Consider the following 138909-nt stretch of genomic DNA (forward strand, 5'->3'; position numbering starts at 1 on the left):
CAATATATTTCTAAGACTAACTTAAATCGCACTCATCTCACATGCTAGTAAAGTAATGCTCAAAATTCTCCAAGCCAGGCTTCAGCAATGCGTGAACCGTGAACTTCCAGATGTTCAAGCTGGTTTTACAAAAGACAGAGGAACCAGAGATCAAATTGCCAAAATCCGCTGGACCATGGAAAAAAGCAAGAGTGTTCCAGAAAAACATCTATTTCTGCTGTATTGACTATGCCAAAGCCTTTGACTGTGTGGATCACAATAAACTGTGGAAAATTCTGAAAGAGATGGGAATACCAGACCACCTGACCTGCCTCTTGAGAAACCTATATGCAGGTCAGGAAGCAACAGTTAGAACTGGACATGGAACAACAGACTGGTTCCAAACAGGAAAAGGAGTACATCAAGACTGTATATTGTCACCCTGCTTATTTAACTTCTATGCAGAGTACATCATGAGAAACGCTGGGCTGGAAGAAACACAAGCTGGAATCAAGATTGCCGGGAGAAATATCAATAACCTCAGATATGCAGATGATACCACCCTTATGGCAGAAAGTGAAGAGGAACTAAAAAGCCTCCTGATGAAAGTGAAAGAGAAGAGTGAAAAAGTTGGCTTAAAGCTCAACATTCAGAAAACGAAGATCATGGCATCTGGTCCCATCACTTCATGGGAAATAGATGGGGAAACACTGGAAACAGTGTCAGATTTTCTTTTTTGGGCTCCAAAATCACTGCAGATGGTGATTGCAGCTATGAAATTAAAAGACAGTTACTCCTTGGAAGGAAAGTTATGACCAACCTAGATAGCATATTCAAAAGCAGAGACATTACTTTGCCAACAAAGGTCCGTCTAGTCAAGGCTATGGTTTTTCAGTGGTCATGTATGGATGTGAGAGTTGGACTGTGAAGAAAGCTGAGTGCTGAAGCATTGATGCTTTTGAACTGTGGTGTTGGCGAAGACTCTTGAGAGTCCCTTGGACTGCAAGGAGATCCAACCAGTCCATCTTAAAGGAGATCAGTCATGGGTGTTCTTTGGAAGGAATGATGCTAAAGCTGAAACTCCAGTACTTTGGCCACCTCATGCGAAGAGTTGACTCATTGGAAAAGACTCTGGGAGGGATTGGGAGCAGGAGGAGAAGGGGACGACAGAAGATGAGATGGCTGGATGGCATCACCGACTCGATGGATGTGAGTTTGAGTGAACTTCAGGAGTTGGTGATGGACAGGGAGGCCTGGCGTGCTGTAATTCATGGGTTCGCAAAGAGTTGGACAGGACTGAGCAACTGAACTGCCTGAATGATCATAACAAAACAAGTTGTCTTGCTCAAGGGTATGTTTTTCCTTAAACTCTGTACTAATGATTATATAACAACAATGTATGTCGCTTGAGGACTTGTTTCTCCTTCTTAAAAACCTTCTGACTAATCCTGTTATCTTAAGATGTATGTTGTGGGAGTGGGTCTGGGAAGACCTTTCTGTCATTAGTAACCAACTGAAAAAGTATACAAGGCTTTGATAAGCCTAGCCAGTGGGGAGCTCTCTACCTCCTTCTGAAGTCCTTGTTAGAAGTGTTCTCTATGCTTTCCCACTTTAATAAAATGTGCAACATGAAGCTCTGAGTGACTGAAGCTGTGTCTTTGGTCCGAAAGTAAAATTCTGTCCCACAGAGATCACAAATCTGACACCATTCACTGTAAGCTATCAGGAGGCCACTGTTCACTGATCAGGTAGCAGCTGGGATAGGGCAGGTGCTTTGATTGACATATGGGGGAACTTCCACTGGTTTGGACTGTCGCAGTCAACCACAAGTAGGATGTATGGGATGGGGTCATCTGATGAGCTTCCTGAAAGTGTTTCCAAGTCCTCCTCTGGACGCCTGGAATGCACCCTCCCTGCCTCGGCCTGGAGTAGGACATGGGATCCAGGCCTTCCTGCCGCTCCATGTAAGGAGTAGACCAGATGGCCCACAGGATCATCTGATGGTGACAAGGCTGTTGCAGCTTCCAGGGGCCAGGCTGAAGTTCCAGCAAGTCAGCCTGTGGCGTAGCTATCACACACTGTTGGGGGTGGGGTGTGTTTTCTGGCCTGGCAGCCAGATTGGGCCACCAGAATGCTGGTGACACGCCGCTCTTTGGCTATGCAGACTGTCCACCGCCCGAGGTATGCCTGCCTGAACCGCACGTGTGCTGACTCCTGTCTGCCCGCATGCCCTAGTCTCAGTGCTACTGCTGACCCGTGGCCCCTGACAGTGGCAGAGGTGACAGTATCGGCTCTTCACCCAGCAGAGGACAAGTGTCTGAAAAGCACTGAGGTCAACCTGAGGTCAAGTTCAAGGCCAGACTAGACTGAAGTAAAACTTTCAGGCAGCAATAGACATTATGAGGATAGTAGTCAAGGACAATATATGGGTCTTCAAAAGTCAAGGTCAGGGTCAAATTATTAGTCAGTGATAGAAATAAACACTGCTTAAGATCAATGGCAGGATTTGGTCTGAAACAGTAAATATAAAAGCCTAGGGCAAGGTCACATAATCAGTCAATAATAAAAATTGTCAGGATACAGAGTATGGGTCTGAGAAGAGGCAAGATCAAATCTAAATCAAGTTTAGGGGAAAGGGTGAGGGCAAGGTTGAGGCTTAAGCCAAGGACAAGTTTTCAGTCAGTAATAGAGAAGATCAAGACGATTGTAAGGGACAGGACAGACATGAAAAGAAGAATGTGGGGAAAGTCAGTTCACAAAGTCAGATCAAGGCCACATTATTGGTCACAGAGAAATTGAGGAAGACAGTTAGAGACATGTTGTGTCTGGCCAATATCTATGTCAGTTTCAAGATTACATCAGTTTCAAAGTCAAGTCAACATCAAGATCAAGGTCAAATTCTCAGTCATTATTAGAAATGGTGAAGATAATATTTTTACTGAGACTATGGTTCTGAAAAGGGTGAAGGTCATACTTAGGCCATGATCAAGTTCAATATCATAAAAGCCCAAATCAGGGAGTTCTTTAGTGGTCTAGTGGTTAAGACTCTAAGCTTTCACTACTGAGGGTTAAATTCCTGGTCAGGAAACTAAGATCCCACATTCTACATGGCACAGCCGAAAAAAAAAAAAGTCAAAATCAAGCTCATATTAACAAATTAGTGATAGAAATGATCAGGATAGTACATAGGAGATACAGTTTGTTTAAAATAAGGGTCAAGGTAAAGTTAAAGGTCAGGGTCAATATTAAGATTGGGGTTGAAGTTAAATTATTAGTCATAGAGAATGCTAGGATGGTAGGTAGTCAAGAACAGATTACAAAACTGGAGCAGATAAAGGTCAAGAACAATGCCAGGTCAAGTTCATATTCAGGGTCAAATTCAAGTTTAAGTTTTCAGTTGGGGGTAGAAAAGAACACTGAAGAAGGTGAAGGCCAGGATTTGGTCTGTATCAGGTCTGTATATTTGGTCAATATACAGGTTAAATTAAAATAACCATTCAGTAATACAGTAATGATAGGGGCAGAATATGGGCCTGAAAGGGGTCATGGTCAAAGTGAGGTCAAGGTCAAGGTAAAAATCTAAGTATGGTTCAAACAATGTTAGAGATATGAAAAGACGGTCTGATATAGGCCATTGGTCTGAAAACATCTAGGTCTAGGAAAGGTGAAGGTCAAGAGAAAGATTGACAGGTTCCTTGGACCCATTCTTGGCCACTACTTTGAAGAAACAGGGAGGCCAGCTAGGAGCAAAACAAAGACCCCCACCCCGCACCCCCACCCTAGGGGCCAAAAGGTCCTTTAGCCAAGGCCTGGCAGTGAGGGAAGCAGAAAACCTCCCTGGTGACCCTTGCTCCCAGTTCCTCCCCTAACTTGAAAGCCAACTCTGGGCAGCGGCTCTCTCTTCCTGGCCCAGCCCATGTGCAAGTTTCCTGACAGCCAGCCTCTCCACCAGGACACGTTCTCTTTTCCCCAAGGGCAGAGTCCTGGTCTGGGTGGGTGGGCGGGGTGGGAGTGAGTATGGAGAGCATCAGTAGGGCTGAGCTAGAGGCCCCGGCTTGCACAGGCGGCTCTGGGTGGGAGGGTTAAGCTGGGGCCAGGTAGATTCGGCATTGGCTTAACTGAGGTCCCGGAGGCCGGCAATATTCAGAAGGACACTTTTGGGGCACCCGGCCGAGGTTCCCAATGACAACAGCCATCCAGCCTGAATGAGCCGGGTCTCTGCTCTCGCAAGCTAAGTGGCGTCAGGCCCATCCAGGATACTGGGTGCTTTCCTTTTTGTCCTCCCCACTCACCCCAGCCAGCCACCAGTCTCACTTCTTGCAGCAGATCAGACCGCGGCTCCTTCAAAACATCACCTGCCCCTCCATCTCCCGGATAGGGGCCACAGTTCACAACACCGTCAGCTGCAGCTGCGCAGTACTGTATCCCAAACCTGACACCCTGCGGGCCCAGGTCAGACCAACAGGCAGAGTGGGCCCTGGCGTGTGACGCTCGACCCACCTGGAGGGCCCCGAACGGGGCACGGAAGTGCGGAGACGGCCTCCAAGTACTTGCATCTCCAGTCTTTGAAAGTGACTGAGCTGTTCACTCCCCAGCGCGGCACAGCCTGGATGACCCCTCTAGAGCCTCCAGCCTCAGAGACCCTCGCCTAAGGCACCGCCCCCGGATCCGTACCGGTTTCACTGGAGCTGAAAACTATATGACAGAGGCCGCCAGGTGGCGCCAGACAGCCGGTGTGAACGTCCGCGGGAGGGATCCGGATCGCAGGCCGGGGAGGGAACACCGCCCGTCCCCTGGATGCCCGGTCCTGGTCCAGGCTCACCTCTGAGCGTGTCTCTCCAGACAAGCGTCAGCAAGGGCGTCAGCCTGGGAGCTCAAAGCCTGCGCGGCGTGACCCCAGCAGCAGAAGGGGGACTAGGAAAAAATCTTTTGGGAAAGGTCCCAGAACTTCCAGAGACGTCTGCTGGGAAGGGACAGTCTCCCTACGCCGGCTGCGCGGCTCGGGGCTCCGGAGGGGAGGTAGAAAAAGTCCCGGAGATAACGCCAGGCAGGGGCGTCCTGCCCATCTTAGACCTGCAGGAGCGGCAGATTTGGGTGGGAGGGCATGCACTGTAAACCTGAAATCATGAAAGTACTCCTAGGAACATGGATGAATCGTTTTTATTCTAGTTTCGGAGAGGAAGTTTTTCCTAAAGCATAAAACGAGATCCAGAGCCATAAAGGAAATGACTGGTAAACTTGATCACACAAAGTTTAGACAAAGTCTGTCTATTCCACAAGGAAAGTCCAACTGTAGCAGTGGTCAGAGATAGGACACAAGGCATAAGGGGCCTTTCCCTCCTTGGCACCGGCCTGCAGGCGCCACTGAGACAGACACCAGCTCTGTAGAACAGTCCCCGCAGCCCCCTGTGGGCCCCTCCTCCCAACCAAGTCAGCAACTGTCAGCCCCAACCAGTTAACAGCCCTGCTCTGCCATTGGTGCCGGCCACAGAAAGCGCCTTCCCACTCTCTCTATTGTGTATAAAAGGACCCTGATTCCTGAGGGAGATGAGATGGCTCCTAGGCTAGTCCGGCATCTCCGCTGTCTGCTGGCCTTCCAATTAAAATAATCATGCCTTGCTCCAACAACTCGTCTTGCAGTTTGTCGGCCTGCCATGCAGTGAGCAGAATGAGCTTGGTCTCGGTGGCAAATTTTGGCAAAGCCAGCCTTGCTGCTTGTGGTGAGCTGGCCCCAGGTGGGGAATTTTCAGGTAAGGCCCGCAGCTGCCAGGACCATTTCTGCTGAGGACCTTCCTTTCACAGTTCCCTGTAGTGGCCCTGGCTGCCCCAGCGCTTGGCAGCTGGAGCAAGGAGATGACATTTAGGAGCTGTTGGGCTCCACGTACTAGGGAAAGTCGCTCCCGCGTGTGCAGCTGGGAACATGCTGCCCTCTCAATTCGTTTGTTTGTTGCTTCAGGGTACCCTTCTGGAGGGTAGAACTGTCCTTGGATTTTACCTGACTTGTGAACTGGTCCGTTTGCTTTTGTTTTTGTGTCCATTCATAATGGAATCTGTTTGTCCCTTTGGTATTGAAATCTGTTCGTGTCTTCGTTTTGGGATTCGTGAACTTATCAAGAGAGGAAATACTCCACCTGTCCCTAAGGACAGCCCTTTGGGTCATATCCTAAATAAATGGGCAAGATACAGGTGTGGGCCTATGACTAAGCGATGATGTTCTATTGTAGTGGTGTGCGGTCCCAATATACACTAGAATCAGGGGCGCGATGGCCCTTAAATGGCTCACTTAATTATGATACAATCTCACAAAAATTTTTTTTTGTGGACGGGCAGATAAAAGTGATGCGATTCCATATGTAGAGGCATTTAGGCTATTACATCAGGAAGAAAAGAAGTCCGATGGCTGCCACCTTCTGGGGCAGCGGTCTTAAAGGAAAGTCAAGGAGAAACCTATTCTATGAGAGAGAGGGAGAACATGAGAGTGAGCATTTGCTCTTTCAGAACTTAACCACCCCTCCGACCAACCCAGCTCCTCCACTGGCCAAGCATGCTGCAATGGCAGTTGTTCCAACTGCCCCCATGCCAAGGGTATATCCATCGCCTCCTGTTTCCCCTCCTTTTGGAGATGAATTAGAGGTTTCTATGTTAATACCCAGGGCACAGGAGCCTGGTTTGGTATCACCATCCAAGATGCAATGGGGAACCCAATTTGGACTGGGAGCCACTTCTGGAGCAGGAAAACTTCCCTTCTGCTGATATCACTTCAGTTAAGTTCAGTCACTCAGTCATGTCCAACTCTTTGCAACCCCATGGACTGCAGCACGCCAGGCTTCCCTGTCCATTACCAACTCCCAGGGCTTGCTCAAACTCATGTCCATCGAGTCGGTGATGCCATCCAGCCATCTCATCCTGTGTCATCCCCTTCTCCTCCTGCCTCCAATCCCTCCCAGCATCAGAGTCTTTTCCAATGAGTCAACTCTTCTCATGAGGTCGCCAAAGTACTGGAGTTTCAGCTTTAGCATCATTCCTTCTAAAGAAATCCCAGGGCTGATCTCCTTTAGGATGGACTGGTTGGATCTCCTTGCAGTCCAAGGGACTCTCAAGAGTCTTCTCCAACACCACAGTTCAAAAGCATCAATTCTTCGGCACTCAGCTTTCTTCACAGTCCAACTCTCACATCCATACATGACCACTAGAAAAACCACAGCCTTGACTAGACAGACCTTTGTTGGCAGAGTAATGTCTCTGCTTTTGAATATACTATCTAGGTTGGTCATAACCTTCCTTCCAAGGAGTAAGCGACTTTTAATTTCATGGCTGCAGTCACCATCTGCAGTGATTTTGGGGCCCCCCAAAAATAAAGTCTGACACTGTTTCCACTGTTTCCCCATCTATTTGCCATGAAGTGATGGGACCGGATGCCTTGATCTTTGTTTTCTGAATGTTGAGCTTTAAGCCAACTTTTTCACTCTCCTCTTTCACTTTCATCAAGAGGCTTTCTAGTTCCTCTTCACTTTCTGCCATAAGGGTGGTGTCATCTGCATATCTGGGGTTATTGATATTTCTCCTGGCAATCTTGATTCCAGCTTGTGCTTCTTCCAGTCCAGCGTTTCTCATAATGTACTCTGCATACAAGTTAAATAAGCAGGGTGACAATATACAGTCTTGACGTACTCCTTTTCCTATTTGGAACCAGTCTGTTGTTCCATGTCCAGTTCTAACTGTTGCTTTCTGACCTGCCTACAGATTTCTCAAGAGGCAGGTCAGGTGGTCTGGTATTCCCATCTCTTTCAGAATTTTCCACAGTTTATTGTGATCCACACAGTCAAAGGCTTTGGCATAGTCAATACAGCAGAAATAGATGTTTTTCTGGAACTCTTTTGCTTTTTCCATGGTCCAGCGGATTTTGGCAATTTGATCTCTGGTTCCTCTGCCTTTTTTAAAACCAGCTTGAACATCTGGAAGTTCATGGTTCATGTATTGCTGAAGCCTGGCTTGGAGAATTTTGAGCATTACTTTACTATTGTGTGAGATTAGTGCAATTGTGCGGTAGTTTGAGCAATCTTTGGCGTTGCCTTTCTTTGGGATTGGAATGAAAACTAACCTTTTCCAGTCCTGTGGCCACTGCTGAGTTTTCCAAATTTGCTGGCAAATTGAGTGCAGCACTTTCACAGCATCATCTTTTAGGATTTGAAATAGCTCAACTGGAATTCCATCACCTTCTCTAGCTTTGTTCGTAGTGATGGTTTCTAAGGCCCACTTGACTTCACATTCCAGGATGTCTGGCTCTAGGTAAGTGATCACACCATCGTGATCATCTTGGTCATGAAGATCTTTTTTGCACAGTTCTTCTGTGTATTCTTGCCACCTCTCCTTAATATCTTCTGCTTCTGTTAGGTCCATGCCATTTCTTTATTGAGCCCATCTTTGCATGAAATGTTCCCTTGGTATCTCTAATTTTCTTAAAGAGAGCTCTAGTCTTTCCCATTCTGTTGTTTTCCTCTATTTCTTTGCATTGATCTTTGAGGAGGGCTTTCTTATCTCTTCTTGCTATTCTTTGGAACTCTGCATTCAGATGCTTATATCTTTCTTTTCTCCTTTGCTTTTCGCTTCTCTTCTTTTCACAGCTATTTGTAAGGCCTTCTCAGACAGCCATTTTGCTTTTTTGCATTTCTTTTCCATGGGGATGGTCTTGATCCCTGTCTCCTGTACAATGTCACGAATCTCTGTCCATAGTTCATCAGGTGGCTGAGAGGAGCTACCCCGCTTCCGAGGTCAGAGGCAGAAGCCGGGAAGACTCCCTGCCTGAGGGGCAGTGGCCAAGAGGAGCTACACCACATCCAAGGTCAGGGGCAGTGGCCGAGAGTTCCAGGCTGTGACTGTGCAGGAACGGCGGAGAGGAGCTACACCCCACCCGAGGCCAGGGGCGGCGGCCGGGAGGAGCTACTCCACGTTCAAGGAGCGGTGCCAGGGCCTAGAGGAGCTATTCCACGTTCAAGGTCAGGAGGGGCGGCGGTGAGGAGATACCCCTCGTCCAAGGTAAGGAGCAGCGACTGCACTTTGCTGGAGCAGCCGTGAAGAGATACCCCACGTCCAAGGTAAGAGAAACCCAAGTAAGACGGTAGGTGTTGCAAGAAGGCATCAGAGAGCAGACACACTGTGTTCATTAGAAGAAATTAAAACTCGGTAAGAGTGAAAGGGTCTAAAAAGGGGATTTATGGTACCCACTCCAGTGTTCTTGCCTGGAGAATCCCAAGGACGGGGGAGCCTGATGGGCTGCCACCTATGGGGTCGCACAGAGTCCGACACGACTGAAGCAACTTAGCAGGAGCAGCAGCATGGTACTAGACGATCAGTCGTGACTTTAAGGATGGAATCTTCTGGTGAGTGAAAAAAGCCATAATGTGTTCCATGTACAGTAGAAACGGAATAATATGCATTTAAAGACTCTAAGAATTTTATCATGTTAATGGAAGAAGGTAGATTTGCATTCAAAAATTTCAAACTAAGTTTAGAATCTATTTGTAGAACTTAAATAGAATCTCTTTAAATCTGAAATATTGTTTTCCATGACTAAAAAATTGTGTTTCAGGATACTGAGTTTATTTGTCAGAAAATAGATTACAGAAATGATTTTACAAATGAGGCATGCCTTATCTCAACCCCAATATTCTTCTGAAGTGACTTTAGTAACCCTTGACAGGTGCCTGTAGAATTAATTCTTAATTTTCTGATGTTGTTACAGAATCTTTGCAAATCCTGTTGCAGATAGTGGTCATAAATTGTACATTCTCCATACAGCCCTGGAGAAGGCAATGGCACCCCACTCCAGTATTCTTGCCTGGAAAATCCCATGGACGGAGGAGCCTGGTGGGCTGCAGTCCATGGGGTCATGAAGAGTTGGACGTGACTGAACAACTTCACTTTCACTTTTCACTTTCCTGCATTGGAGAAAGAAATGGCAACCCACTCCAGTGTTCTTGCCTGGAGAATCCCAGGGACGGGGGAGCCTGGTGGGTTGTCGTCTATGGGGTCACAGACTTGGACACGACTGAAGTGACTTAGCAGCATACAGCCCTATTATTTCTATCAAGCTTGCAAACCATTTGGGTTTCTTTGTAGGCTGTGAGTGAGTCTATCCAAAGTGAAGGAGGAAGATGAAACCAATACTTTCAAATGATACTATTTGACGAATACTTTTTTTCTGTTTGGGATTGGTTTTATAGGCAACAGAATGCTACTTACATTACAAATCAACATCTACTTATTTCAGCACCACACAAAGAAGCCTATAGATTTGATTTAATCCGTTTAAATGTAGCTATCATCATGGTAATTATTTTCAGTGGAATTCCAGAAATGATACATGCTTTTGGACTGAAAGGACTTCCCTGGTGGTTCAGATGGTAAAGCATCTGCCTACAATGTGGGAGACCTGGATTCAATTCCTGGGTCGGGAAGATCTCCTGGAGAAGGAAATGGCAACCCGCTCCAGTACTCTTGCCGAAAATCCCATGGACAGAGGAGCCTGGTGGGCTACCATCCATGGGGTCGCAAAGAGTCGGACACGACTGAGCGGCTTCACTTCACTTTTGGACTGAAAACTTTTCTGGATGACGTTGGTCGTAAGGCAGTGCTGGGGCCTTTCCCTCTGACAACGTATTTCCTGAGGATGATTCCGGCCATGATCATCGCTTCCAGTAACTCTAGGTGTGTACAGCTCAGACTAAAAAAAACCTCCACATGTATTTTTCCTGCCTGCTTTTTTTCTGGCCCACCAACCTGCAGATCTATGTCCAGGGTATCATAGGCATCGTGATCACCTACAACACCGCTTCATTAGACAGATGTTCTCTCTGGCAGAGAGGCTTCTCTCTGATAGAGGGAGAAACGTTATGGCTTGAGAAAGCTGCCTTTGAGAAAGGGGCTGTGACTGTGTGCGACCCCCTCTGTGTGTTCTGCGTGGTCTGGACCAGTGTGCCTGTGGTGATGCTCATCCTCACACGTCACAACACAGCACAACACGTCCACAGGACCAGCCTCTGCCCACCACCCTCTCCTGGAAAACAGACACCACGCGATGCCGGCACTGGTCACCTTCTTTGTTTTCTTTCGCTTGACCAATATCTGCCTTGCCATTTATATAAGTTACAGACATAATATAAAAAGTTTGGAGAACATCACTGTTTTCCTCTCCTCTTGTTATCCGGTCATCTGTCCTTTTTGCTAATCAAAAGCACTAACGGAGGATCCTATCTGAATTATGTCTTTTAAAGATGAAACAATGGTCCTCACGATGCTCAGTGGTTTGAACACCCTCAGACAATTCTCTGACACAAAGGCTGGGTGTTTAGGATTTCTCACACCAAAATATTTGCAAGGTAAATTTCAAAAAGAGCATTAATAATTTTTACTTGGATGGTTTCTTCAGTCATCCAGCTTAGTGAACATACTGGGATAAAAGACCAGGATTATGGAATAAAACATATTCAAGACAGCGGCAAATTGATGGGGAAAACTCTTGTAACTTTCCTACAGTGATTCTCAAAAACTCATGATAATTTCGGCGCCCCTCTTGGTGCTTGAGGGAGAATGGGCTTCCTCAGTGGTAAACAGTCCATCTGCAATGCAGGGGACCCGGAAGACATGAGTTCTGTCTCTGGGTCAGGAAGACCCCCTGGAGGAGGAAGTGGCAACCTACTCCAGTATTCTGGCCTCATAAATTCCATGGGCAGAGGAGCCTGGTGGGCTACAGTCCGTAGGGTAGCAAAGAGTAGGACACGACTGAGTGACTGGGTATGACACGGCACTTGGTGCTCAGGACAGGTTGCCCTAAGTTGTGCCACAGTAGTGTACAATATATAGAACATACTGAATTAAAGTTACTTGAGAAACAGCGGGTGAAACAAAATGATATAGATATGTCATCTTATGCACTCCCTCATCTGAAAGCAGGAAATAAATCTCCTGAAAGCAGGAAATAAATTTTGTCTCTACTAGGGAGGATAGAAAGCATCCTTGTCACCTGATTTGGAATTCAAGGCCAAGGAACTGTATGAACAAGCTTTGTCATTTCTTCGTTAGTTTGCTGTCCTAAGCAAAACCTTATTTTGTTAAATCTTCACAAGTAATTGTATCTTTGGCTAAAAATGATATATAAATAGCCTACTTGGGTCACTTTGGAGGTCCCATTCCTCTGAGACGTCTACAGGTACAAATTAAGTTTGTTGGTTTAATTTAAAAAAAAAAGGAAAGAAAGAAAAATACCGTTTTTCTGTCTTGTGTGTTTGTATAATAAAGTTTTACTAAAAGTATAAAAGGGATAGAGAAAGCTTCTGACAGAGACATCAGAAGGGGGCAGAAAGAGTGCCCCCCTGCTAGTCTTTAGCTGGATGTTGTATAGCTACCAGCTGGCTACTAATTAGAGAAAGGAAATGTCTCAAAACTCAGAGACTGGCACCAGGCCCCTCACCCACAACATGCATTTTGAGATAACATTGGCACAAAGTGAGTCATCCTGGGCTGTAAAACGATTGACATGAATCTTGAAGAAAGGCAGGTTTCCAAGTAAATATATATTTCACTAACATAGATTAGGGGAACCATGTGTGAGGCAAGCATACTGGTTTGTTGAGCCCTTATCAGTTCGGAGTCTTAAGCGGAACCAGCTTGAAGAGTCTAGGGTTAAGACATAGTTCATTAACATAGCTTAAGAAAAACATTTCCAGAAGAAAAATGCATTGGTTAGCTCAAGGTTGAGAATTACGTTCAGGTGGAACCAGGTGTCATCGTGGCAACACAGAATTTTAAGAGAAATCTGCTGTGAGAATTTGTGTTGGGAAGGGAAAAGAATATGGCCCTTGTAGCTTTGTTTCCTCCTGCCGCTTAAGAGAGAGAAAGAATGTCTGACACCTGCAGCCTATTTCCTCCGTTTGGAGACCCCAACCTTCCTGCCTGTTACTCTCTCATTCCCCCCTTTTCTTTTCGGAGAATTACGTTGCCTAGGAAAAGGGGGTGCCGTTCACATTCTGTAACGGCTTCCGAGCTCATAAGGGACGTCGTCCCTAAATTGGTGGAGGAACATATTCTCCTAACCCTCATATTGAGGGTCTCTGATCCAGGGGCCCCAAGTAGTAGTCGCAGGAGTTTGAGCAACCATTTGTAACTTTAAAAACCTTCATGTGACTAGAAAGAAACCCAGCTATGCAGTTACAGATGCAGGGAGCAAACAGCAAAAACAGAACAATCAGCCAAGTTAAAAGTCACATTGTGTCCATAGTTACGGTACAAAGTGTTGCACCAGTCCATTTTAGGATTGTTAGATGTCATCAGATTAAGAAGAAGCATCACATATGATTGTTATTGTCCAAGGTATTCACAGACTTGGAGAAAGTCCTTTTCTTGAAGTGGAGATGCCCTGCAGGGAAAGACTTCCACTGATGAAGAGGGGAGTGCTCCGCAGACCCAGCGATTGGACCGATTGTGGAATGCAGTGCACGGGTGAGCCCAGGACAGGAAGGCATTGTCTTGAGGATCAAACGGCAGACTCAGGGTTTTTGGAGTCAGCAGAAGCAGGCTCACATTGATTATCAGGCTCATCTGACAGAAAGGTCCTTCCATCCAGGTTGGAGACAGTTTCTTAAATTATGTTTTGGTTGCAGGTCATGCATGAGGCATCTGATCTTCATCCAGAGATAGATTACCGAGATAAGCTTCAGAAACAAACCTACAGTGTTCCAAATTCATCTGCACCCTCCAGGGCAGATGGGCGCAAGGGGCTGCTGCTGGCACCAAAGCTCCAGTTCTTCGTGGAGTCCAGTCGAAGGAAGGAAGTCCACTCTGGGTTGCTCCATCGGTCACCATAACTGTTGGCTAAAGTGATGTACAACTTGAGAGTTGCAAGTCAAGTTTTATTGGAGGCAAAATGAGGACGGCAGCCCAGGAGGCAGCATCTCAGATAGCTCCGAGAGACTGCTCGCTGTGTTAATTTAATTAGGTTAATTTAATTAGGTCAGCTGGTATAACTTAGAAGGATGGGGCCATATCCCTACCTCTAAACCCTTACTTTAAGGAGATCTTCCATAATGTGACATACTGATCAGTCCAATTATAGACAGACTTCGCTGAACCAAAAGATTTAAAAAACATTTTAAAATATTTATTTGATTTTATTTTTGGCTGCACTGGGTCTTTGTTGTTGGGTGTTGGTTTTCTCTGGTTGTGGAGAGCGTGGGCTATGCTCTGGTTACAATGCGTGAGCTTCTCGTTGGGGTAGCTTCTTGTTGCGGAGAATGAACTCCAGGGTGCAGGCTCAGTAGCTGTGGCGTGTAGGCTTAGCTGCCCCTTGGCATGTGAATCCTCTGGGCCAGGGGTCAAATCCCTGGCCCCTGCACTGGCAGGAAGATTCTCACTGGATCACCTGGGAAGTTCTGGACCAAAAGATTTTATATCTATACTTTTACATACTTTAGACCTTGTTGTCTATATTTAAGTTTACTGTATGGGGTCAATTATATCTGGTATAATTACAAAGAGTGATATAAGTGTAAATATAACCACACTTCCCTCACAGTATGAATTATAATCAAGTCTCCAAAGACAAAGGCATTCATTTTCATATACTTTAAGAAACTCATAATTTATTTTTTGCATGTGCAGGTTTGTATGTAGATATTGGCATAGAGGTAGTCCTTGAATTTCCATTCAATATTTTTAAGGTATATTTTTTGTGTCAATAACAAGTATTTTTGTCTTTGTAGCTTTGCACTTTTGTAATGTGATATTTTGCATTTACAATTTACATTTGCAATTCCTGTATCTTGCAGTATGATATATATGCAAACCTGAAAACTTCTGCTAGAAAACAGCTAAAATTCTCAATAAAATATTGGAAAATATCTTAAAATTTGGACTTCTGCTCAGACAAGGATAAGGTAGATTTCTGAATGCTGGCATCGCAGCTGTTCTTAGCATATGTGCAAACATTTTATAGCTTCTTGAGAGACAGAAATCTGGGGATTGGATCCAGAGAACAGAGTTTGATTGATGAAGTAAGAAAGTTCAGGTATATTCTCTTCCACTAGAAATAACTTTATGTGAGGGCATTCAAATGTTGAAACTAAAATGAAAAAAATTGCAATAGGCAAATAATAATAAAAGTTAAATTATGCACTTATTAAGTAGAAAAAACTTACTACATATTAGATGCTCAATTAAAAATTGAGTTTTGTTGTATTAAACCCTGATTCTAGCATTTATATTCCTTTTTTTTAAATGAAATTAATGAAGACTTGCCTGCTCTAGCATGAATTATGTATCAAGAGAAGTTTCAGAAGAGAGAGATTACTCTTTGGATAGCTATACTTTGACTGAAAGTAAAAGTCGCTCAGTCATGTCCAACTCTTTGCGACCCTATGGACTATACAGTCCATGGAATTCTCCTGGCCAGAATACTGGAGTGAGTAGCCGTTCCCTTCTGCAGGGGATCTTCCCAACCCAAGGATCTAACCCAGGTCTCCCACATTGCAGGTGGATTCTTGAGCAGCTGAGCCACAAGGGATGCTCAAGAAGGCTGCAGTGGGTAGCCTATCCCTTCTCCAGCAGTTCTTCCTGAACCAGGAATTGAACCTGGGTCTCCTGCATTGGGGGTGGTTTCTTTACCAGCTGAGCTACCAGGGAAGCCCATACTTTGACTTTGGTCAAAGTACTTTTTTTTGGATTAAAAAGTGGATTTAGCTGATTCATGGAAACTAAAAACCATTAGTACTTTGAGTTGGCTTTTGTTTCTACTATTGCAAAACTCATAGAATTGCTTCTTAAGGAAACTAGGAAGACGCATTTGTGAAATCAGGTGGTGAACGTAATTAAAAACACTTCTGTGTTTATCAAGAGAACCCTCTGTAACTCAGTAATTTGTCGTTCCTCTGGACAAATCAGAAATTCATTGCTCACAGATTGATTCACAGTCCTTGGAAAGTAAGTATCCTGTGCCTACTATAACCCTGGAACCAGGCACTTACTTACACTCAACTGCAGTCCATCAGAGGCATTGCACCCTCTGAACACCGAAGGCTCAGACTCAGTAAGTACCCTCCCCATCTAAAGCTCTTTCATGAAGGGAGTGAACCAGGTATTTTTACAAGAACTTACTTTCCCCAATTCTTTTTTTCTTTGAAGGTCTTATGCTAAATACTTAGTTTCTGCTTAAGTGTAGTCTCCTCTCTTCTTTTTCTATATATTTTTTTAGTTTCTAGATGCCCCATTTTTTTATATTATGAACGCTCTTTTTGTGTCATTCAAAAGTACTGTTTGCTTTTACTTATGTTCTCATTTTTTCAGATTAAAAAAAAAACTTATTGTCTATTTTCACTCTGATTCTTTCTTGGATATTTTCCTTTCATGTGCAGTTCTTTTACATATCTCTTGAAAGGCCTAACAAGATATTGAAACAATTTAATGGACAAACATTAAGTGGTATACAACTTGAAAACTGGAAACAAAATGAAGGAAATTGGCTGTTTTAAATCTCAATTCTTTCTGAAGTTCATATACTATTGTGTTGTTCAGTCCAGCTCTCACATCCATACATGACCACTGGAAGAACCATAGCTTTGACTAGATGGACCTTTATTCAGCAAAGTAATGTCTCTGCTTTTTAATATGCTGTCTAGATTGGTCATAGCTTTTCTTCCAAGGAGCAAGCGTCTTTGAATTTTATGGCTTCAGCCACCATCTGCAGTGATTTTGGAGCCCAAGGAAGTAAAGTCTCTCACTGTTTCCATTGTTTCCCCATCTCTTTGCCATGAAATGATGGGAGTGAAATGATCTTAGTTTTCTGATTGCTGAGCTTTAAGCCAACTTTTTCACTCTCCTCTTTCACTTTCATCAAGAGACTCTTTGATCTTTCAGGAGATTGGCAAACAACTGCCCACATTGGTGAGGGGGCATTATTTACTTAGTCTGTCAGAATCAAGTGCTAATCTCTTCCAGAAACACCCTCAGGAACATGCCCAGAGACAGTGTTTAACCACCTATCTGGGTAGTCCTTAGCCCAGTCATGTTTACAAAGAAGATTAACTGGTATATATGCAGAGTAAAATGCAAATTTGTGAAGCGTTCCAAATTGTTTTCGCTTCATGGATCACAGCCTTGTTGTGAAGAAGGGCCTTGTGTAACTTAGAAAACTCTGAGCCATGCCATGCAGGGCCATCCAAGACAGGCCATAATGAAGAGTTCTGACAAAAGGTGCTCCACTGGGTGAGGGAATGCTGAACCACTCTGGTATTCTTGCTGCCAGAACACAAGGAACAGTTTGAAAATTAAAAAAAAGGATACGACATCAGAAGATGAGCTCCTCAGGTCAGAATGTGTTGCATATGCTACAGAGAAAGAGAGGAGGGCAATTACTAACAGCTCCAGAAAGAATGAAGCAGCTGGGCTAAAGTGGAAATGATGCTCATTTATGGATGTGTCTGGTGGTGAAAATAAAACCTGATGCTGTAAAGAACAATATGGCATAGCGACCTGGAATGTTAGGTCCATGAATCAAGGCAAACTGAACGTGGTCAAGTAGATGGCAAGAGTGAAGACCGGCCTGTTAAGAATCACTAAAGTAAAATGGATGGGAGTGGGCAAATTTAATTCAGATGATCATATAGCTGTTACTCTGGGCAAGAATATCATAGAAGAAAAGGAACAGCCTATATAGTCAATAGAGTCCAAAATATAGTACCTGGGTACAGGCTAAAAAATGACAGAATGATCTCAGTTCATTTCCAAGGCAAACAATTCGACATCACAATCAGTTCAGTCCAGTTCAATTGCTCAGTCGTGTCCGACTCTTTGCGACCCCATGAATCGCAGCACGCCAGGCCTCCCTGTCCATCACCATCTCCCGGAGTTCACTCAGACTCACGTCCATCGAGTCCGTGATGCCATCCAGCCATCTCATCCTGGGTCATCCCCTTCTCCTCCTGCCTCCAATCCCTCCCAGCATCAGAGTCTTTTCCAATGAGTCAACTCTTCGCATGAGGTGGCCAAAGTACTGGAGCTTCAGCTTTAGCATCATTCCTTCCAAAGAAATCCCAGGGTTGATCTCCTTCAGAATGGACTGGTTGGATCTCCTTGCAGTCCAAGGGACCTTCAAGAGTCTTCTCCAACACCACAGTTCAAAAGCATCAATGCTTCAGCGCTCAGCCTTCTTCACAGTCCAACTCTCACATCCATACATGACCACAGGAAAAACCATAGCCTTGACTAGACGGACCTTAGTCGGCAAAGTAATGCTTTTGAATATGCTACCTAGGTTGGTCATAACTTTTCTTCCAAGGAGTAAGCGTCTTTTAATTTCATGGCTGCAATCACCATCTGCAGTGATTTTGGAGCCCCCAAAAGTAAAGTCTGACACTGTTTCTACTGTTTCCCCATCTATTTCCCATGAAGTGATGGGACCAGATGCCATGATCTTCGTTTTCTGAATGTTGAGCTTTAAGCCAACTTTTCCACTCTCCTCTTTTACTTTCATCAAGAGGCTTTTTAGCTCCTCTTCACTTTCTGCCATAAGGGTGGTGTCATCTGCATATCTGAGGTTATTGATATTTCTCCCGGAAATCTTGATTCCAGCTTGTGTTTCTTCCAGTCCAGTGTTTCTCATGATGTACTCTGCATATAAGTTAAATAAGCAGGGTGACAATATACAGCCTTGATGTACTCCTTTTCCTATTTGGAACCAGTCTGTTGTTCCATGTCCAGTTCTAACTGTTGCTTCCTGACCTGCATACAGATTTCTCAAAAGGCAGGTTAGGTGGTCCCATCTCTTTCAGAATTTTCCACAGTTTCTTGTGATCCACACAGTCGAAGGCTTTGGCATAGTCAATAAAGCAGAAATAGATGTTTTTCTGGAACTCTCTTGCTTTTTTGATGATCCAACGGATGTTAGCAATTTGATCTCTGGTTCCTCTGCTTTTTCTAAAACCAGCTTGAACATCAGGAAGTTCATGGTTCACGTATTGCTGAAGCCTGGCTTGGAGAATTTTGAGCATTACTTTACCAGCATGTGAGATGAGTGCAATTGTGCGGTAGTTTGAGCATTCTTTGGCATTGCCTTTCTTTGGGATTGGAATGAAAACTGACCTTTTCCAGTCCTGTGGCCACTGCTGAGTTTTCCAAATTTGCTGACATATTGAGTGCAGCATTTTAACAGCAACATCTTTGGGGATTTGAAACAATTCAGCTGGAATTCCATTACCTCCACTAGCTTTGTTCTTAGTAATGCTTCCTAAGGCCCACTTGACTTCGCATTCCAAGATGTCAGGCTCTAGGTGAGCGATCCCACCATCGTGGTTATCTGAATCATGAAGATTGTTTTTGTACAGTTCTTCTGTGTATTCTTGCCTCCTCTTCTTAATATCCTCTGCTTCTGTTAGGCCCATACCATTTCTGTCCTTTATTGTGCCCATTTTTGTGTGAAATGTTCCCTTGGTATCTCTAATTTTCTTGAAGAGATTTCCAAATCTATTCTCTAAGCTCAGATCATGAGCTCCTTATTGGAAAATTCAGACACATTGAAGAAAGTAGGGAAAGCCACTAGACCATTCAGGTATGACCTAAATCAAAATCTCCTATGATTAGACAGTGGAAGTGACAAATAGATTCTAGGGATTAAATCTGATAGACAGAGTGCCTGAAGAACTATGGATGGAGGTTTGTAACATTGTACAGGAGGCAGGGATCAAGACCATCCCCAAGAAAAAGAAATGCAAAAAGGCAAACTGGTTGTCTGAAGAAGCCTTACAAATAGGTGAGAAAAGAAGAGAAGCTAAAGGCAAAGGAGAAAAAGAAAGGTATACCCATCTGAATGCAGTGCTCCAAAGCATAGCAAGGAGCAATAAGAAAGCCTTCCTCAGTGATCAATGGAAATAAATAGAGAAAAACAACAGAATGGGAAAGACTAGAGATCTGTTCATGAAAATTAGAGATACCAAGGGAACATTTCACACAAAAATGGGCACAATAAAGGACAGAAATGGTATGGGCCTAACAGAAGCAGAAGATATTAAGAAGAGGAGGCCAGAATACACAGAAGAACTGTACAAAAACAATCTTCATGATTCAGATAACCACGATGGTGGAATCGCTCACCTAGAGCCTGACATCTTGGGATGTGAAGTCAAGTGGGCCTTAGGAAGCATTACTATGAACAAAGCTAGTGGAGGTAATGGAATTCCAGCTGAATTGTTTCAAATCCCCAAAGATGTTGCTGTTAAAATGCTGCACTCAATATGTCAGCAAATTTGGAAAACTCAGCAGTGGCCACAGGACTGGAAAAGGTCAGTTTTCATTCCAACCCCAAAGAAAGGCAATGCCAAAGAATGCTCAAACTACCGCACAATTGCGGTCATCTCACATTCTAATAAAGTAACGCTCAAAATTCTCCAAGCCAGGCTTCAGCAATACGTAAACTGTGAACTTCCAGATGTTCAAGCTGGTTTTAGAAAAGGCAGAAGAACCAGAGATCAAATTGCCAACATCCGTTGGATCATTGAAGAAGCAAGAGAGTTCCAGAAAATCATCTATTTCTGCTTTATTGACTACATGAAACCCTTTGACTGTGTGGATCACCACAAACTATGGAAAATTCTGAAAGAGATGGGAATACCAGACCACCTTACCTGCCTCCTGAGGAATCTGTATGCAGGTCAGGAAGCAACAGTTAGAACTGAACATGGAATAACAGATTGGTTCCAAATCGGGAAAGGAGTATGTCAAGGCTGTATATTGTTACCCTGCTTGTTTAACTTATATGCAGAGTACATCATGCAAAAATGCCAGACTGGATGAAGCACAAGCTGGAATCAAGATTGCAGGGAAAAATATCAATGACCTCAGATATGCAGATGACACCACCCTTATGGCAGAAAGTGAAGAAAAACTAAAGAGCCTCTTGATGAAAGTGAAAGAGGAGACTGAAAAAGCTGGCTTAAAACTCACCATTCAGAAAACTAAAATCATGGCATCTGGTCCCATCACTTCATGGCAAAGAAATGGGGAAAACATGGAAAAGGTGAGAGACTATTTTCTTGGGTTCCAAAATCACTGTGGATGGTGACTGCAGCCATGAAATTAAAAGGCGCTTGCTCCTTGGAAGAAAAGCTATGACCTATCTAGACAACATATTTAAAAGCAGAGACATTACTTTGCTGAACAAAGGTCCATCTAGTCAAAGCTATGGTTTTTCCTGTAGTCATGTCTGGATGTGAGAATTGGACTATAAAGAAAGCTGAGCACTGAAGAATTGATGCTTTTGAACTGTGGTGTTGGAGAATCTTCTGAGAGTCCCTTGGACTGCAAGGAGATCAAACCAGTCAATCTTAAAGGAAATCAGTCCTGAATATTCATTAGAAGGGCTGATGCTGAAGCTGAAACTCCAATTCTTTGGCCACGTGATACAAAGAACTGACTCATTGGAAAAGACCCTGATGCTGTGAAAGATTGAAGGCAGGAGGAGAAAGGGATGACAGAAGATGAGATGGTTGGATGGCATCACTAACTTAATGGACATGAGTTTGAGCTAGCTCTGGGAGTTGGTTGCTGGACAGGGAAGCCTGGCGTGCTGCAGTCCATGAGGTTACAAATAGTTGAACACTACTGAGTGAACTGAACTGAAATGATTCTCTAAGCACTACTGCTGAAGAAGCTGAACTTGAATGGTTCTATGAAGATCTATAAGACCTAGAACTAACTCCTTTTCATTGTAGGGGACTGGAATGCAAAAACAGGAAGTCAAGTAATACCTGGAGTAACAGGCAAGTTGGGCCTTGGAGTACAAAATGAAGCAGGGCAAAAGCTAAGAGAGTTTTGCTGAGAGAATGCACTGGTCATAGCAAACACTCTGTTCCAACAATACAATAAAGGCCTACACATGGACATCATGAGATGGTCAGTACCAAAATCAGACTGATTGCATTCTTTGCAGCTGAAGATGGAGAAACCCTAGGCAGTCAGAAAAACAAAACCTGGAACTAACTGTGGCTCAGATTGTGAAATATTTATTGCAAAATTCAAGCTTAGATCGAACAAAGTAAGGCAGGCCCCTAGGCCACTGAGGTATGGCCTAAATAAAATTCCTTATTATTATACAGTGGAGGTGACGAATAGGTTCCATGGATTAGATCTGACTGAAAGAGTGCCTGAAGAACTATGGACGGAGCTTCATAACACTGTATAGGAGGCAGTGACCAAAACCATCCCAAAGAAAAAGAAATGTAAGAAGGCAAGGTGGTCGTCTGAGGAGGCCTACAAGTAGGTGAGAGAAAAAGGGAATGAATAACTAGGGAGAAAGGGAAAGATACACCCAATGGAATGCACAGTTCCAGAGGATAGCAAGGAGAGATAAGAAGGCCTTCAATGAACAATGCAAAGAAATGGAGGAAACAGTAGAATGGGAAGGACTAGAGATCTCAACAAGAAAATTGGAGATATCAAGGGAACATTTCATGCAAGGATGTTCATGATAGAGGACAGAAATGGTAAGGACCTAACAAAAGCGGAAGAGATTAAGAAGAGTTGGTGAGAATGCACAGAAGAACTATACAAAAAAGATCTTGATGACCCAGATAACCATGATGGTGTGGTCACACACCTGAGTCAGACATCCTGGAGTGTGAAGTCAAGTGGGCCTTAGGAAGTATTACTGTGAACAAAGATAGAGGAGGTGATGGAATTCCAGCTGAACTGTTCCTATTCCCAAAAGATGATGCTGTGGAAGTGCTGCACTCAATATGCCAGCAAATTTGGAAAACTCAGCAGTGGCCACAGGACTGGAAAAGGTCAATTTTCATTCCAATCCCAAAGAAGGGCAATGCCAAAGAAAGTTCATACTATAAAGTACAATTGCACTCATTTCACATGCTACTTTTTCCAGGCCATGCAGCTTTCAGTGTCTTATTTCCTGGATCAGGGATTGAACCTAGGTCACCACAGTGGAAGCACTGAGTTCTAGCCACTGTAACACCATGGAATAGTCTCATTTCTTATTTTAATAGTTGAGTCTTCTTCTGTTTTCTTAGTCAATGTAATTAAACTTTTGTCAGTGTTGTTGATATTTTCCTAGGACCAACATTTGCTGATATGTGCATAGATTTTGTATCTTTCATTGTTTATTCTAATTTCTAGTGTTTCTATGTGTTTGATAGATTTCAGTTTAGTTTTCCCTCGTCTTCCTAATTCTTTAAGATGTAAAGCTGTGGTACATATGCACAATGGACTATTACTCAGTCATTAAAAAGAATATATTTGAATCCACATTCTAATGAGGTGGATGAAACTGGAGCCTATTATACAGAGTGAAGTAAGCCAGAAAGAAAAACACCAATACAGTACACTAACACATATATATGGAATTTAGAAAGACGGTAATGATAACCCTGTATGCGAGACAGCCAAAGAGACACAGATGTGTAGAACAGTCTTTTGGACTCTGTGGGAGAGGGAGAGGGTGAGATGATTTGGGAGAATGGCATTGAAACATATATAATATCATATAAGAAATGAATCACCAGCCTAGGTTCAATGCAGGATATAGGGGGTGGTGCACTGGGATGACCCAGAGAGATGGTATGGGGAGGTAGGTGGGAGGGGGGTTCAGGATTGGGAACACATGTACACCCATGGCAGATTCATGTTGATGTATGGCAAAACCAATACAATATTGTAAAGTAAAAAAATAATAATAACAAAATAAAATCTGAAAAAAATATAAAATTAATTTAAAAAAAGATGTAAAGTTCAGTTTTTGATAAGGTAGATTTGAAACAACTTTTTCTCTGAGTTAAGTAAACTGGCTTCTTGATAACATATGCCATTATCAATAATTGATGTTTACCTTAACCTAAGTGCTAAAGCATAAGTTGAAATTATTCCAAGAAGCCCTAAGTTGATTTGAAAGAAGCGTATTGTAACCATGCCATGCCCCTCAGCATGGTGGTGACACAACAAACATGAGCTCCTGGCAGGGACGTCAGTAATGGACACAGGATGACGGAGCTCTCAGTGTCAGGATGGGAGATGTCTCTGCCCCAAGCCCCGAGGACAGACTATGGTGAAATCACAGAGGCAAGGGGAAAAACGTGTTTTCCCTCATTGTTTTTCACCGGGATGGAGGTAGGTAGGTGCAGAGCCTCAGGAAAAGTCCTCCATGGGACTGATCTGAAGCAGTAAAAAGGGATGGATAAGGAAGCTGTGGTACACATATACACAATGGACTGTTACTCAACTGTAAAAAAGAATGCATTTGAGTCAGTTCTAATGAGGTGGATGAAACTGGAGCCTATTATCCAGAGTGAAGTAAGTCAGAATGAGAAACATCAATACAGTGTATTCAGTTCTGTTCAGCAGGTCAGTCACGTCCGACTCTGTGACCCCATAGACTGCAGCACGCCATGCATCCTTGCCCAGCACCAGCTCCTGGAGTTTACTCAAACTCATGTCCATTGAGTCAATGATGCCATCCAGCAATCTCATCCTCTGCTGCCCCCTTCTCCTGCCTTCAATCTTTCCCAGCATCAGGGTCTTTTCCAATGAGTCAGTTCTTTGCATCAGGTGGCCAAAGGATTGGAGTTTCAGCTTCAGCATCAGTCCTTCCAATGAATATTCAGGACTGTTTTCCTTTAGAATTGACTGATTTGATCTCCAAGGGACTCTCAAGAGTCTTCTCCAACACCATAGTTCAAAAACATCAGTTCTTCGGCACTCAGCTTTCTTTATAGTCCAACTCTCACATCCATAGATGACTACTGGAAAAACCATAGCTTTGACTGATGGACCTGTGTTGGCAAAGTAATGTCTCTGCTTTTTAACGTGCTGTCTAGGTTGGTCATAACTTTTCTTTCAAGGAGCAAGCGCCTTTTAATTTCATGGCTACAATCACCATCCACAGTGATTTTGGAGCCCAAGAAAATAAAATCTGTCAGTTTCCATTATTTCCACTGTTTCCATCTATTTGCCATGAAGTGATGGGACTGGATGCCATGATCTTAGTTTTTTGAATGCTTAGGTTTAAGCCAACTTTTTCTCTCTCCTCTTTCACTTTACTCCTTCTTCACTTCTGCATAAGGGTGGTGTCATCTGTGCATCTGAGGTTATTGATATTTCTTCCAGCAATCTTGATTCCAGCTTGTGCTTCATCCAGCCCAGAATTTTGCATGATGTACTCTGCATATAAGTTAAATAAACAAGTTGACGATATACAACCTTGATGTATTCCTGTCCCAATTTGGAACCAGTTTCTTGTTCCATGTTCACTCATTAAGAATGTTTGAAGCCAGGGAAACAGATGGCATTGCCTGGAAGAATGTGTTGAATAAATGCGAAAGCATGACTGACGTAAGAAGCATCAATCGTTAAGTGAGATAGGAGAGAGAGGGATAGGAGGAGGGGAAGAAGGGAGAAAAATAGCTGTTCACAGCGGAAAAAAGAAACTTTATGAAGGGAATGTGGCTTTTCCAAGTTATGGCATAAGCAGGAGAATATTTGAGGGAAGAGGGGACTTGGGTTTGAAAGCAAAGTATCTGAGAGTTGAGAGGTACATGGTCACACTGGAGATGAGGTACTACAGGATGGTGAAAGCTAGGTGATTGTGTGTTTTAAAGGAAAGTAAAAAAGGAGATATCAAAAAGATTAATATCTTGGTATTCAAAGAACCATGTGATCTCTTTGTCCTGGTGATGTTGGATGCAGGGGACCAGCATGTGTATTGTTGACAGTGACCGGGATGGGAAGATATCCTCAAAGCAAGACAATGTAGGGAAACGTCTGGAATTGGTTTTGGGCAATGACTTGGAGCTTTCTGTTCTTTGAATATCTGCTTGATGCCCCAGGATTCAGTTCTCAATGTGTGCTGCCTGTATTAGCAGTGTCACCATCCAACGGAGATGCTTGGAAATGCAATCTCTTGTCTCCACCCCAGACTACTGCCATTGAGAGCCAGAAGTCTGAGTTCTGTCAATCCTTTGAATAAATGTGATGCACAGAGCAATTTGAGGCTCATCTCACTGGGGAGAGTGCAGTGTGGTTATCCAAATGTGCTGAGAACATTCTCCATGACTGGCAGTGGTTTCATCCCCCATTTTGTTCACCTTTTACATGTCATTTTGTTTTCAAAGGGGAGGCTCAAAAGAAATATGCCCAGAAAACTGGGGAAGAAAAGGCAAGAGCTTTTCACCAAGGCCAAGCAGACATGTCATGACAGATTCTGAGGCTGACCGGATGCACTTTCCAGAAGCCAGTCACAAAGATAACCTCTCATCAATGTGGTCAGGTGTCACTGATGCGAGGGGACCCTAGGAGAAGCTGTAGCAAGTCTGTGCATTCAGGAGGCTGCAGGACCTCCAGGCCTACAACTCTGAAGGAGAACCTTTCAGAACCTTGGACAGCACAAATGTTTCAGGGGTTATTGCCCTGGTACTGCAGGTGAGTTCCTGGGTCGTGTTGGTTCCAGATCTCTGCACACCAGCCCTGAGCTCATCACTCTTAGCCTTCAGATAAGGCAGAGATGGACCCAGGATTGGGGCTTTTCCTCCCACAGGCCCTCTGCAGATGGCCAGAAACAGATGCAGATATTCGCTGACAGTCTCAGATAAGGAAGACAGCAAGGGAGGGATTGGCTATGACCTTGAGGGCAGACAGGCTTGCTAAGGATGCAGAGAGAGACAGGAGCCAGAAAGAATGTTCTTGAGAACTAGGGGAAAAATAGAAGACTGTCTTGTAGAAACCAAATAGTCCCCGGGAAGTGGTTCACGGGGAGTGGGGGTGGGGACAGTCCTCTGTTCCACTTGCCACTTTCACTGTTAACCCGGTTTCTGAACTAAGATGCTTTGTTATATGAACTTTGTACTCTATTAAATGCTTAGTAGACAAAAACAAGAGGCATAAATGTTTTTGTGGATAAGAGCTTGGGTTTCATGTGACAAGAGTAAGGATTTTTGTATATCTTTGTACACCTCAGTTTCTGCTTGCCAGAATTTCTTTATTGAATTCTACAAAGGTAATCTAGCCTGGGGAATTATTTAGTGTTTTTAGTTATAATATTTTCTTACATTACTTACACTTAAGAGACAATCTATTCTATAGAGATTATTTTAATATTTAGTTACTGTTATAAAATCTTATTTTGTTAAGTGTGCTTTTAACCTTTTTTTTTTTAAGCTTGCATTTTTAACATGAGTTGCCTCCTTTTTTTTTTATCATTCCTGGGCCAAACTCTAAATCAGACAGAAGACGTTTCACTGTAAGTCAATTAGCACTTAGGCTGTGTGTTACGTCTTTCAGTTCAGTTCAGTTCAGTCGCTCAGTCGTGTCTGACTCTTTGTGACCCCATGAATCGCAGCACGCCAGGCCTCCCTGTTCATCACCATCTCCCGGAGTTCACTCAGACTCACGTCCATCGAGTCAGTGATGCCGTCCAGGCATCTCATCCTCTGTCGTCCCCTTCTCCTCCTGCCCCCAATCCCTCCCAGCATCAGAGTCTTTTCCAGTGAGTCAACTCTTCTTTATCTGTTACCTAAAAATTAAGTGGGTATTGTTTTTGAAGAATGTCATTTTGTAAGATGTTATTTATTTGTTTATTTTAGTTTTGGCGGCACTGAGTCTTCCATTGCTGCCTGTCGGCTTTCTCTAGCTGTGGAGAGCCGGGATAGTCTCTGGTTGTGCCCAGGCATCTCATTGTGGTGCCTCCTCCTGTTGCTCGGTTTCACTGTTTCTAGCACATGCACTTAGTTGCTCCAGGGCACGTGGAATCAGGGATCAAACCCTCGTGCCCTGCATTGGAAGGCAGATTTTTAACCACTGGACCACCAGGGAAGTCCTACGTGGGTATTCTTAAAAATTAGATTTGAATTTTGCTTCTTAAGAAGGAACATGGTTTTGGGAAACAATTTATGCTGAAAATGACTTGCCAGCAAGCTTGTTGCTCTGATCAAAAAATAGGTCTGAGTCACTGAAACTTGTCTTCCTCACAGTGTTGGGCCCATCATAATTGGTCATTATTCAAGAAACACATCATTGCTTATTAAATAAACAATTCATTTTACTTATAAACACTCCATTTAGTAAACATAATTATTTTCACTGAACACACAGACCATGGAATAAAAGTATCATGCTATAGAAGTCCCAGGGGGACAATATCAGGAAGGAGAAGAATGACATTTTCTGGAACTCTTTGTACAGTTTTGATAAAAATTGTTTTATCAGTAGTGGAGAGAGAAGGCTGATTCCAGAGGGCCAAAGAGTGACTAATAAATAGAAGGACAGAGAGTGAGTAGCTATGCCTTCTGTCAACAGGTTCTGGATTTAACTCTGGAAAAGTCTGATAAGGTCTCCCTACTGCTGGTAGTACTTACTAAGATTTTCTTCTGTGATTTCAAAGTTCAAGCCACAATAAAGAGTTTATAAATTTGTTTGGGTTCTCCAGTTTTCTCTGTCATGGCCTTGGTTACTTCAGCCCAATTCCTCATAGCTGAGGGAGATGAGAGAGATTCCAGGGATGTCCTGGCTCTGTGGTGAGAGCCTGTGCTGCTCCAGAAAACACCTCTAGGAGCACCTCCAGGGGGACCCAGCATCGCTGCTATGGCCTCTGAGCTCCGGCCACCCTTGAATCAATCCTGGGCACCTTTCTGTCTTCCTGCAAAGCATCGTTTGAACAGTGACCGTTCCAGACCCAGTCATCAGTTAATATTGCATTTTCTCCACTAGTTTTCTAATTTTGAATTGTATACGTATTATCATCTCTTCATTTCATGTTGATTTTCTCACTAAGTTGGATACTCTATGAAGAGAAGGCTAATGTGAGCTTTAATGGTTTACATTGACAGACTCACTTATTCACTTTGGCCTTCTAAAGAGCTCAGATATTTTGTTGAAAGAAAACATTCAAACTCCAAAAATAGTTTCTAAAGGTTTCTCAGAAAGGCACTCAACTTCGTTTACACAATGATACCGCCTATTTGGCGGTAGACTGCAATCAACTGTCACTGTGATTTCACATCCTTTCTCTCTTAACTCATTTAACACTCTAATCACAATAATCTGCTTCAAATGTTAACCTAATCAGTATGCTCTTTCTTTTAAATCAATCATTGCTGTCTTCAGATATGTTTTTAGAGTGAGAAGCTAAAACTATCATCTTATTCCTGTTGTCCTGCCATAGTTATTAACACTACCCCTTTCAACACCCATTATTTCCTGGTTTTGAAGCAAAATCAATTGATCCTCCCATTTACAGTGCACTTAGTACATGCCAAGGTGTGGACTGAAATCTATGATTCAGAAATTCATTGAACAAAGTCATTGCCCCAGTTTATTTGAATGTTGATGACAGAAAAGGTGTTTTTTTCCACTTAAATCCTAGATTTATCAACACAATTATTTTTACTGTACACAACAAAGTATAGACACAACATTATCTAAAATACTACAAAGCTACAAAACAGAAAATTTATAGTACTGACTATACAATAAAAGCTGAAAAAGCAAGGACATGTTGCCAAGGTAACCTGCAGGACCACCAGGGGTGGTCCTATGGGGACCCTGCAGAGCTGGCTCTCAACTTACACACCAGTTTCAGAGAAGAAGGGAGCTGTGTGCGTGTGTGTGTACGTACACATGTGAAAAGAACCATTTTGGGCAGATCACAGGAGGTATCTGACTCTAGAGGTCAGAAAAGGACCCTAGCAGGAGAGTAGGGCCGGGCTAACAGGAGAGGCATCACTGCTGGACTCTGCAGGCAGACAGGTCAGGACAGCACCAGGCCACCGGAACGGGCCTCGGTCATCTGTGGAATGGGAAAACGAGTTCCCAGGCTGGGCTGGTTGCACCACCTGGCTGGCTCTGCTCCTCCCTGCTGGCGTTGTCGTTAAACAGATTCTCAGGAACTAGAACCAGAGTTTTCTAGCCAGAACTGTGGAGGGCATCTTTACAAGCACGTCCCCACACCACTGCAGCGGGAACTCTGCTGCCCTGGGACAAGCCTCGGTTGCTGCCTTCAGCTTCTGGAGGACCTGGAGCTGAAGCGGCTCCGGTGGAGGGGGCGGCGAGGGAAGTGGGGTCGCCAGCGCTTCTGGGACCTGAGCCAAGGGGAAGGCGACCTTCTTCTCCTCTGTGAGGGTGACCCGCACCACCTGGGGGGCAGTGACTGCATTCTCCTGTGAGGGCTGAGTCGCCTGGGGGGTGGCACAGCGGTGGCCCTGATCTCCTGGCCGTCAATTTGTCCTCCATCCATGTACTTCAGCGCCTTCTCAGCCCCGTCTGGAGTCTCGAACTCCACATAAGCATCAGACAGACCGGGGTGCATCCTCTTTACAGGCATGTCAATCACTCTGACTTTCCCGAAGGTGGAGAATATCTCCCGGATGTGGTCCTTGGTCACGTTCCTGGTGAGTCTCGCGATGTGCAGCTTGGTGGGTTTAGGGGAAGGGCTGGGCCTTCTCCCTTCCTTTTCATCTCTTTCGGGTCGTGTGGAGTGAGACCGCTGTCTCTTGCCTCTTCTAAGCCAAGAAGGCCTCAAAGAGCCGGGGGATCTGCTGGAGCTGGAGCTGGAGCTGCAGGACGTGCTGGAACGTCCTGAGCGGCTGGATGCTGAAGGTGAGCTGGAGCCGCTGCTGGAGCCCGAGCTGGTGCTACCGCTGGACGGAGACCTGGAGCTGCTGCTGCCACTGGAAGCGCCGCTCCACCTTCGAGTTCTAGCCCTGCCACCGTACTTGTCGCGTGACTCCTTGGGGCCGGATTTATCTCTAGAGCGATCCCTGGACTGCTCATCAGAGTTCTCTCTGCATCTGGTGGGAGAAGGTGCCATCTTCTCTCCGTCGTGCTCCTCAGTATCTGGAGAGAAAGAGTTGGAGTAAAAAAGGCTTACCAGTGTTCGGTACAATGAAGCACTATAGTAATCAATAAGGCCATCACAGCGGCAGAAGAGAGAAAGAGGGAGATATGAAGGAAGAGAAGTAAGGGGAGAGAAAAACATTAATAGCAACTGATGAAGAGGTTGGGGAAGGCCAAGCTGATGACTTATGGAGCAGAGAACTGAATTTTTAAAAAGAAAGAAAAGCAAACCAACCAAGCACTTTGTGGGTAAAACATTTTCCAGAGAGAACTATGCAAACAGCCTGAGCAAATACTGCTTCTACTTCAGAGTGATTTTATTAAAAAAAAAAAAATCTGGCTTATTATCCCAAGAAAGGTTCATACACAAAACTGTACGAAATGTGGAATATTTCTTAATACTAACATCAAAGAAATAACTTTTAATAAGATAATTTATTTTAAGGGCCACTACCTGGTAAAGTAAAGAGATTGCACAAAAGTAAAAAAGCATATACATGAACACTCTCCTGTGGTTTCTACACTCACCAGAAGAGGCTGGCTTGGAAATCTGGTCTATGCAGGTTCCCTCAGTTCCAAGAGCTGTCCTCTGACCACTCCTGAGATGCAGACTTGCTGAAGTCTACAGATGTCTGCCTCTGATTCTCCTTTTATAGGCAAAGAGATTGGACAATCCAATCAGGGGAAAACCCAATCAAGAGGACACACCCTCTCTCAGATCAAAGGCATTGGAGAGGTTCCTAAATCTTTATCCGCAAACATTGGGAGTTTTAAACACATGAGCCACCCACCTCCTTGCATGGACCTGCAATAAACTCTCTTTGTTCCAAACTCTGATGCTGTGATATTTTTTGGCCTCACAATGTGTGAAGCACCTGAACTTGCTTTCTGGTTACATTCTTTCTGGAAAAGGAAGATACACGAAGTTGCTAAGGTGTCTAGTGACTTGTAAAGTCACTTCTTCATTTTCTGAATGTTGAGCTTTAAGCCAACTTTTTCACTCTCCTCTTTCACTTTCATCAACAGGCTTTCTAGTTCCTCTTCACTTTCTGCCATAAGGGTGGTGTCATCTGCATATCTGAGGTTATTGATATTTCTCCCGGCAATCTTGATTCCAGCTTGTGATTCTTCCAGCCCAGCGTTTCTCATGATGTACTCTGCATATAAGATAAATAAGCAGGGTGACAATATACAGCCTTGATGTATTCCTTTTCCTATTTGGAACCAGTCTGTTATTCCATGTCTAGTTCTAACTGTTACTTCCTGACCTGCATACAGGTTTCTCAAGAGGCAGGTCAGGTGGTCTGGTAGTCCCATCTCTTTCAGAATTTTCCACAATTTATTGTGATCCACACAGTCAAAGGCTTTGGCATAGTCAACAAAGCAGGAATAGATGTTTTTCTGGAACTCTCTTGCTTTTTTGATGATCCAGCAGATGTTGGCAATTTGATCTCTGGTTCCTCTGCCTTTTCTAAAACCAGCTTGAACATCTGGAAGTTCACCATTCACGTATTGTTTAAGCCTGGCTTGGAGAATTTTGAGCATTACTTTACTAGCGTGTGAGATGAGTGCAACTGTGCGGTAGTTTGAGCATTCTTAGGCATTGCCTTTCTTTGAGATTGGAATGAAAACTGACCTTTTCCAGTCCTGTGGCCACTGCTGAGTTTTCCAAATTTGCTGGCAAATTGAGTGCAGCACTTTCACAGCATCATCTTTCAGGATTTGAAACAGCTCAACTGGAATTCCATCACCTCCACTAGCTTTGTTTGTAGTGATGCTTTCTAAGGCCCACTTAACTTCACATTCCAGGATGCCTGGTTCTAGGTGAGTGATCACATCGTCATTATCTTGGTCATGAAGATCTTTTTTGTACAGTTCTTCCGTGTATTCTTGCCACCTCTTCTTAATATCTTCTGCTTTTGTTAGGTCCATGCCATTTCTGTCCTTTATGGAGCCCATCTTTGCGTGAAATGTTCCCGTGGTGTCTCTAATTTTCTTGAAGAGATCTCTAGTCTTTCCCATTCTGTTCTTTTCCTCTATTTCTTTGCATTGATCACTGAGGAAGACTTTCTTATTTCTCCTTGCTATTCTTTGGAACTCTGCATTCAGATGCTTATATATTTCTTTTTCCCCTTTGCTTTTTGCTTCTCTTCTTTTCACAGCTATTTGTTAGGCCTCCCCAGACAGCCATTTTGCTTTTTTGCATTTCTTTTCCATGGGGATGATCTTGGTTCCTGTCTCCTGTACAATGTCATGAACCTCCGCCCATAGTTCATCAGGCACTCTATCTATCAGATCTAGGCCCTTAAATCTATTTCTCACTTCCACTGTATAATCATAAGGGATTTGATTTAGGTCATACCTGAATGGTCTAGTGGTTTTCCCTACTTTCTTCAATTTCAGTCTGAATTTGGTAATAAGGAGTTCATGATCTGAGCCACAGTCAGCTCCCGGTCTTGTTTTTGCTGACTGTATAGAGCTTCTCCATCTTTGGCTGCAGAGAATATAATCAATCTGATTTTGGTGTTGACCATCTGGTGATGTCCATGTGTAGAGACTTCTCTTGTGTTGTTGGAAGAGGGTGATTGCTATGACCTGTGCGTTCTCTTGGCAGAACTCTGTTAGTCTTTGCCCTGCTTCATTCCATATTCCAAGGCCAAATTTGCCTGTTACCCCAGGTGTTTCTTGAGTTCCTACTTTTGCGTTCCAGTCCCCTATGATGAAAAGGACATCTTTTTTTTGGTGTTAGTTCTAAAAGGTCTTGTAGGTCTTCATAGAACCATTCAACTTCAGCTTTTTCAGTGTTACTGGTTGGGGCATAGACTTGGATTACTGTGATATTGAATGGTTTGCCTTGGAAACGAACAGAGATCATTCTGTCGTTTTTGAGATTGCTTCCAAGTACTGCATTTTGGACTCTTTTGTTGACCATGATGGCTACTCCATTCCTTCTAAGGGATTCCTACCCACAGTAGTAGATAAAATGGTCATCTGAGTTAAATTCACCCATTCCAGTCCATTTTAGTTTGCTGATTCCTAGAATGTCAACATTCACTCTTGCCATCTCCTGTTGACCCCTTCCAATTTGCTTTGGTTCATGGACCTAACATTCCAGGTTCCTATGCAATATTGCTCTTTACAGCATCAGACTTTGCTTTTATCACCAGTCACATGCACAATTGGGTATCGTTTTTGCTTTGGCTCCATCCCTTCATTCTTTCTGGAGTTATTTCTCCACTGATCTCCAGTAGCATATTGGGCACCTACCGACCTGGGGAGTTCCTCTTTCAGTATCCTATCATTTTGCCTTTTCATACTGTTCATGGGGTTCTCAAGGCAAGAATACTGAAGTGGTTTGCCATTCCCTTCTCCAGTGGACCACATTCTGTCAGACATCTCCACCATGACCCATCCATCTTGGGTGGCCCCACAGGGCATGGCTTAGTTTCATTGAGTTAGACAAGGCTGTGGTCCATGTGATTAGATTAACTAGTTTCCTGTGATTATGGTTTCAGTGTGTCTGCCCTCTGATGCCCTCTTGCAACACCTACCATCTTACTTGGGTTTTCTTACCTTGGACATGGGTTATTCATATAAAACTGATATCAGTGAATAAAAAAATAGAGAAATCCAAAATTATGATTAGGATTCCAACACCCTCCCCAACAATACTACTAGTCTGAAAGTCAACAAGCTTATAGGAGAACAATGGCACCAATCAACAGGATCCAGCTGACACTCACACTGCACTCAATTGGTATTTGTAGGACAATCAACCCAACAACAGCAGAATATACATTCTTATCAAGCACCAATGTGTTACTCACTGAGATAGACCATATTCTGGGTCATAAAACAAGCTTCAATACATTTAAAAGAATTGAATCATACAGAGAATGTTCTCTGACTACAATGGAATCAATCTCCAGTCAATAAAATAAGATATAAATCTCAAAACAATTGTAAGTTAAAGAACACACATATATAATGACCCATGATTCAAATAGGAACTGTCAAGGAATTTAAATCTTCATTGAAATCATTAAAAATCAAAATACAATATGTCAAAATTTATGAGATATAGCCAAAGCAATGCCAAGAGGGAAATTTATAAAACCAAATAAATACAATGTGAAACAGGAAATGTCTCAAATCCACGTTAAAATCTCCAGTTCAAGAAATTAGAAGAGCAAAGTAAAGTAAACAGAGGGTAGGAAAAACAAAAGAACAATCATTGGCTTTAAACAAATGCATAGAGAAAATAAAAATGATAAAGCAATATGAAATAAGAACTTTGATTAAATAGGGAAATGTTAAATTTATCAGTAATTACCATACTGTAACTTTTACTCAAACTATTTGATTCAATTCAGTAAAGTTAGAACTATAATATACTTTTTAAAAAATGGAAAGGTTGATTGTCAAATTCACATGAAATAGACATTGTTAAGGAAGAAATAAGAACTTTTTTTAAAAAAGAAGAACCATGATAAGAAATATGAAAAAGGTGATATGCAGAGACATTATGTAAATGTTGTTACTGAAGGAAAGAGAATAAAAAACAACCAACCAACTGAATGACTAATGCAGAGGGTGCAGGAACACTTCCTTGTAAACAAGGGAGCTTACTATGCGATGAAACTAGCATTTCAATAAGTTAGAAAATGATTTACTAAACGACTTTAGGAAAATACAGATTTAATCTACATTAATTCAAAATATATTCTAAAAATAAACTTGAAAATTTGAAACACTAAAGGAGTGAGAAGAAAGCACAAAGACACTGTGTATGACCTGTATATTCAGCTCAGTACGGATCTTTACACTGACTGTCCATTGACTCAAACAAACAAGCAAACAAAATACCCAGGGGAGATACAACAAAGAGTGCTTTGACAAGTTCTTAGTTATAAAATACGGTTACTAAGATGGAGGAGAGGATGAAAAAATAGATGCTGTGCTTACTGCATATTTAATGATGGAAGAAATGGTTGGATTCAATAGCAAAAGCTTTGAGGCGTGCCATTAGTCTAGAACAGAAAGCCTATGAGTCTTGAGGACTGAGTGTAGTTATATACGGATACTTTTAAAAAGAGAGGGTAGGTTACCTGGTAAACAGAGGTAAAGCAAATTGGTTGTTTTAAAATATCTGAATGAACATATGATATAATAGTAAATTTGACATAATGCACTCAGATATTACAAATCATATATAGTATTTAAATGTTCTATTTTTCAAAATCCTAAAAATGAGATAGAGACTCATGAGATAAAACCTAAGAATGTCTATTTCCCTGGGAACTTAAATTCTTTAAAACGTTCAAAGTGTTCTTCTCGAGTCTCAGGAGGATAATGTAGCCCTCTGGGGCAAAGATGCGGCCTAGGGCCCGGCACTGGAGGCCAACATGGAGAGGATCTCCACGGCCACCATGACCTTGCCCTTGGTGCAAGACAGGGAGGAAGGTGACCCAGACACTGCAGAACACCAGCATCCTGAAGGCCAGGAACTTGGTTTCACTGAAGGTGTCAGGCAGGTTCCTGGCCAGGAAAGCTAGGGAGAAGGTTACCAGGGCTAAGGAGCCCAACTATCCCAGGACACAGTGGAAGCCAGTGACTGAGCCTTGCTGCATGCGATTATGAGCTCCTTGGGCTTAGAATGAGTGTCCATCTCAAGGAAAGGGGGCGAGGCTCCCAGCCAGACTCCACAGAGAATCACTTGGATCAGGGAGCACAAGGGGACGACATCATTAGAAGCTCCTGTTACCAGTAACCACCTCATGGTTCTTCCCAGTTTCCTGGCCTTGAATGCAAGGATCATAGTCAGGGTTTTGGCCAAAACACTGGCAACAGCTATGGCGAACCCAGCTCCAAATGTGATTTATTGGAGGATGCAGATGACTCTGTTGGGATGACCGATGAAGAGTAAGGAGCAGAGGAAACACAGGAGGAGGGAGATGAGCAGGACATAGCTGAGAGTCCAGTTATTTGCCTTGACTATGGGGGTGCCTTGGTACTTCACAAAACCCACAAAACCTCAGCTGTGACGGCAGATAAACAGAGAGCTGTGCAGGCCAGAGACACCCTCAAAGGATCATCAAAGCCCAGAAAGGTCAAGGCCTTAGGGACGCAGCGATTTCTCTCACTATTTTGGATGCTCTTGAGCTGGGCACTGGATACAGTTCTCTGCATCTGGGGGAAAAGCAAAGACTCAGCATTTCATTTTCAGAAATTCTCCATATTTGGCCTTTTTTTTTTTTTTAACATGGTCACCTTTCCTCTCATTGTGGATACAAACTGTCCCTGATGTCATACTCAGGTACAAGATTAAGCGTCTACATTCATAACCTAGGAAGAACGCTTTGAGTTACAGGTAAGACAAACCACAGTCAGTCTGGATCTTCAACATATTGTGGGTCAATGTTGGCTCAGGGATCCCAACAAGGATATGGATTTTCCCCCAATTTTTTCTCTACTGTCCCAGTGTCTTCTTCATCCTAAGATTTGTCCTGCAATGGTTTCTGCAGTTCTCCTGGTGAAGTCAAAGATTTCCTTCTTCATACATATTCTGAGAAGGAACATTCACCTAGCCCTCCAGGACATCCTCTTTTGTCATTACCCTGATTCCTATGGGCTGCTTTTTGTATATAACTTGATATCTGGTAGAACAAATGTTTCCACATTCTACTTTTTCATTTTTCTATGACCAGTCTTGTACAACTTTTCTATATGAAATTGGAAAACAATTTGATTGAATAGAAATAACTTGGTGTCTGAGTGGATTTCTAGTGTCTTATATATTTGTGACGGTGATATCTTAATTATTGATGAATTTTAAAAAATTTCCACTCAGGTACACCTCCCTAAATCAGGCTTAATTTTTTTTCTTTGTTAAAATAGCAGGTAGTAAATAGCTTCAGTGTTACGGGCTATGTGGTCTTTGTGGCATTTATTCCCCTCTGCTGTTATGAAACAAGATCAGCCATAAACATGTAAATTAATGAACATGGCTCTGTTTCAGTTATATTTATTCAAATAGGCAATAGTCTGCCTACTGCTCCCCAAAAGTTCCTATTATTTTTTATGGCTGACTCTGATGCAATTGTACAAAGCCCTTACACAAGCAAGGTAATTCTCATTCGCATTTCTTTCCCCCAGCTACCTGGTCTTGCTTCATAGAGCCGACACCTCTCCTGGCCCCTCTCTCTGTCCTTTCGGAGACATGTGTGGCACCCGCTGACACATGTCTGTTTAGTCTAGATCTCCGGTCCCGTGCTCCTCCATATGTCTCTTGTTTTAAACCCTTATTTGATGCTACAAATCCTTCAGTAAGTCTATGAACAAGAGAATTATTTTATAAATATCTTGTTCATACCTGAGTATTTATTTGACAAGTGATCAAAATGCAATGAATGCTACTCTTAAGGTGACTGGAATTACCCAGTACTGACGGAAGGACTCAGATTATTATAACAGACTTAGTGTTTTCGAAAATTGAAGTGCTGTAATCCTCTTCCACTTAATATTTTATAGTAACGCGTTTTGTTTCAGTACATAAGTTTATAAATCTCCATTTCAAGCAACAGCTACATTTAGGGGCTGTAGGCTGTGATTTAAATTAGAATGATGTCTTTTTCTTTTTTTATATTGTAATACTCCAAAGGGTAGAGTCCTGGTGTTAGTTACACACGCTTGATAAGTTGTACAGTATTCAGGTCTTGGTACATAAGGTAATAAAATATTTCTGTTTTAATTTACATGTATGTGCTCTGTGCTTATCATCTGGGTGTGAAAAGTATTAAGTCTCAAGCTTTCAAGGCACCCACATGCTGCCTTGCTGATCATCTATGTTATATTTTATGGCAGGCTTTAGCATGGTCCCTGATAAGACTTCAGAATGAGATTTTCCCCTGGAAACAGTGCTGCAGTGGAGCCTGATAGGAAGACCACAGGCAGACCTGAGAGTACACATAATTGGGAAACAATAGTGTTTAAAACATGGAACTGTTGAAAGAATGAGTGGAAGCATGAATTGAGAGCAATGGCACATATTGGCCCTGATGTCAATCCCCTTGGTTTTCTTCTTTGAGAGTATTCATGGGGGGAAGTTGCCATAAAGTGCAAACTTATATTATACCTGTCTGATTGGAAATTTCTCTCCTTGTGCATGAAACACAAATAAAGCAGCAGATGAGCTTTCCTTCCTCTGGAGTTTTTCTGAATCCTGGAACACAGGTCTGGCTGCACACAGATTGAGGGATCTGAAGGGAAGAGAGAATTATGGTCATAATTTTGCAGAAAATGAGCAGCTTTAAGAGGATGTCTGTATTTCTGGCCTTGTAATGAGGATTTTAATAGAAGGTCATCACTGTGTACCCCCACCCTCCACTATTGATACAATGTAGACATATAATTAAGCATGTCTATGGTTAACTTGGGCTTCCCTCTAGCTCAGTTGGTAAAGAATCTGCCTGCAAGGCAGGAGACCTGGGTTTGATCCCTGGGTCGGGAAGATCCCCTGGAGAAGGAAATGGCAACCCACTCCAGTATTCTTGCCTGAAGAATCCCATGGACAGACGAGTCTGGCAGGCTACATCCATGGGGTCGCAAGAGTCGGGACATGACTTAGCACCTAAAGAGAGAGAGAGATGGTTAACTTTCTTCTTTTTAAAATGCTCACCAAATATCACCAAGCTATCTAATCAGTTTTATTTCATAAATCAATGACAATCTCTCTACTTTATTATGCATTTTATCCAAAATCTTTCACATGCAGGTTTCTATATAGTAATGACTTTGAGAACTTGTTGCCTGATGACGTTCCTACCATCCTTTCATACTTGGTTAGAAAGAAGAGACTAGTTTCTAGATGGAAGACTCTGATGCTGTGATAATTAGGCATACTACTTGTTGTTCAGTCGCTACTCATTATGCCTGATTCTTTGTGATACCATGGACTGAGGCAAACCAGGATTCCCTGTCCTTCACCATCACCTGGAGCTTGCTCAAACTCGTATCCATTGAGTCGGTGATGCCATCTAACCATCTCGTCCTCTGTCGTCCCCTTCTCCTCTTGCCTTCAATCTTTCCCAGCATTAGTGTCTTTTCTAGTGAGTCAGCTCTTTGCATTAGATGGCCAAAGGATTGGAATTCCAGCTTCAGCATCAGTCCTTCCAGTGAATATTCAGAACTGATTTCCTTTAGGACTGACTGGTTTGATCTCCTTGCGGACCAAGGGACTCTCAAGAGTCCTCTCCAACACAGTTCAAAAGCATCAGTTTCTCAATGCTCAGCCTTTTTTATGGTCCAACTCTCACATTCATATGTGACTACTTGAAAAATCATAGCTTTCACTGGATAGACTGTTGTTGGCAAAGTAATGTCTCTGCTTTTTAACATGCTGTCTAAGTTGGTCATAGCTTTTCTTCCAAGGAACAAGCCTCTTTTAATTTCATGGCTGCAGTCACCATCTGCAGTGACTTTGGAGCCCCAAAAGTCTCTCACTGTTTGCATTGTTTCCCCATCTATTTCCCATGAAGTGATGGGACCAGATACCATGAACTTAGTTTTCTTGAATGTTGAGTTTTAAACCAGCTTTTTCAATCTCCTCTTTCACCTTCATCAAGAGCGTCTTTAATCCCTCTTCCCTTTCTGCCATTAGAGTGGTGTCATCTGCATATCTGAGATTATTGATATTTCTCCTGCCAATCTTGATACTAGCTTGTGCTTCATCCAGCCAGGCATTTTACATGATGTACTCTGCATAGAAATTAAATAAGGAGGGTGACAATATACAGCCCTGATGTACTCCTTACCCAATTTTGAACCAGTCTGTTGTTTGATGTCCGTTTCTAACAGTTGCTTCTTGACCTGCATATAGGTTTTACAGGAGGCAGGTAAGGTGGTCTGGTATTCCCATCTCTTTAAGAATTTCCCACAGTTTATTGTGATCCACACAGTCGAAGGCTTTGGCATAGTCAATAAAGCAGAAATAGATGGTTTTCTCAAATTCTCTTGCTTTTTCTATGGTCCAGCGGATGTTGGCAATTTGATCTCTGGTTCCTCTGCCTTTTCTAAATTCAGCTTGAACATCTGGAACTTCTTGGTTCATGTACTGTTGAAAACTAGCTTGGAGAATTTTGAGCATTACTTTGCTAGTGTTTGAGATGAGTGCAATTGTGCGGTAGTTTGAGCAATCTTTGGCATTGCCTTTCTTTGGAACTGGAATGAAAACTGACCTTTTCCAGTCTTGTGGCCACTGCTGAGTTTTCCAGATTTGCTGGCATATTGAGTGCAGCACTTTGACAGCATCATCTTTTAGGATTTGAAATAGCTCAACTGGAATTCCATCACCTCCACTAGCTTTGTTCGTAGTGATGCTTCCTAAGGCCCACTTGACTTCATGCTCCAAGATGTCTGGCTCTAGGTGAGTGATCACATCATTGTGGTTATCTAGGTCATTAAGATCTTTTTTGTATAGTTCTGTGTATTTTTGCCACCTCTTCTTAATATCTTCTGCTTCTGTTAGGTCCATATCATTTCTGTCCTTTATTGTGCCCGTCTTTGCATGACACACTCCTTTGGTATCTCTAAGGTTCTTGAATAGACCTCTAGTCTCATAAGGTAAGTTCTCATAGGATATAGGATGTCTGTGCCCAGGAAATATTCTGGAAGGAAAAGCTCAAGGACCTCATACAGTGTCATTTCAGGTGGTTATTCTCTGCTTTCCTCTCATGGTAGAACATCCACAAACTGACAAAAAAAAAAAAACCACACCTTTAAAAATGAGTCATTCACTGACTGTTAAAAATGATAATGGTAATGAAAATCTGTGTCTGCTTCCGCCAAAGTGTGGTTGTGCAACCTTATATAAGGACTTAACTTTTTGGAGCCTCATTGTTTGCTTCTAGAAAGTGAGCTTAATGTTTAAAAGGTGTTAGGATTAAATGAGATACATGTAATGTGTTTGCACATCCTTGACAGAAGGGGAGCATTCATTTGATTTCCATTAATAATACTACTGACTTTATTTTAGATCAACAAACCCATAAACACTCTGGTCTGGAAAAACAGCTACTGCATCTGTTTGAAATGCACCACAGAGGACAAATGGTTGATAAAAAAATCTAGCCATTTCCTCCATAATTAAGTATACAGTAAGCACATCCTTGGCGCTTTCCAGGTGGCTCAGGGATAAAGAATCTGCCTGCTAAGTGGATCAAACCCAAATTTGATCCCTCGGTCAGAAAGATTCTCTGGAGAAGGGAGTGGCAACTTCCTCCAGTATTCTTGTCTGGGAAACCCCAATAACAGAAGTGCATGGCAGACTACAGTCCATGAGGTCGTGAAGAGTTGGACATGACTTAGCAACTAAACAACCACAACAAAGCATGTCTTAATTAGTTCAGCTGCTCCTCTGATCCACAAAGGTCATTGTAGTGAAGGACCTAAGCGACTCCATTTTGTTAACAGAGAAACTCCATTTTGTAAGGTTCCAGGAAAAGAGCCTTTGAAAATCCAAGAGCCTTTGGAAATCCCCTGACCTCACCCCACCACCCTCGAGCCAACCGGACCCCAGACCAAAATCTCCTGACCTAATGTAGTCTACCTAGGTAATGGGAACCAATCAGAACCCGGGGCCAGCCCGGGAAAATAAGAACCAATCAGAAACCAACACCTAACCCTTCCACAGAAGGTAACCAATTAGATGTCTCCCAACCCAGAAACTCCCATTTTTCAAATTTCTCACGTGAGAATACCCTATATAAGCAATGTAACCCAGAACTCGGGGCTCCTCCCTATAGCTGCTGCGTCGGTATCGGTGGGAGCCCCAGCTCGAGCTTGGTAATAAAAACTCTCTTGCTTTTGCATTGGATATTGGCTCCCTGGTGGTCACTGGGAGATTTCGCGACTTGGGCGCAACAGTAGTACTCAAACTTTTCACCGCACTTTGTTGTACCTTGTCTGTTTGGTTTCACCAACTGACCCTTAGTGTAAAGGTTTATATTTGGGTAAAATATCGAAGTTATACATGGTTTTCCCACTTGTCTTTGTAACTCCTTAACTTTTACAGTGCAACTTTAAAATAAAATACTAATTCAAATGAGATGAAAAAGTTATATAAATTACTTCTAAATGATGATTTAGCCAATTTTCAATATTTGTTATGTATTTTCCTCATCCTCTTAAATCATGCATTTCCAACATATTGGAAATGGCAACTTTTGAATTACTAAAGTACTTAACTTAGTATAAAGAATTATCTATGTCTGAATTGAGTAACAGAGAAGAAAAACATTGCTGGATTTTGTTAAAATCAGATACAAAGCCAATCTTAATAAAATAACACTTTGTGGGATCAGATTTTATATTACGTTAACAGATAATTCTCATTTGAATAGATATCATCTCTTCCTTGAGTGTAACTACGAGAAGAAACAAATGTAAATTAAAATATTAAGTAGACATTATGTTTCAATTAGCCTGTAGATCTTAGTATAAAAATGAAGACCAATCATGGGAAATACAAACTGAGGTTTCCCATGAGGCTTGAAGATCAGAGGACATTGCAAGGAGAGGGTGGTGAAGGTGAAATGTGCCAGATGCAAATTTCTCAGGGACCACCCCACTCTCCTTTCCTTCAGCACCAATGTAGCCCTTCCACTCTTTTCTTAGGGTCTCTCTTGGTTCCTCGTTCTCTCTGCCTCCCTGACAGTCCCAGCTGCCATCAAGGCCAGAGTCAGATTCTCCTCTGCTTTCCTCACAACCTGCATTTGACTCTTGATATCTCCAAAGGTAACCTGCTTCCTGCAGGGGGGCCATGAGAGACCCGGGCCCATTCCTGTACTCATCTATGACTGCTATGGACACTGCTTGGGCTTTATGAAGGTTGGTATGCAGACCCTCACCCACCCTTAGGTTGGTCCAGAGATTCACCTGAGGTACGTGGTGCAACTGTTGTTAAGGCATTTGTAAAATCCAAAGGACGTAGAAGTTCTCCTTCACCTGGAGTCCCTGCAGTCTCTTGTTCCCCAAGGTCTCCTCCCACTGGCTGCCCCTGAACTCGCTGTCAGCCCGAGGTATATCCTAGTCACTGACCCCTGGAATAGGCAGCTGGTCAGTCTCACAGGGTGTCTAGAGCTGATGCTGGTTTTCTGCTTGGCCTGTTTCATGTTCTCACTGTTTTCCTCTGTAAAGTTGGGCATCAGTTTTGAGCTTTCTTTGTAAAATTAAAAAATTTGAATAAAATGGAGGCTAAAGACTACCATACATGGAGAAGGTCTCAACTAATTTGAATGTTCTATCCTGCTCTGTCCCTCGAAAAATGTCTCTCAAATTGTAGTCTACAAAGACAGAAAGGTGAAGGTCATTATCCAGTGCCAAATCCAGACCAATTTATGCAATACATTTTTCAAATCTAGATGTCATCTTTTTAGTGATACACAGCAATAAACTAGCAACAGCAGCTTAGGAGTCTAAATCCTTTCTTTGATAAAATTCATTTGCAATTCTAGTCACATTGATTGATCCATTTCAGACATAAACACGATCATTTCACCATAACTTTTCACACATATCTAAAAATTTATTGTAGGAATTGACTCACAGGTTTATAAGACAGAGGAGTCCCAGAGACGGCCATCTCCAAGCAGAAGCAGAAGAGCTGGTGGCATAATTGAGTCCAAGTCTGAAGTCCTGAGAACCAGAAGTTCTGATGTCCCAGGGCAGGAAGAGATGGATGCCCCAGCTCAGAAAGTGAGGATGGATTGACCTTCCTTCACTTTGGGTTCTATTCCGGCCTTCAGGAGACTGGAAAACACGTGCTCATGTTGGTGAGGGGGCATTCTTTACTTCATCTACCAGAACCAAATGCTAGTCTCTGCCAGAAACACCCTCAAGAGTACACCTGGAAACAGTGCTTAGCCACCCATCTGGCAAGCCTTAGCCCAGGTGAGTTGACAAGTAAGACTAACTGTCATGCAAGGACAGTGATTCCTCCAGCTCTTTTCTTTTATCTCAAGACTCTTTTGACTATTCAGTGTCTTTTTTTTTTTTCAACTTTTCAAAATTATTAATCCTAGTTCTGTGAGAAATGCCATTGGTTTTTTAATGAATAATTTTATTTATCTTCATATGTTCCTTTTTAAAATTATTTTTTTACAGAGTATTACTAACTTACAGTGTACTTTTAGTTTCAGCTGTACAGCAAATCAGTTATTCACATACATATGTACACTCTTTTTTTAGATACTTTTCCTGTGTATGTCATTAAATAGTCCCCTATGCTATAGTGTACATTCTTATTAGTTATCTATTTTATAGACAGTAGTTTGTGTCAATCCATCTCCCAGTGTATCCCTCTCCTCTTCATCCACTTGGGAATTATAAGTTGCTTTTCTACATCTGTGACTCTATGGATAGGGGTTGCCTTGAATCTGTAGATTGCCTTGAGTAGGATGTTCATTTTAACATACTTAACAATTTAATCAACTGTATTAATTCTTCCAATCCATGAACACAAAATATCTTCCCATCTCTTTGTGTCTCCTTCAATTCCTTTATCAATGTCATACTTTTTTGACTACAGGTTTTTCTCCTCCTTTGATGGGATTATTCCTAGGGATTTTATATTGTATTTTCCTGCCAGTGTTGACTTCTGGACTTCTGGACCCATGGTTCTGGGTCCATGAACGGGAAAGTGAAAGTCGCTCAGTAGTGTCTGACTCCTTGTGACCCCATGGGCTATACAGTCCATGGAATTCTCCAGGCCAGAATACTGGAGTGGGTAGCCATTCCCTTCTCCAGGGGATCTTCCCAACCCAGGGGCTGAACCCAGGTCTCCCGCATTGCAGGCCTGAGACCCATCATCTCAGATGAGGCCCAGTTTACACCCTCTTTCATGTTACCAATGTGTCCTAAAGGAGCCGATGGACCTGAACCCAGAGCTTGTGGCCCTTGGGATGGCTATGTTCTTACCACTAACTTGAGAAGTGTTTCTGTTATGGGTGTGAAACTTTCAAAGCTTCCTTTTGGGAGCTTTAAAAGATGAGGCAATAGATGAGCAGTGTGAAGGGTGCAGAAGGTGATGCCACCAGATTGATGGTGGGTGGACATGCATGCACACAGCCAGACCAGTTAAAATATTGAAATGAGTAGTAAACAGGCACCCCAAATCCACCCAAAGATTGGAGCTAACGTATTTCCATCTGGCAGTTTGAACATTATTCTCTGGAAACACCTTGTAAAATCCAGTGCAAGATGGAGATCTTGACTCTTCCAAGTCAAATACATGTTTCACTTTTTGTAATAAGGTCATCAGAATTTTGATAGGATTGAACGGAACCTGTAGGTCACTTTGGTTAGTATCGTTATTTAGCAGCATCAATCTTCCAGTCCATGACATGGAACGTCTTTTCATTAATCATGTCTCCTTTCAATTTTTTTAGCAGTGGTTTGTAATTTTCAGAGTACAGGTCTTTTGCCTCATTGGTTATGTTTATTCCCAAGAATTTTATTCCTCTTTGTACTGTTCGCTGTTACTGTACAGAAACACAAGTGATTTTTATGCTGATTTGCCAAATTCACTTATTATTGTCTCTGAAAGTGAATGTGTGTGTGTTTGTGTATTTTCTGTGGGTATGTTATTATGTGTGTGTAATCTTTAGGAATTTCTATATACAAGTTCATGTCATGTTCAGAGATAGCTTTATTTCTTCCTTCCCTATGTGGATGCCTTTGTATTTCTTTTTCTTGCCTTATTGCTCTGGCTAGGAACTCCTGTCCTATTTGATTCAGTTCAGTTCAGTTCAGTTCAGTTCATTTCAGTCGCTCAGTTGTGTCCGACTCTTTGCGACCCCATGAATCGCAGCACGCCAGGCCTCCTTGTTCATCACCATCTCCTGGAGTTCACTCAGACTCATGTCCATCGAGTCCGTGATGCCATCCAGCCATCTCATCCTCGGTCGTCCCCTTCTCCTCCTGCCCTCAATCCCTCCCAGCATCAAAGTCTTTTCCAATGAGTCAACTCTTTGCATGAAGTGGCCAAAGTACTGTAGTTTCAGCTTTAGCATCATTCCTTCCAAAGAAATCCCAGGGTTGATCTTCTTCAGAATGGACTGGTTGGATCTCCTTGCAGTCCAAGGGACTCTCAAGAGTCTTCTCCAGCACCACAGTTCAAAAGCATCAATTCTTCGGCACTCAGTCTTCTTCACATCCATACATGACCACTGGAAAAACCATAGCCTTGACTAAAATTAGAAACAGCAAAAGCTAATGTCTTTCTCTTGTTCACAGCCTTATTAGAGTTTCCTTGCATTCCTCCTCTTTCTGCTTGGTAGTATTCTGCTGAAGATATTTTTATTAGCCTTCATGAAGATATTCACCCGAGGTTTCCTTTTTGTAATGTCTTTGTCTCCCTTTGGTAAAAGGATACTACAGTCCTCATGGAATGAGCTAGAAAGTGTTCCTTCGGCTTCATTTTTGGGAAGCATTTGTAAATGATTATCTTCAACTAATATTTTATGTTTAGTAGAATTCAACACTGAATTCATGTGGTCCAGGGTTGATCTTTGTTGGGCTTTTTGGGTTGCTGATTCCATCTTCTTACTAGTCCATTTAGATTTTCTATTTCTTCATGATTCAGTTTTGGTGGGAGCATCTCCATGAATTATTCATACTATCTGGGTTATCTAATCTGTCCGTGTGCAGCTGGACATAGTATTTTTATATAGTTATTTATATCTCTGTCTATTCAGGAGTAATGCCCACACATTCATTTCTTATTTTATTTGTTGATCAGGCCACACAGCTTGCAGGCCAGGATTTAACTTGGGTCACCACAGTGAGAGCCCTGAATCCTAGCCAGTAAACCATCAGGGATTTCCTCATTTATTATTTTAATAGCTTGAGTCTTCTCTATACTTTCTCAGTCAATGGGATTAAAGGTTTGTCAACGTTGTCGATCTTTTCCAAGAACCAACTTTTATGGCTTTGTATATTGGTTTTCTCTCCTGAATTATTTATTGCTATTCTAATCTCTAGCATTTCATCTGTTTGATAGATTTTGGTTTTCCCTGTGTGTGTGTGTGCACACGCACTCGGTTGCTCAGTCATGTCTGACTCTTTGGGACCCCATGGACTGTAGCCCACCAGGCTCCACTGTCTATGGCATTTTCCAAGCAAGAATACTGGAGGGGGTTGCCGTTTCCTACTCCAGGGGGTCTTCCTGACCCATGATTCTTGCGTGTCCTGCATTGGCAGATACTTTAACACAGCACTACATGGAAGGCCTAGTTTTCCCTACTTTTCCTAATTCTTTAAGACATAAAGCTAGGTTCTTGCTAAGATAGATTTAAAATAACTTTTTGAGTTCAAACACTGACATCTTGATTACATATGCCATTATCAGTAACTGATTTTTTTTTTTTTTTAACCTAAGTGCTAAAGCATCATTTGACGTTATGGTGAAGCGTCCTAAGTTGATTTGAAACCAGCTTATCTGAACCCTGCCAGGTCTATCAGAGCAGTGGTGACACAACAACCATGAGCTCTGGGCGGGGACATCAATCATGGACACGGGGTGACAGATTTCTCAATGCCAGGATAGGTTTTTCTCCCCTATACCTCCCCTTCTGCCCCCAAGCCCTGAAGTTTGACTAACTGTTGTGAAATCAAAGAAGCAAGGGGAAAAACGTCTTTCCTCATTGGTTTTCACCAGGATGGAGGGGAACAGGTGCAGAGCCCCGGATAAGAGCCTCCCCGAGGTCCCCCAGGGGACTGATCTGAAGCGGTGGAAAGGAGGGGAAGCCAGGCTGCTCCTGTCACAGAGACACTGAGAGTGAGGTCTCAGCACTGTGACTCCCTCATACACACCAACCTTCTGGCTGTAACTGTGCCCTCGTCTGGCACACCAGCCTGGCACATGCCCTGCAGGGCTTCCACAGGCTGAGACAGAGCGGTAGCGGGCATATGCCATGCTGTACACGAGGGGACATTTTCCGCCCTGAGAGCAGAGCAGGGGTCAGATGCTGACGCGTCTTATCCTGAGCTCAGCTTGGATGCAGGACCTGGTCCCTCTGTTGGGCAGCCCCTGCCATGTCATTCTCTCTGATTTATCTTTTCTTGATCTTTCAGCCTTTCTACACTGCATGTGAGCAGGATTTTGATCGTTATGTGGATTGCCTGAATCCCAATGTGTATAGACATGGGGCTCTGGTGGTAGGTGGGGTTTTCCCCCTCCATTCCATAAAACTACAAGCAGATGTACTTTGGCTCTCCTTCCTGAGAAGGCCAAAGCAACTGATATCTTATGAGTAAGTTCTTGTTTATATTTCCACGAGTGTGCTTTATTTCCCTGAAAATGATCTGAGGTGTACACCGAACAGGCAGAAATGTAGATCAATGGATTCTTGTTCTTTTAAATTATTTATTTTAATTGGAGGCTAATTACTTTACGATATTGTGGTGGCTTTTGCCATACATTGACACGAATCAGCCACGGTGTACATGTGTCCCCCATCCTGATCCCACCTCCCACATCCCTCCCCATCCCATCCCTCTGGGTTGTCCCAGTGCACCCCCTTTGAGTGCCCTGTTTCATGCATTGAACTTGGACTGGTCATCTCTCTCGCATATGGTAATATACATGTTTCATTGTTATTCTCTCAAATCATCCCACCTTTGCCTTCTCACACAGAGTCCAAAAGTCTGTTCTTTATATCTGTGTCTCTTTTGCTCTCTCGCATATTGGGTTATCGTTACCATCTTTCTAAATTCCCTATATATGTGTTAATATACTGTATTGGTGTTTTTCTTTCTGACTTATTTCACTCTGTATAATAGGCTCCAGTTTCATCCACCTCATTTAGACCGATGGATTCTGAATATTCTATCCCTTCTTTGTCCCTCTAATATTTACCTTTTTCCCTCCGAGACAGAGGCGATAATTGCATCTTTCCTGTTGTATCCACCAGCATGATACATAAGCTCTGCTCCAGAGGATCTTAGAGTTAATGAGCCTGTTGAAACCCAGCCCCTCCTGCTGCCAAGGTCCTTGACTGAGAAAGACAATCCCTTTGAGACACTGATCCCCTGGCCAAAGGCCACTCTTAGGACTAAGTGGCTCAGCCTGAATGTTCACTGCTGACAAAGATAGTGCTGAAATGTGCCCCCATGGAAAGACTCTAAGGGACATGTATTCTCCACCCTTAAAAAAGAAGTCCCACCAAATATTAAAACTATTAATTTGCTCTCATCAAATTTGGGGAGTTCAGCCTAATTATGGAAGCAAAAGATAGAAAAGTAGATACTGTGTCAGAAGACAGTGAAACTCTTAATTTTTATCCTTATCATTAATTTCTCTGGGAAAAGTGATGAATTTTGCCCCCAAATGTGGACTTTATCAAACTGTGTGGCATGCATGTCCTTGAGTTAGCATAGCAGTGCTTAACTAGGGGTTTGCATCAAACAGTCTGTGTTCTGTTCATGCTTTGTTGGGTCATAGAATTTCTAACGGTTTTGCAACATTTATCAACATGCCCATGTTCTCAGAGCAGAAGACGTGTTTAGAATGTGTGCGCCTTGTTATTTTACTAGTTGTATTTAGACCTGGAGGGATGTTGTGGTGGGGGGAGGTGGGAGGGGGGTTTGGGATTGGGAACATTTGTACACCCGTGGTGGATTCCTGTTGATGTGTGGCAAAACCAATATAATATTGTTAGAAAAAAATAAAAAGGTTTTTATAAGAGTAAAATTTTTTAAAAAAAGAATTTTTTAAAACACTAGTGCCATTGGCAGCTGCTCTGCCACTGGAGAGCTGCTAATTTGAGGGCAGAACTTTAATTTTGTTTTCACTCTTCTGTGTGAGGACTTTTGACAATCTTTGTCCTGTTCAGCTTTCTCATTTCATGTTTTTTTCTCCCCATGGTTTGCTTCTGCGTATTTTACCAAAATATGAAATGGAATGTTTGCTGGAAATTATTTCTGGTGTGTACATTTCCTAGTTTGCTGAAGCTGCTGATTCTTTGACCTCTGTTGGCGTTAGGATGGCAGGAAGTGACTATCGGGACTGGAGGAAACTCTCTGTCTCAGGCACTGTGCAGGAAAAGTCAGAACCTGTTTTGTCTAGGTGGCTAGCACAGGGGAGAGGTGAGTCTTCAGTGATGTCCCAAGATTGGAGGCTAAACTTTGTCCCCTCCCTCCTGTCCTTCAGCCAGAGAAATAAATGGACATCTCCATTCTAGGCAGAGGAGCAGCAGGCATCATTTAACTGAGAAGCTCAGGAATGTTATTCTAAACTCTCTGATGTGCCGCTTGGGTATACACTATCAACTTCTCTTGTGAACCACTTCTCATACATAGAAATTTATCATGGACATAATTTAATACAAGGAAATATACATTTACATTGTGATTTGCTGTCTAGAAATGTCATTTTATATAGATATGGGATATTATTTAGCCTTTGGCATTAATTTAATGTAACATTAAATAAATGATCATTAATTTTTCTTAACAAGCTTGGAGCATTTCTCTGATTTTGGCAATTGTGTATTGTTGGATCAAGACACATGTGCGTTCAGACAGCCTGTGCTCTATGTGGACAGTAGTCACAGCTGGGAAACTAGCACTTCACAATGAAGCCAGCAGAGGGCAGAGGTTCCTTTTTCTTGTTGAGCTAGAGATACTTTTTGCATCACTTCAAGGTAGGAAATAGGTGACCCTCGTTTTAATGTGCATTTCTTGGCTAATTAGAGTCTAGATAGCGTTGTCTGTATTTTTATTCCTTGTATGGGTTTGTCAAAGAGTGCTTGTTCGCACTCTTTGCTTGTAATGGTACTTCTACTGGGGTGCTGGTCTTTTGCTCATTTTTCATAATATTATTTACATGTTCAGAGCTCTCAGAAGCTTCTTCACACCATCTCCATATGACAAGACAGGAAAGCCTCTGAATATAAACCCTGAGTTTAAAGCCCTTCTCTGCCCTTGGCCGGCTTAGGATATAGCCCTGTGTTATATGACCATTCTGTCTGATGCTGTCCCCTCTGTTTAGGTGGTCCCTCAAGAATTATCAATATGTTCTGGTTTTTCTCTTTGCCATTGAGGAGATCAACAAGAAGCCTCACTTTCTCTCCAACCTGACCTTGGGTTATAATCTCTACAGTGCCTTTGAAAGTGATCACAGCACTCTGGAAAATGCCCTGCTTTGGCTCTCTGGAGGGAATCAGACTGTCCCTAACTACAACTGCCAGAGACAGAGGAAATCTCTGGCCATAGTTACAGGGACCGCGTCAGCATTTTCAGCCGAGACTGAACCCCTTCTGGAGCTGTACAAAATCCCACAGGTGAGAGAGTCTGATTTTTGGTGAGAGACACTCTGCTCTTCCCCTATGCCTTTCCCTCTCATCCCATCAAAAGACAAGGTGGAAGCTGTGTGTATGCATGGCTCAGAATTGTAAGCACATTCCAGAGACTTCCTCAGATTGTGAGATTGTTCCTTTGGTTGGGAAGTAGGACAGGTATGAGCAGTCAGCACTTTGAAACCCAAGTACCTGCTCAGGGTCAAGGCACGAATCTCACAGTTAAGGGGGCATTGAGTGATGATGGCTCACAGCTCTTTACATCATAGGAAATGCCTCAAGCACAGGGAACTCCCTCACCCAAGGACAGGAAGCTCACAGGTGTCTTGGAGACATAGTGATATGAAGCCTGGTTCCCTCCTCTCAGTTTTGACAATACTGAAGAATCATCCCAGCTCCAGAGGACTGACAGTCAGTTGTAACCATTCTGTTGTTCAGCTGTTCTGAACCACACACAGTTCAGAAGGTCAGTTTTCTCTCCCCATTTCTGCCTTGCTACATCCCACTGGCATAATGGAAGATGCTGCCATAAATTTTCTACTTGGGTCTCTCCATCTCAGATCTCTTTCCAAGGACCAATCTGACCAGCGGCCAGCAAGAGACATTACTTACGAACACAACAGCGTAATATAGGAGATTTCTATCCTGGAATTTTTTTTCAAGAAAATCTGAGAGGATAAGGCATTGTAATCTCCAGAATATCAGGTAATGCTGTGGTAATACACTGAATCCATCATGAAGACTTTAATGAGACAAGATTTATTTATTCTCAGCATTTAAATGAAACCCTGATTGCTAGGTAGAAGGAATTTCTTCTTCACAAGCCACACAGAGCAAGGTTGATGGAGACACTGCTGTCTTCTTGGGTACACGATCTGAAAATCATGCTTTCTTCAAATACCATCAAAGGAGATTAAAATTGCATAGAGATCTTCACATTGTCTTTTATTTTTTGTAACCTAGTGATTAAAAATTGTCTGAAGCAACCACGTGTCCTTTCTAAAAGTGAGGAGTCTAGAAAACAGTCTGTGTGCCCAGAATGAAATGAAAACTGTGAAATGTCCACTGAGATCTCTCTCTTTTCTCCCCATCACAGAGAGAATCAGCTCACTGTCTGCCCAAGAAAGATAGCCCCAAGCCCACGAAACTCAGAATCATATTTTTCTTTTCTTACTCAGGTGGCATATTGTCCTTTTGATTCTTCACTGAGTGAGAAAGACCAGTTACATCTCTTTATCAGCTGGCCAGGGAGGATAGCTATCTTGTCCATGGTATTATTAGGCTGTTGCTGCATTTTAACTGGACATGGCTGGCTTTGGTTTTGTCTGAAGATGGGAAAAAGGAGCAGTTTGTCTTGGACCTGGAAGCAGAGATGGTAAAGAATGTTTACTAAAAAGCTTCCTAGCACTAGGGAATTGTATATATTAAGAAAGATGCATTCAGTGATCATACCCATAATTTCATCTGCAAATGTGTATATAATACATGATGATGCTTCATTTCTGTGGACAGAATAGCAGTGTACGGATTATGGTAGCGAGGGGAGATTTTTCTTTTGAATGAGGCATACCACGTACTGCACTCTTTCTATGGAAGGCTCTCCTTTTCACACCAGAAGAGGGAAATCCCAGGTTTTAAACACTTTCTCAAGATAGTTAATCCTTCCCAATACCCAGAAAACTTTTACTTCAGGAGTGTGTGGCATCAAATTTTTGGATGTTCACTGATTGGATCACACTGTGAAAAAACTGGAGACTGTCCACTCAGTTCTTCTTTAGAGTTTATGCATAAAATTGCTGATATGATGAGGTTGTCTCAGTCCACTTATTTCACCTATAATGCTGTGTATGCAGTGGCCCAAGCCCTCCATGAAATACTTTTGGTGAAAACAGAAATGGAATCTTCAGGAGATGCATGCTTCTTCCCTGGAAGGTAAATGTCCTTCAGATGCAGGTTGTCCTTCAGGCTATCTGGCTGTGTTTTATTGAGATGCAGCATTATGACCACATTTCTGTCTCAAGTCCACAGGATTCAGCAAATTGGATGCAGAGTTCTTTCACACTGGTTATATATGTATCTATAATTTCTGGAGAAAGACATGGCAACCCACTCCAGTATTCTTGCCTGGAGAATCCCATGGATGGAGGAGCCTGCTGGGCTACAGTCCATGGGGTCACAAAGAGTCTGACACTACTGAGCGACTAGGTCTATTTAAAGAATTCTACCATGGAGTGGTCTTTACTTTCTAATTATTTGTATTAGAATGCACGCTGGAAAAAATTCCTTGTTTAGGATGTAATATAGTAAAATATCCAAAGGAGACTTAACAAAACATGAAAACCATAAAGTTGTAAAATTCTATACATTTCCTTAAAGTGTACTTAATTTCACAAAGTATTGACACAACTATCATAACAGAATCCAACCCTTTCATCTATGGTGGTATATATGCTGTTGTTCAAATATTCCTTGAAATGATTGTTGCGACAAAGAGAAATGAAGCCTCCCTGATATTCTACAGACTCTGGAAAGTGAATTATTTTTAGATATAACTGTTTCTATGAAAGCTGAAAACAATTTAAAATGTGAGAACACTGATGAAACGTAACATAAGTTACATAATTTAGTAGTGAATTCATTGGATTTTAATGCAGGCTTTTATGAATCTACGAATCCATTTCAGAATATATTTAGAAATTTCTGTCCTCATACACAAGGGACAAATACATATTTTCAAGTTGTTGATAAAATAGAATAATCAGATCCAATAAAGCATCTATCCTTTTAATAGCTTTTAATATTTATTTAAAGGAAACACGCCACAGTCTTGGTATCCAAAGTATAGTTTCCAACAGGCAGAATTCTTAATAAAGAGTAAAAAGACACAGCTCAATTTTGGTATAAACCTTTAAGATATTTTACTTTACACTGGCATCATTTGTTAGTTTCTTGCTCAAAAGTGATCTATTAAATAATATCCCACATTCTTCATATAAGTTACTAGTACCAGAAGGAGTTCTATTAAACTTATTAAAAAAAATGTAATTGTTTGTTTTGACCTACCTGGTAGTTATCTGGTGGACTAATATAAGACTTCCTTTATTTCCTGTATCTTTGAAACTTCCTAGGGCTGAGGTGGTAACCTGAAGTGTGTTTGTTGAATATATAAAGGTAAATGAATTAGCTTTACCTGGGGTCAGATATTACTGTAGGACGTCAGGCTTCCGTATCCTTCACTGTCTCCCAGAGTTTGCTCAAACTCACGTCCATTGAGTCCATGATGCCCTCCAACCATCTCATCCTCTGTCACCCTCTTCTTCTCTTGCCCTCAATCTTTTCCAGCATCAGGGTCTTTTCCAAAGAGTCAGCTCTTTGTGTCAGGTGGCCAAAGTCTTGGTGCTTCAGCTTCAGCATCAGTCCTTCCAATGAATATTCAGGTTTGATTTCCTTTAGGATTAACTGATTAGATCTCCTTGTTGTCCAAGGGACTCTCAAGAGTCTTCTCCAACACCACAGTTAGAAAGCATCAATTCTTTGGTACTCAACCTTCTTTATGGTCCAACTCACATCTGAACATGATTACTAGAAAAACCATAGCTATGAATAGATGCACATTTTTTTGGCAAAGTAATGTTCCTGCTTTTTAATATGCTGTCTAGGTTGGTTATAACTTTTCTCCCAAGGATAAGCATCTTTTAATTTTATAGCTGCAGTCACCATCTGCAGTGATTTTGGAATCCAGTAAAATGAAATCTGTCATTGTTTCCATTTTTTCCCCATCCATTTGACATGCAATGATGGGACCAGATGTCATGATCTTAGTTTTTTGAATGTTGAGTTTTAAGCCAGCTATTTCACTCTCTTTCACCTTCATCAGGAGGCCCTTTAGTTCCTCTTCACTTTTTTCCATTAGAGTGGTGTTATCTAGGCAAAATAAATGAATGGAAATGGTGCCTGAAACATCCCTCAGGAATTATTGCTCAAATATTCTATCTGGGGATTGCTGTGTATGTTCCTTTGTTGAGCCTACATCTTCATAAGCTTTTGAGGAGTCATATTGAATACATCTATTTAATGGTTGAAGAAAAATCAGTGATCATGAATATTTACAATTTAATTGTACATTTTCTTCTGTGTTTTCACATGACTATATTTACTACCTCATCAAAATTTAAATGCAAAACCTGGAGAACTTATCAAAATAAGTATTTTGTGGTCTATCTAGGAAAAATATAGACATTTTCTGTTGTATTTAGGGAAGAAAAATTTTGCATGGATTATTTCAAGCTTAAAAACATGAATTAAACAAAAATAAGCGTAGTATTTTCTAATGACACTGCGTTTGCACTCCTACATATGTAGTCACCCAAATGGGACACAAATATTTAACTCAAATTTTATATATGAATAGTCATATCAATGTGCATAATAGGCAAAAGTGGAAACAACCCCAATATCCATCAACTGATAAATGATAAAATGTGACTAATGCAAGCAATGGAATAAGATTCACCCATTAACAGAAATAAATTTCTGATACGCTTATAAACTTAGAAAATAGTATGCTAAGTGAAAGCAGCCAGACAGTAAAGGACTCCATTTGCATGAAATGTGCAGAATAGGTTTATCTATAAACAAAAAGTAAATTATTTGTTCTAAGATGCTGATTTAGGGGAAATGAATGATTCTTAATTTGTGCGGGGTTTCCTTTCAGATGAGGAAACGGTTTTGACATCAAGCAGTGGTGATGATTGCGCAATATATGAATTTACTAAAACTAACTGAATTATGCTTAAAATGGTGAATTATACCCTATGCAAATTTTACCTAAATCTAAGGCAAACGATATATATTTATTACCTCCTACAAGACAGTGTCAAAAGCTCTGGGTTTCAAGAATTAAAGGCTAAATCCAGTTTCAGCAACACTCTACAAGCTGTAAGTTTTAGTTTCCTTTCATAGGGAAAATTTTCCCTGTTTTCACCAACCACATTGTGGAGTAAAAGGTAAGAGAAAAAAATCCCATGTTATACTTATTTACAGTACAGACACTTCTTTCTAGAAGCCCCAAGAAAAATTTGTCTGAGATTGGGATGCACCAAAACCCAAGACTGAAGCATCCTTTGATTGTTTCATGAATGCGTTGACATATTCATTGAATGCGTCATTGAGTTAAATTCCTTCCCTCTTTGTTTTCACAGTGAGAGGTAAATTCCATGTCACTAGAGTCCTAGAGATGGTAAACACACACACGCAACTACCAACAAGAACTTGAAGCTGGGGAGGTGGAAAAGGATAGTTCCTTTGTAAGAATGGGCCTTCCATCTTTAATTTGAATACACTATTTATTTTAAAGTTTCTTCTTCTCTAGCTTCACCTATTCCTAAGAAAACTCCAATTTAGAAACCAGGGAGCACATGTTGTTAGGTGAGAAAAGAAGCCACGTGATGCAGTATGATATCCTGAATGCTGTGAGTTTTCCAGCTGGTCTTTGGCTGCAGGTTAAAGTGGGAAAGTTTGGCTTCGACGGTCTATATGATCAAGACTTGGTGATCAATGATGAGATGGTAGAATGGCCTACTGGATTCAAAGGGGTATGAGACCGTTTCAAGATTAGGTATATAGACTAAAGATATTAGAGCTGATGCTTCATATGAAATGAAGAGTACACACATTTCCCTGAGCACTAAATTCACTCTTTGAATTCAACATCTTCACTCATATTGTAGAATCTTACATTCTTTCTGAGGCAACGTCTAGAAGGAGTAGTTGTATAGGTGAATATTTTTAGTTTGAGTGTATCTATTTTTGCTACAGTTGGGTGAATGCAAAAAATAATGTTAATGGATATATTGAACACCCTAACCTTATTTACTTATGGGTAAGATTCAGATGGCAATTGTAGCCATGAAATTAAAAGACGCTTACTCCTTGGAAGGAAAGTTATGACCAACCTGCTGCTGCTGCTGCTAAGTCACTTCAGTCGTGTCCGACTGTGTGCGACCCCATAGATGGCAGCCCACTAGGCTCCTCCATCGCTGAGATTCTCCAGGCAAGAACACTGGAGTGAGTTTCCATTTCCTTCCCTAGAGGGTGAAAGCGGTCACTCAGTCGTGTCCATCTCTTCGTGACCCCATGGACTGCAGCCTACCAGGCTCCTCCGTCCATGGGATTTTCCAGGCAAGAGTACTGGCGTGGGGTGCCATTGCCTTCTCCTAGATAGCATATTGAAAATCAGAGATATTACTTTGCCAACAAAGGTCCGTCTAGTCAAGGCTATGGTTTTTCCAGTGGTCATGTATGAATGTGAGAGTTGGACTGTGAAGAAAGCTGAGTGCCGAATAATTGATGCTTTTGAACTGTGGTGTTGGAGAAGACTCTTGAGAGTCCCTTGGACTGCAAGGAGATCCAATCAGTCCATTCTGAAGGAGATCAACCCTGGGATTTCTTTGGAAGGAATGATGCTAAAGCTGAAACTCCAGTACTTTGGCCACCTGATGCAAAGAGCTGACTCATTGGAAAAGACTCTGATGCTGGGAGGGATTGGGGGCAGGAGGAGAAGGGGACGACCCAGGATGAGATGGCTGGATGGCATCACCGACTCTATGGACATGAGTTTGAGTGAACTCTGGGGGTTGGTGATGGATAGGGAGGTCTGATGTGCTGCAATTCATGGGGTTGCAAAGAGTCAGACACGACTGAGTGACTAAACTGAACTGGACTGAAGATTCCTTCTTATGTTTAGATAAACATAAGTAGATTATGAATGTCAACTACTTCTTAGAAGATTCCATTGACACATTCCCTTGGTTATATGCACATTACTGATCATCAAACTTCATTCTAATTAGTATTTCAAAGCACTGACCACTATTTTCAAAAAATTTCCCAATTTGAAAACTCCAGGGTAATTTTAAGGTGATTCTTTGTGCAACTGTTTAACATTTTGCACATGAACATATTTTGAACTGTTTTACAAGTCTGTGCTGCCCTGTTCAGGAGCCATGAATTGCATTAATCAAAGTCTGCATTTCATAACACTTTCTCATGGTTTGTGTCTTCACTAATTGTTTATGAAGCCACTTTTCATAGTGTGTCTGCTTTGACATTGTTAGGTTCTTTTACCTAAAACCTCCATCCTCTACGCAGCCAATATGAGAGCATCAGTCAGTCAGTCAGTTCAGTAGCTCAGTTGTGTCCGACTCTTTACGACCCCACAGACTACAGCCCACCAGGCTTCCCTGTCCATCACCACTCCCAGAGATTATTCAAACTCATGTCCATTGAGTCAGTGATGCCATCCAATCATCTCATCCTCTGTCGTCCCCTTCTCCTCCTGCCTTCATTCTTTCATAGCATCAGGGTCTTTTCCAATGAGCCAACTCTTTGCATGAGGTGCCCAAAGTATTGGAGTTTCAGCTTCAGCATCAGTCCTTCCAATGAACACCCAGGACTGATCTCCTTTAGGATGGACTGGTTGGATCTCCTTGCAGTCCAAGGGACTCTCAATTGTCTTCTCCAACACCAATTCAAAAGCATCAATTCTTTGGTGCTCAGCTTTTTTAATAGTCCAGCTCTCACATCCATAGATGACTACTGGAAAAACCATAGCTTTGACTAGACAGACCTCTGTCAGCAAAGTAATGTCTCAGCTTTTTAGTATGCTGTCTATATTGGTCATAGCTTTTCTTCCAAGGAGCAAACATCTTTTAATTTCATGGCTGCAGTCATCATCTGAAGTGATTTTGGAGCCCAAGAAAACAAAGTTTTTCACTGTTTCCTTTGTTTCCCCATCTATTTGCATGAAGTGATGGGACCAGATGCTATGATCTTAGTTTTCTGAATGTTGAATTTTAAGGCAGCTATAACACTCTCTTTCACCTTCATCAAGAGGCAAAACCAATACAATATTGTAGAGTAATTAACCTCCAATTAAAATAAATAAATTTATATTAAAAAAGAGGCTCTTTAGTTCTTCTTCACTTTCTGCCATAAGGGTGAGTGCCATTTGCGTATCTGATATTTCTCGTGGCAATCTTGATTCCAGCTTGTGCTTCACCCAGTCCAGCATTTTGCATGATACATTCTGCATATAAGTTAAATAAGCAAGGTGGCAATATACAGCCTTGACGTGCTCCTTTCCTGATTTGAAACTAGTCTGTTGTTCCATGTCCAGTTCTAACTGTTGCTTCTTGACTTGCATACAGAGCATATGAAAATGAGCATATGAGATTATATGCTCATAGTAAAATATGTACAGAACATTTTACTATGCCTCATATTTTACATAAATTAAATGCTCTCATATTTTACATATGAGAGCATAGTAAAATTTTTTTTTTCAGATAAAACTTTGGTATCATGACCATATAGATATCTGTACTGACAAGATTTTTGGGTTATGTGGTTAAACAAGAGAAACACAACGTTCATTGTCAGGAATACGTGATATAGAAGCCACGAAATACTTTGGTAAAATTTAGTTTGTGTTTGTAAAGAATGTGGAAATTTCATTTAGTACCTCATATTTAGGTTTCTAGACAATATGACAAGGCTGGGATTGGGGAGGAGACCTGGTGATGTAACAGAAGATGAAATGTCTTTTCTTCTGTAAGAAATATAGATATTCTCTGATAGCAGCTAATCATATGCCAAATTTGACCAAAGATTGTCTGTTTTTCCTTTCAGACACCAAAATCTGTATGTAGCCAGGGATGTATTTCAGGGTTCAGGAAAATTCCACAGGAAGGCAGGCCTATTTGCTGCTTTACTTGTGCTTTGTGCCCAGAGAGACACATTTCCAACCACACAGGTATAAAAATTTATAATCACCTATGGTCACCCTACTAGGGCTTCCTTGGTAGCTCAGCTGGTAAAAAACCCACCTGCAATGCAGGAGACCCTGGTTCAATCTCTGGATTGGGAAGATCCTCTGGAGAAAGGGTAGGCTACCCACTCCAATATTCTTGGGCCTCCCTGGTGGCTCAGAAGGTAAAGAATCCACCTGCAATGCGGGACAGCTGGGTTCACCCCTGGGTTGGGAAGATCCCCTGGAGGAGGGCATGGCAACCCACTCCAGTATTCTTGCTGGAGAATCCCATGGACAGAGGGGCCTGGCGGGCCATGTACAGTCCACGGGGTCACAAGGAGTCAGACGTGACTAAGTGACTGAGCACAACATGGCCAGCCCGCCCCTCACCTATTTCACGATGGGAAGGAAACTGAGGGCTGTGTGAAAGGGGTTATGGCGTCTCATTTCTCAATTCATGTCCTTATATATTTTTTGACCTTTCCATTTTTATTGTGGTTAAGTATGCATCATATAAAATTTACCATTTTATCCTTATGAGTACAACTCAGTGACCTCAGTGACCTTAATAAATTTCTGTTGCCGTGCAGTCTTCTCCAGTGTCCCTGCACAGAACGACCACCCCTAACTCCATCTCAACATGAAACTTAGTTCCTCTTAGTCTCAACTCCCCTGTGAACCTCATTCCACTTTCTGTGTCTAAGAATTTGCCTATTCTAAGCATTAATACATCTATAAATAAGGGCTTCACAGGTGGTGCTAGTGGTAAAGAACCCTCCTGCCAATATAGGAGATATAAGACATGCCAGTTTGATCCCTGAGATGGAAAGATCCCCTGGAGTGGGACATGGTAGCCTACTCCTGTATTCTTACCTGGAGAATCCTATAGACTGAGGAGCTTGGAGGACTACAGTCCATAGCATCTCAAAGAGTTGGACATGACTGAAACCACTTAGCCCTTACACATATCTATGAATAAAACCGTATTTGTCCTATGGAGTGTGATTTTTTTCAAAAGGATAAGACTTCTGAGATTTGTGCACATTGTAGCCTGTGTCAGATAAATTCCTTTCTTTTTAAGGCAGGGTGCTCTTGCACTGTGTATATGTACCTCATTTTGTTTAGCCAATTATCTGTCAATGGACATTTGGGTTGTTTCCATTTTTTGCCTACTGTAAGTAATGCTGGAGAGACATTATTTATTCAAATCATTGCTTCCGATTTGAAGAGAATACACCTAGATCAAAATTACTCACCGAGGCTAATTGTATGTTTGATTTTTAGAGAAACTGTCAGACTTATTTCTGCAGCAGCTGCACCATTCTTCATTCTCAGCAAGAACATACAAAGGTTTCAATCTTTACATCCTCTCCAACACTTCTAAATATTCTATCAGAAGGGATCAGTGTGTACAATGACAGGAAATGTCTCTGTTTACCACATACTGAAATGTGGTGCAACTGAAGAAATGCTGAGTCTGATTTCTCCCCAGATGCAGAGCTGTGTGTCCAGTGCCCAGACCAAGAGTCCCAAGTTGGGAGAGAAATCATTGCCACCGCAAAATTGGGACCTTCCTGGCCTTTGAGGATTCTTGGGGGATGCCACTGACCTGCATGGCTCTGTGGCTCTTTGTGATCACAGCTATGGTTTTGTGGGTCTTTGTGAATCACTGAGATACCCCTGTAGTCTAAGCCAATAACTGGACTCTCAGCTATGTCCTGCTCATCTCTTTCCTCCTGTGCTTTCTCTGCTCCTTACTCTTCATTGGTCATCCCAACAGAGCCACCTGCATCTTCCAACAAATCATATTTGGAACTGTGTTCACTGTGGCTGTTGCCCCTGGTTTGGCCAAAACCCTGACTGTGATCCTGGCATTCAAGGCCAGGAAACCGGGAAGAACCAGGAGGTGGTTACTGGAGCTTCTAATGATGTCATCCCCTTATGCTTCCTGATCCAAGTGATTCTCTGTGGAGTCTGGCAAGGAACCTCGTCCCCTTTCCTTGAGCTATACACTCGTTCTGAGCCCAAGGAGCTCATAATCGTGTGCAAGAAAGATTTGGTCATTGATTTCTACTCTGTCCTGGGATACCTGGGTTCCTTAGCTCTTGGGACCTTCTCCTTGGCTTTCCTGACCAGGAACCTGCCTGACACCTTCAATGAAGCCAAGTTCCTGACCTTCAGCATGCAGTGTCTGGGTTGCCTTCCTCCCTGTCTCGCGCTGAGGGCAAGATTGTGGTGGCCGTGGAGATCCTGTCCATGTTGGTCTCCAGTGCGGGCTCCTAGGCTGCATCTTTGCCCCAGAGTGCTACATGATTTGCCTAAGACCTGAGAAGAACACTTTGAAAGTTTTGAGGAACAAAATAGATTCTAAGGGAAATAGACATTGATGTTTTATCCTGTAAGTCTCAATCACAATTTTGGCCTTGAGCAAAGAATGACTCAGATAAAGGATATTCTGTTTATTCATTCAAATGTTAGAAGCCATCAAAAACTATTCCAAGCTTATTTATCAAGGATTCTGCTCCATCTTTTAAGAGTCTGTACAGCTACCCTCAGCCCTCATGCTCACAGATAGATGTTTATCTCAGGTTCATGACTTTCCCAAAGCTTCCGGTATTAATCTAGCTATTTTCTCTATCATTGTGTATACAGTGAGCACATCTTTATTCTTTCAACTGCTTTTCATCCCGTGACTGTTCTTAGATAACTAAATAGTATTCAGAATACTTTTACTGTACTTTCTGTTTTGCTTCTTCAGTTTGCTTCGTCAGTTAGTGTCAAGAGTCACATTTGGATAAAATATTCAACTTACACATGACTTGCCCATGTATTATTGCAACTCTTTTAGAGTTTCAAAATTCTAAATTAATGTAATATATTAATTTAAAATTAAATAAAAAATAAAAGATATATTTCTCAATGAAGATTTAGCCAATTTTCAATCATGTAATATATTTTCCCCATTGTTTTAAATAATAATTTTCCCACTTACTTGATATGAAGACCATGTCAAATACTACGGAAGCTAATTTCTTATATAAAAATTACCTATATATGAATTAAGATGTGACAAGGGAAAGATTGATGGATCTTATGTGAAAATTAGAAGCAAATCCAATAAATATTTGTTGTTTTTGTTCAGTCACCAATTTGTGTCTACCTCTTTGCTACCCCATGGACTATAGTATGCCAGGCTCCTCTGTTGTCCACTATCTCCCAGAGATCACTCAAATTCATGTTCATTGAGTCAACCATCTCATCTTCTACTGCTCCCTTCTCTTTTCCCTTCAATCTTTCCAAAACTCATGGTCTTTTCCAATGATTCATCTCTTCACATCAGGTGGCCAAAGTATTGGAACTTCAGCATAGTCCTGCACATAAATATTCAGGGCTTATTTCCTTTAGGATTGACTGGTTGGACATCTGTGCTGTCCAAGGGCTCTACCTTCATGATACAACTCTCCTATCAGTACAGTTCAGTTCTGTTCAGTCGCTCAGTCGTGTCCGACTCCCTGTGACCCCATGAACCACAGCACGCCAGACCTCCCTGTCCATCACCAACTCCCAGAGTCCATGCAAACCCATGTCCACTGAGTCAGTGATGCCCTCCAACCATCTCATCCTGTTGTCCCTTCTCCTCCTGCCCTCAACCTTTCCCAGCATCAGGGTCTTTGCAAATAAGTCAGCTCTTCACATCAGGTGGCCAAAGTACTGGAGTTTCAGCTTCAACATCAGTCCTACCAATGAACACCCAGGATTGATCTCCTTTAGGGTGGACTGGTTGGATCTCCTTGCAGTCCAAGGGACTCTCAAGAGTCTTCTCCAACCCTACAGTTCAAAAACATCAATTCTTTGCTGCTCAGCTTTCTTTATAGTCCAACTCTCACATCCATACATGACTACAGGAAAAACCATAGCCTTGACTAGATGGATCTTTGTTGACAAAATAATGTCTCTGCTTTTCAATATGCTATCTAGGTTGGTCATGACAAAATGGTATGGACCTAACAGAAGCAGAAGATATTAAGAAGAAGTGGCAAGAATACACAGAAGAACTATACAAAAAAGATATTCATCACCCAGATGACCACAATGGTGTGATCACTCACCTAGAACCAGACCTCCTGGAATGCGAAGTCAAGTGGGCCTTAGGAAGCATCGCTATGAACAAAGCTAGTGGAGGTGATGGAATTCTGGTTGAGCCTATTTCAAATCCTGAAAGATGATGCTGTGAAAGTGCTGCACTCAATATGCCAGCAAATTTGGAAAACTCAGCAGTGGCCACAGGACTGGAAAAGGCCAGTTTTCATTCCAATCCCAAAGAAAGGCAATGCCAAAGAATGCTCAAACTACCGCACAGTTGCACTCATCTCACATGCTAGTAAAGTAATGCTCAAAATTCTCCAAGCCAGGCTTCAGCAATATGTGAATCGTGAACTTCCAGATGTTCAAGCTGGTTTTAGAAAAGGCAGAGGAACCAGAGATCAAATTGCCAACATCCGCTGGATCATGGAAAAAGCAAGAGAGTTCCAGGAAAACATCTATTTCTGTTTTCTTGACTATGCCAAAGCCTTTGACTATGTGGATCACAAGAAACTGTGGAAAATTCTTAAAGAGATGGGAATACCAGACCACTTGATTTGCCGCTTGAGAAACCTGTATACAGGTCAGGAAGCAACAGTTAGAACTGAACATGGGACAACAGATTTGTTCCAAATGAGGAAAGGAGTATGTCAAGGCACCCTACTTATTTAACTTACATGCAGAGTACATCATGAGAAACGCTGGGCTGGTTGAAGCACAAGCTGGAGTCAAGATTGCTGGGAGAAATATCAATAACCTCAGATACGCAGATAACACCACACTTATGGCAGAAAGTAAAGAAGAACTAAAGAGCCTCTTGATGAAAGTGAAAGAGGAGAATGAAAAAGTTGGCTTAAAACTCAACATACAGAAAACTAAGATCATGGCATCCAGTCCCATCACTTCTGACAAATAGATGGGGAAACAGTGAGAAACTTTATTTTGGGGGGCTCCAAAATCACTGCAGATGGTGACTGCAGCCATGAAATTAAAAGACACTTGCTCCTTGGAAGAAAAGTTATGACCATTCTAGACAGCATGTTAGAAAGCAGAGACATTGCCAACAAAGGTCCATCTAATCAAAGCTACAGTTTTTCCAGTGGTCATGTATGGATGTGAGAGTTGGACCAAAGCTGAGTGCCGAAGAATCGATGCTTTTGAACTGTGGTGTTGGAGAAGACTCTTGAGAGTCCCTTGGACTGCAGGGAGATCCACCCAGTCCATTCTAAAGGAAATCAGTCCTGAATATTCTTTGGGAGGACTGATGTTGAAGCTGAATCTTCAATATTTTGGCCACCTGTTGTGAAGAACTGACTCATTGGGAAAGACCCTGATGCCATGAAAGATTGAAGGCAGGAGGAGAAGGGGAGGACAGATGGTGAGATGGTTGCATCGAATCAATGACTCAATGGACATGGGCTTGAGCAAGCTGTGGGAGTTGGTGATGACCAGGGAAGCCTGGTGTGCTGCAGTCCATCGGGTCACAAATAGACATGACTGAATGACTGAATTGACTGACTGACTGGACCAAGAAATGTAAATTCAAATGAGCAAGTTAATCAGCAGCCTCAATTATTATTGATTTCAATATAAAAATGAAGGCCAATCATGGATAATATAAATTGAGGTTTACAAGAAATGTAAAGATTATGATACACATTTCAAGTAGGTGCTAGTGAATGTCAGGGCACAACATGAATTTCTCAAGGTCTGCACCACTCCGTTTCTTCAGCATGAATGTTGCCTTTCTCACTGTGTTTTCAGGGATCTTTCTTGGTTCCTCATGCTCTCTGCCTTTTTGGCCATCTACATGTTCCTAAGGAAGAGTCAGCCTCTCCCCTGCTTTCTTCACAATCAGCGCATCTCTGTTGCTGTCTCCAGAAGTTACCTGTTCCCTGCAGAGGGACTGAGAGAGCCAGGCCCATTCCTGGACTTATCTCTGCCCAGGATGCACTTTGCCTGGGGTGGGTTAGGGCTGGTATGCACACCCCTACCCTCTCCCAGACTGAGGAATTTGGCTGAACTACTAGGTGGAATTGCTTTAACGTTATTTATGGCATTCAAAAGACATGCTTTTATTTACGGCATTCAAGGGATTCCCTGGTAGCTCAGACGGTAAAGTGTGGCATGCCATTTCTCCTTCAGGGCTGCAACCTGGAGTCCCTTCAGTCTCTTTTTCCCACAGACTTGCTGGGGCTTCTCCAAGTTTTCTTCCTCCTGTTGCCGCTGAACTCATTGTCAGGCTGGGAGATTGTTCTTGTAGCTTAATTCTGGAATGTGCTGCTGGTTAGCCTTACAAAGTGTCCAGTTCAGTTCAGTTCAGTTCAGTTGCTCAGTCGTGTCCGACTGTTTGCGACCCCATGAATTGCAGCATGCCAGGCCTCCCTGTCCATCACCATCTCCTGGAGTTCACTCAAAGTCACGTCCATCGAGTTGGTGATGCCATCCAGCCATCTCATCCTCTGTCGTCCCTTTCTCCTCCTGCTCCCATTCCCTCCCAGCATCAGAGTCTTTAGAGTTTTAGTCAAATTTCTGCCTGTCCTGTTTCTTGGTCTCTTTGTTTCCTCTGTGACATTGGGGCATGGTTTCATGAATTTTCATTGTTTAAAAATTTTATTAGAGTACAGTTGATTTACAATGCTGTGTTAGTTTTAGGTGTATGACAAAGTAAATCAGTTATGCATATACATATATGCACTCTTTTTTTTGTTTGTTTTAGATTCTTTTGCAGTATAGGTATGAGTTCCCAGTGATATACAGTAGGCCCTTATTAGTTATCAATTTTATAAATAATAGTGGGTTTATGTCAGTCTCAATCTCCCAATTTATCCTTCCTTCTTATCCTCTGGTATCTATTAATTTGTCTTTTGCATTCAAGACTCTACCTCTGTTTTGTAAATAAGTTCACTTACACCCATTTGTAGACTTCACATATAAGTGATAGGGCCCACATGGGGACTCATTGATAAGATGGCTCGTATGTTGACCTCACAAAGAATAAATCACAGTGGTCTGTGAGACTGACCAAACTGCCCAAATGACATCCTGTTATCTCACTGGTGCCTATCTTCTCAAAGCTGCCAGACCACCAGATTCCAGACCTCCGGCTATGTAACAGACCATCCCTTCAGAGAATTTTTCATTGGTGGGGCATGAGAAGGACTCCGTCAGAAAGGGAGGACCCTGGTTCTCTTTAAGAGCCAGTCACCCTGTTTTCTCTCTAATAAATTTCCTTTTCTTGCCTGAGTGCCCGGCTCACTCTCTTTTTCTCTGCACTCGCCTTACATTCTGGTGCTGAAACCCAGGAAGATCCACGGCAACTGGGTGGGCTCCTCTCACAAGCCCACCACTGGTGGGCCCCTCCCTTGGACCTCACCGAGAAACTGGGACGAGCTCTGGGATGGACTCTCCACTTGCCTTGCTGGACTGACATCCACACACCGGCCCACACTTCACCCATCGGTCACAAGGGTGAGTGATATCCCATTCCCTCGGATCCTCTCTCTTGCTTTCCTAGTCCTAGCGCTAGGCGGGAGGATCCCCATGGCCCTCGTAGGGGATGCCCATTTCAAAGCAGATTATTATTACTCTCTGAGAAAGTCCTGAGAACGGGGACGCCTTTTCTCTGGGACCTTTCTCCTCTCTTTCTCTGCCCTTGTCTAACCTCCCTGCTGCTGCTGCTGTTAAGTCACTTCAGTCGTGTCCGACTCTGTGCGACCCCAGAGACGGCAGCCCACTAGGCTCCCCCGTCCCTGGGATTCTCCAGGCAAGAACACTGGAGTGGATTGCCATTTCCTTCTCCAGTGCATGAAAGTGAAAGGTGAAAGTGAAGTCGCTCAGTTGTGTCTGACTCTTAGCGACCCCATGGACTGCAGCCCACCAGGCTCCTCCGTCCATAGGATTTTCCAGGCAAGAGTACTGGAGTGGGGTGCCATTGCCTTCTCTGCTAACCTCCCTGCTCAGCCACAATGGGAAATTCTCAATCCCAGCCCTCCAAATCTACTCCTCTAGGATGCCTTCTCTGAAACCTAAAAGCCTTGGGCTTCCAGGGCAAGATAAGACCAAAAAGAATTATTTACTATTCTAACACTGCCTGGCTGCAATATATATTTGATAACAGGTACCAATGGCCAGAAAACAGAACTCTTGATTATAATACTCTACGGGACCTCAATCACTTCTGCCGCTGCAATGGCAAGTGGTTAGAAATCCCTTATGTTCAGGCTTTCTTTGCTCTTCACTTTTGACCCTCTCTCTGTGAATCCTGTTCTACTTCTCAGATACTCATAGCCCACTCTGGGCCACATCCTCCTGATACAATGTCTCCCGATCCCTGTTCAGACTTTTCTTCTTCTTCCTTCGACACTTTTGACCACAGCCCACCCCCTATCTCTCCCAATTCCTTTGCAGCCTCTCAAGGTCCAGTTCCACAGCCTCCACCTTACATCCCTTCCTCCTTCCCTCCTTCTCAAGTGCAGGCCTCTGCCACCGCCGCAGCTACCAACTCCCCTCCCCAGTCTGTGCCTGAGATAAGCTCTGAGCTCCACACCCCCCGCCCCCGCTCCCCCAAGGGTCCCAAGGCTTTTTACCCTGACCTCCCTAGATCCCCTCCCTTTACCCAGTCCCCTAAAACTGTAAAACAGGAAACTTCTCTACAGGACCCCGCTCCTTCCCCTGTCCCATTCTTCCCTTTACAGAAAGCAGCTGGAGCAGAAGGCATTGTTCAGTTCATGTCCCATTCTCTCTCACCAATCTATCTCAGATTAAAAAGCATCTTGGCTCCTTCTCCTCAGATCGGGATAATTATCTAAAAGAATTCAAGTATCTTACTCAGTCTTACTGATTCCCTGGTGGCTCAGAGGATAAAGTGTCCACTTGCAATGCCAGAGACCCAGGTTTGATCCCTGGGTTGGGAAGATCCCCTGGAGAAGAAAGTGGCAACCCACTCCAGTACTCTTGCCTAGAAAATTCCATGGATGGAGGAGCCTAGTGGGCTACAGTCCATGGGGTCACCAAGAGTCAGACACGACTGAGCGACTTCACTTCCGTCAGTCTTACAACTTAACCTGGCATGATGTTTACCTCATACTTTCCTCCACACTTCTCCCAGAAGAGAAGAAATGAGTACGGCAGACGTCTCAGGTGCAAGCTGATGAGATACGCGGGACTGACAACACGAAGCCTGTAGGGGCAACAGCTGTCCCCTGTGCAGCTCCCAACTGGGATTATCAGGCAGGGAGACCAGGATGAGCAGCCCGTAATCACATGGTTGCTTGTCTCATTGTGGGCCTTCAAAGAGCAGGGCATAAAGCTGTCAACTTTGATAAGCTCTGGGAAATAACTCAAGGGCTAGACAAAAACCCAGTACAATTTCTAGCCAGATTAACGGAAGCAAGGCAAACTAGAGAAGGCCCAACGAGATCAGGCTAATGCCATGTTTTAGCCACTGCCCTACTTGGACTTCCCTGGTGGCTCAGACGGTAAAGTGTCTGTCTACAATGAGGGAGACCCGGGTTCCAGCCCTGGGTTGGGAAGATCCCCTGGAGAAGGAAATGGCAATCCACTGCAGTACTATTGCCTGGAAAATCCCATGGACAGAGGAGCTTGGTAGGCTACAGTCTAAGGGGTTGCAAAGAGCAGGACACGACTTCACTTTCACTTCACTACTTGGCTCCAAGCCTCCATCAACCAACAAAGAAAGGAGGCCACCTGAGTCCTGCTTGAAATGCGGCAAAGAAGGCCCCTGGGCTGCTCATGCCTAAAGCCAAGGTCCCCTCCAGATCCATGTTGCAGCTGTGGCATAAAGGGACATTGGAAGATCGACTGCCCAAATCCCCCTCTAGGGATCCGGACATCCCCTCCTGGTCCAAGCCAGCTCTGCCCAGCCTCCTCGGACTCGCCGCTGAAGACTGAAGGTGCCCAGGGCCCCAGGCCCTGACTCTCATCACCTCTCCGGAGCCCAGGGTAACTCTTACAATGGCAGGTAAGTTGACCTCCTTTCTCATTGACACGGGGGCCACTTACTCTGCTGTGCCTGCCTACTCCGGAAAAACCAAGGTCTCTCAGGTCTCTGCTAGGGGGTTTAATGGTTTAATATCTACACCATGAATAAGTGAGCCTCTAACTTGCACACTTCAAGATACCCCATTTTCCCATTCTTTTCTCATTCTCCCAAAATGCTCCACTCCTCAAAATTCAAAGCCTCTATTACTATCCCAAGCCCACCGTCTGATCTAGCCTGGTTACTGCTCCTTAACAGCCACCACCTCTGATGTTCATCTACAACAACAGGCTCCTTTCTGTTTTTCCAGATAGTTCAGTTCAGTTCAGTTGTCAGTCGTGTCCGACTCTTTGCAACCCCATGAATCGCAGCACGCCAGGCCTCCCTGTCCATCACCAGCTCCCGGAGTTCACTCAGACTCACGTCCATCGAGTCCGTGATGCCATCCAGCCATCTCATCCTCTGTCGTCCCCTTCTCCTCCTGCCCCCAATCCCTCCCAGCATCAGAGTCTTTCCCAATGAGTCAACTCTTCACATGAGGTGGCCAAAGTACTGGAGCTTCAGCTTTAGCATCATTCCTTCCAAAGGAATCCCAGGATTGATCTCCTTCAGAATGGACTGGTGGGATCTCCTTGCAGTCCAAGGGACTCTCAAGAGTCTTCTCCAACACCACAGTTCAAAAGCATCAATTCTTCAGCGTTCAGCCTTCTTCACAGTCCAACTCTCACATCCATAACTCTATAAACAATTCTTACTCCCAACTAGGAACCATACCGCCACACCTCTGTAATCACACTTCACATCTCAGCTTCCCTTCAGGCCAAGCTGTCTATCATGTCTCAGAAACTGCATGACATTCTCTTACTTCCTCAGGGAGACTCCCTTCTGCATTTGGTATAAATACTCCTCTTGTAGGGGCTACACTGTCAGTTTCAGAGACTACTAACAAGTTCCCAGAAAGACTCCTATTTGCTATTGATTTCAGCTGTTTCTTTTTACTCCTGGAATATTTTTCTTATGTGGAACCACTATTTATTTATGTCTTCCCACTAACTGGACAGGAACATGCACCCTGGTATATCTGGCCCCAGATATTTCTATTGCTCCTAACTATCAGACCATTCCTATCCCACCAACTCATAATTGACCCAGACGGGCAATTGAGTTCATTCCTCTATTAATCAGTTGGAATAGATGCTAGGATTGGGACAGGGACTGCAGGACTCACAATCTCTCTAAATTACTATCAAAGCCTTTCTAAAAGCCTCACTGACAGCCTAGAAGAAATAGCTAACAGCCTTATCACTATCCAAAACCAGCTAGATTCCTTGGCAGCTGTGGTCCTGTAAAACAAAGGAGGCCTATGCCTATTTTTGGAGGAAGCCTGCTGTTTCTATACCAATCAATCAGGCATTGTAAAGGAAGCAGCAAGAAATCTGACAAACAGGGCCTGGAGAATATGCCAACATCTCAGTTATTCGTGGGAAAACTGGTTAGGCAATTGGAATTGGATGCCCTGAGCCCTACCTTTTTTAGGCCCTCTCCTTCTGGGTACCCTTATTCTAACTTTCAGCCTATGTTTAATGTGTCTTTTTTCAAAATTTCTTCAGGACCGCTTACAAGCCTTCACTAACCAAACTATCCACGAGCTACTTCTAACTCACTCAGATTATCAAAAACTTCGACCCCACACAAATCCCCTTGGCCCACATTCCAGTCTTTTCTTATTTTACCCCCACAATGCCCCTGCCCCGCAGGAAGCTGTTACCAAAGATTCACCTTCAGCCCTTACCCTAAATCAAAAGGCTGGAATGGTAGGGCCCACATGGGGACTCATTGATAAGATGGCTCATTATGTCGACCTCGCAAACAAAGAGTAAACCACAGTGATCTGTGAGACTGACCAAACTGCCCAAATGGCATCCTGTTATCTCACTGGTGCCTATCTTCTCAAAGCTGCCAGACCACCAGATTCCAGACCTCCGGCTACATCATCTTCCCTTCAGAGAATTTTTCATTTGTGGGGCATAAGAAGGACTCCGTCAGAAAGGGAGGACCCTGGTTCTCCTTACGAGCCAGTCACCCTCTTTTTCCCCTCTAATAAATTTCCTTTTCTTGCCTGACTGCCCGGCTCGCTCTCTTTTCCTCTGTGCTCACTTTTCAATAGGCAGTATCGTACGATATTGTCTTTCTGTGTCTGACTCTCTTCAGTCAGTGTGGCAGTCTCTAGGCCCATCCACGGTGCTGCAAATGGCAGTATTCCATTCTTCGGTATGGCTAACTTTCCGTTGTGTGTATGTACCACACGGTCTCCCTCCATGCCTCTATTGATGGACGTTTAGATTGCTTCCGGGTCCTATGTATTGTAAACAGTGCTGCCATGGACATCGATGTGTACATATGTTTTTGAATTATGGGTTTTTTTTGGTATATGATTGAGCCTTGGTTTTAATAATAAAGTGTGAATTTAGTAAAATGAGGACAAAGACTGTCATCCGTGGTAGATGTCTCAGCTCATTTGCATATTCTGTCTTCCTGCTATCCCTGGAGAAATGGATTTCAATTTGTAGTGGGCATCACAATCATCTAGACAGTTTTGAGATCTCAGATTGCTGGACATCAACACCAGTAAGTCTGGGGTGGGGATGGAGAATTTTCATTTCTAATAGATTCTCAGGTATTGTAAATGCTTCTGGTACAGGGAACAATGGGAAGAATGAGATCCTGGGTCATCAGGAAATGAATGTGAGACAATGACAGAAACCTCAAGGCCATAATCCAATGCCAGATCCAGATCAATTTATAAATAAATGATTCAAACACTCAAATTGACCTCCTGAAGATTTAAAATCCGTTCACTAACCACACTTGTGGAAGATGCCATTTTGAGTGACATACCGCAGCTTCGTTGTCGTTCAGTTGCTAAGTCATGTCTGACTCTTGGCAACATCATGGACTGCAGCCTGCCAGGCTCTTCTGTCCTCTGCTGTCTCCTGAGGTTTGGTCACATTCATGTCCATCATGTTGATGATGCTATCTAAACATCTCATCCTCTGCCGCCCCCTTCTCCTTTTGCCTTCAACCTTTCCCAGCATCAGGGGAATGAGTCAGCTCTGATTCGAAGAGCTCTTCGCATCAGGTGGCCAAAGTTTTGGCGCTCCAGCATTAGTCCTTCCAATGAATATTCAGAGTTGATTTCCTTTAGGATTGACTGGTGTAATCTCCTTGCTGTCCAAGAAACTCTCAAGCGTCTCCTTCAGCACCGCAATTCAAAAGCATCGATTCATCGGCTTTCAGTCTTTATGGTCGAACTCGCACATATCTACCTGACTACTGGAAAAATCACAGCTTTGACTTTGTCAGCAAAGTGATGTATCTGCTTTTTAATGTGCTATCCAGTTTTGTCATATCTATCCTGGCAAGGAGCAAGCATTTTTTTAATTTCAAGGCTGCATTAACTGTCCACAGTGATTTTGAAGTATACTACATAGAGCAATAAATTTGCAATAACAGTTTATGATTGCAGTTCCTTTCTTCGTTAAATCATTTACTAGATTCTGGATAGAATCATCCATTTAAAACATAAACCTGATGATTTTATCATAACTTTTCATATATATCTGAAAAGTTATTGTGGGAATCGGCTCACAGGGTTAAGTGATGAAGTTCCAGGAACTGCCATTTCAAAGTTGGAGGATCAGAAAAGCTGGTGATACAGTTGATTCCAAGTTTGAAGGCCTGAGAAACAGAAGTCCCAATGTCCAAAGGCAGAAAAAGATGGATGTCCTACCTCAGGAAGAGAGGGTGGATTCACCCTTCCTTCACTTTGAGTTCTACTTGGTCCTTCACGAGATTGGAAAACACCTCCCCACATTGGTGAAGGGGGATTTTTTACTCAGTCTACCAGAATCAGATGCTAATCTCTTCCAGAAACACCCCCCGCCCCCCGACCCCTGCCCAGAAACAGTGCTCAGCCACCTATCTGGGACGCCATTACCCCAGTCATGCTGACAAAGAAGACTAACCATCACATGTGCAGAATCCCTCCATCTCCATTCTTATTGTTTAGGCAATTCATCATCTTTTGTGTTTTCATACAATTTAAAAAGTTATTAGCTCTAGTTCTGTGAAAAATATCATTACTATTTTGACAGATATTGCCTTGAATCTGCATATTATCTTGAGTAGAATGGTCATTTTAACATATTTAACAATTAATTAATTATGTTAATTCTTTCAATCCATGAGCACAAGTTATCTTCCCATCTGTTTGTGCCATCTTCAATTTCTTTCATCAGTATCTTCTACTTTTCCGAGTAAAGGTTATTTTTTTTTTTACCTCCTTTGGTAGGATTATTCCTCAGAAATTTACACTGTCTTTTACTGTCCCTGGTGACTTCTGGGCCTTGGTGGTTTTGAGGTCAATGGTCTCACGATTACCAGTTTACATCCAGATTCATGTTATTACCGATGTGTCCTAAAGGAGCAGCTGGGCCTGACCCCAGAGCTTGTAGCCTCTGGGATGGCTGTGTTCTTTACCACTGCCTCAAGATGTGTTTTGTGATGATGATGTGTGTGAAAGGTCCCTGTTAGGAGCTTTGACGGATGAAGCTTGTGAAGGGCAGTTTGAGCGGAACAAGAGGAGATGCTTCAAGACTGAAGGTAGGTGGACACGCATGGACATAGCCTCACCAATTAAAGTACTGAAATGCCTCCAATCTGAGTGGTAAACAGTTACACCAAGCATCCACCCTATTACTAGCAGATAAAGAGTTTCCATGTTATATCCCTTTTACCCCCAGCAAGCACCTCAGCTGGTCCTGGTATCCCTGACTGCCTGGGAGAATCAAACCATTCTTCCCGAAGAGTCATTAGTAGGTCATTAGTAGTATCGCCTGGATGGGTTCTTTGTAGTTCTCCATTGATTTTAATCATGGGATATCTTGATACTAAGAAAGCCCTTAGGAACCTTTTCATTTCCAGACTAAGCCTTCCTCACCTTCACTGCAGAGTCAAGAGTTCAAGATCAACCACCTGACCCAGTATAAAAATTTCCTTCTTTGCTCATTGATTTATAGGCATGATAGGGACCAAAGGTTTAGTCTTAGTCTTAAAATCGGTTTGTTAAAATCAATAGGTCTTATCAAAATCCAGCTCCCTTAGGGACTAAGACCTCCAGACCAGCAGATCACAAAGTCCCATTGACAAGCAGTCAAAGTTCTGTTAGCAGATCTTTGGTGGTAGCAGGGATCACAGTGGGGTCACTCGCATTTCAACTTTATTCCACGGACCTTGTGGTCCTAGATATGAGAATATCAGTTCCCTAAAATTGATGATGATTTAGAGCTTATGTAGCCTCCCAAAGAGCATCTCCCTTGCTTTGCAATATATTGTCACCTAGGAACATTGACCCTCGGTCCTCAAAAGCCCATGGCACTGTAGTATCAGGTAAGATGCTTCAGGATGACTGGGAAAAGGGAAGGATCAGTGAATTCCAGAAGCAGTTGCTCAGTGCCACACTTCATTTCCTGTGCAATGCAGCCCTTCTTCAGAAGCAGGGTGTATGGGACACCATGGTGATGGATGAGATATCTGTGGGTCCAGGAATGCTAGTTTTGATAGAAGCATTGCTTGAAAATAAGGGAAATCAGTTTCCAAGATTAGTGTCTATCTCAGAAAGAACTACATACTGTCTTCTACTGCTCAGATTTGTCCAAATTAACCCTGCCTTTAGATGCTGATGACACTGGTGCCGGGGTCCAGCCCCGGTGGATCCAGGGAACTCGAAGGGTGGACGGCGTTGGCGTGGAAAGACTTGTTTGTTTATTAATGTAAGATTAGATTAAGAAACTATAGTGTAGTAAGAAGGTTAAGTGGAGGAAGAGGGCTGAATAGCTTGGTTTACGCGGAAGGCCAATAAAATTCCAGACAAGGAATTTGCACCATCTACGTTGGGCCACCGGCGCCCGCTTGAATATCTAAGGGTGCCTCGCCTTAAGCTCCCTTTCGTGCGGGTCTTAACAGCCGGGGCAAGTAAGTAGACCTGGCGAGCCTCCGCGCCCCAGATGGAGATTCAGCCTGAAGTTAAAGTAAAGAGCAGAGAGAGGGAAGGGGAGAAAAGAGGAGAGAGAGACATGGGGGGAGCCAGAGTCCCAAGAAACCAGGCCGAGAGACTAGTTCGAGAAACTGGTCCGAGAAACTGGCCCCCGGCCCCTGGCCCCCGTCCTTTATTGTTCAGAAGGCCTTTTATACTTTTGATAAAACATGGAGATCAATGGGTAACACAAAATTATGTAGCGTTCGCAGCCCAGACTCTTTCTATACATCATTTTGTATACAAAAGGTCTCAGGTGATTTACATTATCTTCTGGCCAAGAAGCTTGTTAACACTTTTTATCTCTCTTCCTTAATGAATGTTGATTTTGTTTCCCCTGAAGTGTTTTTCTTTAATTTGCATCTCCTTAAAGCATTAAAGTTACATCTCTATAGAACAAAGGTGCAGTGGGATATAACAAAGAAGGTACTTAACTCGAAGATCTAATGTTGCTAATACCAGGTCTACTACTTGTTTTTCTATATACCAACTATATCTAAAAATAAAGGATATGAAAATTTGGCAGCAAGCATTGACCCAAAAAATGAAACCTTTAATCAGTCCTATTCTAAAGATTTTGACTCCTCGGAAGCTCCTACATTCCTAGGATGTTTTAAGCTTCCTGTGCCTCCTGCGGTCAGGAGGCCTCAAACAATCACATGCGCAGCTGTACGAGTCCTGCAGGCAGGCTAGAAAGCCATCAGAGGGTTTTTGGATTGAAACACTCTTTCAAATGCAGAAGACTAAAGCCCTGAATTGACTTTTTCCAGAAAATGTCAGAAGAGTGGAAAAGCAGAGCACAAAAGCCGGCAGATTTTTGTTGGGGTACATGCTTAGGAATTTCCAGAGGGGTCCCTGAAGTCTGAGCACGCCTTGCGTATGTCAGCTTCCTTCCTCATGACCTTGTCACGGGCGGGATTCCTCACACTGGCTCCCGGCACACTGGGGCTTGGACCCATTACAGAGTCTCTGCCCTACCCTCAAGAACCATGAAAAACCCTTGACCTTCATCTGGTTTGCCATTTTGCTTAATATCATTTGCTGAAAAAAATTGTCCTTTCCTCACTGAAAGGAAAGGCACTTTTTTTTGAAAATCAGTTGACCATGTATTGGAGGGTTTTCATCCTAGGCTCTGGATTCTACTTCAATGTTCTATATACCATAACACATTGCTTTAATTGCTTTGTAGTAGCTTTGTAGTCAGTTGGGGATCAGGAGGTTTGATATCTCCAACTTTGGTCTACTTTTTCAAGATTGTTTTGTGCCGGAGTCCAGCAGCCAGGGAATCAGCCTGAAGGGATGAGCGGTGTCAGCAGAGAATGATGTAGCCTCTGACTCAAGGTGCGGGACTACATGTTAATTTCAAGCTTCAGGTTTTCTTTTATACTTTGACAAAAGCATTAGATCAGAGGTTTGACATTTTTAGTTCCTCTCCACCCATATTTATTGTCTCCAGAAATCACTGTTGCCCTTCAAACAGAGTTCCTGCTTCAGCAATTCTCTCAGAATCAGCTTTACTATCTATTATCTACTTCCTCTTATGTGTCCTATACTTAACTTTTGATTACGTTGGGAAATAGATGGGGAAACAGTGGAAACAGTGTCAGACTTTATTTGGGGGGGCTCCAAAATCACTGCAGATGGTGACTGCAACCATGAAATTAAAAGACGCTTACTCCTTGGAAGAAAAGTTATGACCAACCTAGATAGTATATTCAAAAGCAGAGACATTACTTTGCCGACTAAGGTCCGTCTAGTCAAGGCTATGGTTTTCCCAGTGGTCATGTATGGATGTGAGAGTTGGACTGTGAAGAAAGCTGAGCACTGAAGAATTGATGCTTTTGAACTGTGGTGTTGGAGAAGACTCTTGAGAGTCCCTTGGACTGCAAGGAGATCCAACCAGTCCACTCTGAAGGAGATCAGCCCTGGGATTTCTTTGGAAGGAATGATGCTAAAGCTGAAACTCCAGTACTTTGGCCACCTCAAGGGAAGAGTTGACTCATTGGAAAAGACTCTGATGCTGGGAGGGATTGGGGGCAGGAGGAGAAGGGGACGACCAAGGATGAGATGGCTGGATGGCATCACGGACTCGATGGACGTGAGTCAGAGTGAACTCTGGGAGATGGTGATGGCCAGGGAGGCCTGGCGTGCTGCGATTCATGGGGTCACAGAGAGTCGGACATGACTGAGCGACTGAGCTGAACTGAACACTGTAACTCATGCTTATGTCTGGCTGCATTCCACATTCCTCAGTTTATTTCTTATCTTTCTAAATCCTGTTTGCTCCTAGTATCTTAAGCTCACTATCTCCTAAAAAGGCTTCTAGCTATTAATATCTCTAAAATTCCCAATCTCTATAAGCTATAGTAAAATATGCTAACACTACAACACTCCTTAAACTTTTAGCTTAACCCTAAACTCAGCAAACTTCTTTTGCCATAAACATTTCCCTCACAAACAGGTCTCAGATAACAATCCTTCTCATGGCCCCAAGCTGCAGCCTACGTGCTCATCCTGGAATGTTCTTTGTAAAGATCCTTGAACAAATGTCAATGGTTAACTTCATGCGTTATTTTCTGGGCCAACTGAAGAAGGCTTTGTGCCTTCTCATGTTTTTCTCAAGAACAATAAGCACCTTAACATTCTTTCCAGCCAACTCAACCGAAGAAAGGAAAGAACAAGTCGGAATTACAAGAGCTAACTCCTTCATCCCGGGACCATGCCTGCGGGATGAGGAGAGAGGGTTGGGGCCATGCCTCCATTTTGTCAGTAATGCCTAACGTGGCTCCCGAAAGTTTTGGCCAAGTCCCTTGGGATTTCAAATGAATTTTAGGATAGATTTTCCTACTTGTGTAAAAATGTTGCCAGAATTTCTTAGGATTGAATAGAATCTGTATGTTACTTTGGTTAGTAATGTCATTTAGCAAAATATCAATCTTCCAACTCACGACATGGATTGTCTTTTCATTTTTATGTCTCCTTTAATATTGTTCAGTAAGTGTTTGTAGTTTTCAGAGTACAGGTCTTTTGCCTCACTAGTTATGTTTTTTTCAAAGAATTTTATTCTTTTTTGTGTTGTTAGTCTTATGCTATAGAAATACAAATGGTTTTTATGTTAACTTATATCTTGCAACTTTGTTGAATTCACTTATAATTGTTTCTGAAAGTGCATGTGTGTGTGTGTTTGTGTGCATCTTTTGTGAGTGGTTAATGTGGATGTGTAATCTTTAGGGATTCTATACACAAGTTCACGTCATGTTCTAACAGAAATAATTTTACATCTTCCTTCCTTACATGGATGCCTTGGAATATTTTATTTTTCTTGCCTAGTTCCTCTGTTCAGGAATTCCTTTCTTATGGTGACTAGAAGTGACAAAAGCAATCATCTTTCTCTGGAGTTCATGATCTTACAGAAAAATGTTTTCAGATTTTATTAAGAAGGATGTCACCTATGGGTTGTTCATGACCTCTATTTAAGTTTCCTTGTATTCATATGCTTTTGAGTGCTTTTGTCATGAAATGATGTTGAAGTTTTTAAATGCTTTTTCTGTAACAATTGTAATGATCATGTATTTCTTTTTCCATCATTTTTAAAATGTGCTGTGTTACACTGGTTGGTTTTCATATAAAGGATCATTATTAGCTTCCAACAGAAAAAAATCCCACTTGATTATTATTCAAAATTCATTTAATATGTTGCTAAATTCTATGTGCTAGTATTTTGTTGAAGATATTTCTGTTAGTATTCATGAGGATGGATATTCATCTGTTGTTTCTTTTTTGTATTGTCACTGTCTGGCTTTCAGTTCAGTTCAGTTGCTCAGTCATGTCCGACTCTTTGCGACCCCATGAATCGCAGCATGCCAGGCCTCCCTGTTCATCACCAATTCCTGGAGTTCACTCAGATTCACGGCCATCGAGTCAGTGATGCCTAGTATAAGGCTAATACTGACCTCACAAAATAAGTTTGAAATTCTGCCCTCTTTTTTGCTTTTTTGGGAAGCATTTGAGAATGATTATTATTAACTAATTTTTATGTCTTTTAGAATTAAATAATGAATTCATATATGTTTCATGGCATATATTTATATTTATTTATATCACATCACAATTATAAATTATAATTTTACTCAATAATTTATATTAATATTAATAATTTTATAATTTAATAACAACGTATATAATTTGTATATTAATAATTTTAATTATATTATATTTATATAAATTATATGTATAAATTTATGTATATAATATATATTAATTATATAAATAAAATATAACTATATATGATCTACATAATATACATTTATATTTTAAATATATTTTAATATATGTTTATATATTTCTATATATAATATATTAAATAAATATATATTAAACATATATAATATATATGATATCTATAATATATGATATACACTATATACATTTTATATAATATATAAAATTATATATAAATTCATATATAAACTATAAATTAATTATATAAATTATATATAAAATATATAAAAGTTGAAAATATTTATTTTTTACTCTTGTCACACTCTGTTCAAACGATGCTTTGCAGGAAGACAGAAAGGTGCCCAGGATTGATTCAAGGGTGCCAGAACTCAGAAGCCATAGCAGCGATGCTGAGTCGCCCTGGAGGTGCTCCTAGAGGTGTTTTCTGGAGCAGCACAGGCTCTCACCACAGAGCCAGGACAGGTCCAGTCTGCGTCCCTCCCTGAAATCTCTCTCATCTCCCTCAGCTATGGGGAATTGGGCAGGAAACTAAATCCATGATGGAGAAAACTTGAGAACCTGAACAAATTCATTGGTGTCTTGAACTTTGAAATCACAGAAGAAAATCTTAGTAAGTACTACCAGCAATGGGGAGAACTTATCAGACGTATGCAGAGTTAAATCCAGAGCCTGTTGACAGAAGGCATAACTGCCCACCTCTACTCTCTCTCTGTCCTATTTATCAGTCACTTTTTAGTGAAAGTGAAGTTGCTCAGTCGTGTCCAACTCTTTGCAACCCCATGGACTGTAGCCTAACAGGCTCCTTCATCCATGGGATTTTCCAGACAAGAATACTAGAGTGGGTTGCCATTTCCTTCTCCAAGAGATCTTCCCAACGCAGGGATTGAACCTGGGTCTTCTGCGTTGTGGGCAGACGCTTTACCATCTGAGCCACCAGGAAAGTCCTCTTTGGCCCTCTGGAATCAGCCTTCCCGCTTCACTACTGATAAAGCAACTTTATCAAAATTGTACAAAGAATTCCAGAAAATGTCATTATTTTCCTTCCTGATACTGTCCCCCTGGGACTTCTGTAGCATGACACCTTTATTCCACCTTCTATGTGTTCAATGGAAACAATTATGATGTTTATTGAATGGAGTGTTTATAAGTAAAATGAATTATTTATTGAATAAGCAATGATGTGTTTCTTGAAAAATTACAAATTATGATGGGCCCAACACTGAGGTGAACAAATTGAGGTGACTTGGACTTACTTTTGGTCAGGGCAGCAAGATTGCTGGCAAGTCATTTTCAGCAGAAAATGTTTCCAAAAAACATGTTCCTTCTTCAGTTCAGCCACTCAGTCGTGTCCGACTCTTTGCGACCCCATGAATCGCAGCACACCAGGCCTCCCTGTTCATCACCATCTCTCGGAGTTCACTCAGACTCACGTCCATCGAGTCAGTGATGCCATCCAGCCATCTAATCCTCTGTCGTCCCCTTCTCCTCCTGCCCCCAATCCCTCCCAGCATCAGAGTCTTTTCCAATGAGTCAACTCTTCGCATGAGGTGGCCAAAGTACTGGAGTTTCAGCTTTAGCATCATTCCTTCTAAAGAAATCCCAGGACTGATCTCCTTCAGAATGGACTGGTTGGATCTCCTTGCAGTCCAAGGGACTCTCAAGAGTCTTCTCCAACACCACAGTTCAAAAGCATCAATTCTTTGGCGCTCAGCCTTCTTCACAGTCCAACTCTCACATCCATACATGAACACTGGAAAAACCATAGCCTTGACTAGACAGACCTTAGTCGGCAAAGTAATGTTTCTGCTTTTGAATATGCTATCTAGGTTGGTCATAACTTTTCTTCCAAGGAGTAAGCATCTTTTAATTTCATGGCTGCAGTCACCATCTGCAGTGATTTTGGAGCCCAAATGTTCCTTCTTAAGAATCAAAATTCAAATCTAATTTTTAAGAATACCCATGTAGGACTTCCCTGGTGGTCCAGTGGTTAAAAATCTGCCTGCCAATACAGGGCATAAGGATTTGATCCCTGATTTCACGTGCCCTGAAGCAACTAAGTCCATGTGCTAGAAACTGAATCCAAGCAACAAGAGGAGGCACCACAATGAGACGCCTGGGCACGACAACTAGAGACTATCCCAGCTCTCCACAGATAGAGAAAGCCGACGGGCAGCAATGGAAGACTCAGCAGCCAAAACTAAACTAAAAAAAAAAAAATAAATAGCATTTTATAAAATGACATTCTTCAAAAACAATACACACAATTTTTAGGTAACAGATAGGATGTAACACGTAGCATAAGTGCTAATTGATTTACAGTAAAATGTCTTCTGTTTGATTTAGCATTTGGCACAGGAATGATAAAAAGAAAGGAAGTAACTCATGTTAAAAAGAAGAAGTAAAAACAAGCTTGAAACAATCTCTTTAGAATAGATTGTTTCTTGCTTAAGTATAAAGAATGTAAGAAAATATAATAACTAAAAACACTAAATAATTCCCCAAGCTAGAGTGCCTGTGTAGAATTCAATAAAGAAATTCTGACAAGCAGAAATTGAGGTGTATAAAGATATGCAAAAATCCTTACTCTTGTCACATGAAACCAAATCTCTTATCCCCAAAAACATTTATGCCTCTTGTTTTTGTCTAGTAAGCATTTAGAGTACAAAGTTGATATAACAAAGCATCTTAGTTCAGAAACCGGTTGACTGTGAAAGTGGCAAGTGGAACAGAGGACTGTCCCCACCCCCTGTGAACCACTTCCCAGGGACCACTCGGTTTCTACAAGACAATCTTCTCCTATTTTTCCTTTAGTCCTCAAGAACATTCTTGGCAAGTCTGTCTGCCCTCAAGGCCATAACCAATCTCTCCCTTGCTGTCTTCACTATCTGAGACTGTCGGCAAATATCTATATCTGTTACTGGCCATCTGCAGAGGGCCTGTGGGAGGAAAAGTCCCAATCTTGGGTCCCTCTCTGCCTTGTCAGAAGACTCAGCAGTGATGGGCTCAGGGCTGGTGTGCAAAGCCAGCAATTACCCACAAAATATTTGTGCTGTCCAAGGTCCTGAAAGGCTCTCCTTTAGGGCTGTAGGCCTGGAGCTCCTGCAGCCTCCTGAATGCACAGACTTGCTACAGCTTCTCCCAGGGTCCCCTCTCATCGACAGTGCCTGACCACATCACCAGGATGGGAGGTGATCCTTGTGATTGGCTTTTGGAAAGTGCATCTGGTCAGCCTTAGAGGAAGTACAGATCTGTCATGATGTCTCTGCTTGGCCTTGGCGAAAAGCTCTTGTCTTTTCTTCTCCAATATTTTGGCATCATTTTTCTTTTGAACCTCCCCTTTTAAAACAAAATGAAATGTAAAATGTGAGCAAAGTGTAGGATGAAACCACTGCCAGTCAGAGAGAATGTTCTCAGCACGTTTGGATAACCACACTGCACTCTCCCCAGTGAAATGAATCTCAAATTGCTCTGTGCATCACATTTATTCAGTGGATTGACAGAACTCAGACTTCTGGCTCTCAATGCCAATAGTCTGGGGTGGAGACAAAAGATTGCATTTCCAAGCATTCCCATTGGATGGTGACACTGTTAATAGAGGCAGCACACATTGAGAACTGAATCCTGGGGCATCAAGCAGATATTCAAAGAACAGAAAGCTCCAGGTCATCATCCAGTACCAATTCCAGACTTTCCCCTAGTCATCCTCCTTTGAGGATGTTTTCCTTTTCCCATCCCTGTCACTGTCAACCACAAACTTTGCAGTTGGTCAAAACATCCTGGTCCCCTGAATCCAACATCACCTGGACAAAGAGATCACAGGGTTCGTCAAATATCAAGACATTAAACTTTTTGATATCTCTTCTTTTACTTTCCTTTAAGACATACACTTATCTAATTTTCATCATCCTTTAGTACCTGATCTCCAATGTGATCATGTACCTCTCAACTCTCAGATACTTTGCTTTCAAACCCAAGTCCCATCTTCCCTCAAATATCCTCCTGCTTATGACATAACTTAGAAAAGCCATATTCTCTTCACAAAGTTCCTTTTCCCCACATTAAGCAGCTGTTTTCTCCCTTCTTCCCCTCCTCTTACTCCTCTCTTTTATCTCACTTAATGATTCTTGCTTCTTATAGATCTGTCCTGCCTTCACATCTGTTCTACATCTACACCTTCTTCCAGGCAATCCCATCCATTTCCCTGGCTTCAAATATTCTTAATGAACAAGAAATTCTCGGTTTCCTTGATCTGAGTTCAACCCTAAAAGGCAAATATCCATCTGTCCACCCACCACATCAGTGATAATATTCATGACTCAACTCACAGTGACCAGGTCACAAGCTGAATCAACCAGTTCCCCCAAATAATTCATCTTTATCTCAATGTCCCCATAAACTCACTTGTTGGAACTAATATCCCATCTAACCCTGAACGGCACTCTGGACACCCTACCACTCCACACTCTTATGCCAACTAGCCGACCATTTGACCTTTGGAATCTATCTGAAGCTTCCCAATTTTTCAATAATTCATGGGAATCTTTCATTTGATCTACAAAGTACCATTTCCACAGAATGACCTTTCCTGATGCCATATCAAAATAAATTTTACATTGTCTCTTTGTCAATTTTCAAATTTTATGTGTAATATTATCTACTTATCTTTGATTGCCTTTCTCAGTAAGTTGACTACTGAATGAAGACGGAGAAATTTAATATTTTCTTGGATATAATCACATTGCTTTGGCTTTCCAAGGAGCACAAATATCTTTTTTTTTTTTTTGAGAAACTATGCACACTCCAAAAAGCACTTTCCAAGTTTTTCTAACAAATTCATACAACTATAATTATAAAATGAGTTTATCTCTTTTGTTCTCAATTGCAATCACTTGCCACTAAGATTTCAACCCTTTCTCTCTGAGATCCATTATGAGACTCATCACACTAATCTATTTAAATTGTAAACCTACTGATGAGGCTCCTTTCCTTTAAATCTCACATTTCTGTCTCCTGAAGATATTTTTAAAGGGAAACCATAAACCTCATTTTGTTCCTGTTTTCCTGACATTATTATTAGACTAACTCTTACATTAGTCAAGATATAATGGAATGTTTGATAGAAAAATGACTTGATCTGCTTATTTATCCATCAGCCCTTATATGCTGAGTTGTTTGTTAAAACCCAAGACTCAGAATTTAACTTAACCAATTCAGTGCTCAGATTATTTTCATCTTGGGGAGAGAAAAGGGTCATAAATTAAGAAATGTCTAATAATAGGGTTAAATATAATTAAGTGTTATGATAAACAGTAAGATCAACATAGAAACCGGGGGAATAAGAGGGAGATATAGAGAGAAGTAAGGAGAGGGAATAGGAAAATAAATTATCTACAATGATGGATGATAAGAGATTAGGTCAGTTCAGTTCAGTTCAGTCACTCAGTCGTGTCTGACTCCCTGCGACCCCATGAGTTGCAGCACGCCAGGCCTCCTGTCCATCACCATCTCCTGGAGTTCACTCAGACTCACGTCCATCAAGTCGGTGATGCCATCCAGCCATCTCATCCTCTGTCGTCCCCTTCTCCTCCTGCCCCCAGTCCCTCCCAGAGAAGGCCTATTTGAAGCACAGAACAGAATTTTAAAAAACAAGAAGAAGAAGGAAAAAGAAAAAAAAAAGACCAAACACTCTGTGGGAAAAGAACTGTCCATAGAGGAGAACAATTTAACTACTCTAGGGCCAAAAACGACTTCCACTACCTAAGGATTTTGGTTTAAATACACACACACACACACACACACACACACACACACACACTTCATCAATTATCCCAAGAAAGCTGCATATACAAAATTATACACAAACTTGAATATTTATTAAGAAACCTTAAAACCTGGGAAATAACTTTCAATAAGAAATGTTGTTGTTTAGTTGCTAAGTGGTGTCCAATTCTCTGCAACCCCATGGGATGTAGCCTGACAGGCTGCTCTGTCCATGGGATTTTCCAGGCAAGAATACTGGATTGGGTTGCCATTTCCTTCTCCAGGGATCTTCCTGACCCAGTGATAAAACCAGAGTCTCTGTCATCTCCTGCTGCTGCTAAGTTGCTTCAGTGGTGTCCGACTCTCTGCGACCCCAGAGATGGCAGCCCACCAGGCTCCATTGTCCCTGGGATTCTCCAGGCAAGAACACTGGAGTGGGTTGCCATTTCCTTCTCCAATGCATGAAAGTGAAAAGTGAAAGTGAAGTCGCTCAGTCGTGTCCGACTCTTAGCGACCCCATGGACTGCAGTCTACCAGGCTCCTCTGTCCATGGGATTCTCCAGGCAAGAGTACTGGAGTAGGGTGCCATTGCCTTCTCCTGTCATCTCCTATTGGCAGGCAAATTCTTTACCACTAGGGGACCAGGTATCTTCCTATTTCAAGAGCTAAATTCTGCTTAGTGAGATTTTAAACAAGAAAAATCATCCTAATGAATACTCTTGCCAACAATATGGATTCCACACACACCAGAAGAGGTTGGCTGAGAAATCTGGTCAATGCAGGTTCCCCCATCTTCTAAGAGCTTCCAGAGCTTCTCCTGACTCACTGCTGAGAGGCAGCCAGCCTGAGCCCTGCCAGAAAGCACAGTGACTTCTGTCTCTGATTCTGCTTTTACATGGGAAGAGAGTGAACAACCCAATCACAGGATAACCCAATCCAGAGGACACACCCTATATCTCAGATCAAAGGGATCAGAGAGAGTCTTAAATTTTTATCTACAAATACAGGAATTTGGGGCTATTGGCAATATTAGATACTATTGAATAATATGAAATACTATATGAAAAATTTAATAATTTGTGAGTGAAGATGTTATTTCCACTTTCAAAAATTTGATGTTTCCATTTTTATGGACATTTTCTACAAAAATAGTTATGGACATTTCTATAAGCTAAAATTTCCATTCAATTTATGTTTATCAAGAAACAAATTACAGCTTGTTTCAATGTTTAAATAAAAGACTGTTGAACATATTTACTAACAATCTATGAAATCTATAATACAAAGTCATCAATAAGAACTGAATGTTTTGTACGTTGACATTTCACCTAACTACAGGTAAATCTGAGATGACTTTTTAGCTTCACTTTCTGCCATTAGAGTGGCATCCATCTGCATATTTGAGGTTGTTGATATTTTTCCCAATAATCTTGATTCTAACTTGTGATTCATCCAACTCAGTCTTTTGCATGATGTACTCTGCATATAAGATAAATAAACAGATAACAATATATAGCTTGTTTTAGTCCTTTCCTGATTTAGAACCAGTCAGCTGTTCCATATAAGGTTCTGACTGTTGTTTCTTGGCCCACATACAGGTTTCTCAGGAGACAGGTAAGGTAGTCAGGTATTCCCATCACATTGAGACTTTTCCACAGTTTGTTGCAATCTACACAGTCAAAGGCTTTATTGTAGTCAATAAAGCAGATGTTTTTCCAGAATTCTCTTGCTTTCTCTGATCCAATGAATGTTGGCAATTTGACATCTGGTTCCTCTGCCTTTTCTAAACCCAGCTTGTATATCTGGAAGTTCCCCATTCATGTACTGCTAAAGTCTAGCTTGAAGTATTTTGAGAATAACCTCACTAGCATGTGAAACGAGCACAATTGTACAATAGTTTGAACATTCTTTGGCATTGTCCAATTCTTTGGGATTGGAATGAAAACAAATATTTTTTAGTCCTGTGGCCACTGCTGAGGTTTCCAAATTTAATAGCATATTGAGTGCAGCACTTTAATAGCATCATCTTTTACGATTTGACATAGCTCATCTGGAATTCCCTTACCTCCACTATCTTTGTTCATAGTGATGTTTCCTAAGACTCACTTGACTTCACATTCCAAGATGCCTGGCTCTAGGTGAGTGACCACACCATTGAGGTTATCCCAGTCATTAAGACTTTTTTTGTGTAGTTCTTCTGCGTATTCTTGCCTCCTCTTCTTAATCTCTTCTCCTTCTGTTAGGTCCTTGCCATTTCTGTCCTTTATCATGCCCATCCTTGCATGAAATGTCCCCTTGATATCTCAAATTTTCTTTAAGAGATCTCTAATTTTATCCATTCTATTGTTTGCCTCTATGTCTTAGCATTGTTCTTCTTTGGGTATATCTAATCAATTCTTGTTTGCTTTTTGCTTCTCTTCTCTCCTCAGGTATTTGTAAAGCCTCCTCAGACAACAACTTTACCTTCTTGCATTTCTCTTTCTTGGGGTTGGTTGTGGTCTCTGCAGTGCTATGAACCTCTGTCTATAGTTCTTCAGGCACTCTGCCTATTAGACCTAATCCCTTGAATTTATTCATCACCTCTACTGTGAAATGGATTTGATAGATCTTATCTGAATGGTCCAGTGGTTTTCCCTACTTTCCTCAATGTAAGCCTGAATTTTGCAATTAGGAGTTCATGATCTGAGCCACAATCAGCTCCAAGTCTTGTTTTTGCTGACTGTATGAAACTTCTCTATCATTAGCTGCAAAAAATACAATCAACCTGATTTTGGTATTGACTACTTGGGGATGTCCATGTGTAAAGTTGTCTCTTGTGTTATTGGAAAAGGTTATTTGCTATGACCTGTGTATTCCCTTGACAAAACTCTGTTAGCCTTTGCCCTGCTTCATTTTGTACTCCAAGGCCAAACTTGCCTATTACTCCAGGCATCTCTTGACCGACTTCCTACTTTTGCATTCCAGTCCCCTGTAGTGAAAAGGATATCTTCTTTTGCTCTTAGTTTAGAAGGTCTTGTAGGTCTTCATAGAACCAGTTAGCTTCAGCTTCTTCAGCATTAGCACTTGGAGCATAGATTTAGATTCCCATTATGTTGAATGGTCTGCCTTGGAAATGAAACTAGATCATTCTGTCATTTTTGAGATTATATCCAAGCACTGCATTTCATACTCTTGTTGACCATGAGGGCTATTCCATTTCTTCTTTTTCTTTTTTTAAAAAATCAAACAAAATCACATTTATTTCAGTAGCTCCAAGTGCAAATACAGCAAGCCAGTACAGTTTCAGGACACTGCTTTAATACAAAGAAAGCTTGATATACAAAAATGAAAGGGTAAATAGCAGAAATAAAGCTCAAATTTTTAAAAAAAGTTCAAGTAACCTGAAAACATTTAGACTAAACTAGTCTTACATCAATTCATAAATGCCTTAATTTATACATAACAGTGGTACATTGCAATCAAAAAGGACTTCCCAAAGAGTCACTTCAAACTGGTCAGCTCCAGATAAGAAGAAATTCCTGGCACTGGCTATTCTGGATTCGGCACTCACTCATACTGTACAGACTGGTATAGTTCAATCCATGGCATTTGATATTTATGCAAATTCCAAAAAGGTATTTAAAATTCAGTAGGAGGCCAACACCACTACCAAGAGTTCCTGAAATGGCCACTATATATTTAAAAGGTTTAAAGACCAATTTTGGCTTCAGGCCTATGGTACAATGTTGGGGGAAAGACTTTAGTTAACACTCTTTCCATTACTTGAATCATTTTTGTAAGATTAGCAAAATGGCCCTTAAAACTTCCTCAGGAAAACTGTATTTTGAAAGCTCCCACTAAGAAATTAATTAAATGTTGTTAATATTCTTTTTAATCACTTAGTGGCCAAGTCATATGTATATTTCTGCTCCCCAGAAGCAATGTTAGCTACTAGTTTCAATTCAGGAAATGCATATTTTCCGGAAGGTTTATTCAGTTCAGTTCAGTTCAGTTCAGTCGCTCAGTCATGTCCGACTCTTTGCGACCCCATGAATTGCAGCACGCCAGGCCTCCCTGTTCATCATCATCTCCCGGAGTTCACTCAGACTCAAGTCCATCGAGTCCGTGATGCCATCCAGGCATCTCATCCTCTGTCGTCCCCTTCTTCTCCTTTCCCCAATCCCTCCCAGCATCAGAGTCTTTTCCAATGAGTCAACTCTTTGCATGAGGTGGCCAAAGTACTGGAGTTTCAGCTTTAGCATCATTCCTTCCAAAGAAATCCCAGGGTTGATCTCCTTCAGAATGGACTGGTTGGATCTCCTTGTAGTCCAAAGGACTCTCAAGAGTCTTCTCCAACACCACAGTTCAAAACCACCAATTCTTCGGCGCTCTGCCTTCTTCACAGTCCAACTCTCACATCCATACATGACCACATGAAAAACCATAGCCTTGACTAGACGGACCTTAGTCGGCAAAGTAATGTCTCTGCTTTTGAATATACTATCTAGGTTGGTCATAACTTTTCTTCCAAGGAGTAAGCGTCTTTTAATTTCATGGCTGCAATCACCATCTGCAGTGATTTTGGAGTCCAAAAAAATAAAGTCTGACACTATTTCCACTGTTTCTCCATCTATTTCCCATGAAGTGATGGGACCGGATGCCATGATCTTAGTTTTCTGAATGTTGAGCTTTAAGCCAACTTTTTTGCTCTCCTCTTTCACTTTCATCAACAGGCTTTTTAGTTCCTCTTCACTTTCTGCCATAAGGGTGGTGTCATCTGCATATCTGAGGTTATCGATATTTCTCCCGGCAATCTTGATTCCAGCTTGTGTTTCTTCCAGTTCAGCTTTTCTCATGATGTACTCTGCATAGAAGTTAAATAAGCAGGGTGACAATATACAGCCTTGACATACTCCTTTTCCTATTTGGAACCAGTCTGTTGTTCCATGTCCAGTTCTAACTGTTGCTTCCTGACCTGCATACAGGTTTCTCAAGAGGCAGGTTAGGTGGTCTGGTATATGAGATGCTTTTTCAGTCTTTTTCTCAACTTTCTTCATCTTTTCATTGTAGGCATTAAATTGAGAGTCTGTTCCAAAAATTCTGCCACCATGCCATCCATCCCCTATTCCATTTCTTCTAAGGGATTCTTGCCCTCAGTAGTAGATATAATGGTCATCTGAATTAAATTCAACCATTCCCATCCATTTTAGTTCACTGATTAAAATGTTGATGTTCACTCTTGCCATCTCCTGCTTGACAACGTCTTGATTTGAGGACCTAACATTTCAAATTGCTATGTAATGTTGTTCTTTACAGCATCAGGCTTTGCTTTCACCACCAGACACATCCACAACAGAACATCAGCTGTTTTGGCCCATCTGCTTTATTCTTTCTGGAGCTATAGAAAATTCCCCTCTGCTCTTCCTCAGTAGTATATTGGACATCTTCTGACCTAGGTGGTGGTGGTTGGGGGGGAGGGGGGAGGCTCATCTTGTGGCCTCATATATTTTTGCCTTTTCATACTGTTCATGGGGTTCTCTCCACAAGAATACTGTAGTTGCTTGCCATTCCCTCCTCCATAACGTTTTCTCATAACTCTTCAGTATGATTCATCTGTCTTGGGTGGCCCTGCATGGCATTGTTCATAGCTTCATTGAGGGTTAAAGAGGAAAGTGAAAAAGTTGGCATAAAACTCAATATACAAAAACTAAGATCAGGCCATCACTTCATGACAAATTGAAGGGGGAAAATTGGAAGTAGTGACAGATTTTCTTTTCTTGGGTTCCAAAATGACTGGAGACAGAGACTGTAGCCATAAAATGAAAATACATTTGCTTCTTGAAAAGAAAGCTATGACAAACCTGGACAGCATATGAAAAAGCAGAGACATCACTTGACCAACAGAAGCCCATATAGTCAAAGCTATTGTTTTTCTGGTAGTCATGTACAGGTGTGACAGTTGGTTCATAAGGAAGGCTGAGTGGTGAAGAATTGATGATTTCAAATTGTTGTGCTGGAGAAGACTCTTGAGAGTCCCTCCCTTGGACAGCAAGGAGATAAAACCAGTCAATCCTAAAGGAAACCAACCCTGAATATTCATTGGAAAGACTGATGCTGAAGCTGAAGCTCCAGTATTTTGGATATTGATACAAGAGCAGACTAATTGGAATAGGCCTTGATCCTGGAAAAGATTGAAGGTAAAAAAGACAGGGGGCAGCAGAGGATGAGATGGTTGGATGGTATCACTGACTCAATGGACAGGAATTGAGCAACTCTGGGAGATAGTGAAGGATAGGGGAGCCTGGAGTGCTCCAGTCCGTGGAGTGGCAAAGAGTGGGACATGACTGATCGACTGAGCAGAAACAATTGGTATTATTTCAATCATCTTACTCCTTCCTGACCCTTTGACCCTTCTCTTTGTTTCATTGACAATGATTTAATTATTTTTTATTCCATTTTCCCTCTATAACCTTGTTAGTTCCAATCATAGGCAAAACTTCTGCAGTTACTTTAGTGGTCAAATTCTGAAACCTTTACTTAATATAGAATAATAAAATTAATTGCTTTTATCACCTCTCCCAAATGCTAATACCATTTCAACATTCCGATTTTTCTATTACTGTGATCATGCATCTTAATTCTGCATGTATCTTATTCTTCATGAGATAGTTCTAGAATTTCTTTATAAAGAAAAATTTATTTACATTTATTTCTAAACTATTCTTTCCTTTTATCCTCATTTCCTTCTGCATTTATGGTTTTCAATCTGATATTATTTTCCTTTGTACTTCATAACTCACTCTAGTAGTCTATCTATTCAAGATTGCTAACAAGGAAATGTTTCACTTTATATTTTTAAGAAACTTCTTTATTGGGGGCTATATTGATGGTGAGTATAGAACACAAACCTGAAAAATAAAGAAATTGGATCAGTTTCCGGAAAGACTGATTCCCCCGTGTTGTTTCTTTCTTGCTCCCCGTTTTCCTGGCTGACTTCCCATCTGGTACGAGGGTACACACCAAGCCTACTGACTTTGCCGGGGCTTCTAAGATTGAACAGGGGAGGCCTCAGTGCCTCCTCTCCTTCGGGAGAATGGAAAGATGCCTGTGGCCTACGTAGGTGGTGATTGGTATTCCATGTAAACCAGTTATTCAGCCTCTTTTCTCCACTAATTCTCCTACTACACTATCTGTTTCTAATCTCCCTCTATATCTGTAACTAAATAAGTTTTTTCCAGGACGCCGATTCTGTCCCCACCTTCGAATTACCCTGGATCCACTGGGGCTGGACCCCGGCAGCCCATTTTTTGATTGGGTCGTTTATTTTTCTGGAATTGAGCTGCAGGAGTTGCTTGTATATTTTTGAGATTGGTTGTTTGTCAGTTGCTTCATTTGCTATTATTTTCTCCCATTTTGAAGGCTGTCTTTTCACCTTGCTTATAGTTTCCTTTGTTGTGCAGAAGCTTTTAATTTTAATTAGATCCCATTTGTTTATTTTTGCTTTTATTTCCAATATTCTGGGAGGTGGGTCATAGAGGATCCTGCTGTGATTTATGTCTGAGAGTGTTTTGCCTACGTCCTCCTCTAGGAGTTTTATAATTTCTGGTCTTACATTTAGATCTTTAATCCATTTTGAGTTTATTTTTGTGTATGGTGTTAGAAAGTGTTCTAGTTTCATCCTTTTGCAAGAGGTTGACCAGTTTTCCCAGCACCACTTGTGAAAGAGATTTTCTTTAATCCATTGTATATTCTTGCCTCCTTTGTCAAAGATAAGGCGTCCATAGGTGTGTGGATTTACCTCTGGGTTTTCTATTTTGTTCCATTGATCTATATTTCTGTCTTTGTGCCAGTACCATACTGTCTTGATGACTGTGGCTTTGTAGTAGAGCCTGAAGTCAGGCAGGTTGATTCCTCCAGTTCCGTTCTTCTTTCTCAAGATTACTTTGGCTGTTCGAGGTTTTTTGTATTTCCATACAAATTGTGAAATTATTTGTTCTAGCTCTGTGAAAAATACCATTGGTAGCTTGATAGGGATTGCATTGAATCTATATATTGCTTTGGGTAGTATGCTCATTTTCACTATATTGATTCTTCTGATCCATGAACATGGTATATTTCTCCATCTATTAGTGTCCTCTTTGATTTCTTTCACCAATGTTTTATAGTTTTCTATATATAGGTCTTTAGTTTCTTTAAGTAGATATATTCCTAAGTATTTTATTCTTTTAGTTGCAATGGTGAATGGGATTGTTTCTTTAATTTCTCTTTCTATTTTCTCATTATTAGTGCATAGGAATGCAAGGGATTTCTGTGCATTGATTTTATATCCTGCAACTGGTGGAGTCTTTAGGATTTTCTATGTAGAGGATCATGTCCTCTACAAACAGTGAGAGTTTTACTTCTTTTCCAATTTGGATTACTTTTATTTCTTTTTCTGCTCTGATTGCTGTGGCCAAAACTTCCAGAACTATGTTGACTAGTAGCGGTGAAAGTGGGCACCCTTGTCTTGTTCCTGACTTTAGGGAAAATGCTTTCAATTTTTCACCATTGAGGATAATGTTTGCCGTGGGTTTGTCATATATAGCTTTTATTATGTTGAGGTATGTTCCTTCTATTCCTGCTTTCTGGAGAGTTTTTTTTTTTAATCATAAATCAATGTTGAATTTTGTCAAAGGCTTTCTCTGCATCTATTGAGATAATCATATGGCTTTTATTTTTCAATTTGTTAATGTGGTGTGTTACATTGATTGATTTGCGGATATTGAAGAATCCTTGCATCCCTGGGATACAGCCGACTTGGTCATGGTGTATGATCTTTTTAATGTGTTGTTGGATTCTGATTGCTAGAATTCTGTCAAGGATTTTTCATCTATGTTCATCAGTGATATTGGCCTGTAGTTTTCTTTTTTCGTGGCATCTTTGTCAGGTTTTGGTATTAGGGTGATAGTGGCCTCATAGAATGAGTTTGGAAGTTGACCTTCCTCTGCAATTTTCTGGAAGAGTTTGAGTAGGATAGGTGATAGCTCTTCTCTAAATTTTTGGTAGAATTCAGCTGTGAAGTCATTTGCACTTGGGCTTTTGTTTACTGGAAGATTTCTGATTACAGTTTCAATTTCTGTGCTTGTGATGGATCTGTTAAGATTTTCTATTTCTTCCTGGTTCAGTTTTGGAAAGTTGTACTTTTCTAAGAATTTGTCCATTTCTTTGCTGATAGTAGTCTCTTATGATCCATTGTATTTCTGTGTTGTCTGTTGTGATCTCTCCATTTTCATTTCTAATTTTATTGATTTGATTTTTCTCCCTTTGTTTCTTGATGAGTCTGGCTAATGGTTTGTCAATTTTATTTATCCTTTCAAAGAACCAGCTTTTGGCTTTGTTGATTTTTGCTATGTATGGTCTCTTTTGTTTCTTTTGCATTCATTTCTGCTGTAATTTTAAAGATTTCTTTCCTTCCACTAACCCTGGGGTTCTTCATTTCTTCCTTTTGTAGTTGCTTTAGGTGTAGAGTTAGGTTATTTATTTGACTTTTTTCTTGTTTCTTGAGGTGTGCCTGTATTGCTATGAACCATCCCCTTAGCACTGCTTTTACAGTGTCCCACAGGTTTTGGGTTGTTGTGTTTTCATTTTCATTCATTTCTATGCATATTTTGATTTCTTTTTTGATTTCTTCTGTGATTTGTTGGTTATTCACCAGCGTCTTTTTCAGCCTCCATATGTTGGAATTTTTAATAGTTTTTCTCCTGTAATTGAGATCTAATCTTACTGCATTGTGGTCAGAAAAGGTGCTTGGAATGATTTCAATTTTTTTGATGTTACCAAGGCTAGATTTATGGCCCAGGATGTGGTCTATCCTGGAGAAGGTTCTGTGTGTGCCTAAGAAAAAGGTGAAATTCATTGTTTTTGGGTGAAATGTCCTATAGATATCAATTAGGTCTAACTGGTCTATTGTATCATTTAAAGTTTGTGTTTCCTAGTTAATTTTCTGTTTAGTTGATCTGTCCATAGGTGTGAGTGGGGTATTAAAGTCTCCCACTATTACTGTGTTGGTTTTTTTTTTTTGGTAGATGTTTTAAATTTTATTCCAAGTGGGAAAAAGTCCCCCAATTTTGTTCAATACATTCTTTTTATTTATTTTTATTATTTTAATTTTTTTTACTTTATTTTACTTTACAATACTGTATTGGTTTTGCCATACATCAACATGAACCCACCATGGTTGTACACGTGTTCCCAATCCTGAATCCCTCTCCCACCTCCCTCCCCATACCATCTCTCTGGGTCATCCTGCTGCACCAGCCCCAAGCATCCTGTATCCTGCATCAAACCTAGACTGGCGATTCGTTTCTTACATGATATTATATATGTTTAAATGCCATTCTCCCAAATCATCCCACTCTCTCCCTCTCCCACAGAGTCCAAAAGACTGTTCTATATATCTGTGTCTCTTTTGCTGTCTCGCATACAGGGTTATCGTTACCATCTTTCTAAATTCCATATATATATGTTAGTATACTGTATTGGTGTTTTTCTTTCTGGCTTATTACACGCTGTATAATCGGCTCCAGTTTCATCCACTTCATTAGAATTGCTTCAAATATATTCTTTTTAATGGCTGAGTAATACTCCATTGTGTGTAGGTACCACAACTTTCTTATAATTTCACCTTTCATACTTGTTAGCATTTGTCTTACAGATGGCGGTGCTCCTATGTTGGATGCATATATATTTATAATTGTTATATCTTCTTCTTGGACTGATCCTTTGATCATTATGTAGTGTCCTTCTTTGTCTCTTTTCACAGCCTTTGTTTTAAAGTCTATTTTATTTGACATGAGTATTGCTCCTCCTGCTTTCTTTTGGTCTCTATTTGTATGGAATATCTTTTTCCAGCCCTTCACTTTCAGTCTGTATGTGTCCCCTGTTTTGAGGTGGGTCTCTTGTAGACAACATATATAGGGGTCTTGTTTTTGTATCCATTCAGCCAGTCTTTGTCTTTTGGTTGGGGCATTCAACCCATTTACGTTTAAGGTAATTATTGATAAGTATGATCCCGTTGCCATTTACTTTATAGTTTTGGGTTCGAGTTTATACACCCTTTTTGTGTTTCCTGTCTAGAGAAGATCCTTTAGCATTTGTTGGAGAGCTGGTTTGGTGGTGCTGAATTCTCTCAGCTTTTGCTTGTCTGTACAGCTTTCGATTTCTCCTTCATATTTGAATGAGATCCTTTCTGGGTACAGTAATCTGGGCTGTAGGTTATTTTCTTTCATCACTTTAAGTATGTCCTGCCATTCCCTCCTGGCCTGAAGAGTTTCTATTGAAAGATCAGCTGTTATCCTTATGGGAATCTCCTTGTGTGTTATTTGTTGTTTTTCCCTTGCTGCTTTTAATATTTGTTCTTTGTGTTTGATCTTTGTTAATTTGATTAATATATATCTTGGGGTGTTTTGCCTTGGGTTTATTCTGTTTGAGACTCTCTGGGTTTCTTGGACTTGGATGATTATTTCCTTCCCCATTTTAGGGAAGTTTTCAACTATTATCTCCTCAAGTATTTTCTCATGGTTTTTCTTTTTGTCTTCTTCTTCTGAGACTCCTATGATTCGAATGTTGGGGTGTTTAACACTGTCCTGGAGGTCCCTGAGATTGTCGTCACTTCTTTTAATTCATTTTTCTTTTTTCCCCTCTGATTCATTTATTTCTACTATTCTACTTCACTAATCCTATCTTCTGCCTCTGTTATTCTACTATTTGTTGCCTCCGGAGTGTTTCTGATCTCATTTATTGCATTATTCATTATATATTGACCCTTTTAAAATTTCTTCTAGGTCCTTGTTAAACCTTTCTTGCATCTTCTCAATTCTTGTCTCCAGGCTATTTATCTGTGATTCCATTTTGATTTCAAGATTTTGGATCATTTTCACTATCATTATTCAGAATTCTTTATCAGGTAGATTCCCTATCTTTTCCTCTTTGGTTTGGTGGGCATTTATCCTGTTCCTTTACCTGTTGGGTATTCCTCTGTCTCTTCATCCTGTTTATATTGCTGTGTCTGGGGTGGCCTTTCCGTATTCTGGCAGTTTGTGGAGTTCTGTTTATTGTGGAATTTCCTCGTTGTGGCTGGGGTTGTACAGGTGGCTTGTCAAGGTTTCCTGGTTAGGGAAGCTTGTGTTGGTGTTCTGGTGGGTGGAACTGGATTTCTTCTCTCTGGAGTGCAATGAAGTGTCCAGTAATGAGTTATGAGATGTCAATGGGTTTGGAGTGACTTTGGGCAGCTGGTATTTTGAAGCTCAGGGCTGTTTTCCTGTGTTGCTGGAGAATTTGAGTGGTATGTCTTGCTCTGCAACTTGTTGGCCCTTGGGTGGTGCTTGGTTTCAAGAAAAGTTATGACCAACATAGATAGCATATTCAAAAGCAGAGACATTACTTTGCCGACTAAGGTCCGTCTAGTCAAGGCTATGGTTTTTCCAGTAGTCATGTATGGATGTGAGAGTTGGACTGTGAAGAAGGCTGAGCACCGGAGAATTGATGCTTTTGAACTGTGGTGTTGGAGAAGACTCTTGAGAGTCCCTTGGACTGCAAGGAGATCCAACCAGTCCATTCTAAAGGAGATCAGCCCTGGGATTTCTTTGGAAGGAATGATGCTAAAGCTGAAACTCCAGTACTTTGGCCACCTCATGTGAAGAGTTGACTCATTGGAAAAGACTCTGATGCTGGGAGGGATTGAGGGGCAGGAGGAGAAGGGGACTGAGGATGAGATGGCTGGATGGCATCACTGACTCAATGGAGGCGAGTCTGAGTGAACTCTGGGAGTTGGTGATGGACAGGGAGGCCCGGCGTGCTGCAATTCATGGGGTCGCAAAGAGTTGGACACGACTGAGCGACTGAACTGAACTGAGCTGATGGAGGCATTTGATGAGCTCCTGTTGATTAATGTTCCCTAGAGTCAGAAGTTCTCTGGTGTTCTCAGGATTTGGACTTAAGCCTCCTGCTTTTGGTTTTCAGTTTTATTTTTACAGTAGCCTCAAGACTTCTCCATCTATACAGCAACATTGATAAAACATCTCCTTTCAAAGACAATGGGCTGCTTTTCTGGGTGCCTGATGTCCTCTGCCAGCATTCAGAAGTTGTTTTGTGGGATTTACCTGGCATTTAAATGTTCTTTTGATGAATTTGTTGGGGGAGAAAGTGGTCTCCCTGTCCTATTCCTCCACCATCTTAGGACCACCTCCTCTACGTCTTCTAAAGAGCCTCTTGATGAAAGCAAAAGAGGAGAGTGAAAAAGCTGGCTTAAAACTCAACATTCAGAAAACTAAGACCATGGCATCTGGTCCCATCACTTCATGGCAAGTAGCTGGGGAAACAGTGGAAGCAGTGACAGACTTTATTTGGGCTCCAAAATCACTGCAAATGGACACTGCAGCCATGAAATTAAAAGACTCTTACTCCTTGGAAGAAAAGTTATGACCAAACTAGACAGCATATTAAAAGCAGAGAAATTACTTTGCCAACAAAGGTCCATCTTGTTAAGGCTATGGTTTTTCCAGTAGTAGTGTATGAATGTGAGAGTTGGACTATAAAGAAAGCTGAGAGCCAAAGAATTGACGCTTTTGAATTGTGGTGTTGGAGAAGACTCTTGAGAGTCCCTTGGACTGCAAGGAGATCCAACCAGTCCATCCTAAAGGAAATCAGTCCTGAATATTCATTGGAAGGACTGATGCTGAAGCTGAAACTCCAATACTTGGCCACCTGATATGAAGAACTAACTCATTTTAAAAGACCGTGATGCTGGGAATGATTAAAGGTGGGAGGAAAAGGGGATGACAGAGGATGAGATGGTTGGATGGCATCACCGACCCAATGGATATGAGTTTGAGTAAACTCCAGGAGTTGGTGATGGACAGGGAGGCCTGGTGTGCTTCAGTCCAAGGGGTCGCAAAGAGTTGGACAAGACTGAGAGACTGAACTGAACTGATTTAGAGCTTTACATATTTGTTGGATTAAGTCAGCTATAAAGTCAGGGCTATTGTCTCATCCTACGCTGGTTGGGATCCTGAATCTGGGGGTTATTTCTTGAAGAAGACAGCCAGCCATTTCACTAGCTTTTCCAGGTCTGATAGGGAAGGCCTCCTCCCATCCTGAGAAGGTACATAGACTTGTAGATAATGCTAATGTTGGCAGGTTTTCATCTCAATAAAGTCCACCTCTAAATGTTCAAAGGGCAGAGTGCCTTTTAACTGTATTCCTGGAGGTTTTTATGTCCAGGGACAGAATTGACCTGTGAGCAGGCACAATAGTTTCTGGATTCCATTGTACACAAGGAGGAAAATCGTGAAATTAGGAAGTATTTTAGAATAAATTCTTCCATTTTGTCATGTCCCAAGTGGGTTGCCTGGTGGACCTGAGACACCAGTGTGGGGGCCAATGTCTCGGGTACCAGTAACCTGCCATCTGGCAGTTCCTACCAACCTTTTTCATTTTTTGTGGTCTTTTCTGTTTCTGCCAGCTGGTCTTGGGCCAGGGTATACTGCGAGAGAGTTAAAGTTAGGTCAAGCATTTTTGAGAGCACAAGTGTTCTGACAAGTCCTCCCCCAGTGGCCCCAGATTCCTTAGCTGCATGTTTCGCAGCTTTATCTGCTAGTCGGTTTCCCCATGCTTGGGGTGTGGGGGGGTGTCTTCTCTTTGGTGACCCTGACAATGCATCACCACTACCTTTTCAGGTTCCCATACAGCATCTAACAGAGTCAAGGTTTCTTCCTTGCCTTTAGTGTCCTTTCCATTGGCCATCAGAAGACCTCTCCCTTTAAATAAAGCCCCAAATATGTGCAAAGTGGCAAAAGCATACCTAGAGTCAGTGTAAATATTCATCTTCTTACCTTTTGACAGCTGGAGGGCCCAGATTAGAGCATGTAGGTCAGCCCGTTGAGCAGACCCTTGTGATGGCAGGGAGCCAGCCTCAATAATGGTTTCTTCTGTGACTACTGCATATCCTGACAATCGTTTACCAGGCTGGTGCCATTGGTGTACAGGACCCAGTCTGGGTCCAGGATTGGCTGGTTTCTCAAGTTGGGTCTGCTGGCATAAACTTCTAGGACTTCCTTGCAATCATGTGAAGGCCCACCTTCTCCCCTAGGAAGGAGAGTGGCTGGGTTCAGGGCCTGACAAATCTCAATAGTAACATGGGGGTCCTCACATAACAGTCTCTGGTATTGAGCAATCTGGGATATTGACAGCCATTTATGGGGTTCTCTCGTAGGAGAGTGTTGACCTCAAAAGTATTGACTTTTATGATCAAGTCTTGACCCAAAGCCAGCTTGGTTACCTCCCAGACCAGTAAGGCAACCACAGAAACTGCCTGTAAGCATCCTGGCCACTTGGTGGCAACATCATGCAGCCATTTCAAGAGATAAGCCACGGATCTGCCCCATGTCCCCACAGTCTGGGTCAACACTCCCATAGCCACCTTGTCCTTTTCAGTCATGTAAACAGGTTAGCAAGGTCTGGCAGGCCCAAGGCAGGTGCTGACATAATTGCCAGCTTTAGTTCTTCAAAGGCCTATTGCTGTCTCTTAGTCCAATTTAATGAATCTCCTTTTGGTCCAGTTAGGAGTTCATATAACACCTGGACCATCGGGGAATAGCCTGCAATCCAAATCCTACAAAACCCAGTGGCTCCCAAGAACTCTTGGACCTGTTGTCTGATTGGTTGTGCGATTCTCAAAATGACCTCTTTTCTGGACTGGTCTAACAGCCTTGTGTCTCCTCTCAGAACAAACCCCAAATATCTTGCCTCCTCTTTGCAGATCTGTGGCTTCTTTTTCCAGACTCGGTAGCCGGACTCCATCAACAGCTCTAGTAAAGCCTTGGTTCCTTCCCAGGAGTCTTCTCTGTTCTCGGCAGCCAAAAGCAAGTCGTCCACATATTGTAGCAACCAGCATCTGAACCTCTCTGGCTGGAATGAATCCAGGTCAGAAGCCAAGTCTTCCCCAAAGACAGTTGGGGAATTCTTAAATCCTTGTGGGAAGCAAGTCCAGGTGAGCTGCTGTTTAGTGCCCCCTTCTGGGTCTTCCCATTCAAAAGCAAAAATAGGTTGAGACACCAGGAGAGGCATATACAGAAGAAGTTATCCTTGATATCTAAACAAGTATAGATCTTAGCACTCAGTGGGAGGAGGCTAAGTAAAGTACAGGGATTAGGAATGGCGGGATGTAGAGTCATGGTGGCTTGGTTGACCAGTCTGAGGTCCTGCACAGGCCTATAGTCCTGTCCCCCTTCTTTCTTGACTGGCAGGGTCGGTGTATTCCAGGCCGACTGGCATTCAATCAGGATGCCTGCCTGTTTTAGTCTGTTTATGTATGGCAAAATGCCAATTCGAGCCTCTAGCGGCAGCTGGTAGTGGTGTTTTCTGACTGGGGCGGCACTGGGTTTGAGTTCTATTACTGTGGCTTGATGTATGGCAAGCCCGGGGCCGAGGGGGGGGAGGTGTGGGGGTGGGTGGGTGGGGGGGCGTGGCGAGGAGTGTTATTTTCCACCCACACCTCAGGGAATTGTTGAGTTAACTCTCTTTCTCTGCCATTTAGCCCATCTAGGTTTCCTTTCTGGGAGGTCATGTAACCTCCATTCATCTTGAGGGGCTACCGAGAGGGAGAATAAATAGGTGGTTGAGCCCACTTAAATAGTGGGTTTTTCTCAAGGGGAGAAAGTCACTTGTGCCCCAACTTGGATAACAAATCTCTTCCCAACAGAGGTACTGGGCATTCAGGAACGTACAGCAATTCATGAGTCACTGGATGTCCCCACATCTGGCATTTCCTGGGCAGGCAGAAAGGTCTAATCGATTGTACCCCGGTCACTTCTTCTGTAGCAGTGGCCTTTCTTGAGAGGGGTGCCATGGTCTCGGTTACTACTGACATCTCTGCTTCAGTGTCTATCATAAAGTCAATAATTTGGTCCCCTACTTTTAGCTCCACCATGGGCTCGTGGGGACCTTGTGTCTTTGAGCCCCAGCACCCCCATTCAGTCTCCAGTCCGGCCAGCCCTATAACAGCCGGTGCCAAATCCTTTTCCCCGTTATTCTGGGGGCATTCATTTTCCCAATGGCTGAAGCCCCGGCATCAGGCCCACTGGTTTGCTTGCACTGTGGCTCTGGGCCTTCTCATGGGGTGCTTGCTGAGAGATTGGCTCCAACTCAGAGGGAACTTTAGGGAGGACCCAGGAAAGGGCCTTCCTCAAGCCGTGGCCAGAAATGGGATCCTCTGATCTGCTGTCTTATGATCTTCTCTCCATTTTCTCTGTTTCTCATTGTATCTCTATGTCTCTATTTCTGAATACCTTATCAGCGATCTCAATCATCTGTGAGTTAGTCATGGCCAATACCCTGTCTACCTTTTGAAGTTTGTGTCTGATATTGGGGTAGGCTTGAGACACGAAGGCTGCATTTATCACCATCTGAGATCCAGCAGCCTCTGGAGTTATTGGCATATAGTCTATAGGCCTCACATAGTCTTTCATAGAACTCAGAGGGTGATTCGGTTTCCCTTTGAATCACTTCAGAGGGTTTTGCCATATTCATGGGTTTTCAGGTCCCTTCCTGAGGCCTTATAAAACAGCCATCTTGATATCTCTCTAGGTGGCCCCTTCCTTCCTCTGAGTTATAACCCCAACTGGGGCTCTCATCAGGGGCAGCTAGCTCTGCCCACCACTGCGGGTTTATGGTACCCTCAGGGGCCATCTCTTTTAGCCATTTTCTAGCCTCAGCTGGGATCCTGTGTCTTTCCTCAGTGCTGAAAAGGGAGACTAGTAGTTGGATTATGTCAGCCCCTGTAGGGTGGTGGGTTTGAAAAATAGTCTCCATTAGTCTAATCATACCTTGTGGCTCCCCTGAGTACGGAGGAGTGTGTCTCTGCCAGTTTAATGTATCTGTGGAGGAAAATGATGGTAGTGCCCTTCTGCGTCCTGAACTGGAGGCTGTTGTATCTCTCTGAGAGGCATCTGCAGCGGGGTTCTTTCCCCCTGTTCCTTGGCGGAGCACAGTCTCTGTCTAATTCCTGTGTTTCCTTCCCCCTTTTTGTTCCTACTCACTGGGACAGGCGGGTACAGCCTGGGAGGTCTGGCTGGGGTGGAATGCTGGGGGCGATGTCCGGAGGCTCCTTCTGCTGGGATCGGAGCCTGCCGGAATGGCAGCTTAATGATCTTCTGGGGAGCTGGCGGGTGAGCAGCGGCTGTTGCTGGAATTTCAGCCGGCCCTGGATCAGGCATTAAGGCAGACTCTGGTCCCGGTGGAGCACTAGGTGGAGCATGCATCATCATCATCCAGTACGAAGGAGGGGCTAGGTCATTCCCTCCAAATCCTGTAGAATCTTTTTCATCATCAGTCAATTTTTGTGCCATGAATAATTTTCCCTTCCCTTTTGGGATACAAAACCTCGTCCAAGGAGGAGGGTGTTGGGCTAACCCTAGCCATGAGTCAATATAGGGAATTTGATCTGGATATCCAGGATTCCCTGTGACCACGGCATAAACAGCTTTTACTATGTTTAAGTCCATAGTGCCCTCTGGTGGCCATCCAACTCCCATGAAGGGCCATTCATCCTCACAGAGGGCACGGAGTCGGCTAGGTGACATCTTTATCCCATAATCTCCTCCGGACACTTTTTTTTTTTAGGTTTAAATCATATTTTCCAATACAGTTGCCTTGGATTCATTTCCTCCCATTTTGCTTACCTTTCCAGGTCTCTTTTTTCTTCCCTCTTTGCTCTGTCTACGGAGTTTTTGGTACTTCTGATATTTCCACTCAATGAAGCATTGAAATTGCCATTCTGCCTCTTTCCTGATTGAAGTGAGAAGAGCCTTACCTGCTAGATCCCAGAGGGAGAAAGGGAATCAGCGTGTCCTCACTTGCCGATTAACACAGTTGAACCAGAACACTATGTTGTCCAAGATTGTTTCTCCTCTGGCTTTAAGAGTTCGTTCTGTCCTGGTGAGCTTGATCGGGTGTGGGTGGAAACACAGATGAGATAGGTATCCCACGTCCCAGGCTGTCTCTGGAAAGGCCAATTCGTATTCACTCATGTATTTCCCTCCTTCTGTCCCGACAAGCCTGAGGGGATTAAGAATTTCACAGCAGGTAGGATACCTCCTTGGGGAGGGCAAAAATACGGGCACACAAAGACCAAGTTTCTTCCCCCAAAAGCCCTCTCCCAGTGGCTTGGTAATAATTTGCCCCAAGATGGTGCGGACACCACCTCCTCTGCGACATTCAAGTTTCTCTCCAAAAGCCTTCTTGAAACCACCTGACAAATTTATCCCAAGACCTTGCAGACACCACCTCTTCTGTGATATCACGGTCAGTGTGCCCCCCCATTCCCTCCCGGGGGCGGGGGTGTGATCAGCACCCTCTTCCACCCTGCTGGGTGGGAACCTCCTTACCTGAGGGCTCAGTTTCCCTGCTGCCATCCACTGTCCACTAACGTGAAAGGTCCGGGTGTCGAGAAACAGAATCTTTCCAGAGGGGCGAGGCGCCTCTCCCCATCTAGAAGATCCGAGCCGTGATGTAGCCCCAAACGAGACTTGTCTCCTCAAAGTGAGGAGTTTCCCTGGTCCATGCACCAAAGGTTATAGCCAATCACCCAGGGAAACAAACTCACTCAGAAGGACAGCGCAGATAGTGGAGTGCACTTTACTACACCGGCGGCTGAAGCAGAGTCTCCTCTTTAGCCAGGGACCCCGACCAACTTTTGTGAAAACCTTATATACCTGAAGTGTACGTGCTCAAGCCCACACGCCCAAATTCCTTAAACCTAGCATGGAAAATGTTAAAGAGAGATACAGTCAGGTTACAGTCATGATTCAAAATCTAAGGGGTCTGCTGGTTGTATATACATTGTGGTCTACATCAATGGGTGCCATAAAGATAACAAAAGTGATTGACCACATAGGGGATCATTACTTCTTTCTGGCGATGGGAAATCTAGGCACGGGGTCTGGTGTTTATCAGTTTGGGAGGCCTGTTCGGCCATAGGTACGTTGACTCCATGGCTGCCAGGTATATAGTCCAAAGTTTGCTGAGAAAATGAGAGAGAGTTTCCTTCTTCTCAAATGGAGTCAGCTTAGCCTGTTCCTTTCCTGCTTCATCCCTCATTTCCTGAGGGATGTGGGATCTTTCCTTGTGACACATGGGCTCTCTTGTTGTGGCTCCAGGGCTTAGGTGCCCTGAGGCATGTGTGATCTTAGTTCCCTGACCAGGGATTGAACCCTCATCCCCTGTACTGGAGGACAGATTCTTAACCACGGGAGCACTGGGGAAGTCCCCATAGTTTCATTTTAAAGTAAAAGATAGAGCAGTTTCACAGTGAGGAGAGAAGTTATTCCTTTTGATAAAATTTTAATTATATCAAATAAATAATAAAAATAAACAAAAACTAAATTAAAATAAAATATTAAATAAAAATAAATAAAATAAAATAAAACTCAAATAATAAAAAAAGAGTTGTAAAGAGTCAGACATGACTGAGTGACTGAGCTGACTGAAATAATAAAAAATTGCAACTCCCAGCATATGAAGCTATGTTAGAATTCCTCAAAATTTACCAAAATTCACTAGCAAGATGGAAGGGGTGAAAAATATGAGTGGGATAAGATTTTGAGTTACATACATTGGATAGAGTGTATTAAGACATTATGTAAATATAGTAATTCTGTCATGAAACAAAATCTAAAACTGCACTAGAAAATGATCAAACTCTAGAATAAAAATCAGTAAAAGAAGATTAAAAATACTTGTGCATTTCTTACAACCGGAAGTCCTATAAAATCTCAATACAGATCAAATTTAACTTTTGAACTAGGTGGGCTATAATTTGAAAATAATGTTTCAAGGCTCAGGAAGAAGAAAAGGATATAATGTATTCTGTGCTTCGTTCTGAAGGGGACTTCATTTTGGAATGATAACTTTAACTTCGGTTAAAAAACAGAATTAAAAAAACTTTCTCAATTTGTATTTGCTTTCCTCAATGTGTGTTCTACAAAATTTAAAACTATGTAGGTCATGTTCTGTTTCTATTGGTGTTGCCTGGAGAAAACCTTGTGGATCATCATGGAAGTTATTTCTATGTAACATGTTGTGAATTCTGTGTGCTCACATAACTTTTTTCTCTCAGTAGTATTAACATGAACAGGGGCAGTAAGTTTACGCATATAAAATGTGCGCTCTATGATAAAAAAAAAGACCAAATAATTTTCCCTCTCAATGAGGACATATTGGGGAATGAAAAGGGAAGTATAGTATTAATAACTATGATAGGACAACAGGATAAATATCTGCTGAAGACAGAAATGAAGGATGAAAGTAAGGTTACTGGGACTTCCCTGGTGGTCCAGTGGTCCAGTGGGTAAGACCCATGTTTCCAATGCAGGGAGTGAGGCTTTGATGCCTAATCAGAGAGCTAAGATCCCCTATGCCTCACAGCCAGAAAACCAAAACTTAAAACAGAAGAATATTGTAGAAGTCTTTAAAGAATAAAGACTTTACAAATGGTCCATATAAAAAAACCAACATTCAAAAAATTAAAATATAAATTAAAGTGCTATCAGATTTGCGTTTTAAACCCTTCATTATGACTAGCACCTTGTGATTGGATTATGGAGAGAAAGTTTGGGATTTTATGCTGCAGTTGCTCATTTATTGCAGTATATCACTTAAAAGATGATACATTTGCATAAGTATAGTTAAGTGAATCTCTTTTAAATTTTTCAGGAAGTAAAGTTTTAGTGTATGAATAATTTGTTACATAAATTGGTCTGGATTCAGCACTGGATAATGACCTTCAGCTTTCTCCCGTTCTCAGTGTGTGGTGCCTGTGCCAGCAGCATGCACATCACTAGGAACCTCTTAGAGATTAAAATTCTTCATTCCACTCCAGACCTCTGAGTTGAGGTCCAGCCATCTGAGTTGTAGAAACCCTCCAGAGGTTGTGGTGCAACTTTACAATCTGAAACACATTTCTCCAAGGAAAAAAGGAACAAAGACTATTCAAGCAAGCTCATTCTCCATGGCTAACAGTCTTGATCCAACATTTTATCCAAATATCACATTTTATTTTGTGTTTAAAGAGAAAGCTCAAAAAATATGTTCAACTTAACAGAGGAAACAATGAAACAGTGAAACTGAAGCCATGTAGACAATAAAAAATGTTTGTGTTCTAGACACCAAGGAAGGCTGACCAGCTTGCATGTTCCAGAGATCATTTACAAAAAATAATTTTCCATCTTGACAGTGAGTTCAGATGCAGTAAAAGGGAGGAGATCTTGGAGGAGCCCAGGAATTCTCTGGGAATGAGACTAAAAGGACTCCAGGGTTGCAGCCCTGAAGAACCTTTAATCATTTGTATTTTAGTTTACTTATTTTTAAAAGATTTTTTTGATGTGGACCATTTTAAAGGTCTTTACTAAATTTGTTACAGCAGTGCTTCTGTTTTATGTTTTTAGGCTGGAAGTCTAAGATTGATTTTTCTGCAGGGTTATTTCCTTCTGAAGGCAGTTTGCTGGAGATCTTTAGCATTCCCGGGCTTGTAGACCCATTTTCCCAATTCCTGCTTCCATCTTCACATAGGGCTCGCCCTGATCTCGTGTCTGTGTCCGATTTTCTGCCTTTTATAAGGACCCCAGTTGTATCAGGTTAAGGACTTAGTCTACTCCAGGACAATCTCACCTTAAACCTGAACAAATTACATCTATGAAGAGGCTTACATTCTGAGGTGCTGGGAATTAGGTCTTGGATATATCTTGGATGTATCTTTGGGGGGACACAACTCAACCAACAACATGCATTTAGGCACTGGAGTCAGGCAGGTGTTTGTACCCCTGGCCAGTCACATGTGGCTTCCCCTAGGGAGGGGACATAACCTTGGACCAAGCAGCTCCCTTAAGCCTAGGAAAGTTCTGGCAAAAAGGATTCAGTTGCAAGCTCCCAGAAGACAACATCCCTGGTAGTTTCTGAAGAGGTGTTCTGGGTGGTGAAGCCTGATATCAACCATGGCAGCCCCCTGTGCATCTCTGATTATAACAAGGGCTTCTAGAGGTTCCTGAGACAGAAGATTCTAAGTGAGTTACCTTGAGGACCCAATCCCAGACAAAACAGTCGTCTTCATGGTGGGGGAGGGGGTGAATCCGTACCCCAGGGGTTGGGTTGACAGCGTGTGGGAGGTTGGAGATCCACAACTAGAAAACCCGTGTCCCATCACATAGTCTAGACCATGGCCAACACTGTCATCGTGTCACGAATACCACATCCTCCTCTGGGAGAACTTTGGAGATACCAGTTCCTCCACATGCTTCCTCTTGCTTGCCACCAAGCTGGTGACAACTGTTTCTCTGTCATGTGGCTCACCTTTGAGTCAGAGCCAGGGTCCTAGGGACCTGAAGCTCCACTGTCATCTCTTGGCTATGAGTCCAAGGAGTCTGAGTGGCCCCTCTGAGCAAAGAGACCACCCACCCAGCTTCTCATGTGAGACTGAAGCATCCTTGAGATACTTTTCTGGGGAGAAATGTGTTTTCTCTTTTCCAAGAAGGTTCTATTGAATATCATAAACCTGGGAAGACACAATTCAGGCTATTACCTATCAGTGGACTCAATTTATTGGTGGCTGAATTAGGTGAAGCAATAAGGATGTGCTTACTATATACTTAATGATGGAGGAACTGGCTAGATTCAGTAGAAAAACTTTGAATAGTGCCATTAAACAGACCATCTATCTTTAACTTTTAATGACTAAGTGTAGTTGTACACAGAGACTTTTAAAAAGAGAAGGGAGAATCCCTTGCTAAAGACAGGTAAAGCAGGTACAATGGCTTCCACATCTGAATGAATAAACATATTATATATCAGAGTGATATACTGTTCAAAAGCCAAGCGTAATAGAAACTTATTATGAGATAAAACCTGAATGCCTGTTTCTCTTAGACTCTGCTTGATTACTTAAACCTTTCAGAGAGTTCTTCTCAGGTCTTATGAGAATAATGTAGGACTTTGGCACAAAGATGCAGCCAAGGAGCCCAGCAGTGGAGGCCAACATGGAGAAGATCTCCACAGCCACCATGACCTTGCCCTTTGTGCTGTGAAGGTCTCAGGCAGGTTCTTGGCCAGGAAAGCCAAGGAGAAGCTCCACAGGGCTAAGGAGCCCAGGTAACCCGGAATATAGTAGAAAGCAGTGACCAAGCCCTTGCACACAATGATGAGAACCTTGGGCTCAGAATGAGTGTCCATCTCAAGGAAAGGGGGAAAGGTTCCCAGACAGACTCCACAGATCAGGAAATGCACAAGAATGACCTAGCTCCTGCTACACAAGAATGAAGCTAGCTCTCATGGTTCTTCCTGGTTTCCTGATCTTGAATGCCAAAATCACAGGCAGGGTATTGACCAAAACAGTGGCAACAGCCATGGTAAACACAGCTCCGAGTGTGGTCTGTTGGAGGACACAGGTAGCTGTGTTGGGATGAGCAATGGAGAGCAAGGGCCAGAGGAAGCAGAGGGGGAGAAAGAGGAGCAGGACATAGCTGAGAGCCCAATTATCGGCCTTGACTATGGGGGTGCCTTGGCACTTTAAAAAGACCCACAGAGCCACAGCTGTGATGACAAACACCACAGAGCCATGCAGGTCAGTGACATTCCCAAGGACTCCTCAAAGGCCAGAAGGTGACAACCTTGGGGAGGCAGCAGTTTCTCTCCCTGTTTGGATACCCTTGGTCTGGGCACTGGTCACACTCTCTGCATCTGAGGAGAAAGTGGATTCAGCATTTCTTCACTTATACAACATTTCAATATGTGGTAAACAGAAACATTTCCTGTCACTGTTCATATGTGTATTGTGCATATTGGTCCCTTCTGATATAATATTCAGACACACCTAATTAGGAAGTGTTTGTGAGGATGTAAAATTTGGAACCTTTGTATGTTCTTGCTGGGAATGAAAAATGGTGCAGCTACTGTGAAAATAAGTCTGACTGTTTCTCTAGGAATTAGTACAGTATAATTTATTATATAAAAACTATACTATAGCATAGTTTATTCTCTAACAATAAACATAGTATTAGCTTCAGTTCTGTGGGGTCGCACAGAGTCGGACACGACTGAAGCGATGCAGCAGCAGCAGCAGCAGCAGCATCAGTGAGCAATTTCCATCTAGGAGTACTCTCCCCAACTTCAAGGCATAGGCTTGAAAAGATAATCTCCTACCTGCATTACTTACAGTAACCAAACAATGAAACCAGCCCAAGTGTCCACTGACAGATAAATGGATAATGACAATGATGTACACATTCAACGCAATGGTATTCTGCCTTAAAGTGAAATGAATTGATCTGGTACCTGCTACAATGCACAAGAATCTTGAAAGGCTTATCCTTTTGAAAGAAAGCACACTCCAAAGGACAAAGATGGTTTTCTTTATAAATGTACTTAGAGTAGTCAAATTCATAGACACAGAAAGTGGAATGATCTTTACAAGGGAGTAGAAAGTAAGAGGAGAAGGCAATGGCACCCCACTCCGGTACTCTTGCCTGGAGAATGCCATGGACGGAGGAGCCTGGTAGGCTGCAGTCCATGGGGTTGCTAAGAGTTGGACACGACTGAGCGACTTCACTTTTCACTTTTCACTTTCATGCATTGGAGAAGGAAATGGCAACCCACTCCAGTGTTCTTGCCTGGAGAATCCCAGGGACGCGGGAGCCTGGTGGGCTGCTGTCTATGGGGTCGCACAGGGTCGGACACGACTGAAGTGACTTAGCAGCAGCAGCAGCAGCAGAAAGTAAGAGGGGACTATCCTGGTAGTTCAGCTGGTAAAGAATCCTCCTGCAATTCAGGAGACCCTGGTTTAATTCCTAGGTCAGGAAGATCCCTTGGAGAAGGGATAGGCTACCCACTCTAGTATTCTTGGACTTCTCTGATGGCTTAGATGGTAAAGAATCCACCTGCAATGCAGGAGACCTGGGTTCCATCCCTGGGTTGGGAAGATCCCCTGGAGGAGGGCATGGCAACCCATTCTAGTATTCTTGCCTGGAGAATCCCCATAGACAGAGGAGCCTGGCGGGCTACAGTCCATGAGGTTGCAAGAAGTCGGATACAATTGAACAACTAAGCACAGCACAGCAGAGCATAGCACAGTGCAGAAAGTAATAGGAAGTAACTGTTTCATGGCAAGAGAGATGAAGGTAGAGGTGATACGTTCTCTGGAGGGACAGTGGAGAAAGTTGTATAGCAATGGGAATTTATTACTGCCTTTGAATTGCACTCAAGAATAATTAAAATGTTAGATTTTATATGATGTATATTTTACCATAAAAAAATGGATAGGTCAAAAAAATGAATAAGTATATGTTTTGAGAAAATGATGCCCAAAGACATCATTCTTCTTTCCCCAAACCTTCAGTTTCCTTTTCATTGTGAAATATATAAGAGGTGGTGTTACCATAAATGATTATAAATCTTTATTCCTGTGTTGTTCGAAATGTGCTTCTCTGGGCAAAAAGCAGAAGTAAAACAGCAAATAGGCCTTCCTTCCTGTGGAATTTTTCTGAACCCTGAACTATAACTCTGGCTACACATAGATTTCAGACTGAAAAATAAAAGTAGACATAGGCATTGGTCAAATTTTGCAGATGATTAGCTGCTGTCAGAGGACATCTCTATTTCTCCCAGAAGAAAGGACATTCACCTTCTGTTATATCACTGGGTCTCATTCCTACTCCTAGCCTTGTCATATTCCCAAGGAATCTAACTATGAGGAACTAAGTTATGTTTCCAAATTCCTTTTTCTGAAATATTTACAGAGATGGCCAAAAATTTAGCAAAGTATTCCATGGCTTTTGTTTCATATATTCCTGGTGACATACTTTGTTCTTCTTTTGTTTAACAACCTAATCCAAAAATCTTGTCAGTGCAAGTATGCATGTGGTCATGATACTGAAGGTTAATGTGTAGAAAAATATTTTACTATGCTCTCATATTGGCTGTATAGAGGATGGACTTTTTGGTAAAGAACCTAACAGTGTGAAAAACAGACACACTGCTAAAAGTAATTTTATAAAAAATTAATGCAGGCCATGGAGAGACAGACTATGAGAGCGTGTTCTGAAATACAGATTTTGATTAACACATTACATCCTGATCCAAGTATGGTACAGTTTTGTACAAAAATGAGAAACACTTTTATGTGTTACATCCAAAAGCATTAAACAAATAATCACCTTACAATTACACTGGACTTTCACATGTGGGAAATTTGTTAAAATTCATGGTCAATGCTTTGAAGTATTAGAGTGAAGTTTTATGACCAAATAATATGCAAATAATGAAGGGAATGTATAAATGGAAAGTACAAAGAGGTAGTTGACATCCATAGTCTACTTGTGTTTATCTGAACAGAAGAACTTTACCAAATATAAATAAGGTCAGGGTATTTCATTCTACACAACCTACTCATCCTAGACATTGACTCGGAAAGTATGTAAGAGCACTTACTGTGAGTCACAACGTTACATTCACAAGGTGACTTTAATGCTCAAAGACATGCACACTTCATTTCATATGAAGATTCTGTTCTAATATTTTGACAATGGATACATCTAATCTTAGAAAGATGTCATACCTCATTGATAGACCATTCTATCATCTCTTTACTTATCACCAAACCTTGGTCATATAGGCTCTTGGAGCCAAATTCTCCCACTTTAACCAGGAGTTCTAGATCACATAGGAAACTCACAGCATTCAGGATAACATGCTGCATCACATGACTTCTTTTGTCATCTAAGAATATGTGCTCCCAAGCATTGTTTCTAAATTAGATTTTATCCAGGAATGGGTGAAGCTAGAAAAGAAGCAAGACTGAAAAATGAAAAGTGCATTCAAATTAGAAACGGAAGGCCCGTTGTTACATAGCACGCTTTCTTCCCCAACTCCCCAGCCTCAATCAGTTTCTTGTTGGTAGTTTTGTGTGGCTGTTTACCATCTCTAGGACTCTAGTGACATGGACATTTCATCTCGTTCTGAAAACAAAGACAGAAGGAACTGAATACAATCATGACACAATCAAAGGATGTCTCCATCATGGGTGTTGGTGTGTCCCAGACCAATAAGTATTGAAAGCTTGTTGCTTTCAACAACATACAAGGGAAATCCCATAAGATTATCAGCTGAATCCTCAATAGAACTCTACAAGCCAGAAGAGAATGGCATGATACATTCAAGTGGTGGAAAGGAAAAATCTACAAATAAGAAATAATCTACCCAGAAGTTTCTCAATCAGATTTAATGTTGAAATCAAAAGTTTTGTTGTTGTTCTAATGAGTCAGCTCTTCGCATCAAGTGGCCAAAGTATTGGCGTTTCAGCTTCAACATCAGTCCTTCCAATGAAAATTTAGAGTTGATTTCCTTTAGGACTGATTGGTTTGATCTCTCTGCAGTCCAAGGGACTCAAGAACCTCCTGCTATACCATAGTTCAAAAGCATCAATTCTTTGCCACTCAGACTTCCTTATGGTCCAAATTTCACATCCATGTATGACTACTGCAAAAACCATAGCTTTGACTAGATGGACTTTTGTTGGCAAAGTAACGTCTCTGCTTTTTAATATTCTGTCTAGGTTTGTCATAGCTTTTCTTCCAAGGAGCAAGAGTCATTTAATTTCATGGCTGCAGTCACCATCTGCAGTGATTTTGGAGCCCAGGAAGATAAAGTCTGTCACTGTTTCCACTGTTTCCCCATCTGTTTGCCATGAAGTGATGGATTGGATGCCATGATCTTAGTATTTTGAATATTGGGTTTTAAGCCAGCTTATTCGCTCTCCTATTTCATGTTCATCAAGAGGCTCTTTAGTTCTTCTTTCCTTTCCACCATAAGGGTGGTGTTATCTGCATATCTGAGGTTTTTAGTATTTTGCCTGGCAATCTTGATTCCAGCTTGTGCTTCATCCAGCCCAGCACTTCATATGATGTACCCTGCATATAAGTTAAATAAGTAGGGTGACAATATACAGCCTCGAAGTACTCTTTTCCCAATATGCAACAAGTCTCTTGTTCCATGTCTGGTTCTAACTATTGCATCTTGACCTGGATACACGTTTCTCAGAAGGCAGATAGGGTGGTCTGGTATTCCCATTTGTTGAAGAATTTTCTAGTTTGTTGTGATCCACACAGTCAAAAGCATTAGCATAGTCAGTGAAGCAGAAGTATATGTTTTCCTGAAATTCTCTTGTTTTTTTTCTGTGATCAAACAGATGTAGGCAATTTGATCTCTGGTTTCTCTGCCTTTTCTAAATCCAGCTTGAACATCTGGAAGTTCTCATTTCATGTACTATTGAAGCTTGGCTTGGAGAATTTTGAGCATTACTTTGCTAGCGTGTGAAATGAATGCAATTGTGCAGTAGTTTGAACATTCTTTGGCATTGCCTTTCTTTGGGATTAGAATGAAAACTGACCTTTTCCGGTCCTGTGGCCACTGCTGAGTTTTCCAAATTTGTCGGCATATTGAGTGTTGCATTTTCACAGGATCATCTTTTAGGTTTTAAAGTAGCTCAACTGGAATTCTATCACTGCCACTTTGTTCATAGTGATGCTTCTTAAGGCCCACTTGCCTTCAGATTCCAGGATGTCTGGCTTTCAGTGAGTGATCACAGCATCATGTTTATCTGGATCATTGAGATCTTTTTATTGTAAAGTTCTTCTGTGTATTCTTACCACTTCTTCTTAATATCTCCTACTTTGGTAGGTCCCTACCATTTCTGTCCTATATTGTGCTCATCTTTACATGAAATGATCCTTTGGTATCTCTAATTTTCTTGAAGTGATCTCTAGTCTTTCCCATTCTATCATTTTCCTCTATTTCTTTGCATTCATCACTTAGGAAAATTTCTCTCTCCTTGCAATTCTTCAAAACTCTGCATTCAGATGGGTTTATTTTTCCATTTCTCCTTTGCCTTTTGCTTCTCTTTTTTTCTCAGCTATTTGTAATGCCTCCTCAGACAACCATTTTGCATTTTTGCATTTCTTTTTCTTTGGGATGGTTTTGACCACCACCTCCTGTACAATGTTACAAACCTCCATCTATAGTTCTTCAGGCACTCTGTCTATCAGATCTAGTCCCTTGAATCTATTTGTTACTTCCACTGTATAATCTTAAGGAATTTGATTTAGGTCATATCTGAATGGCACAGTGGTTTTCCTTTCTTTCTTCAATTTAAGTCTGAATTTGGCAATAAGGAGTTCATGATCTGTTTCACAGTCAGCTCCCAGTCTTGTTTTTGCTGACTGTATAGTGTTTCGCCATCTTCGGCTGCAAAGAATATAATCAGTCTGATTTCAGTTGACCATCTGGTGATGCCCATGTGTAGAGTCATCTCTTGCTTTGTTGAAAGAGGGTGTTTGCTATGACCAGTGAGTTTTCTTGGCAAAGCTCTGTCAGCCTTTGCCTGCTTCATTTTGTACTCCAAGGCCAAACTTGCCTGTTACTCCGGGTATTTCTTGACTTCCTACTTTCACATTCTAGTTCCCTATGATGAAAAGAACATTTTTGGTTCTTTTCAGCTTCAGCTTCTTCAACCATTCAATTTCAGCTTCTTCAGCATTAGTGCTTGGGGCACAGAATTGGATTATTGCAATATTGAGTGGTTTGCCTAGGAAATGAACAGATATCATTTTGTCGTTTTAGAGATTGCACCCAATTACTGCATTTTGGACTCTTTTGTTGACTATGAGGGCTACTCCATTTCTTATAAGGGATTCTTACCCCCAGTAGTAGATATAATGGTCATATGAATTAAATTCACCCATTCAGGTCCATTTTAGTTCACTGATTCTGAAAATGTCAATGTGCCACTCTTGCCATCTCCTGTTGGACCACTTCCAATTTACCTTGATTCACGGACCAAACATTCCAAGTTCCTATGCAATATTGTTCTTTACAGCATCAGACTTTACTGTCACCACTAGATACATCCAAGCCTGAGCACTGTTTTCACTTTGGCTCAGCCTCTTTATTCTTTCTGGAGCTATTTGCTCACTCTTCTCCAGCAGCATATTGGGCACCTGAGGAGTTCATATTTCAGTGTCATGTCTTTTCATCTTTTCATACTATTCATGAGGTTCTCAAGGCAAGAATGCTGAATTGGTTTGGCATTCCATTTTCCAGTGGACCACATTTTGTCAGAATTCTCCACCATGACCCTTCTATCTTGGGTGGTCTTATACAGCATGGCTCAGTTTCATTGAGTTAGACAAGGCTGTGATCCATGTAATAAATTTGGTTAGTTTTCTATGATTGTGGTTTTCATCCTATCTGCCCTCTGATGTACAAGGAAAAGAGGCTTGTGGAAGCTTCCTGATGGAAAGTACTGATCAAAAGCTTTAGACACAAGTAAGACTTATGAAAATTCAGCACCACTAAACTAATTTCGCAACAAATACTATAGAAACTTTCCTAGGCAAGTTTGGGGGCACAAGAAAAAGAAGTTCAGTTCAGTTCAGTCACTCAGTCGTGTCCGACTCTTTGCGACTCCATGGTTTGCAGCACACCAGCCCTCCCTGTGCATCATCAACTCCCAGAGTTTACTCAAACTCATGTCCATTGAGTCGGTGATGCCATCCAACCATATCATCTTCTGTCATCCTTTCTCCTCCCACCTTCAATCTTTCTCAGCAGCAGGGTCTTTTCAAATGACTCAGTTCTTCTCATCAGGTGGCCAAAGTATTGGAGTTTCAGGTTCAGCATCAGTCCTTCCAATGAATATTCAGGACTGATTTCCTTTAGGATGGACTAGTTGGATCTCCTTGCTATCCAAGGTACTCTCAAGAGTCTTCTCCAACACCACAGTTCAAAAGCATCAATTCTTCGGCTCTCAGCTTTCTTTATAGTCCAACTCTCACATTCATACATGACTACTGGAAAAACCATAGCTGTGATTAGATGGACCTTTGTTGGTAAAGTAATGTCTCTGCTTTTTAACATGCTGTCTAGGTTGGTTATAACTTTTCTTAATAGTCTGCCACTGGTTTCATTGTTTCCTCATCTATTTGCCATGAAGTGAAAAAGTTGGCTTAAAGCTCAACATTCAGAAAATGAAGATCATGGCATCTGGTCCCATCACTTCATGGGAAATAGATGGGGAAACAGTAGAAACAGTGTCAGACTTTATTTTGGGGGGCTCCAAAATCACTGAAGATGGTGATTGAAGCCATGAAATTAAAAGACACTTACTCCTTGGAAGAAAAGTTATGACCAACCCAGATAGTATATTCAAAAGCAGAGACATTACTTTGCTGAGTAAGGTCTGTCTAGTCAAGGCTATGGTTTCTCCTGTGGTCATGTATGGATGTGAGAGTTGGACTGTGAAGAAGGCTGAGTGCCGAAGAATTGATGCTTTTGAACTGCGGTGTTGGAGAAGACTCTTGAGGGTCCCTTGGACTGCAAGGAGATCCAACCAGTCCATTCTGAAGGAGATCAACCCTGGGATTCCTTCGGAAGGAATGATGCTAAAGCTGAAGCTCCAGTACTTCAGACACCTCATGCGAAGAGTTGACTCATTGGAAAAGATTCTGATGCTGGGAGGGATTGGGGGCAGGAGGAGAAGGGGACGACCCACGATGAGATGGCTGGATGACATCACGGACTCGATGGACGTGAGTCTGAGTGAACTCCGGGAGCTGGTGATGGACAGGGAGGCCTGGCGTGCTGTGATTCATGGGGTCGCAAAGAGTTGGACACGACTGAGTGACTAAACTGAACTGATGGGACCAGATGCCATGATCTTTGTTTTCTGAATGTTGAGCTTTAAGCCACTTTTTCACTCTCCTCTTTCACTTTCATCAAAAGGCTCTTTAGTTCTTTCCTTTCCACCATAAGGGTAGTGTCATCTGAATATTGGAGGTTATTGATACTTCTCCCAGCAATCTTGATTCCAGCTTGTGCTTCATCCATCCCAGCAATTCACATGATATACTCTGCATATAAGTTAAATAAGCAGGGTGACAATATACAGGCTGGACGTCCTCCTTTCCCAATTTGGAACCAACCTGTTGTTCCATGTCCAGTTCTAACTGTTGCTTCTTGACCTGCATATAGATTTCTCAGGAGGCAGGTCAGGTGGTCTGGTATTCCCATCTCTTCCAGAATTTTTAGCAGTTTGTTGTGATCCACACAGTCAAAGGCATTAGCATAGTCAATAAAGCAAAAGTAGCTGTTTTTCTGGAACTCTCTTACTTTTTTGATCATCCAACAGATGTTGGCAATTTGATTTCTGGTTCCTTTGCCTTTTCTGAATCCAGCTTGAACAACTGGAAGTTCATGGTTCACATACTGTTGAAGCCTGGCTTGGAGAATTTTGAGCATTACTTTACTAGCGTGTGAGATTAATGCAATTGTGCAGTAGTCTGAACGTTCTTTGGCATTGCCTTTCTTTGGGATTGGAACGAAAACTGACTTTTTCCAGTCCTGTGGCCACTGCTGAGTTTCCCAAATTTGCTGGCATATTGAGTGCAGCACTTTCACATCATCATCTTTTAGGATTTGAAATAGGTCAACTGGAATTCCATCACCTCCACTAACTTTGTTCATAGTGATGCTTCCTAAGGCCCACTTGACTTCATATTTCAGGATGTTTGGTTCTAGGTGAGTGCTCACAAAATCGTGGTTATCTGGGTCATGAAGATCTTTTTTGTATAGTTTTTCTGTGTATTCTTGCCACCTCTTCTTAATATCTTCCTCTTCTGTTAGGTCCATACCATTTCTGTCCTTTATTGTGCCCATCTTTGCATGAAATGTTCCCTTGGTATCTCTAATTTTCTTGAAGAGATCTCTTGTCTTTCCCATTCTATTGGTTTCCTCTATTTCTTTGCACTGATCGCCGAGGAAGGCTTTCTTATCTCTCCTTGCTACTCTTTGGAACTCTGCATTCAAATGGGTATATCTTTCCTTACCTCATATTAAAATATCTTCAGTTTTAAAACTTAAACAACTCTCAATTGAAATATTAAAAATTTTAAGCCTGTAAAGAAAGAAAAAGAATGTTAGGGACAAGAGAAGCTTTCTGGGCACAATGTCCTATTAGCCACTTTTCTTTTTCTTTAAACTTTCTGCCCCAGTCTCAGAACCTTCACCAGCCTTAAATCCCTAACCCTCCCCCCGCCCCAGGCTCACAGGGGCATCTCTGAGGCCAACAGGGCCTGTGACCTCCTGCACCCGGGACAGGGATGTTGTTCACAGAATCCTGGTGAGGAGCAGATGTTCAAGGCCCTTTCTGAGGACAGATTACATTCCTGAAATGAAGGATGAGACCATCCAGGCCTTAAAATTCTTAGTCAAAGTCTTTGTGTTCTGTGAGTTTTCAGATGTCATTATTCATTACTGAACTTGAACAATACCCAGGCACACAGAAGCTTCCCAACAAGACCATGAGTACAGGGACTGGACATCACTTTTCTCAGTGATGCTGGGTCCCAACCTTCTCATTAATATTTTATCCTCTCCCACCGACAGACACAAAGGCAGGTGTAGGTCTTGTCAGTGTAGAGGGAGGGTCTCTGAAAACCACTGAAATATACAGTGAGTCATGCCAAAGTGCACCCACATTTCTCCGTCCCTTCCTGGCCAGGACTTGCTACAAAATGGGGAATCCTTTTTCATCTTGAGTCAAGGAAGAAGAATCATGCACAGCAAAGACAACCCCAAGACTATCGAGCCCAGGGCCATAAAGAAAAACTGGAAACCATGTCCTCAGGTTAGTTTGTAAGACTTGAATACTTGTGAGGCCAACAAGTGAACACTGGCCCATCATTATGGAGAAAACCTAGAGAAGAACTTGGGCCAGACTGGAAAGGACATGGCCCTCTGGTATGTCTCTTCGACAGTCCATTTTCATGATATTTAAGTAACCAACATGCGCTGACCCAGACAATCACACTGTGCCCTAAGCAGAGTAGAGAAGTATGAGACCAGGCTTTGCCCATGGTCCTGTTTTCACAAGACTGGAAAGGATTTCACACTCTGAACCTGCCATACGTCTCTCTCCTAGTTGCTCCTTTACAACTATGGCCCAAAGCAGTGATGCTGAGGGAATCAGGGAATCATCTGTGGATATTGTTCACAGTGTTTACAGCCCCTGAGGAAGACAGGTTCAGAGGAAAAGAGACAGGAAGTAGATCTGGGTCACCTAATCCAGCCCTGAAGGTATTTGTTCCAGTCAGCTCTTCCCTGTGCACATGGCCACCTCCCACTTCCCAGGACCTGCTCCAGGCTTGGTTCCTGAGGGTCAGAGCTCTGGATTCCCACCTCAAAAGTGAACTATATTGAGACTGTAACAGGTTCTGTGAAACTTGGGTCTTGTCTGGCTATCTCAACACCCATTTCCTTGTCTTCTGTTGAAGACCTCAAGCCTAGTAACAGTGGTGGACTTTATCAGATTCTCGTCTTGAAGACGGGAGTTAAAGTCATTTAAACCAGTGTTATATAGCAACTTCCCACTAGCTATCTATTCTACATATGGTAATGCATATATTATACATGACCAACCTAGACAGCATATTAAAGAGCAGAGGCATTGCTTTGCCAAAAAAGGTCCATCTAATCAAAGCTATGGTTTTTCCAGTAGTCATGTATGAATGTGAGAGTTGAACTATAAAGAAAGTTGAGCACCAAAGAATTGATGCTTTTGAACTGGTGTTAGAGAAGATTCTTGAGAGTCCCTTGGACAGCAAGGAGATCCAACTAGTCCATCCTAAAGGAAATCAGTCCTGAATATTCACTGGAAGGACTGATGCTGAAGCTGAAACTCCAATACTTTGGTCACCTGATGTGAAGAACTGAGTCATCTGAAAAGACCCTGCTGCTGGGAAAGATTGAAGGCAGGAGAAGAGGACCACAGAGGATGAGATGGTTGGATGGCATCACTGACTCAATGGACATGAGTCTGAGTAAACTTCATGAGTTGGTGATGGACAGGGAAGCCTGGCGCACTGCAGTCCATGGGGTCACAGAGTCGGACACGACTGAGAGACTGAACTGAATATATATATTTTAATGCTACTCTCTCAATTTGTCCCACCTTCTCCTTCCCCCACTGTGTCCACAAATCTGTACTCTACATGCGCCTCTCTATTCATGTTCTACAAATAGGTTCATCAGTACCATTTTTATAGATTCTATATATAAGCATTAATATCAGCCTGGTGCTCTGTGATGACCTAGAGTGGTGAGATGAGGGGGTGGGTGGGAGGATGGCTCAAGAGGGAGGGGACATTTGTATACTTATAGCTGATTGATGCTGTTATACGTGGCAGAAACCAACCCAACATTATTCTCCAAATAAAAATAAAAACTTTTTAGAAAGTCGTTTAAACGATACCAATTCTGTTTGAAAGACAAGGGTTGCATCCACTGAACTGTATAACATCAGAAGGTTAACACTATGTGTGTGTGTGTTTATATGTATCAGTTCAGTAAAATAATCCAGCCAGTCATTAACAATATAAACATGTTAATAGAAGCAACGATCTACAGGGGTTTGAAATACTCCAACAAAAGATATGAAACATACAAAGAAATAGGGAAGGAAGGCCTGTATGCTGGAAAATAAGCAGGGACCAGAAATTGCTTGTGAATAGGTGACAAATGAAACAGAAAAAGACTTCAAAATAGCTAAAAATTACAGTTAAAATGAAAAATTTACTAGAGTGTCTCAAAAAATTTGAACTATGAGAAAAAATAATTAGCAAACTTAAATGTGGATTGATAATAAAAATTATGTAACCTGAGAGAAGAGAGGATGAAAGAAATTGAAAGGAGACTCAGACAACATGGGACATGGTTAAATACACAATGGGAGTATCAGAAGGATAGGAGAGGAGGGAACATAAAATTATTTTGAGGAAATAATAACTGAAAATAAGCCAAATTTATTTTTAAAAACACAATAATCTACACATTCAGGAAACTCAGCAAGTTCCAACTAAAACAAATGCAAAGAGAGCCACAATTAGATCCAACACATTAAAAAACTGAAAGCCAAAAGAAAAAAACATACTCTTGAAAAACCACTTGTCACTTGTAGCAGCTAACTTCTCTTTGTTTAATTAATTTTTTCTTTAGTTTTTTAATGTTTAAATTTTTATTTTTAAAAAATGAATTAAGAAAAATGTGTTTTGACTGTGCTGCTTGGCATATGGGAACTTAGTTCCACAAGCAGGGACTGAACCCACACCCCCTCCAGTGGAAGTGCAGTCTCAGTCAGACGACTGCCCAGGAAGCCCTGGTGGTTACCTCTTATCAGGACCAATGGAGTCTAGAAAACAGTGGGGTATTCAGAGAACTAAAGGAAACAATTGCACTCATCTCACATGACAGCAAAGTAATGGTCAAAATTCTCCAAGCCAGGCTTCAACAGTATGTGAACCATGAACTTCTAGATGTTCAAGCTAGATTCAGAAAAGGCAGAGGAACCAGATATCAAATGGCCAACATCTGCTGGATCATTGAAAAAGCAAGAGAGTTCCAGGAAAACATCTACTTTTGCTTTATTGACTACACCAAAGCCTTTGTCTGTCTGGATCACAACAAACTGCTAAAAATTCTGGAAGAGATGGGAATACCAGACCACCTGACCTGCCTCCTGAGAAATCTGTATGCAAGTCAAGAAGCAACAGTTAGAACTGGACATGGAAAAATAGACTGGTTCCAAATTGGGAAAGGAGTAAGTCCAGCCTGTATACTGTCATCCTGCTTATTTAACTTATATGCAGAGTACATCATGTGAATTGCTGGGATGGATGAAGCACAAGCTGGAATCAAGATTGCTGGGAGAAATATTAAGAACCTCAGATACTCAGATGCCACCACCTTTATGGCAGAAAGCAAAGATAAACTAAAGAGCCTCTTGATGAAAGTGAAAGAGGAGAGTGAAAAATTTGGCTTAAAACTCAACTTTCTGGGAAAAAGACCTAAACAGACATTTCTCCAAAAAAGGCATACAGGTGGATAAAAAACATGAAAAGATGCTCAACACTGCTCATTATTAGAGAAAGGCAAATCAAAACAACAATGAGATATCACCTCACACCAGTCAGAATGACCGTCATCAAAAAGTTTACAAACAATAAATGTTGGAAAGGGTGTGGAGAAAAGGGAATGCTCCTGCACTGCTGGTGGGAATGTAAACTGATACAGCCACTATGGAAGACGGTATGGAGATTCCTTAAAAACTAGGAATAAAACCACCATATGACCCAGCAATGCCACTCCTAGGCATATACCCTGAGGAAACCAAAATTGAAAAACACATGTATCCCATTGTTCATTGCAGCACTGTTTACAATAGCTAGAACATGGAAGCAACCTAGATGTCCATCGACAAATGAGTGGATAAAGACCTTGTGGTACATATACACAATGGAATATTACTCAGCCGTAAGAAGGAATGCATTTGAGTCAGTTTAAATGAGGTGGATGAACCTAGAACCTATTATACAGAGTGAAGTAAGTCAGAAAGAGAAAGAGAAATATCATATTCTAACACATACATATGGAATCTAGAAAAATGGTACTGAAGAACTTATTTACAGGGAGGCAATGGAAAAACAGATATAGAGAATAGACTTATGGACATGGGGAGAGAGGAAGAGAAGGCGAGATGTATGGAAAGAGTAACATGGAAACTTACATTGCCATATGTAAAATAGATAGCCTATGGGAATCTGCTGTATGGCTCCGAAAACTCAAACAGGGGCTCTGTATCAACCTAGAGGGATGGGATGGGGAAGGAGATGGGAAGGAAGTTCAAAACGGAGGTGATAGATGTATACCTATGACTGATTCACGTTGAGGTTTTACAGAAAACAATAAAATTCTGTGAAGCAATTATCTTTCAATTAAAAAATAAATAAACTTAAAAGAGAAAATAAGAAAGCTAAGATCATGGCATCTGGTCCCATCACTTAATGGCAAAGAGATAGGGGAACAAGGGAAACAGTGAGAAACTTCATTTTGGGGAGCTCCAAAATCACTGCAGATGGTGACTGCAGCCATGAAATTAAAAGACACTGACTCCTCCTTGGAAGAAAAGTTATGACCAACCTAGACAGCATATTCAAAAGCAGAGACATTACTTTTCTGACAAAGGTCTGTCTAGTCAAAGCTATGGTTTTTCCAGTAGTCATGTATGGATGTGAGAGTTCGACTACAAAGAAGGCTGAGTGCTGAAGATTGATGCTTTTGAACTGGGTGCTGGAGAAGACTCTTGAGAGTTCCTTGGATTGCAAGGAGATTCAACCAGCCAATCCTAAAGGAAATCACTCCTGAATATTCATTGGAAGGACTGATGCTGAAGCTGAAACTTCAATACTTTGGCTACCTGATGCGAAGAACTGACTCATGGAAAAGACCCAGCCTATGCTGGGAAAGGTTGAAGGCAGGAGAAGGGAATGACAGAGGATGAGATGGTTGGATGGCATCACTGACTCAATGGACATGAGTTTCAGGAAGCTTCAGGTGTTGGTGATGGACTGGGAAGCCTGGCATGCTGCAGTCCTTGGGGTTGCAAAGAGTTGGACATGACTGAGCAACTGAACTGACTGGTGGATGTTCAAAACCATCAATTCTTTGGTGCTCAGCCTTCTATATGGTCAACTTTCATATCCATATGTAACTACTGGAAAAACCATAGCTTTGCCTAAACAGACCTTTGTCAGAAAAGTAACGTCTCTGCTTTTTGGTATGCTATCTACGTTGGTCATAGCTTTTGTTTCAAGGAGCAAGCGTCTTTTAATTTCATGACGGCTGTCACCATCTGCAGTGATTTTCGAGCCCTAAAAATAAAATTTGTCACTGTTTCCATTGTTTCCCAACTCTTTGCCATGAAGTAATAATCTTCGTTTGAAGGCATAATCTTCGTTTTTTGAATGTTGAGTTTTAAGCCATCTTTTTCACTCTTTTCTTTCACTTTCCTCAAGAGCCTCTTTAGTTTGTCTTTGCTTTCTGCCATAAGGGTGGTGTCATATTTTCCCCAGCAATCTTCATTCCGGTTCGTGCTTCAGCCAGCCCAGCATTTCGCATGATATACTCTGCATTTAAGTTAAATAAACAAGGTGACAATATACAGCCTTGGTGTACTTCTTTCCTAATTTGGAACCAGTCTGTTGTTCCATGTCTTGTTCTAACTGTTGCTTCTTGACCTGCATGCGTGTTTCTCAGGAGGCAGGTTAGATGGTCTGGCATTCCCATCTCTATAAGAATTTTCCACAATTTGTTGTGATCCACGCAGTCAAAGGCTTTAGTGTAGTCAATGAAGCAGAAGTTTTTCTGGATTATCTTGCCTTTTCTATCACCCAACGGATGTTGGCAATCTGATCTCTAGTTCCACTACCTCTCTACTATTTGTATTTATCATTTCTATGTCTATATTCTCATATACTTTGTTTCATGTATCATTTTCTTAATATTCTTTTTATTTTGGCCATGTCAAATGGCATGTGGAATCCCAGTTACCCAACCAGGTTCAAACTCAAGTCACACGCATTGGAAATATAGGATCTTAACCACCGGAATTCCAGGGAGTCCTCAGTTCAGTTCAGTTCAGTCGCTCAGTCGTGTCCGACTCTTTGTGACCCCATGAATCGCAGCACGCCAGGCTTCCCTGTCCATCACCATCTCCCGGAGTTCACTCAGACTCACGTCCCTCGAGTCCGTGATGCAATCCAGCCATCTCATCCTCGGTCGTCCCCTTCTCCTCCTGCCCCCAATCTCTCCCAGCATCAAATCTTTTCCAATGAGTCAACTCTTCGCATGAGGTGGCCACTGGAGCTTCAGCTTCAGCATCATTCCTTCAAAAGAAATCCCAGAATTGATTTCCTTCAGAATGGATTGGTTGGATCTCCTTGCAGTCCAAGGGACTCTCAAGAGTCTTCTCCAACACCACAGTTCAAAAGCATCAATTCTTCGGCACTCAGCCTTCTTCACAGTCCAACTCTCACATCCATACATGACCATTGGAAAAACCATAGCCTTGACTAGACGGACCTTAGTCGGCAGAGTAATGTCTCTGCTTTTGAATATACTATCTAGGTTGATCATAACTTTTCTTCCAAGGAGTAAGCATCTTTTAATTTCATGGCTGAAGTCACCATCTGCAGTGATTTTGGAGCCCCAAAAAATAAAGTCTGACACTGTTTCCACTGTTTCCCCATCTATTTCCCATGAAGTCATGGAACCAGATGCCATGATCTTCATTTTCTGAATGTTGAGCTTAAAGCCAACTTTTTCGCTCTCCTCTTTCACTTTCAAGAGGCTTTTTAGCTCCTCTTCACTTTGCCATAAGGGTGGTGTCATCTGCATATCTGAGGTTATTGATATTTCTCCCGGCAATCTTGATTCCAGCTTATGTTTCTTCCAATCCAGCGTTTCTCATGATGTACTCTGCATAGAAGTTAAATGAGCAGGGTGACAATATACAGCCTTGATGTACTCCTTTTCCTATTTGGAACTAGTCTGTTGTTCCATGTCCAGTTCTAACTGTTGCTTCCTGACCTGCATACAGGTTTCTCAAGAGGCAGGTTAGGTGGTCTGGTATTCCCATCTCTTTCAGAATTTATTATTGTGATCCACACAGTCAAAGGCTTTGGCATAGTCAATAAAGCAGAACTCTCTTGCTTTTTCCATGATCCAGCGGATGTTGGCAATTTGATCTCTGGTTCTGCCTTTTCTAAAACCAGCTTGAACATCAGGGAGTTCACGGTTCATGTATTGCTGAAGCCTGGCTTGGAGAATTTTGAGCATTACTTTACTAGCATGTGAGATGAGTGCAATTGTGTCGTAGTTTGAGCATTCTTTGGCATTGCCTTTCTTTGGGATTGGAATGAAAACTGACCTTTTCCAGTCCTGTGGCCACTGCTGAGTTTTCCACATTTGCTGGCATATTGAGTGCAGCACTTTCACAGCATCATCTTTCAGGATCTGAAACAGCTCAACTGGAATTCCATCACCTCCACTAGCTTTGTTCGTAGTGATGCTTTCTATGGCCCACTTGACTTCACATTCCAGGACGTCTGGCTCTAGATGAGTGATCACATCATCATGATTATCTGAGTCGTGAAGATCTTTTTTGTACAGTTCTTCTGTGTATTCTTGCCAGCTCTTCTTAATATCTTCTGCTTCTGTTAGGTCCAGACCATTTCTGTCCTTTATCGAGCCCATCTTTGCATGAAATGTTCCCTTGGTATCTCTAATTTTCTTGAAGAGATCTCTAGTCTTTCCCAATCTGTTGTTTTCCTCTATTTCTTTGCATTGATTGCTGAAGAAGGCTTTCTTATCTCTTCTTGCTATTCTTTGGAACTCTCCATTCAGATGCTTATAGCTTTCCTTTTCTCCTTGGCTTTTTGCCTCTCTTCTTTTCACAGCTATTTGTAAGGCCTCCCAGACAGCCATTTTGCTTTTTTGCATTTCTTTTCCATGGGGATGGTCCTGATCCCTGTCTCCTGTACAATGTCACGAACCTCAGTCTATAGTTCATCAGACAATCTATCTATCAGATCTAGACCCTTAAATCTATTTCTCACTTCCACTGTATAATCATAAGGGATTTGATTTAGGTCATACCCGAATGGTCTAGCAGTTTTCCCTACTTTCTTCAATTTGAGTCTGAATTTGGCAATAAGGAGTTCATGATCTGAGCCACAGTCAGCTCCTGGTCTTGTTTTTGTTGACGGTATAGAGCTTCTCCATCTTTGGCTGCAAAGAATATTGTCAATCTGATTTCAGTGTTGACCATCTGGTGATGTCCATGTGTAGAGTCTTCTCTTGTGTTGTTGGAAGAGGGTATTTGCTATGACCAGTGCATTTTCTTGGCAAAACTCTATTAGTCTTTGCCCTGCTTCATTCTGTATTCCAAGGCCAAATTTGCCTGTTACTCCAGGTGTTTCTTGACTTCCTACTTTTGCATTCCAGTCCCCTATAATGAAAAGGACATCTTTTTTGGGTGTTAGTTCTAAAAGATCTTGTAGGTCTTCATAAAACCGTTCAACTTCAGCTTCTTCAGCGTTACCGGTTGGGGCATAGACTTGGATAACTGTGATATTGAATGGTTTGCCTTGGAGACGAACAGAGATCATTCTGTTGTGTTTGAGATTGCATCCAAGTACTGCATTTCAGACTCTTTTGTTGACCATGATGGCTACTCCATTTCTTCTCAGGGATTCCTGCCCACAGTAGTAGATGTAATGGTCATCTGCGTTAAATTCACCCATTCCAGTCCGTTTTAGTTCGCTGATTCCTAGAATGTTGATGTTCACCCTTGCTATCTCTTGTTTGACCACTTCCAATTTGCCTTGATCCATGGACCTGACATTCCAGGTTCCTATGCAATATTGCTCTTTACAGCATTGGATCTTGCTTCTATCACCAGTCACATCCACAACTGGGTATTGTTTTTGCTTTGGCTCCATCCCTTCATTCTTTCTGGAGTTATTTCTCCACTGATCTCCAGTAGCATATTGGGCACCTAATGACCTGGGGAGTTCCTCTTTCAGTATCCTATCATTTTCCCTTTTCCTACTGTTCATGGGGTTCTCAAGGCAAGAATACTGAAGTGACTTGCCATTCCCTTCTCCAGTGGACCACATTCTGTCAGGCCTCTCCACCATGACCCGCCCGTCTTCCGTTGCCCCGCAGGCATGGCTTGGTTTCATTAAGTTAGACAAGGCTGTGGTCCTAGTGTGATTAGATTGACTAGTTTTCTGTGAGTATGGTTTTGTGTGTTTGCCCTCTGATAATGATGCTTTTGTGTGTTTGTGTGTGTGTCTGCTTTTTGGCTGGAGTAGAATGGTTATTATCTAAGAGTCATCTGTCTTGCTAGGGTACATCCCTCTCCTGGTCCTTTGGCTAATGAAACTGAACCCTTTGTTGGGGGTTTGTAAACTTTTTTCGTGTGTCTGTGTCTCTTGCTGTCTCTGGGTTCCTGATTCTTCAGCTCTACATTTTGGATATAAGAGGCAAAACAATTGCCATATTATTCTTCTGGTCCTCCTGAGGTTCCTAGCAGGCCTATCCTCTTTTCTCCATTTTAGAGAATCTTCATATATATATATACGGGGCGGGGGGGTTAGGTGTACTTAGTGGGAAAATAACACAAAGTATATACCTGCCTACTCCATCTTCCTGGAACAACTTTATTTTTAGATTGAAAAGTTGAGTTCATAATATATAAATTGATTATTTTATCCAACAATATATGCTAATACTGTTACATTAATGATGTTTCTGCCACAAAAATACACAGATGAATACTTAAAACTATGAGTTAATCTACACCATTCATTGTTGTTGTTTTTCAGTCACTAAGTTTGCTCAAATTCATATTCCTTGAGTTGGTGATGCTATCAAATCATCTCATTCTTTGTCACTGTTTTCTCCTACTGCCCTCACTCTTTTCCAGCATCAGGATCTTTTCCAGTGAGTCGGCTCTTCACACCAGGTGGCCACAGTATTGGAGCTGCAACTTCAGCATCAGTCCTTCTAATGAATATTCAGGGTTGATTTCCTTTAGGATTGACTGGTTTGATTTCCTTGCTGTCCAATGGACTCTCGAGTCTTCTCCAGCATCACAACTCGAAGCAAGTGTCTTTTAATTTCATACCCGCAGTCACAGTCTGCAGTGAATTTGGAGCCCAAGAACATAAAATCTGTTACTGCTTCCACTTTTCTCCCTCCTATTTTCAGTGATGGGACCAGATACCATGATCTTAGTTTTCTAAATATTGAATCTTAAGCCAGCTTTTTCACTCTCCTCTTTTACCTTCAAGAGGCTCTTTAGCTCTTCTTTGCTTTCTGCCATTAGAGTGGTATCATCTGTACATCTAAGGTTGTTGACATTTTTCTCAGCAATCTCAATTCCAGCTTGTGATTCATCCAGCCTGGCATTTTCTATGATGTACTCTGCCTATAAGTTATATAAGTAGGGTGACAATATACAGCCTTGATGTAGTCAGTAAAACAGATGCTCTTCTGGAATTCCCTTGCTTTCTCTATGATCCAACAGATGTTGGCAATTTGATCTCTGGTTCTTCTGCCTTTTCTAAATACAGTTTGTACATCTGAAAGTTCGTGGTTCAGGTACTGCTGAAGCCTAGCTTGACAGATTTTGAGTATTACCTTGCTAGTATGTAAAATAAGTGCAATTGTGTGGTAATTTGAGCATTCTTTGGCATTGCCTTTCTTTGGGATTGGAATGAAAACTGACTTTTCCAGTCTTGTGGCACTGTGAAGTTTTCCAAATTTGATGACCTATTGAGTACAGCATTTTCACAGCATCATCTTTTAGGATTTGAAATAGCTCAGCTGGAATTCCATCACCTCCACTAGCTTTGTTTGTAGTGATGCTTCCTAAGGTCCACTTGACTTCACATTCCAGGATGTCTGGCTCTAGGAGAGTGGTCACATCATCATGGTTATCCAGGTCATCAAACCTTTTTTGTATAGTTCTATGAATTCTTTCCATCCATCTCTTCTTAATCTCTTCTGTTTCTGTTAGGTCCTTCTCATTTCTGTCCTTTATCGAGCCCATCTTTGCATGAAATGTTCCCTTGGTATCTCTAATTTTCTTGTAGGGATCTCTAGTTTTTCTCATTCTATTGTTTTCCTCTATTTTTGCATTGCTCACTTAAGAAGACCTTTTTTTTTTTAATTTTAAATCTCTGCTGGCTATTCTCTGGAATTCTGCATTCAGTTGGGTATATTTTTACCTTTTGTTTCTCTTCTTTTCTCAGTTATTTGTAAGGCCTCCTCAGACAACCACTTTGCCTTCTTGCATTTCTTTTTCTTTGGGATGGTTTTGGTCACCACCTCCTATACAATGTTATGAATCTCCATCCATAGATCTTTAAGTGCTCTGTCTACCAGATCGAATCCCTTGAATCTATTCATCAGTTCCACAGTACAATCATAAGTGATTTTATTTGGGTCATACCTGAATGTCCTAGTGTTTTTCTCTACTTTCTTCAATTTAAGCCTGAATTTGCCATAGGGAGTTCATGACTTGAGACACAGTCCACTCCAGGTCTTGTTTTTGCTGATTGTATAGAGCTTCTCCATCTTCAGGTGCAAAGAATATAATCAATTCAATTTCGGTATTGACCATCTGGTTATGTCCACGTGTAGGGTTGTCTCTTGTGGTGTTGGAAGAGGGTATTTGCTATAATCAGTAAGCTCTCTTGGCAATACTCTGTTAGCCTTTTCCCTGCTTCATTTTGTACTCCAAGGCCAAACTTGCCTATTAATCCACGTATCTCTTAACTGCCTATGTTTGCATTCCAATCTCCTATGATGAAAAGGACATCTATTTTGGTGTTAGTTCTAGGTCTTTTAAGTCTTCACAGAACCGCTCAACTTCATCTTCCCCAGCATTAGTCATTGGAGCACAGACTTGGATTACTATGATGTCAAATAGTTTGCCTTAGAAACAAACTGAGTTCATTCTGTCATTGTTGAGTCTGCACCCAAATACTGCATTTTGGGCTCTTTTACCGACTATGAGGGCTCCTCCATTTCTTCTAAGGGATTCTTGCCTACAGTAGTAGATATAATGGTCATCTGAATTAAATCTGCCCATTCCCATCCATTTTAGTTCACTGATTTCTAAAATTTCAATGTTCACTCTTGCTGTCTCCTGCTTGACCATGTTCAGTTTACCTTGATTCATGGACCTAATATTCCAGGTATCTATGCAATATTGTTCTTTACAGCACCGGACTTTACTTTCACCACCAGACTCATCCAGAACTGGGTGTGGTTTCTGCTTCAATCCAACCTCTCCATTCCTTCTGGAGCTATTTCTCCATTCTTCCCTAGTAGCATATTGAACACCTATCAACCTGGGAGGCTCATCTTCTGGTGTTATATCTTTTTGCCTTTTCACACTTAATCTACACCATTAGGAACTATAAAGCAGTATATGAAAAAGGTAGCATTTCTAGGGTTTAAAAAGCCAGAGACTGTGTGACTTGAAACAGAATAGGGGTAGGAAAACATACAGATCTCTTCCCTTTTTGTCCAGCGCTCTCATGGGATGTTATGTCTCTCAAAAATAAAATATAATAAAACCTTACAAGCAGCTGTTGGAAGCTGTTTTTATAATCTGAAGAATACTGACCTACAATACAGAAATTTTATGTTATTTTGAAAGCATAGTGAAAGTTGCTCAGTTGTGTCCGACTCTTTGCGCTTCCATGGACTATACAGTCCATGGAATTCTCTAGGCCAGAATACTGGAGTGGGAAGCCTTTCCCTTCTCCAGGGGATCTTCCCAACCCAAGGATCAAACCCAAGTCTTCCACATTGCAGGTGGATTCTTTACCAGCTGAGCCACAAGGGAAGCCTAACTGCACCTTAATTTTAAAAAGTAAATTAAATAGTCAGGTTCAACAATTTTATCATCTGTGGTATTTAGCAAAATACCAGGACAATTGTCAGGCACCAAGAGTAGAGGTAGCCTCTGTTCTTTTTTCTTTTTCTAACTTCTCATTAAACATTTTTTACAGACTCTCCTAAACTCATATTTCCAAAAGTTCATCTTTCAGCCAGTTTCTCAAGTCAGAAACTATCAAGTCATCTTTGAACCTTCTGCCACATCAGACATTCTTCCTAAAACAGGCTTCAAACTGGCCATTTGCTACACAGAAATATACACTGATTTAACATCTAAGGATCATATCCGAACTCTTATACTCTCAGGTAGTATTTAACTTTTCTGATAACCTAACTCTAGCTTTCATTTCCAATGCTGCTTTTTCTTTTATTGTATCAGAAATCCTCTACATCAGCAAAGCTTTTTTCTCTACTGGTTTCATCAGATTCTGCATTCACTCTCCTTCTCAGACTCTTGCTTTTATGTACTCTTGTCTATGCCATCCCCTTCTTCTCTCTAGATGCTATAATTTCACCCATGCTTCAGATCTGGATGATAAAAAAAATTCTGCTCTGAGTTCTTAGAACACAGTCTTGGCTTCTATTTCATTTGGCTTCTACTTATTAAAGAAGAAACCTGATCTTATAAACACATACATGTAAATAATGATATGCCATGACCAAGTAGAATTTATTTTAGTAAAGCTGGCATTCAAGGGATTAGGTCTAGTAAACAGTGTGCCTGAAGAACTATGGGTAGAGGCCCATAATACTGTACAGGAGGCAGTGAAGAAAACCTTTCCAAAGAAAAGAAAAGCAAGAAGGTCAAGTGGTTATCTCAGGAGGCTTTACAAATAGCTGAAGAAAGAAAAGCAGCAAAAAGCAAGGAAGAAAGGGAAAGATACATCCAACTAAATGCAGAGTTCCAAAGAATAGCAACGAGAAACAAGAAGTCCTTCTTCAATGAACAGTGCTTAAAAATAGAGGAAAACAACAGAAGGGAAAAGACTAGAGATCTCTTAAAAAAAAAAACTGGCAATATCAAGAGCACATTTCACCCAAAGATGGGCACAATAAAGGACAGAAATGATAGAGATCTAATAGACACTGAAGAGATCTAATAGAACTTCTTGATCTAATAGATTGAGATGAAAAGAATACATGGAAGAACTGAACAAGAAAGATCTTAATAAACTGTGTAACTATGAGAGCCAGAGCCAGAGCCAGTATGTCACCCAGAGCCAGACATTCTGGGGTGTGAGGTCAGGAGTGCTTTAGGAACTGGTGCTGGAGAAGATTTCTGAGACTCCCTTGACCAGCAAGGAAACCAAACCAGTCAACCTTAAGGGAAATTAACCTTGAATACTCATTTGAAAACCTGATGCTGAAGTTTCAGTATTTTGGTCATCTGATGTGAATAGCCAACTCACTGGAAAAATCCCTGATGTTGGGAAAGATTGAGGGCAGAAGAAGAGGGCATCAGAGGATGAGATGACTGGATGGCATCACTGATGTAATAGACATGAACTTGGGCAAATTTCAGGAAATGGTGAGGGACAGGAGGCCTGGTGTGCTGCAGTCCTTGGGGTCACAGAGTTGGACACAACTGGGCAACTAAATAACAATAACAGTGAAACACTGGTCAGCATAAAAATTCAGTCAATATAATTATCTATTAAAAGTGTGAAGAGAAAAAAATTATCTCACTAAGTACAGAAAATAAAAATGAAAAAATACTACTCCTATTTATGATTAAAAGAAAGAGCACACTGGGAATACAGAGGTATGTTTCTATTCTGATAACAAATATATACAAAAAATTAAAAGTATCATCATTAAATGGGCATTCTTGGTGGCTCAAACAGTAAAGAGTCCACCACCAAGAGTAATGCAGGAGACTCAGGTTCATCCCTGGGTTGGGAAGACTCCCGAGGTTGGGGAGATTCCCTGGAGAACAGAATGGCTACTCATTCCAGTATTCTTGCCTGGCGGATTCCAAGGTTAGAGGAGCCTGGCAGGCTAAAGTCCATAGGGTAGCAAATAGTTGGACACGACCGAGTGACTAACACTTTCACTACTTTTCAACATTGTACTGGTCTGTGCTATACAGTACTACCATGTAAGAAGAAATTTTGATTTAAAATTAAATGTACTACAACTCAAAGAGAATAATAAAATGGTCATTATTTATAAAAATTCAGACATAAATTGAAGAAAGTAGGGAAATCCACTAGACCATTTAGGTATGACCTAAATCAAATCCCTTATGATTATACAGTGGAAGTGACAAATAGATTTAAGTGATCAGATCTGATAGAGTGCCTGAAGAACTATGGACAGAGGTTGATGACATTGTACAGGAAGCAGTGATGAAAACCATCCCAAAGAAAAAGAAATTCAAAAGGCAAAATGGTCATCTGAGAAGGCCTTACAAATAGCTGAGAAAAGAAGAGAAGTGAAAGGCAAGGGAGAAAAGGAAAGATATACCCATCTGAATACTGAGTTTCAAACAACAGAAAGGAAAGATATGAAAGACTTCTTAAGTGAACAATGCAAAGAAATAGAGGAAAGCAATAGAATGGAAAAAGACTAGAGATCTTGTCAAGAAAATCAGAGATACCAAGGGAACATTTCATGGAAAGATGGGTACAACAAAGGACAGAAATGGTATGGACCTAACAGAAGCAGAAGAGATTAAGAAGAAGTGGCAAGAATACACAGAAGAACTATACAAAAAGAGTCTTCATGACCCAGAAAACCACAATGGTGTGATTAGAGCCAGACATCCTCAAGTGTGAAGCCAAGTGAACCTTAGGAAGCATCACTACAAACAAAGCTAGTAGAGGTGATGGAATTCCAGCTGAGCTATTTAAAATCCTAAAAGATGATGCTGTTAAAAGTGCTGCACTCAGTATGTCATAAAATTAGAAAAACTCAGAAGTGGCCACAGGACTGGAAAAGTTTGGTTTGTATTCCAATTGCAAAGAAGGGCAATGACAAAGAATGTTCAAACTACTCAATTGTGCAACACATTCAAAGCAAAACTGCACTCATTTCACATGCTAGCAAGGTAATTCTCAAAATCTGTCAAGTTAGGCTTCAGCAGTACATGAACCAAGAACTTTCAGATGTACAAGCTGGATTTAGAAAAGGCAGAGGAACCAGAGATCAAATTGCCAACATCTGTTGGATCATAAAGAAAGCAAGTGAATCCCAAAAAGTCTACTTCTGCTTCATTGATGAGACTAAAGCCTTTGTCTGTGTGGATCACAAGAGATGATGGAAAATTCTTAAAGAGAATGTGGAATACCAGATCACCTTACCTGCCTCCTGAGAAACCTGCATACAGGTCAAAAGCAGTAGTTAGAACCGGACACGGAACAATGAACTGGTTCAAGGCTGTATATTGTCACCTTGCTTATTCAATCTACATGCAGAGTACATCATACTATATGCTGAGCTGGATGAAGCACAAGCTGGAATCGAGATTGCCAGAAGAAATATAAATAATCTCAGATACACAGGTGACAGCACCATAATGGCAGAAAGTGAAGAGCAACTAAAGAGCTTCCTGATGAAGGTGAAAGAGGAGAGTGAAAAAACTGGCTTAAAACTCAACATTCAGAAAATGAAGATCCTGGTATCTGGTCCCATCACTTCATGGCAAATAGATGGGGAAAAAATGGAAACAGTGACAGATTTTATTTTCTTGGGCTCCAAAATCACTACAGACGGTGAGTGCAGCTATGAAATTAAAAGATGCTTGCTTCTTAGATGAAAAGCAGTGACTAGCCTGGACAGTATATTAAAAAGCAGAGACAACCCTTTGCTGACAAAGGTCCATATAGCCAAAGCTATGGTTTTTCCAGTAGTCATGTACAGATGTGAGTGTTGAACCGTAATGAAGGCTGAGCGCTGAAGAACTGATGCTTTTGAACTATGGTGTTGGAGAAGACTCTTGAGAGTCCCTTGGACATCAAGGATATCAAACTAGTCAATCCTAAAGGAAATCAACATTGAATATTCATTGAAAAGACTGATGGTGAAGCTGCAGCTCCAATCCTTTGCAACCTGATGTGAAGAGCTGACTCATTGCAAAACACCTTGATGCTATGAAAGATTGAGGGCAGCAGGAAAAGGGGTGACAGAAGATGAGATGGGCGGGCCAGCGCACTAAGCACAGGTGGCGGGCCAGCACACTAAGCGCAGCCGAGAGCTACCCCACGTCTGAGGTCAGGGGCAGCGGCCTAGAGTGCCAGGCTGCGATGGCGCAGGAATGGCCGAGAGGAGCTACCCCGTGTCCAAGGTCGGGGGCCACGGC

At 41.9% G+C, this 138909-nt stretch overlaps 1 non-coding gene and 2 pseudogenes across 1 annotated transcript; all 3 read right to left on the bottom strand.

Annotated features, from left to right (window-relative positions):
• LOC102186576 lies at nt 30014-30823 on the bottom strand (annotated as a pseudogene).
• LOC102186292 lies at nt 36126-115384 on the bottom strand (annotated as a pseudogene).
• TRNAC-ACA lies at nt 82299-82371 on the bottom strand. Its single transcript has one exon. It is a non-coding gene; the product is annotated as a tRNA-Cys (tRNA).

This window comes from Capra hircus, chromosome 7, assembly GCF_001704415.2.
Source record: "Capra hircus breed San Clemente chromosome 7, ASM170441v1, whole genome shotgun sequence".
NCBI classification, from domain to species: Eukaryota; Metazoa; Chordata; class Mammalia; order Artiodactyla; family Bovidae; genus Capra; species Capra hircus.